The sequence below is a fragment of the Castor canadensis genome, chromosome 7, assembly GCF_047511655.1.
Source record: "Castor canadensis chromosome 7, mCasCan1.hap1v2, whole genome shotgun sequence".
NCBI lineage: Eukaryota > Metazoa > Chordata > Mammalia > Rodentia > Castoridae > Castor > Castor canadensis.
Window position 1 is genome coordinate 59,586,656 of NC_133392.1, and position 121,548 is coordinate 59,708,203.

General features: G+C 40.5%; 3 protein-coding genes and 1 non-coding gene across 6 annotated transcripts; 3 read left to right on the plus strand and 1 right to left on the minus strand.

The window, feature by feature from the left end:
* Positions 1–6,396: 6,396 nt before the first annotated feature.
* Positions 6,397–42,275, plus strand: Stox1 (storkhead box 1). Its single transcript, XM_020177610.2, has 4 exons — positions 6,397–6,706; positions 34,688–34,840; positions 36,620–38,921; positions 42,031–42,275. The coding sequence occupies exons 1-4, from the start codon at positions 6,397–6,399 to the stop codon at positions 42,176–42,178; spliced, it is 2,913 nt and encodes a 970-aa protein (XP_020033199.1). The 3' UTR covers positions 42,179–42,275.
* Positions 42,276–48,559: 6,284 nt separating this feature from the next.
* LOC141425152 (U6 spliceosomal RNA) lies at positions 48,560–48,666 on the minus strand. Its single transcript, XR_012450244.1, has one exon. It is a non-coding gene; the product is annotated as a U6 spliceosomal RNA (small nuclear RNA).
* A 1,746-nt stretch (positions 48,667–50,412) lies between these two features.
* Positions 50,413–89,796, plus strand: Ddx50 (DExD-box helicase 50). 3 transcript variants are annotated; one of them, XM_074079032.1, is made up of 16 exons: positions 50,433–50,572; positions 54,252–54,303; positions 54,880–55,173; positions 62,260–62,335; positions 62,712–62,890; positions 64,636–64,753; positions 64,870–65,055; positions 65,539–65,684; positions 71,097–71,246; positions 81,030–81,191; positions 81,638–81,757; positions 82,902–82,975; positions 83,194–83,353; positions 85,074–85,208; positions 87,003–87,047; positions 89,307–89,796. In XM_074079032.1, exons 3-16 carry the CDS (start codon positions 54,988–54,990, stop codon positions 89,583–89,585), a joined length of 2,016 nt encoding a protein of 671 aa, XP_073935133.1. In that variant the 5' UTR covers positions 50,433–50,572; positions 54,252–54,303; positions 54,880–54,987; the 3' UTR covers positions 89,586–89,796. The 3 variants fall into 3 exon arrangements, with proteins under 3 accessions (XP_073935132.1, XP_073935133.1, XP_073935134.1); XM_074079033.1 differs by having other exon boundaries at positions 50,446–50,572; positions 54,194–54,303; XM_074079031.1 differs by lacking the exon at positions 54,252–54,303 and having other exon boundaries at positions 50,413–50,572.
* Positions 89,797–96,036: 6,240 nt separating this feature from the next.
* Ddx21 (DExD-box helicase 21) lies at positions 96,037–118,918 on the plus strand. The gene is made up of 15 exons (XM_020161939.2): positions 96,037–96,210; positions 98,580–99,029; positions 100,236–100,311; positions 101,029–101,207; positions 101,938–102,055; positions 103,370–103,555; positions 104,614–104,759; positions 105,457–105,606; positions 106,073–106,234; positions 108,941–109,060; positions 110,189–110,262; positions 112,161–112,320; positions 113,436–113,570; positions 115,663–115,707; positions 116,363–118,918. The coding sequence occupies exons 1-15, from the start codon at positions 96,121–96,123 to the stop codon at positions 116,630–116,632; spliced, it is 2,361 nt and encodes a 786-aa protein (XP_020017528.1). The 5' UTR covers positions 96,037–96,120; the 3' UTR covers positions 116,633–118,918.
* Positions 118,919–121,548: the final 2,630 nt, after the last annotated feature.

Consider the following 121,548-nt stretch of genomic DNA (forward strand, 5'->3'; position numbering starts at 1 on the left):
GGGATTTGCATATAAACAGTGGTAAGAGGCCTAGCTAGTTCTGCATCCTCTGCTGTAATAAAACTCAAGTGTGGTTTCTCCTTTAAAATCCTCAAACTAGGCTTGGAAATTTGCCTGAGGCTTCCATACTTAATTCTCATTCATTCTCTTATTCTCATATTCTCTCTCTCTCTCTCTCTCTCTCTCTTTCTTTCTCATATATATAGTAAGGGTTAGTCTGATTTTCTGTCTTACCTAAGAATTTTGCTGACATCTTCATGCTCTAGGGCACTCAACTGCACACCTTCTTGATAGGCTTTTCTTCAGGAATAGTATTTTTAGGCTCTAAGACTGAGTTTCAGGGGAGGGGGAGTGGTGGAGTCTTCTTATTTTGGTTAAAAGCTTATTGGTTTCCATGTCTCCAAAGTGCAGAAAGCCAGCTGCCTTTTGTCCGCTTGTTCTTGCTGGAGTTCCAGTTGAGCCCAGCTTCCCTCCCCCACTGCAGCGGTCTTTGTACCTATCGCCATGGCCATGGCCTCTCATGAATAATCTTTACCATCTTTAGCCAGTCTAATGAGTAATTTTTTCTTCAACATTCCCTACCCTGAGTTGTGTAGCAAGGCCTCACATTTCCCTGTGAGAAACAAGCCTCCAAGTGGGTTTGTTTTCTGGTGAAGGGAAGGAAAGTGCTATAGAAGAGCATAATAAGAGTATCCAGATAGGTAGTGCTTTCTAAGTCAGCCATAAGTGTCCAGGCTTGATTTCCTGAGTTAAGGGAAGGGACTGTCAGCTTTGGAACTTTTCTTGTTTTGCTTTTTAAGACAGGGTCTCTCTTAAGCCTTAAGCTGGCCTCTAACTCCCAGTCTTCCCTGCCTCAGCCTCCCCAGTGCTGTGATTACAGGTGTACATGACCATCATGCTAATAACGTATGAAGTTTGGTGTGAAAAAAACTGAAGCAGTTAATCCAAAGGTCACCTCACTATGACGTGTGTATTATAAACAGAAATCACTGAAACCCCGATGTCTGGCTGTGTGAAGAGGTCATTTCTTGCACCTTTGCCTTGGCCCAGTTTGGATAACCAAGTGATTCAATCTTGAAACCAGAAATGTTCTTGTTTGTGGTGACATCACTTAGTGAGAATGCCACAAAGCAGTGTTATCCTGCAGCAAGCACTAATTACACTGGATTTGATTCAAGTTGAATCTATGTGCCAGGCACTGGGCTAGATGCGGGGACGCAGAGATAGATGATCAGGTAGGAGCATGACACTTAAATCTCAGCTTGCGTGATGAGACAGGTAACTAAATATTATAGTCCTTCACAAAGAACTGTTATGAAATGGCTAACAATGTGCTTGAGAGCAGATAAAATCATCCTGGATGTGTCACAGGTTTGTAAGCTGAGTTTCGTGGGATGCTACCTGTAGGAATGAAGGAAATGAAGTCTGGGCTCAGTGTGAAGAACACTGATGTCCTACTTAGGACAGACATAACCATGAGCAGCATCAAAGGATCAGGTTCATCTTCTATAGCACTTATGGAACACATATGAATTTGTTTCCTTTTTTTTGGCAGTACTGGGGTTTGAAATCAGAGTCTAATGCTTGAGGGTTAGGCAGGCACTGTATCACTTGAGCCATGCAGTCAGCCCTTTTTTAAAGTTATTTTTCAGATGGGGTCTCACATTTTTTACCTGGGCTACCTGGACTACAATCCTCCTGCCTACAGCCTCTAGCATATCTGGGATTACAGAGATGTACATGTACCACTACACCTAGCTTGTTGGTTGAGATGGAGTCTTGCTAACTTTTTGCCCGGGTGGCCTTAGATCACGATGCTCCCAATCTCTGCCTCCCTAATAACTGCAATTACAGCTATGAATCACTGCACTTAGCTGATTGAGTTTTCTAAACCAAATCAAATTCTAAGGTTTGTTTGTCAGAGTTGGCCAGAAATTGAATCTTGTTTGGGGTAGGGGTGGGGACACTGTGTTGACTAAGAATCTTGGAGGGGTGGGTTATATGATGCCTAGGAAATGGGGGGAGGGGTCCTGGTCTTTCTCCTAGGGTGCTCATAGTTACTGATAGGTACTGATGTCAAAGGCTACTTCTCTACCTGCACTGACCACCAACTTCTGAAATTCTGTTGCCTCAGAGAGGCCCCCACAGTGGTAGGTCAAAGACTGTGTCCTCAGAGTTGCTTCCATAAACATGGACAAATGTCTCTCCGCCTGGGATACTGTTCCAGTAGTCTCATTGCCTTAACTCAATCAAAGGTGCTAGCTTCTGTTCCCTCCTTTACAGGACAAGCTATCTTAATCTTCCTCAGGTGTCCTGAAGCCCAAAAGCTTTTCACAGAGCCTCTGTGCTGTTTCTTAGAAGACCTCTATACTTTTGAAATCAATGAATGGCAAATTGGATGAAAATCTTCACAAACAATGGGATAACAGGAGAGGGAATGTATATACCCTTATCAGTGGACTTGGGAGACTCTCCTTTCCAAAGACGGTGCTGTCTGGCAGTAATTTCAGGTTTGACAAGACAGCGCAAGAGAGAGCGGGAGAAAAATGAAGTTAATTGACAAAATTATTTACTCTAGAGAGAGTAAATTAGGCAGTTTATACTGACCTGGAAATCTTGATCCTCTAACCTCAGCCTCCAGAGTGCTGGGATTACAGGTGTGTGCCACCATGCCTGGGTCTTCTTTTTCTATTTTCAGTTAAAAATATATCTTGGGACTGGGGATGGAGCTCTATAGTAGAGTGTTTGCCTAACATTCACAAAGCCCTGGTTTTGATTCCCAACACTGTAAGAAAACAAAAATAGATCTTAGATACTGTTTTATATCAGTACATAAAGTTCTGCCTCAATCTTTTGTTTTCTGTTATGCACTATTTAGCCCAGGCTGACTTTCAATTTGTGATGATCCTCCTACTTCAGCCTCCTCAGGGCTGATTACAGGTGTGGGCCACCACACCAGATGTCTCAATCTTTTTAATGACTTTTAATAGCAGCATGCTATTGTTTGGCTTTGCACATAGTTTTAGAATACCCTTATTTCTTAGGCATACAGACACCACTGAAAATATAAGATAAAAACAATTCCCAAAGCCAGACGTGGTGTACACCAGTAGGGCCAGCTACTTGGCGGGCTGAGGCAGGAGGACTGGTGGAGCCCAGGAGTTTGAGGCTACCCTGGGCAACATAGTAAGACCCCCATCTCAAAAACAAATTTAAAAAATACAATTTCCAGGACTGGGGAATGTAGAGTGCTTCCCTAGCACGCACAGGGCCCTGGATTTGATTCCCAGCACCACAGAAATAAAATTTTTAAAAAATACAATTGCTTCTATCTTGAGTCTTTTTAGTTCAAATCTGACTTTACTATTCATGTGCTGAATTAAATGGAGAAAGATGTTGAATCTGTCTCCTAAAATGTTGTTATGGTCGGTGGAGACCCAAGGTGACAGGCCCTGAGAAGTCTCTGTCTCTCTGGCTTTACCATGCGATGAGACCAGTTTCCTATTTAACTTCCATTCTGTGGAATTTGGGGGATGTTTGGAGAGTAGTTATTCCTTTAGGGAGAGGGAGATAAACAGTTTAAATTTTTTTCTCCTTACAGTCTTTCTTCTCTTTTGTTGCTAATTGGAATAGCTTCTATAAAATGATAAGACTTTCATACATCTGAATAAGACAGTATTCAGGGTAAGTGGTGTGGTTCAAATGGTAGAGTGCCTACCCAGTAAGCATGAGGCCCTAAGTTTAAACCCCAGTACTGCCAAAAAAAAAAAAAAAGTTCTTCATAATTTCAGGCCATACAACCTCAAATCTGGCATTTATCTCACAGCATCCTTGCAGCTGCAGCCCCTGGACTCTTGAGAGAAGGGTTCAAGCTCAGAACCAGTTTTCACACTAGACTATAGGTTTGTTGAGTCAGGGGGAGGGTCTCCTCACCTCACCATTTAGTGAGGTGAGATGTGTGGGCAAACCACATTGGAATCACTGCTCTACCATCCAGTACCTCTGTCCTCACCAGCAAGCTGCCTAAATTTGCTGAGCTTTTGTTTCACTGTAGAAGGTGTGGCTTAATCTTACTCTGTTCAAAAAATTAATTTTGTAGATAAAATTAGACCACACAGCTGGATGCTGGTGGCTCACCCCATAATCCTAGCTACTCAGGAGGCAGAAATCAGGAGGATCGCAGTTCAAAGTGTCCAGGGAAGTAGTTCCCAGAGCCTATCTTGAAAAAACCCATCACAAAAAAGAGCTGCTGTGGCTCAGGGTGTAGGCCCTGAGTTCAAACTCTGGTACTGCAAAAAAAAAAAAAAATGAGCACACATGTAAAAACTGTAGCATGGTTCTAGCCACAAAGTAAGTTAAGAGTAATGGAAAGTACCACTATCATTATTATAATAAGAAAGACACGGTACTAGATGCTAGGGATGTAGAGTAGGAAGTCCCGGTTCTGTGATTTGAACACAGGAAGGCAGCCCTGATCCAGTGAGTGCCATGGTAGACAAGGGAATGTTATGACCCTGTGAGATAACACAGGCATAGGGCTACTGCATTCCTCTCTGTGCTCCAGCCATCCGTCCATCCATTCACTTCTGAATTAAGACATGAAATGGTGGTTGGGTCAGGTTCACATGCTTATTTGAATTGAAAATTAAGTTACACTTGTCATAGAGAAGCCTGACTTAGTGGTTGTCTCACTTCATTTCTTACTATCTGCCTGACTGGGAAATACTTCTCATTCCAGCAAGCTGTAATTTCCTCCTCTGTGAAAAAAACAGGAATAATGATACAGTTTGAGTACGCCTTATCTAAGTCTCATATACATAATGAGCTATGTTGGGAAGAGGCAGAGATCAGGAGGATCTCAGTTCAAAGCCAGCCTGAGCAAATAGTTTATGAGACTAGTAGAGTGACTCAAGCTGCAGAGTGACTGCCTAACAAGCAAGAGGCCTTAAATTCAACCCCCAATACCACCAAAATGTAGCCTGAAGGGTTTATACATTATTAATAGTGCACCTATGTTTTGACTGTGACCCATCACTTAAAGTCATAGTCAGGTCTGCAAGTAGAAAGAAGGCTTGCACAGCAAGCGCCAGGCACTGAGTTCAGTCCTCAGTATCACACACACAGCAGGTGTGGAATTTCATTTCCTACTTGTTACATCATGTCAGTGCTCAAACAATTTCAAACCTTTTTGAAGCATCTGGGATTTTCTGGTTAGGGATGCACACTGTAGTAGTTAATCCAGAGTACTGAAGTTAATGCTATTGTCACTAACACCATCTATCACTTGTGGTGTGCTTCTTAGGGACAAGGCACGGAATAGCTGAAGGTATGAGTTGTATTGATGGTGGTGGTGTATGAGCTGAGCAGCGAAGTCTGCACTGACCCCATGGCTTCTCAAGCACCTTTCCCTCACAGTGCTGAGTTCTGGCACTAAGCTCAATTTCCTGCCTCTCCTTTTACTGGGCTCTTTTCTTCAAATTTTTTTTTTCTCAACATGCCCTCACCCAGAACCTCAATCAGGGTTCCAGCATCTTTGTTTCTTAGTACCTGAATTGTCCCTCATTGTTCTGAAATACCCGGCACACTCTGCAGGAGAGAAGATCCCAGTTTTCCTCTCTTCGCTCCAAGGGACTCTTAAAGCCTCCCGAGATCCACCTTGGGGCTGGATTTCACCACTGCGCCTTACCAATCAAGATCGCACTTCTCCAACACTTTACTTTGCTCCTCTCGCAAAAGGATGAGCGAGGCGGATACTACAACTTCACAAAGTCATGAATGAAAGGGTGCTGTAACCTGTTATCCCAGCAGTCACGAGGTCAAGGCCAGCTGAAGTATCAGAACCTGTCTCACCCCCGCTTGCCCAAAACAAAAACAAAAGGGGTCCTCAGTTTACTTTCCCGTAAAACGAGCAGATTGGTCAGTTCTGAGCCCAGGGGAGCACAATAACTTGCCCAACTCCTCTGAAGCAGAACTGAGACTCCAACCTGGGTCTCCTGCCCCACCGCCAAGTGCAGTCCACCCCAATGCCAAAGCGATGGCAACGACCCTCCCCGTCCAGCTCTGGGGACTCCTGGCACTACAGCTCGCACTGCCGTTGGCAGCTCCTGGAGAGCACGTCTGTCCCGGGAGGCTGCGGCACTCCGCGGGGCCCTGGCGGGGGGCGGGGCGCGGAGGGGCTGGGGCCTCGGGGCGCTCGGGAGCGACCACGGGGAGGGCGGGGCAGGACAGAGCCCTGGCCGGGGTGTGGGGACTGAAGCTCGGCCCTGGAAAGCCCTCGGGCCGCGGCGCGGGCTCCACCCCCGCGCCCCGCCCCCTCGGCCCGTTCCCTGGGCAGCCGGCGCCGCGCTCAGTCCGCTGACCCTCCGCCCCGCGAGCGGAGCGCGAGCCCGCCGCAGCATGGCCGGGCCTGTGCAGCTGGTGCCGGGCTCGCTGGCCCTAGTGCTGTGGCGGCTGGACGCGCGCGAGGCAGCGGGGCCCGCGCGGGAGCCCGGCGGGCGTGCGGTGTTCCGCGCCTTCCGCCGCGCCAACGCGCGCTGCTTCTGGAACGCGCGGCTGGCGCGCGCCGCCTCACGGCTGGCCTTCCAGGGCTGGCTGCGGCGCCGGGTGCTGCTGGTGCGCGCGCCGCCCACCTGCCTGCAGGTGCTGCGCGATGCCTGGCGACGCCGGACGCTGCGTCCGCCGCGCGGCTTCCGGATCAGGGCGGTGGGTGAGTGCGGAGTGACCTGCGGGGACCCGACCGAGCCCCTGGCCAGGGCGGCCCACAGGGGCGGGAACGCAGCTCTGAGGGAGCCGTGGGGGTGAGGCGTGTGGCAGAAGGGCCGACCCGCGGAGAAACCTGGGGACCCTCCCTCCTGCGAGGACCTGTAGCTCCAGCCCAGGATGCGCCTGTCTGCTGCGAGGACCAGCTGCTAGGTGTCCCGTTCTTCAACTCACAGTCCCGGGAGTGCACAGGTTCCTCCTGGGGAAAGTGATGCTCCCTGGTGCAAGCTTTATGGGGCGCTTAGGAAGGGGACCCCTGGGATGTCCAGAATCCACTGAATCGGTGGCTGACTTTTTTAAAAAAAGTATTATTTTTAAAAACCTACATACAGACTTGCAGTGGATGACGATCCACAGGTTTTTATGTCCTGCTGTCCTGGATGGTGGAATGATCCTGAATCAGGGCCTAGCAGAAGATTTGGGTCATTACTGCTGGGGGGAGAAGGGGTAGCAGTACTGGGGTTTGGACTCAAGGCTTCACACTTGCTTTTTTGGGTTTTTTTGGCAGTGCTGGGGATCCAACCCAGGACTTTGCACATACCAGAAAAGTGCCCTACCACTGATCTACATCCCCAACCTGACTGGTAGGAACGAGAAATAGGCGGCGCTGATTCAGGACACACCCCATTCCATTAGCTGAAGGTTCACCCTCTCAGTCTAATCAGACTTCCCCATTTGTTAGAAAGCAGCACCATTTCGTTTGTATAACATAGCTCCTCGTTTGAGAAAATAAACCACTGCAGGAGTGAGTGGCCACTAAATTCGGGACGTCTTGTGAGCTCCCAGTAACAGCCTAGGTCTGTCTGTCTGCATTTAGGTGTGGTTGCAAGTGCCATCTTTAAATTTTTTTTTTTGTGGTACTGGGGTTTGAACTCAGGGCCTCCACCTTGAACCACTCCACTAGCCCTTTCTGTGATGGGCTTTTTTTTTTTTTTTGTGACCTGTTTTCCCCAGGCTGGCTTCAAACTGTGATCCTCCTGATCTCTGCCTCCTGAGTAGCTAGTAGCTAGGATTACAGGTATGAGCCACTGGCGCCTACACAAGTGCCATTTGATGGTGTGTTGTTGACAAGTCACCAGTTGTTACAGCCCTCAATTTTGATTCCTATCAAGGAACCCCCCCATCTTAGTCCATAAATCCTCCTCCTCCTTCCATCTGAAGAGGAGCAGCAGGTAAACATTTATTTTAGTTCCCCAGGGAAAGGGAACGGGGCAGCCAGAGGCACCTGATGTCTCATGTGTCCACAGATGGTGTCCCCACAGTTCAGGCAGCCCAGGCCAGTGCAGATAAACCTTAGCCTCACTTTCATATTGTTTGCCCCTTCTCCACCTCCACTTTTCTTTCCTTAAGAACAAAAGAAAAAAGAAAAAACCCTTACTCATTGAAAAACCATGGAGGCACGTTTCCTTTCATCTCCTTTTACACGCAGGAGTGAGTGAAGAAAATAGGTTTCTGGCTCTGCAAGTATCGAGCCAAGTAGCCAAGCCAAAATCCTCACCGGGGAAAGGGGTCTTTCAGACTGGCTGCATGAAAACCTCTTTTCAGTTCTGTGTCCTGGGTTTCTCTGGTTTGAATTAGCTGTTACGTTCTCTGATTCTCCTGCCCCCTTTCAAAGGGTGAGTATGGAGTGTGTTGCAGAGAGGGAGTAGATGTGTGGGGGGTCTAATAAGAGAGGGTGAAATGAGAGAGGGCTGTGCTGAGCCCAGCGAGCAGTGTGCAAGCTGGTATGGGGACAGAAAGGTGTGATATTATCCTTACTCATTGTTATGGGCAAAAGACAGACTAATAAGAGAAAAGCATAACAGATTTTTAAATCAAAGTTTTATGTGACGTGGGCGTCTTCAGACATTACCCAAAGACCCAGGGAAACTCCATTTTTGTTTGTTTTGGTGGGACTGGGGTTTGAACTCAGGACTTCACACTTGCAAAGCAGATGCTCTACTACTTGAGCCACTCCTCCAGTGTAACCATTTTGCTTTGGTTATTTTGGAGATGGGGTCTTATGAATTATTTCCTGGGCTGGCCTTGCCTTCCAAGTAGCTAGGATTACAGGACTGAGCAGAGCCTGGCAAACTGTCCATTTTTATGCTTAGCTTCAAGAAGAACTTAAGACGAATGAGCATGCATATAGAAATATAATCAGACACAAAGTTTATGACTAAAGAAGTCAGAAACTGGGTGGAATCTCAGCAAGGGCCTGTTTGTTCAGGTCTTCTTTGTGTGGTATCCCTTCCTTCTGTGTTTAAGGAATGAGGAATTTTTTTTTTTTGGTGGTACTAGGACTTGAACTCAGGCCCTCATGCTTACTAGATAGGTGTTCTGCCACTTGAGCCATACCCCTACCATTTTTTCTTTAATTAATTTTAGATAGGGTCTTGTGTTTCTCCTCCAAGGCTGGCCTCAGACTTCAATCCTCCTACCTATTAGGACTCAACCAATTTATTGATTGAGATTGGGTTCTTGCTAACTTTTTCCCTGAACTGACCTCAAACCCAGATCCCCAACCCATCTCTTGGGATTACAGGCATGAGCTCCATGCCTGGCAGTAAGAGGTTTTTGATTGAGTTTTTAAAAGTATTTAGACATTCAGCTGAAATTTTGATAAAAGCACCCAGAGGAAGGTAATTTTGAGGTGCAAAATGGGGAAAGATCTTATTTGATGCCATGTGATGGATGCTTTTGTTTTGAATAGGGTTGCTAGTTACCATCTAACTTGGGGTCTCAGGGTCACATCAGAGTGCTCTTGGCCCCTTGGAATCCCAGGGGATGGTGAAAGCAGGAGAAACTACTCTCCCCCTAAGGAAGTGAAGTTCCAGTCTGCTGTCTCTCCCAACTCTGGCAGCATGGGCTTCCAAAATCTAAAATGGGCCTCCAAGAAGGCAGGGAAGAGCCACAGTGCACTGTTGCAAGTTCTTGCTCTGTTCTTTTTTGCTGGAACTGAGGTTTGAACTCAGTGCTTCACACTTGTAAAGCAGGTACTCTACCACTTGAGCCATACCTCCAGTCCATTTTGTTCTGGTTATTTTGGAGGTGGGGGTCTCACGAACTGTTTGCCTGGGCTTGCCTCAAACTGCGGTCCTCCAGATCTCAGCCTCCCAAGTAGCTAGGCTTATAGGTGTGAGCCACAGGCACTGGGCTCTTGCTTTGTTCTTGTTTCTCTTTTGTGGGAAAGAGAAAATTGCTGGAAAAAAACACAAAGAAACAATTTGGTTGCTTTGCTGTGGATTTGTTGTTTTGGATTTTTAAGCCTCATGAACTCCTGCATGAAAGCATTTAGGTACAGGGGGAGGCCTTGCTGGCCAGCTCAGGCAGAAAATACAGGGAAAGGAGGAGAGGAGTCCAGCTATCTCAACCCAACTGTGCCCTGTGGCTCTTCTCCTGGCTTCTGGTCCTGGGGTTCTTGAGGCCTCTTAAGACCTGAAGAGGGAGTGCCCTGGCCACGCAGACAAGAGTGATCTGAATCCTTGGGGCAGACCTGATATAAGACCTGCAGGGATATGTGTTTTCTCCAGGTTTTGTGTCTTTTCTTTCCCTCTTCACTTTCTCTATTTCAGCTTTCTTCTAGGGAGAAAAAATCTCCAGGCAAAGAGAATTATTTATTTATTTATTTATTGTGGTTTTTTTTGGGCAGAAATAAGGTTTGAACTCAGGCTTTGGGCTTGCTAGGTAGGCACTTTACTGTATGAGTCATTTCTCCAGCCCTTTATTTTATTTTTAAATTTTTTTTGGTTGGATCAGGATTTGAACTCAGGGCTTCATGCTTGCAAAGCAAATGCCCTACGTTCAGACCTTGTTTTGCTCTGGTTATTTTGGAAATGGAGTCTCAAGAACTATTTGCCTGGGCTGGCCTCAAACTGTGATCCTCTCAATCTTAGCCTCTCAAATAGCTAGGTGTGAGGCAGTAGGACATGGCTCCTTTATTTTGTTTTTGAGACAGGGTCTCGCCGTTACTTTTCTCAGGCTGGCTTTGAACTTGGGATCCTCTTGCCTCTGCCTCTCGAGGAGCTGGGATTACAGACCAGTACCCCACACCCAGCTGAATACTTCATATAAATAGAATCATATCATATGTGATCTTTTGTGTATTTCCCTTAACATAATGTTTTCAAGGATTATCCGTGCTGTACCGTGTATTAGTACTTCATTTGTTTTTACGGTGAGTAATATTGCATGTGGATATTTTGCTTGTTCGTTCATCAGTGGATGGTCATTTGGGTTGCTCCTACTTTTTGGATAGTATGAATAATGCTGCTCTGAACATTTGTTGGCAAGTCTGTGTGGACATAAATTTTTATATTTGGGTGGATCTCATGTGGTTATTTTAATGATTTCTGATATCTGGTGAGATTTCCAATTTGTTTTGTTCATTGCAAGCACATTTTCCTTTTAGCACAACTGTAACAGCTGCCCTAAAGATCCTTGAAATTCTAAAATCTGGATCATCTCAGGGTCATCCCAGTGGTTACCTTTTCTCTTGAGTGTGAGTAACATTTTCCTGTGACTGTGTTATCTACTAACTGGACCGTAAATGATATGTTGTAGACACTGGATTGTTAGGTTCCTCTGAACGTGGTTTTTAATCAGGCAGTTCTCTTGGCTGAACTCAAAACTCTGAACTCTATCTCTCCTGTAGTGAATTGCTAATATCTCTATCCAGTTGTTTTAACTTGAGATAGGCTTCTTGTGCCCTGTGTATGCACAATTTGTAGTTCAGCTGCAGAGTCAGTCCGAGTTTACATGCATAATTTGCAGTTCCACCTTATGACTTAATCCTTTATTTCCCTGTCACATTTCAGCTTTAACTGCTCCGAACTGTGTCCTCAGATTCTGTGTTCTGTGTGTTAAACCCAGAGCCTATACCACTATCACTGAGCTATAACCCAGCCCTATTTTCAAGCCTTTCTTTTTCTTCTCTTCTCTTCTCTTTCCTATCTTTACTCCCTCCCTCCCTTCCTCCTTCCCTTCCTTCCTTCCCTTATTTTTCTTTTTAGCCTAGGCTTGCCATAAACCTGCTACGTAGTCCAGACTTGTCTCAGACTTGCAATCCTCCTTCCTCTGCCTCCCAATCCTGTTAAATCCAGTAAGACTGTGAGTTTCCATCAGAATTTGAGCTTCCTTGCCTGGCTCCTTCAGGGAACAACCCTTAAATGAAGAACTATAAAAAGTGGGAAACTTACCCTTCCAAGAGTGACCACTCCTCTCCCTCTTATTTCTAGTGGTTCTTTAGTACCTTTGGTAGGTAATGGTTGTTTTTATTTTTTCAAAGCTTGTATTGGAAATTTGCAAGAGGATTAGTCTAATAAGGATCTAGTCCACCACTATTGGAAGCAAAATCCCATGAAGGAATGTATTTATTTGTTTGTTTATCTATCTTATCTACCTATGTATTTGGTACTGTAGATCCAACCCAGGGCCTCATGTATGCTAGGCAAGCACTTTGCCACTGAATTATATCTCTAGACCATGAGCAAATATTTAAATTTCCTGTGTTTTCCCCTTTTAAAATGTCATTCCATTGGTGAGAGATGTCTAGTCATAGAGAAAGTAATGACCATGACAAGATGATTTACACAGTCACCAGGAACAAGTGCATGTTTTATCTGGTCCTCCTGGACAGATCTTGGCATCTCTCCAGTCACTTCTGGCTTGATTGTCTTTTCTTCCATTAGGTTGTAAGCGGGAATGAGTCTGCCCATTTCACAGGTGTGATGTGACTAATGCCACTAGGGTTTCCTGCCTTCCTTTCTGTTCACCTCCATCTTCCCAGGTTCCTGGGAAGACTGGTATTTCTCACCAGCCACCACTCTGTATTCATATTCCCCAGGCAGTGGTCAAATTCTCACTAGGCCCTTAGCCCTTCAAGGCCTAGAAAGTGGCAAAAACAGCTGTTGTGACTGTGTTGCTGCTGTCATCTCCCCCCTTCCCACCCAGGTCTGCAGCCATGTTTTTCTAGTTTTGTTCTGCCAGATGTTGCCTTTTACCGTATTCTGCTCAGGGCAGCTGCAGGGCCCACAGCAGGATGTCTTGTGGGCCTGTTCCTGTCATGCAGCCGTTTGCATGATCTGTATGCGGGCTCTGGGTGCTTAACAAGCAGCTGGTGGGTCAGAGAGGACACCTCCTGCTGCTGGCATGTAGCATTGAGGTCCAGTGGGAGGAAAAGAGCCAGGAACCTGAAAAGCAGCTGGTATTCCCTCATGTCCCAGGCCAGTATGTCACCAAATACCGCGAGGCTTACCGCTTCCATGTCTCCCACCCCCATCCCTTTCTCTCCATTGCCACTGTCAGGCCTTTGTCCACCCAAGATCTCACCACTTGTTACCTGAATTGTGGCTCCAGCTTTCCCTTTAGGTGGTGCCATCTCCTGTCTGGCCCTGTGATTCCAGTACCTCTCCAGCCACATCTCTCCGTTCTCACATCTAAAGCACAGATCTGATTCTAATCTTCATCTGCTCAGATCCTTTCTCTCATGACTGCTGTTCTCTTAACTTTTTCTTTTTAGGGGGGGTTGGGGCAGGATTGGGGCCTTTTTTTTTTTTTTCAAATGAGTGTCTAGGTTGACCTTGAACTCCTGGCTTCAGGCAATTCTCCTTCGTCAGCCTTCCAAGTAGCTGGGACTACTGACACACACTTACCCTGCTCAAGTCCCAAGCCTTTCACATGCACTGCAAGGCTCTCTAATCTAGCCCCAGCCTAAGCCTCCCCTTTCTCCCTGGCTCCTGAAAGGTGACCTACTTCCTGTATCAGTCAGGCTGCCCTTGCCCTCAGAGAAGCAACCAGTATGAGAGATTTACTGCAGCTGTGGAGGCTGGCAAGACAGGTCTGAAATCTGTAGGGCAGGCCGTCCTGGTGGGAACACCCACACAGAGGCTAATGCTGCCATTCATAGGCAGAGTTTCTTCTTCATCTGGAAAACCTCAGGTCTGCTTTTAACATCATTTGACTGATTGAATTAGGCCCATGTACATCAGATAGTATAATCTCCCTTCCTTAAAGTCAACTGACTATAGACTCAATCACAACTACAAAATATGTTGACAGCACACCTGGGTTAGTGTTTGAGTAGCTGACCACTGTACTGGGAGAATGATGCACACCTGTAATTCCAGCATTCAGGAGGCTGGGGCAGGGGGATCACAAGTTCCAGGCCAGCCTAGGCTACGTCATGAGTTCCTGATCAGCCTGAGCTACATACATAGTGAGAAAAACAAAACTAAAAAGCAGCACCCCCTTTCCCCGCCCCCCGAAAAAAAGATCTAATCATTGCATTTGCTTCATCCAAATGTGGCTGTTTTCCTCTGAATAAGCTGCACGTTAATCACTCTGCTGGTTGCTCTGGGTTCTTGGGACCCCATGTCCGCTGCTCACAGAGTCTCTCATCTCTAAGCAGGACTTGTAGGTCTGCTGTCCCTCAAGTGCAGAGGTCCCTGCCTAGTGCTGGACTTCCAGAGGTAGAGTAGGTCCTCTTCCCATTTAGCTGTGGCTTTCACATCCTCTGGGACACCTGATCTGGCTGCTTGGGCAGTTCGCAGTTCCAGGGTTGACCCATGTCCGGCTGTCCCTGCAGCCAGCTGGCATTGGTGTCGCCTCCGTCATCCTGGATGGTACAGCCCATGACAGCCGAAAGAACTCCCCTGCTCAAAGCTCAAAGAACTATCTGCAGTAGCTGTTGGGACTCATTATATCGATATTTAGCATTTTGTGAAATTTTGATTGTCTTTCAATCTAGATCGTTAGTTTCCAAGACATGGGCCTTATGGCCCTGGTGGCAGAGCTTTGTTAGGTGGTGACTGTGCCTTCTTTCCTTGGGTGGAGTTTCACAAGTAAATTGCCACATTTAGGGTGCATGTTTCCCAGACGTCTTCACAGCTAGGAGGGGCCACAGCTAGGAGGGACAAGATCTGGCTGGACCAGGTGGTTAAGAGGTAGGGTGCCTTTTCCATTCTTTCCCTGCCCACTTGCAGGACCCAAAGGCCTTGAGAGTACAGACCCTGAATGACATCACAACAGGCTGCCTGCCTCTCTAGTAGTAGGAGATGCCTTGATGCAGTCTGTGGGGTCTTCAGTGAGACCCCAGAGGTCCATCTTCCCACAGTGCCCACTGCTCCATTTGTACAGACTCCCTGGGGCTGTGCTGCCCACTTCACTGCCTTGCTAGGCCTCTTGTCCTCATCTGATGTGCTCTCACCTGGAGGTGAGGACACATGGATTCTACTCTGCCTACCTGATGTGTGCCATTCACTTGGGTTATCTGCTTCTCTGTACTGTAGTTTCCCCATCTGAAGAACAAGCTCAGTTTCCTGCTTTACACAGAGAGCACATGATATTAAGTATTTGGTGTTTAATAATGGCTTGGATTAATTTGGTGTTTAATTTTTTTTTTAAATCTACATAAACACTTTCTTTTTATTAGCACATATGGGGAGGTTCATTGTGACATTTATATATGTGTGTACGATGTATCTTGATTAGATTGACCCCCTCCATAGTTTTCCCTCATCCCTTCACGCCCCCTTCTTGGAACAATTTCAATAGATTTCATTGTGGCTCATGCCTGTAATCCTAGCTACTCAGGAGGCAGAGATCAGAAGGATTTCGGTTCAAAGCCATCCTGGGCAAATATTTCTGCTAGACCCTATCTCAAAAAGCCCTTTACAAAAATAGGGTTGGTGGAGTGGCTTAAGGTTAAAGTCCTGAGTTCAAGCCCCAGTACTGCAAAAAAAAAAAAAAAAGAATTGTCCATTTCTAAAAATTAAAATCATGTTAAATCTTTTTTTTTGTCTCTGTGTGTCACAAGTGTGAATTTGACCTTTGACTTCTGGAGTCTTTGAAAGCCTATTAAACCAAATGCCTTCTATATACCAAAGGGTAGGCAGTGTAGGTACATGAGGAAGCAGAGAAAAAGGAAACTCCAGAAGGCCCACGTAAGTTCTCTGGGACACAGGGGCACTGAGATCAAAAAGGAGCAAATCCCTCTGGGAGAATTAGAAAAATCCTTGTCATTGGAGGGGAAGAATATTTAGAAAGGCAGCAAAAGGTGCCCCTAGTGTAAGTTTTAAGAGAGGCAGCAGACACATGTTACCATAGTGGCTTGAATTGTTAGGGAGTTCATTTTGCAGGGTTGGAGTGGATGGGAATTAAGAGGGTGGAAGTATTCTCAGGGCTTCTCTTCTGCTGCACGCTGTCTGGAATTGATCAAGTCTTTTCTGTAGTGTTGACCAAGAACCAGCCCTGATGTGAGTGCCAGGTGGGCCACAGTGAGGGGCACTGAGTCTTACTGCCCCGTGGATATAGGCCGTGCAGGACTACTGGGAAACACATTTGTTATTTTCCTTATTTTTCCTTCATTGTGGAGGCATGGAGCCTGGCCCTTAGTGTTCACTAAATTGACCATAGTAGGAAGGCCCTATAGAGGACTGGGTCAGACCCACGCCAGCCACATTACTACCTGCTATCTAAGCCCCAGTGGACTGCAAGGGTTCCTTCCAGTAGTCTGTGCTGTTGCTGTTCATGTCACTGCTTGGATTTCTGATGCTGTGGGGCAGTCAGATATTTAAGAAGGGGGAAGGAGTCTTTACAACATAACTCTGAATCAATATTAGTGATCCTACACTCCCTGGTTTGAGGTCAGGTTATAGGTACTAACATGTAAGACAGCAGACAGTTCATAAAACTTACTGTGCCTCTGCTTCCATTTCTGTATCATAGACATTACTCTCTCTCTCAAAGGGCTGTTGTGAGATTTAAATGAAGCAGTGCATGAAAGGCACTTGGCAGAGTTCCTAACACCAGTGAGCTCTGAGGAATGTTAGCAATTATTATTGTGCACCTCACTGGCCCACGAGTGGACCAAGTCTGCCTCTCAGACTGTTCGGGAAGCCTCTTTCTGTCACTCTTTATTAAATATTCTATCCTAATATGGCACAGACTCTGCTTTTTCATATTCAGCCAGGCATGATTGGCTCATGAGTCTACAAGCCTTGGATTCCAGTCCTAAGTTCTTCCCTAATGAGCAAGCCCCTTTGTACCTCTGGGCCTGCGTTTCAGTGAGGGGTGGGCATGTTCTATGTCACTGAGTCACTGCACAATTCTCTTAGGCCGGTAAGTCCTGATTTTTCCTATTGTGTAATTTATTTATAAGTCACCATTTCCTAAGAATATGGGATTGTTCACATTATTTTCAATTTTCAGTGAATAAAAACTATAACATCTTGAAAAATGAAAAATTATGTGATTGAAATCAGAATTTTAGGCCCCAGGCCCAAAGTCTTGTGATTCCACATGTCAGTTCAGCCACTCACCCCTATACATGAAATAAAGAGACATGATGACAGGCAGAGAAAGGAGACTTATTACACGGCGAGGGACATGCTGCAGTAAGAGGCAAAATAAGCACTTTGGCTCATCTTCAGCCATCTGCTAGGTACAGAAGTGACCTTTAGGTTTAACTAGATAAAGAATTGGGACCAGAGGGGAAGAGATATTCATAATTGTTATACAGTCCTGGTTGCAGTTGTGCTCCTGTGGATCATTATGTCAGAGTAATTTTGGGAGGGGTTCCAGAGAAGCTGTTGTCTCTGTCATCTGGTCAGGATAAACAAGTCATTATTGCCTAGTAGTTGGTATCCTGTGGGTCTCTGGTTTTTCTTTCCTTGGGTGCAGGTTTCTCCATCCCTTCTGGTAAACATGTTACCCATTAGTCCTGTCCTTTCTGGATTCCAGGGGGCCTGAGGGAGAGAATGGGTCAGAGCAAAGGACAGCAGATGCAAAAGGGAAGCAGGGGTGCCAAGTGTTTCTCCTACTTCTAGTTCATTTGCAGGCCCAGCAAGGAATTGGTGCTTCCCAGCAAAATCAGCTTTTAAGTACCTGTTAGTTTGAACATTCCTCAACCTTGAGGAATTAAGGTGTCAGCCAATCTGGCTTACCCTCCCACCCCTAAACACCAGGGGCTTTTCCTTGCTTAGGTCAGCAGAAGAGAGTAGCTGCCCTCTTCTACACAGTACGCCTTTCTAGAAGCAAGTGAACTGCCCCAATATGGGCATCTGATTTGAGCACATTAGTAAACCTAAGTGTTGCTTTACATAAAAGTGCATGTTCCAAAAGCATACCTTGATCTGGAAACTGCCCCTTTTCATGATGTCTTGCATACTGCCTTTTCTTAGGCAAAAATACAAATTTCTAGCACTGAGACTTGTTCTGTCTCCATACTAGAGTCTAATAAGATTCCAGGCCTCCATTTGGATGGTTGAGAAGCCAGTAGTTTTCTGCTTACTACCAGAAAGAGGCATTAGTCCCACCCAAAGGTGGCAAATAGGGCACAAAATAAACTCTCTGCAGTCTCTGAAAGTCTCTTTGCAGCTTCCCCAGATCTGATGATCCCTCTCTAGCACTTATGACAAGGATATAACATCCAAATCAATTTCTGCCATACATTCAGACACAGGAGCACAGAACATAAATAATATAAAGCAGTTTTTAAAACTCTTTTCCCACTGCAAAGGTTTACACAAACTCCTAACAGTTAAATTCAGTATTTAGAGGGATAACAATTACAGCCCTGGAGAGAAGCTGTTTCTTCTTTGCTAGGGAGTTCAGAAGTGAGGCACAGTACAGGCTACAAAGGGGGCATTTAGCACTCACCCCCATTGCTATGCTGGGGCTCAGAGGGACATCCCTCAGCTTTTCCATCTGCCCTGGGTTCTGCATGCCCTCACCACGCAGGCATGTGGGTGCTAGTGTCCAACAGAGCTGTCACCATTGCACGCTCCTCTCCACCATCCTGTTTCCCCTGTGTTAGGGGACTTGTGAGTGTCTCCTGACACAGGGAAATCAACCAGGGTAGAAAGAGAACTCAGGAACAGAGGGGAGCAAAGATGCTTCTCCAAGGTGGCAAGCCAGATACCTTCCATGCAGTACTGGGTGGCTTGACTGCAATCTTGGACGTGCTCTTTCTGTGGCTGCTAATTAACCCTCTCTCTTCTCACCTGTAGAACAGGGCAACATAAATTTCTCTCGTCCTACTTAAAGCTCAGAATTTTTCAGCCCCTTGGCTTCCTCCCACCTGGAGATGAGAGTAAGATCCAGAGATGTGATTCGGGCTGCATTTTCCAACCCTGTCTCCTAAAACCTGGCTGACAGACTTCCCAGTCCTTCAACAAGTCTGTGCCATTGCTCAAGTCTTGCTAACCAGCCACAGGGCTCTCATGACTCTTCTCATAAATCATGTGACAGGATCCCATCCTCCTCACCTCTATAAGTGTTGGGCTTTTAATATTCACCTTTATTAATTTTGTTCTGAATGCACACTTGAAGTATTCTAGATCAGACACAGATTGGTTATATAATAAGTTAAAATAATCTTATGTAAATACTCATAACTTCATAGTCACCCCTTACCCCAGTGCTTTCCCCAGGGTGACAGGATGAAATCCAGATAGAAAAGCCTTCAGTTTGGGTAGTTAGACCTAAGGTGAGGGACAGAGGAAAATGGATTTTCTTTATGACTACCTACAGTAGAAAGAGGCAACTGCTTCCTCTCCTAAAAGGAGGGAGGAAAACCCTTTGCTACTGTGAGACAGAATGGAGAGGGTCTTGGCTTCTCCCTCTAACCTTTTGGAATATAAGTACATCTCTCCAGGAGCCAGATCCATGTGGCTCTAAGATCTTGGGCCTCATTTTTCTTTGAAATGTAGACATACCTTCTGAGTTAAGAAAAATCTCTCCACACTCTCTCACTAGATAATTGTAAAATAACTGAGCTGAGATCCCATGTTTTCATCAGCATTTTTCCAGAAAGCCCCAACTCTTCAAAGACAAGGATTCTGAGGCTCTTGCTGCCAATGGTTGGCAGCAAGATGGGACCAAGAGTTGTGACCCAGCAGTCCATGCTCTGGAACACTGTTTTTTTCCTCTTCATGGAAAAAAACGTGGCCAGGTACAGGGTTGGTGATGTGAGCTGGAGTTGAGAAAAGCTTCAGAGTCTGGGGAGTGGGAGTATTTATCTGTGCGACCTTTGGGAGAGAGGCTAGTTTATGAGTAAAGGGAAAATATCAGCCTTGAGTGCCTAAAAAAAATAAGAGGGAAGTAGAGAAGCAATAAGGTATTTAAAAAAGATGTTGGAAAAAATAAAAAAATGTTGGAGCTCCTTCCCTGGGCTGAAACCCCAAACACCCCCCCCCCACACACACACAGAGAGAGAGAGAGAGAGAGAGAGAGAGAGAGAGATTGTTAGGGAAGGCAGAGTTGGAGAGAGGTCTTAGCAAGGCCAAGGAAGAGGCCAGACATACTTTGTAGATGGATCTAGCGAATTCTGCCTGGACACACTGCTTCTGGATGCCATGGGACAAAGCGAAGGTGCAGTCATGCTTTGTGGGAAGTTGGTGGTCAGCTCCTGAAAGTAGTGATCAAGTGACCCTCTTATGTAGAGATGAGAGCCTGTGGCCTTCAGCCCCTTTTAAGATTTCTCAGGGGTCACAAACTTTTTTTAATTTTTATTTTATTCATATGTGCATACAATGTTTGGGTCATTTCTCCCCCCTTCCCCCTGCCCGCTCCCTTACCCCCCCTTCCTCCCTTACCCCCCCTTCCTCCCTTATCCCCCCTTCCTCCCTTACCTCCCCTTACCCCTTGCTACCCGGCAGAAACTATTCTGCCCTTATCTCTAATTTTTGTTGAAGAGAGAGTATAAGCAATAATAGGAAGGACCAAGGGTTTTTGCTAGTTGAGATAAAGATAGCTATACAGGGAGTTGACTTGGATTGATTTCCTGTGCATGTGTGTTACCTTCTAAGTTTATTCTTCTCGAACTAACCTTTACTCTAGTTCCTGGTCCCCTTCTCCTATTGGCCTCAGTTGCTTTAAAGTATCTGCATTAGTTTCTCTGCATTGAGGGCAACAAATGCTATCTAGTTTTTTGGGTGTCTCATACCTTCCTTGTGTGCTTTCGCTTTATCTCGTGATCAAAGTCCAATAGGGGTCACGAACTTTATGTTTGATTTTTAAGGCAATGACCATGAGGAAGTAGACTGAAGTCTTCTGAGGTATAGTGACATCTGCCCAAATGAAGGATGAAGGCTTATTCTGTGCTGGGGAAAAGTGAATCTGTAGTCTTCAAAACTGAATACTTTTATGTCTTTAAGTTTCTAATGACCTGTGAGTCATTTTTCAGAGTGGCTTTTATCTTTTAAAGGTTATATCTCCGAGACCAGAAGAGTGTGTAATCAACTTAAAAGCAACTGGAACTGTGCAGAGAATCTGGGGGGGGGGATGAGAAAGGGACCTTTGATGTGTAAAGTCAGTGATGCTTTCCATGGTCCCATAAAGTCAGTGATGCTTTCCAGATTGGGCCACCGTAGTGCAGAGGCTGGGAGAGAAGGTGGCCGGTGGGCAGAGTAAACTGGTGGAGGGGGCACAGGGAAGCCCTTGTGGGCAAGAACAGGCCTCCCTAGATTCTGGGACAGATCCTGCATTGTTCTAGGTCACCTGGGCTTCCTTGCCCCATAAGTAGGAAAGCAGCAGGGAAGGTGGTGATTTCTGTGATGCTTTTGTTAGCACATATGTGGATGTTCATTTGTGTGTTTCTCATGATGCAAAGTGGAGCCCTCCTGTCATCACAGAGCACATGCCTCGCTGGGCGTAACCCCTCTCCAGGCTCTTCCAGGACCAAGGCAACTTCTGTCAATAAATGGCAGGGATAACCCATCCTGAAATACCAGTGAGGTATCCATATTTGCCTTGTAAAAGGGTTAGTACATCGCTGTTAATGGTGATATTGGCTCCTAGTCTCCATGGCAAAAGAGTTCCTTTCATGAGAGATTGAAAGGCATCTGATTCTCTCAGCTGTAATTCTAGATACCCATTTCAAGAGCCCGTTGTTCTGTGATTTCCACATGCTGTAAAGGAAATCCTTCTTTTAAGAGGAGAGTGCTGATTGTAAGCTTTTTAATTCAAATTTCCTCAAGCAGTTAGAAACTAGTAATGCTAGTAGAAGTTAAAGCTTCTACCGCTGGAAGGTTCTGTAGCCCAACCTTACTGTGACACATATAAAGCATCAGGAGCCTGGCATCTTTTCTGTAATTAGCCATTTGCGTAGCATTCTTTCTTTGTGGCAGTGAAGGTACTAAAAAGCATCTCATGGTCATCAAACTCAGAAGCTTTAGTCAAGCCCATGGCAAATGTTGCTGACAGTAGAAAACATGAAGAGACAATAAATGTGAAATGTCCTTCAGTACAGGGATTTTAGTTAGATATGTTTTGCCTTCTAAAAATGATGAATAAATGTAGATTTGCCTCACACAGCAAGAGGTTTGGAGGTAGGCAGCCTGGTGTGAATACAGCTAAGTAAGGCTGTCAGAGACCCTGGCTCACTCTCATTGTCTTGCTCTCTGCTTTGTCTTCCTTAGTGAGTGACCTTTTGACCTCATTCTTCTTTCCTGGTCACAAAATGGCTGCCTTCCCATTATCCAAGCAGGAAGAAAGAATCAAGGATGAAAGGGTAAAAGATGAAGGAAGAGCATTTTTCAATCTTATTGGCCATTATTGTGCCATAGTGTCACATGTCTGCTAGTTTTTTTGGTTTTTTTTATACTGCTAGTTTTAAGCAAGGCTAGAAATTGAGTATTGAGCTTTCCTGCTTTCACACTAGAAGAATAAAAAGGGAAAAGATGTCTGGGAATGTGTTGAATGGCCACCCTATATTAACTACTACAAGGGATCACAATAAAATATTCCTAAATAGGCCAGACTGGGAAAGTATACCTCTCAAAACCAAAGCACAGCTTTACCAGCATAAATTGTTTCCTTCCATGTAAGAAGGTCCATGGTCAGAATTGGTATCTGGTCAAATAGGCTGTGCAAGTTGGAAAAAGTAAAGTTAGAATTGGCCAAGAAATCCATCCATGTGACTAACCAGTATCCTACAAGAAAAATTTGCAGTACTAGTAATAATATGGAACCTGGGATAATCAAGTGTACTGTCCCTAAAGTTAAAGAGTGTTGATATCAGTGGAGGAGCTAAAATGTCAAATTATATTCTAGGTTCTCTCAGATGCTTTCCCACAGAGCCTTTGAGCAGATACTGTTGACATTGAACAGTTGAGGTCACTAATTAATACTCAAAGAGGGCCCACAGTAAGTGCAAGTGGAGGATTTGAGGCCAGGTCTGCCTGAACAATTCTGGGGCTCCCCTTGTTATCCAGGTTGCTTTAGGTACCAAAGACCACACAGGGAACAAGTTTGGCTCTTCGTCCTCATGATGGGCCTGACCAGGTATCCACAAATGTCTGAGAAGAGCATTCTGATTGGAATGCGATTGCCTCCAACCACTGCTATTAGCTAGAAAAAAAATCAGTTTTCCCTTGAGGGCAAAGATAGTTTCCTGTTCGCTACTGTTTTCCTGATAACTGGCATATAGTAGGTACTCAATAAATACTTGCTGGATGAAGAGTGATCTGCTGATACGGCACCAGTCAACTATGAGCACCTAATGGTACAGCACAGTAGTCACTCATTAAATGTTTCTCAAAGGTGCACATGAGAAGGATATATTCCCAGTTGCTGGGATCAGAGAACGTTCTATGATAGTCATTTAGCTTTTGAGCCAGTCTTAAAAAAGGGAGAATTTTGAAAGGCTGGTGTATGAAGAAGAGTGGTAGAGGTGGAGGGAACAAGGACAAGGACATAGAGGAAGGACAGTACAATGTTCAAGTAGAGGACAGTGTGAATTGGAGGGAAGTTACAGCTGAAGGGCAGTAACAGGCATGACTTAGAACAAAGGGGTTTGCTATCAAATATGATCTGGAATCATTGTTCATTATAGAGCCTTCATGTGACTCCAAGCAGCATTTCTCAAACACTGGGACTTGAGATCCTTTTTCTTGCTGAGTGTTTCATGCAGTGAATGTTCCACAGAATACATTTTGGGAAATTCTATTCTATCTAGCTTAGCTTCACACACACAAAGGAACTGAGACCAGAGAAGAGAGGTAGTTTACTTGGGGCCACATAACAAAATCTAGGTTAGAGCCCTGACATCCCAATCAGATCTCTTGGTCCCCAGTATGAGGACTAGTTGACTAGAAAAAGACATTTTTTTTTTTAACTTATAGAACCCTTGATCTATTATTAGAACAATAACCTTGGTGTTGGGCTTTCTTCCCTGGTTCTGTACAGTGGTATTTTATATTCTTCATGACTGACAGAAATGCAAGTTGCCAGTCATGTCATTGTCTATTTGGCCTCCATAATCTTTTTTTTTCTTCTCCATAATCCTAAGAAGAAGATTCACCTCAAATCTGTCCTAGGTTTGCCTGAAGAAGAAAAGATGGCTCTGCACAGCCATTGTAGGGATTAGGGCAGTTTACAGCATCTGTCTCTCTCCTTGGCTATTTCTTGACCAGCTTTCCCAGTGTGCGGAGTAGAATGGTCCCCCAAAGATGCTCACGTCCTAATCCCTGGAACTGTGAATATGTTACCTTACATGGCAAAAGGAACTTTAAAGATGGAATGCATTTGTTAAATTAGAGAGATTATTCTGGATTATTGGCATGGACCCAATCTAATTACATGAGTCCTTAAAAACAGGAATTTCTCTGGTTAGAAGCAGAAGTGATTCAACGGAGCAAATCAGAGAGAAGTGAGATGTAAGAAAGATTCACTGCAATCTTTGAAAATGAAGGGAGCAACATGACAAGGAATCTGGCAGCCATCAAGGAAATAGGGACCTTAGTCCTCAGTCCTATGACCATAAGGAACTGAATTCTGCCAAAAACCTGAGAGCAGACCATCCCCCCAGAATCTTTAGATAAGAGCCCTGGCTGGCCAACACTTTGTGGCCCAGGGAAGAGGAGCCAGTCTAGCTGCCCGGACTTCTTAGACTATTGGATCATTTGTAGTGTTTTAAACCACTAAGCTTGTGATGACTGATTTTGATAGCCATCTAGGTGACATCATTAACAATATCCAAAGTAGAAGGTGAAGGACAAAGAGGTTAGGAAAGGACACCTGTGGACCTGAATCTGTTGGAATGTTTTTAAGAGCCAGCTGGTTTGAGTCATTCACCTCCTCTCCCAGCAGGGATCAATTCGTATCTCTATCCACAATAAACATGAGCGCGGTGGCCATGGGGAAACCGTGCTAGAGGCTCAAAGAGCACCCCAAGTAGGGCCACCTGTCTTCCTCATGTATCCATGTGCTGTCTGATAACTAAATCTTAGTGCCTCTGTCATGATTGGTCCAGGGTCTCTGTGACTCAACTGTTTGATATTTGTGGATCAAGTATCCCTTGAAAAGAAGAAAGTGGCTACTTTACTAATCCAAACAGGTTGAAGTGTGATTATAAAAAAAAGATATCACTAAGTATTCCTAAAGTAGAATGGCCCAGCCTTCTAAGAGAGACAATTAGGTTTCAGTGGTGGGCATTTCCCAGAAGGGAACCATTTGGGAGTCCAAAATAAACATCACTGTGTGTAAGAGAATTTCATCTTCCATGGCAGATAACCCAGCTGCCCTTATATCCACAGTCAGCTCCTGAGTCTTGGCACTATTTTGTTTCTCCATGTGGAGGAAAGTATTTGCATTCTTTCACTTTACTAAATTGAAAGGGAAACATGGAAGGGGGTGGCTTGGCTTTGCTGGCCTGCAACCCTTTTTATATCCATTTTGAGTGATTTTCTAAACTTATTTGAAGTTATAACACAATAGACCTAATTATTTAAAGCCACTGAAGTTTTCCCACAGTCTTTTATCTCTGATGAGGAGCATGTTGTTACAAAATGCTTTCCAAGTTCAGGATTAATTTTAAGATTAAAAAATTTGGTAGAAATTCTGTCCTGGATAAAAGAGCAATTTAAAACCAGGAAAGCTTCTTGGGTTACTTTGAACAAAACATCCTTTTTTATTAAACTTGATTGTGCCTGTGGGTTGTTTTATTTGTGCTCTTTTGTCATCTCTACTGTGGTAGAAGATAATTTTCCCACCGTGGGATTCAATAGCAGCACCCAAGAAGATGGTCTCAGATTTCACACGCCGGTTAATTAGCCCCTTCCAGCAGCTCAGTTAAACCATTTGAAGGTCAATAATGCATGAATTTCTGGCAGGTTGCCTAGCGCCTAGTCCATAAATACAGTTGTGTAGGCACTGAATATTTTTGTGGTAGAGAAAAGTTTGTGTATTAAATATGAAATATTAGGATTAGTTTTACCTATAAGTTAATGCCACAGCAGATGTGTGTGCGTGTTGAGGCAGGGTCTCCCTATGTAGCCCAGCATGGCCTCAAGCTCTATCTTGCCTCAACCTCCCCAGTGCTGTGATGACAGGAGCACTACCACACTCTGCTTCATTCTTGTTTCTTATGACACCAAAAAGTTTGGATGTGAATGCTTTCCAAATTTCCAAAGAAATCTGTCTTCATTTTGCATATTTTCAGTCTTTGTGAACCTTAAAGTCAAGTTTAAATGCCCCAAATTAAAATGTCAGAATTTAAGTTCCAAGAGTATACACTACCTTAGAATTTGTTCAGGTGCCTTAAAAACAAGATAAATATATGTGTAAGTATGGTAGTTATTTTTTCTTCCTTTAAAGATAGATTTTTATGTAAATTTTTAATTTTGTCCCTGAAATTTTACTACAGCATTATCAAAATAAAATGGTAGAATGCTTGCCTTGCAAGCATGAAGCCCTGAGTTCAAACCTAGTCCCACCTCCTCCCCCCTACAAAAAAAAAAAGCCAAAATAGCCAATTGTGATAAAGATGCATTTATTTCAAGAGTTTTCTCCATGGACAAAACCAGCAAAGGATTGGACTAGGCAGATTTGGGATCTGTCTTCTCCTACTTGATGACCCCTAGGTTGTAAACTTTCTTTGTGCCTGGCTGTATTTCCTCTAAAATGGTCATGATACCAAACCTCACCTTAAACTAAGATAATCACCTTCTAGACATGAATATGCTATTTGAACCAAGTACTGCTGCCCTCTGTCAGAGTATCTATCAGAGTGCTGGGCCTCAGCACATTCTTACTTGGCTTGTGTTCCCCACACCCACCAATCTACCAGTCATGACCCCACTGGACATTACACCAATTCTACCACTTACAAAGTGTTTTAATTTACTAAAGCTTCCCACTAATAATCTGTAACTGGTAGATTTTAGTAGTTCACTGTCCCTAGTTGAAGATTTTTTTTTCCAACACAAAGCCCTTGAGGAGGGTTTGCTTGCTCCTGCTAGTGAAAGGCAAGCTTGCTGTGTCTGTATTTGTCATGGGTAACCCTCTTCATATTTTATATTGGTATGTAAATTGGCCAAGAAATGGCTTTTTAAGCCATTTATTTTGTTGATAGAAAACAACCAACATATGGGCCAGGCATGGTGTCACACATCTGTAATCCCAGCTACTCCAGAGTAGGAGGAGATGGGGAAGATCACAGTTCAAGGCCAGCCTGGATAAAAACTTAGTGAAGACTCCATTCTCAATCAACAAGCTGAGCCCAATAATACCTGGGAGGAGTATGTAGGATGATCACAGTTTGAATCAATCCCAGGCAAAAATGTGAGCTCCTATTCGAAAAATAACTGAAGCAAAAATAAGGTGTGTGTGTGTTGGTGGGGGGACTGGGATGTGGCTTAAGTGGTAGAGCACTTGCTGAGGAGCAAGCATGAGGCCCTGAGTTCAACCCCCAGTACTGCCAAAAACAAAACAAAACCAAACCACCAGGCAGCATGAAGCATTTTTCTAGAAGCCTTCCACTTGAGGCTTATAGAAGGGTAGCTGTATAAAGAAATGACTTTTTTTTCTAAAACTGATGAGGTCTTGTACCTCAGAGAATTATTGTTGAGCTGTTGTCACCAACTCCAGGGGCAAGTCCCACTTCCCAGGGGTCTGTTCCAGTAGACCCAGGGGATTTCTGGGCCACTGTCACTAGACACCAATGGGCAGGGACTGATTGCCTAGGATTACATGAGTCTCAGGTCATCCCACAGTGACTCTCGTCACCATTTTAAAATTCCCAGCTACAAGGGCTTGCCCTGGACCTACAGCTCACTGTTCTCACTGACAGTGTTTCTTTTTTGTTACACCCCCCACAACAACATACTTTTGAAGCATATTTTTAACCTCATCATTCCTTGCTTTCATTATAACTTGGAAATTAAAAAACAAAAATACCCAATCAAATCCTTTTGGAGTACAGCAGGAATCAAAAAACTAACAAAGATCCTTTGCAAAAAAATATATATTTTGCAGAAAATATATCAGACACCAGTTGCTTCATCTATATTGTTTTACTTTGTTGGTATTTGTTTATCTTTCAGACTAACTGCTTTTCCCATTTCTGAAGCACCCATGAATCCAAAATTGTGTAAACAGAAGGAGCATTGTTCATTCTTTACTCTGGCTCACAGTCTTTCTTGCCTTCTGGTCCCTGCTCCAGCTCTAGGGTCAAAGGTCCAAGAGCAGGCCTGGACTTAGGAGTGCTCTTTAAATATTCCTCCTTAGTAGTTGAGGATAAAACCAAGGGGGTTGGCTTCTCTTGTGAAATCTGGTTACATCTCTAAGTGGGACCTTCTGCACAGAAAGTTGATTTTGCATTCCAAAAACTGAAGGAGTGCAGCAGTAACTAAAATGGACTATGGCTGTAGCTTGGAAGTGATCCCCATATCTGTCACAAAAGTTCCCGTGTTAGGGTTTACTTTGCTTTGCTGCACATGGAAAACTTGATGATTTATGCACCTGAAGGATGTATCTTAGCAACAGCTAGGATAGAAAGCAATTTAACACTTTCTCTACAGTGCAATTTACATACAGTTGTTTAATTTAAGGAGGAAAAAAGGGCAATTTTAATCTTCCTATCTGGTAGTAGGTTTATTTACTCTTAAATATAGAAATTTAAAATACATTTTTAAAATTATAAATACATTTTTCTAACAGTATCTTTGGACTTGGTAGTGTTAGGATTCTTTTTTAAAAAGTTCTGTTTTTCATATATTTCTGCTTCTTAACAAAGTTGTGCTTTTTGAAAAAAACTACTATCTTGAGATGACTAGAGATTCATAGGAGGTGGCAAAGAAACGTACAGGAATGTCCCATAGGCCCCTCCCCCAGCCGCATGAAAAGTCTATTTTGACTATTGGTTTTTCCTGAAACAAGGAAAGAGTGGGTCATCACTTCAGTTCTAGCTGAGGAGTACATGGAAAGCAGGGAGCCTGGAAGGTGGGCACTGCAGGAGTGCCCATAGCACACTGCCCCTCTAGTCCTCATAGCTTCCCCAGTACTCTAGGCCTTGTCTTTCAAGGCATGGAGACCTTTCCCTTTCCCTCCTTCTTTTAAGGGTCCCTAAGTCCCCCCGCAGTGAGATGGATAATCAGTTCAAAATTACATGTTAGTTTCTTGGGACAGTGTTACAAAAGTTAAAAGTTATCTTAAACTAAACACATAAAATTCTATTGAAGAAGCCTAAGGATATTTGAAATTGTACTTTAGTTTCATATTTTGTCTGCTTGAGGAGGGAGATGGAAGAGAAGTCAGTCAGTCAGTTGCAGAGGTAAAAAAGAAAGACAAAAAGGTGGGGAGAGAGGCTTATTAATTACTCTTAGCTCCAGGGAAGGGTTTCAAAGTGGAGCCTGAATTTTAGGTAAAGGATGGCCTACTCATCAGCTATCACCTATTGAAGTGCTAGTGACTGACTACTTTCTCCCTAACTTGTCCAGCGATGCTGTAAACATCAAGAGTTTCACCCAGTGAGATAGTCAGAACTGCAGCAGGAGACATCCTACACTCTGTGGTGTGACCTGCCCAGGCCACAGATGCCCCAGCCTGCTATTTAGAGAAGCTTAAGGGAACAGAACAATTTCTTGTGGAAGTCCTCTATCTTCACACAGATACAAGAAGTACTGCTGGGAGTCTGAGGGTGTGGCTCAAGTGGTAAAGTGCCTGAGTTCAAACCCCAGTACAAAAAATAATAATAAAGAAAAATAATAAAAACAAGTACCATTGGCTACCACCCTTCACACCTTACCAATCCGCCACTCCTTCCCCTCTACAACCATGTTTCTGCATGGACAAGGAAAGCTAACTTCAGGTCAGAACCACATTTTCTCAATCCTTTATTTTTCTTCTGGCTACACTTGACTCCTATGCAGCTCCCAGGACCCAAGTTTATTTGTTGGTTAGCTATTTTAACGTTGCTTTCATTAGCACCCTAACCCTCTACCACGCCAAAGAATGATGCATGCCTTCAGACAGGCCATCTCCTGGGAAGTTGTTAGAAATGCAGAATTACAGGCTCTTCCCCATAACTTCTGAATCAGAATCTATTCATTAGCAAGATCCCCTGGTGATTCTCATATGCACATTAAAGTTTTAGAAGCACCTGCTTGCCTCTATAGCTGTCATCCTTTTCTTTTACAAAGTTACAAATTGTCACCTGTCTTCCAGAAACAAGGCTTAAATCAAACCTTAGGACTCGGAGTTCCTTCACAGACTTCTCATTCCCCATTTAAAAAATTATTATTATTAAAAAACAAAACCAGAATTTATTGAAAACAGGTATCTTTTAGTATCTCTGAGTAGAACAAATCACCATTACTCAGGAAAGCAATGTGTGTAAAAGTTTCAGGAAAAGAATAAAACAAGTTGAAAACAGCTCAACCCAGATAGGGTTAAATTAATAGCATGAGAAAGCTGTGTGCCCGCAAGCCCAGGGTGGCACACTTTTCTAATTCTAGCCCCAAATTCCTGGAACAGGAGTCTTTGAGCCAGAGCACAAGGATCTCACTGCTGACTCTGTAAAACTAGTCTTGTGCCCTGGCAAAGGCTAGATATGTGGAGTGAGGTGACAAGTCATCCTTGCCCTCCCAATTATCCCCATAGGAGAGAATGCTCTCTGCAGTCTACAGACCTGGCAGAGACCACTAGACACAGAGCTTAGAGACAGTTATCTTGCAGCCAGTCACTTAAAACCTTAGACTACTATGAGCCCTTCATCCAAATTCCCACTAATTACAGGAGTAGAGGTACAAGACTTGGAAGTTTCCTCCAAAGTAATGTTTGGTCATTTCAACAGGGATAAGCACAAAATACTGCTCCACGTCAGCTTGACAAGAACTATTAGCACAGCAGGGGCAAGATTCCAAGGCCCCATTTAGTGTCCCCCACAGGAGGAGGAGGAAGAGGGGAGATGTGCATGTTCTGCTGCTATGGTCACTGCTGCTACTCGTCCTGCTTAACTGTCTTCTCATTTGTGGGTCTTTCTGTATGCTGCTGTGGATTTGAGCGAGATGGCTCAAGAGCTTCTTCATGTTTCCTGAAGCCTCTGGATCCATCTGTGTGATGTCCATCCTCTAAGTTACTGGCCAAGCACTACATGCTTCGCCTCCACTCACTGGCACGGCAAGGGAGACCTCTTTGCTGCAGCACAGGAGGGTCGCCATTGGCTAACATGTAAACCTGCTGGAGGGCGCAGGCCCAGGGTCTTGAAGACCCTGGAGTCATACCCGAGGATCAGACTTGGGGTTGGTTTCACCAGAGACAACACTAATCTGCTCACAGCTGGGATCACAGTGTTGCCCTCCTTGATCTTTTGCTTTTGCCTTTTGCTTGTATGGACTGGGTTCTCTTCTTAGATGAAGGTCATCTTTTAACTCTTGTAGTTTATTTAAAGACTTTATGTTTAGGCTGGAGGAGTGGCTGAAGTGGTAGAGTGTCTGCCTAAACAAGTGTAAAGCCCTGAGTTCAAATCCCAGTGCACCCTCCACCATCCCCCCACTCCCCCCCAAAAAAAGCAGAATCTGTTCAAGACTGTGTTTCTTTTTATCTCCTCTATCATTTCACCCACTTGTATTATCTTTTGTTTTTTTGGGAGGTTTCACAGGCTGCTAACTTATTTTTGTAACATCCCTGTCAGCTATTGCTGCCTCTTCCAGGGCCTATTTGTTTCCTCCACAGGTGAAGACTTGAGCCAGGTCAGCTCACCCACCGCCTTGGGGAGCTGTAGGATCTGGTGTTGCAAAAGTTTTCCACCTCCTTGAGGAGATTCTGCCTGTCTGACTCAATTAGCTGCTTGATTTATACTTGAACTTCACGGTTGAAGTCCTTAAGAGAGGAGGCCTAGCTTCCGGCTCAGCTCAGTAAGGAGTTGGTCTTAGGCACCAGGCTGGTACACTTCCTAGGGTCTTGGTACTTGGGTGCTGCAGATCCTGAAGGGCTGAGAAAAAGCTTACCGAGCCAGCTAGAAGTAGTGGCTCTGCCTTCTTATTCCTGTTGTATTTTCTAGAATAGCTCCCCATAGCTGCTTCCCAACCTCTCCACCCCTCATTCCCACCATTTTCTCCTCCCCTGCTTGTGTTTCCTCTAACTTTACAGAGATAACCTTGCTGTGCAAAACTCCCCGCCCCCTTCTCTGCCTCAATATATTCCTGGTCTTCTGCCACCTACTGTTCTCAAGTCTCAGATAAAGTACTTTCTCATTTGTAAGTTGCTCCTCTACGTGAGCCTTTGACACTCTTTCCCTTCCTCATTGGGGTCTTGCTGTCTTACCTGGACTTCTTTCTCCCAGAATCATTTCTAGCCTTCCTTTTTTGGTATCTAGAGGTGCAGAGATCTTTTTTTGTTTTGTTTTTTGGTCATTTTTTGTGCTGGGGATTGATCCCAGGGCCTCACACATTCTGGGCAAGAGCTCTACCACTGAGGTACATCCCAGCCTGAGATCTTTTTTTTAAAACAATCACAACACAAATGCACAGTTATATTACTAGTTCCCATTGCTTTCATTTTACTTACTACTGCTCCTTTCTGGTTTGTGATCTACCGGGGGGGTTGAACCCAGGGCCTTGTTCTTGCTAGGCAAGCACTCTGCCACTTGTATTATGCCACCCAGCTAGAAGACTGATTTTTTTGAGTAGGATGATTTTGCTCCCATCCTCCACCACCAGTTGCTGCAACTGTAGGAAATGCTACTGGCATTTGGTGGGCAGAGTCCAGGGATACTGTTTGATGTCCTATCATGCACAAGACAGTCCAACACAGAGAGTTATCTGGTCAGAGTGACCAACCATCGCAGTTTTCCTGACACTTTCCCAGTTATAACATTGAAATTCCTGTTTCCCAAAAAACTCCCCATATTGGGCATATTGGGACCGTTGGTTGCCAAATGTCTGGTTCCAAATGTCAAAAGTGCCAAAGTTGAGAAATCTTGCTCTAGAAGAAAGACCCATTAGCTTGTCTTCTCACCACTCCCTTCCCTTCAATGTGACATTTAGTCTCTGTCTTCTTTTCTGCTGAGTCAGTGATTTTCTTCCAATCAAGAAATCCAGTGGCTTTTCTTCAATCTTTTTGATTCTTCTAAGCATTTGACACTATTAAGTTGCTTGTGTGTGTTTGTGTGTATGTATGTATGTGTGTGTGGGTCTGTGTGTGTGTTTGCTAGAGATCAAACCCAGTGTCTTGTGCATGGTAGGCAGGTGCTCTACCACTGAGCTACACTCCCGCCAGCTTTTTTTTTTTTTTTTTTTTTTTGAGATGGGAGTCTCCTATGTTGCACAGCCTGGCAAGAACCCTGAGAGCTCCATCCTCGTCTGGGACTGTAGGCATGAGCTACTGTGTTCAGCTTTACTGTTCATTTTGAAATCCTTTTTGCTCACTTTTGGTTCTCCCTTACACCCTCATCCCTGTGCCACCTCCTGTCTTGAAGGTTCCTATTTCTACCATTTCTTAGGTATACATATTCTTTTACTGAAGTGTTCCTTGACTCTGTTCTTAAAGAATTCCACCCCTTACCTTTAAATCACATCTCTATTAGTTGATTTCCAAATATCTCTGTCTCTGATTTTTTATTTTATTTTTTTTGGTGGGGCTGAGCTTGAACTCAGGGCTTTTCTTATTAGGCAGGCACTCTACTGATTGAGCCACACCTCTAGTTCTCTAAATATCTTTCCTAAGTCCTAACTCATTCTTTCTGAGTAAAGGATTCCCATGGATGTCCAGCAGAATCTAAAGTGTGACCTGAGTCATGGCAGGTTAGAAGAACACCTAATATGTTGGCTAAGAGAAGACAGTATGGCCTAACTTACTTACATTTCCAGCCTTGTTTGCCACTTCATCCCTATGTAATCCTTAAACTCTATCCAACTAGGATAGCCATAGTCTTGGGTGTCCTGTGCTTTCCTCTGTGGTCTTTGGTAATTGGAAAGCACATCTTCCCTTTCCTGCTTCAAATCTTCCAGATCATCCCAATCTGCAAGGTATGGAATGGTCAAAATACCAGATTGGGAGTCAGAAAACCTATCTTTGATGTTTTACTTGCTTTGAAACTTTGGACAATTACTTGAGCTTTCTATAACTTTCTATATTTTAAGTAAGGGAATAATCCACTTCTGCCTTTCTCAGATAGCTAATGTGAAAATATGCTTTGATAGAAGTGAACTGCTATATAACCAGGAAATCGTGAATTCTTACTCCATGCCTTTGCTGTGGAAACTTACTGTCTTGCTTGTAGAGTCATGACAGACTACTGCAAACTTCATAAAAGTTGAGACCCTAATGTAAACCTTTTTCTTCCATACTTTTACTATTGTACATGTCACATTAATAGGCTCTGAGGAAAGACTAATGAAAGAAGAACAAAGAGCAAATCCACCTTTTTTTTTTTTGTGGTACTAGAGTTTGAACTCAGGGCCTACACCTTGAGCCATTCCACCAGCCCTCGTTTGTAATGGGTGTTTTTGAGATAGGGTCTCTTGAACTGTTTGCCCGGGCTGGCTTCAAACCATGATCCTCCTGATCTGCCTTTCGAGTATCTCACAGGCATGAGCCACCAATGCCTGGCTCAAATCCACCTTTTATTCTGTCTTCATAACTATCCTTGGGTCACTGATTCCTACCATTTTGCACTGTATCATATTTATCATCTACTTTTTTTTTTTTTTTTTTGATCTCCATTTAGGTGATGTCTTTCCAGTGAAAATGAATCCCATTGCTCAATCTCAGTTTGTGCCCTTGGCTGAAGTTCTTTGCTGTGCAATATCTGATATGAATATAGCTCAGATCATAGTGACACAGGAATCACTTTTGGGACATCTGAAGAATCATTACCCAGGTAATCAGTTTTCCCCCATTTGCAGTTCATTGCATGTGTTTGGTTTCTATTTATAATTTTTTTTTTGGTGGGACTGGGGTTTGAATCCAGGGCTTCACACTTGCAAAGCAGGCATGCTATGACTTCACCACACCTATAGTCCCACTGTGCTGTAGTTATTTTGGAGATGGGGTATTGTGAGCTATTTACTTGGGCTGGCCTTGAACCATAATCCTCCTGATCTTAACCTCCCAAGTAGTTAGGATTACAGGCAAGAGCCATTGTCGCCTGGCTCTATTTTTCTTCTTGGGATACTGCAGTTTGAACTCAGGGTTTCATGCGTGCTTGCAGGCACTCTGCCACTTGAACTACTCCACCAGCTCTGTTTTTGTGTTGGTTATTTTTGAGACAGGGTCTCTTGAACTGTTTGCCTGAGTTGGCTTCAAACCTCCATCCTCCTGACCGCTGCCTCTTGAGTAGCTAGGGTTGCAGGCCTGAGCCACTGGCACTTGGCTTCTATTATAATCTTAAACATAGATATCCTGGGTCACATCCTTTTTTTCTTCTACAGAATTTTGTGTCAGAACACTGCCAGAAAAAGTCTTACATCAATGGATTTGATAGCATATTTCTTTTATTCTCCTGGTGAACTTTACTTAAAAGTAACTGCTTATGGCAAGAAATAAACCAGATTTTGTAAAAAGAGTGAAAAGGAAAATTTACCTCTCCCCACCTCCCATTTTTCCATTCTCACTTCCCAAAGGTGACAACCGCTATTTTTTGTAGTCCTGATACATGTTTTCATAAGGTGTATTTGAACATATATGTATGTAACTCTTCTTATAACATAAATAGGATCATTCTATACATTCTGTGCCTTTCTTTTTTATTTCCTTAGAAAAATCAAGGTCATGAGACTAGTTTTTAAAGATGAGCAAATGCTTTCCTAAGCTGAGCATGGTGGTTGATGCCTGTAATCCCAGCTATTTAGAAGGCAGAGATCAGTAGGATCATGGTCCAGGCTGACCCTCCCTGAAAAATAAAGGGGCTGGAGGCGTGGCTCAAGAGGTAGAGCGCCTTCCTAGCAAGTGTGAAGCCCTGAGTTCAAACCCCAGTACACCAAAAAAAAAAAGAATGCTTTCCTCAAAGTGTCGTTTTTTTTTTTAGTGCTGGGGGTTGAATCCAGGACTTCATGCCTATGAGGCAAGCAAAGCAAACATTCTCATTAAGTCACATCTCCATCCCTCCCCTCAAAATTTATTAAAATAAATTTGTGTTTGAGTAAAGTCAGATTTTTTCTCTTCTTTTTGGAAGTACTGGGGCTTGAACTCAGAGCCTCATATTTATCACTAACCTAGCCATATGTCTTCATAGGGACCAACTTGTATTACTATTATGTAGTTAATTTCCAAATATTATCTATGTTTGACATTATTATTATTATTATTATTACAGTACTGGAGTTGGAACTCAGGGGCTTGTGTGCGAGGCAGGTGCTCTACCATTTGAGCTACTCTGCCAGTCCTTTTCTGTAATGGTTTTTTTCAAGATAGGGTCTCTTGAACTGTCTGCCTGAGCTGGCTTTGAGTAGCAGTCGTCCTGGTCTTTGTCTCCTGAGTGCCTAGGATTACAGGTGTGAGCCATCTGTACTTGGCCTTAATTATATATCTTAATTGTTTTTGCAGTCAGCTCTGGCTCGGTTCATCAAGCAAATGTGTGATCATTTCTGAATTACTTCTTTCTCTCCTTAAGATGTTTCTTATTCAAAATCTATCCATGTAAAATGCTTGTTTGTTTTAGGTATTGCAATTCCATCTCAAGATATTCTTTACACCACGCTGGGAACTTTGATTAAAGAAAGGAAGATTTATCACACTGGAGAAGGATACTTTATAGTTACACCTCAGACTTACTTCATCACAAGCACAACCACCCAGGAAAATAAAAAAGTTCTGTCAGCCAAAGGCCACCTGGTGCCTACTTCTGTGACTTATCTGGTGAGCTTGGAGAGCTGTGCAGAGCTGGTCGAGGAGGACACTGCCCCGTTTTCCCACTGTCCCTCCTGCCAGTGTTTTCCTGATGTGTGCACACAGGATATTGCTGCAGAAGTGACTAGGAAAGGCCATAAAGGTCTTGGGGAGTCCACGCCTTTGGTTCAGAATCAGGCAGTTTCAGCATTTGAACAGACTGGGATCTGTGAGAGCCCTAAACTTTTACCATACACAAAAGACAAAGAAAAAGGCAAAAGGTTTGGTTTTAGTCTCTTATGGCGCAGCATATCCAGAAAGGAGAAGCCCAAAACACAGCACAGCAGTTTCTCTGCCCAGTTCCCACCTGAAGAGTGGCCTGTCCGAGATGAAGATAACTTGGACAATATTCCTCGAGACGTTGAACATGAGATAATCAAAAGAATTAACCCTGTACTGACTGTTGACAACTTAACCAAACATACTCTCCTAATGCAAAAATACGAAGAACAGAAAAAATATAATAGCCAGGGCACTTCCACCAATATGCTGACTGCCATGCATAAGTATCCTTTGAAAGAGGGACTTAAGAAAAGACAGCCTTGCAGGCGGGGCCGTTCTCACCAGCACAGACACAAAGCTGGAAATCAGGGGAGTGAGCCCCAGCCAGGAAGCATTAGACTGGAGAAGCACCCCAAGCTTCCTGCTACCCAGCCTGCCTTCCAAATTAAAAGTCCCAATGAAGGAGAAGTTCAGAAACTGCTTGGTGACAACACAGCTGTGCTAGGTTCCCATTTGATTTACAAAAAGCAGATTAGTAATCCTTTCCAGGGCCTGTCTCACCGAAGGAACCCAAGAACCAAAGGGTGCAACATTCAGAAGACCAGTGATCTGAAGCCTACTCAGACTGGACCAAAGGAAAAGACTTTTGAAAGGTCAAGGTCTTCAGGTCCCTCAGGAATCTTTGATGGTGAAGCCCAACAGTCATCTGCTGAACAATGTCATGATAAACAGAAAGTAGAGTCCATTTATATAACTGGCTCTCATGTCCAGCCTGCCCCTGATGACTTCAGAGATGGCCTCATGAATTACCCTCAATGTAATGTTGTGCGAAATAATATTCATTGCTGTTCCTTTAGAGAAAGCATGTTGAGAAGTGATGTGTATAGCGGAGAAAACAAGGCAATCCCTGAGGTTTTGAGGAAAAGTCAATTTCAATTTGACAAATTAGGAGAGACTGAAGAAGCACAGCCTATCCTTCCATCACAAGGTTCCTCCTCCTTAGACCCAACATCCTCTGTGTGTCAATTAGTTGATGAAACAGTATACCAGTTTCAAAACCTTGGCCTCTTAGATTACCCAGTTGGTGGGAACCATTTGAGACAACACAAGAGACAACACAGAGACTCCAAAGCACTAATGAGAAAGTCATTTGTTCCAGAGGCAGAGATGAGTCTTTTTGATGAAGACCATGCCTTGTATCAGGATGAAGTGGAGGATGATGATGGGGACTGCAGTTCTTTGTATCTAGATGATGATGACTTTTCTGAGAAGGACAACTTATGTCAAATGTTGCCTGAATGCATTCAATATTCCTTTGAAGGTGGAGGCAAGTGGAAGCAAGAAGAAGGGAAACCCAAAGTGGCTGAGAGATCTCTGACTGAGTATAGCAGCAAACTGGACAGGTTCGAGTCTGAGGTACTGAAAAGAAATGCACGCTACAAACCCACTGGTCTGCTTGCAAAACCAAGGGAAAGACAAAACTCTGATCTCTCTGCTGAAAGCAGTGGCCTAAATTCAGGGACCCAGCTTCCTTTTCACTCTGAAGAAGAACCCGATGTTGCTAAATGTGTACAGGCCTCAGCATCTGCTGATGGAAGTTCATTTCATTCCTATAGTACAAGGAAAACCAGTTCTGATGCTGAAATCCTACAACACTCTATTGGTGACACAGGGAAAAAACCAGCTAGCTGGAGTCAGAATCAGGAACTGAGAAAACATTTCACCCAAAAGTTAGAATTTTTCAGTGCACCCTGTCTACCAGTATTGGCTCAGGATATCCAAAACGAACACAATCATTTGGAAGGAACAGAAAGTCACAGCATGGCAGGAGACAGTGGGATAGATTCTCCATGGTGAGTAATTGCGCATCAAAGTGTTTGATTAGTCACTATCCCACAGGAGTTACTTAAAAAGGGCATATTGAATTGCCTAGTGAGAGACTCTTGAATAAACTCTTATACTGATAAAATTTGTGAATAAATTGTATAAAGTTACAATCAGATCTCATATAGTAGGATAGAGTTTTTTTTTTTTTTTGGTGTGACTGGAGTTTGAACTCAGGGCTTCACGCCTGCAAAACAGGCACTCTACCGCTTGAGCCATACCTCCAGTCCATTTTGCTCTAGTTATTTTGGAGATGGGGGTCTCAGAACTATTTGCCCAGGCTGGCCTCAGCCTCCCAAGTAGCTAGGATTAAAGGCGTGAATCTCTGGCACCTGGCTTAAAGTTCATTTTTAATGTGAACCAAATTTTACTGGTCTAAAACCTTGATTTCTAACATTAGAAAGGATCTGCTAATAACAGCACTCTATAAGCTAAGGGTTGGAAGTTTCCCTTGTATTCTTGGATCTATGTATGCAGGCTAAAAAAAGAGATGTGACAACTTTCCACCAATATTTTCCTATTCAGTTTGTTTAAATACCACTGTTTATGTTGCAGAACTAATATGTTCATGATAGTACTTGTGAGGAGTACTGAAGGCTGGGGGGCTCAGAGTACTGAAGGCTGGGGAGCTCAGAGTACTGAAGGCTGGGGGGCTCAGAGTACTGAAGGCTGGGGGGCTTAGTGGTGGAGCATGCTCCAGGCCCTACTAAGGTTTAGTTCCCAACACCAAAAAAAAAAAAAAAAAAAAAATTTAAACACTTATAATGATTTACTATCTGTTTTTTAAAAATCTTTTCCCATTTGACATATTTATAGCACTTCAGGCTGAACATATAGACATTTTGTCTGCTGGCTCAGAGTTAATAACTTGCATTTTTTTCAGTTAGGAGTTCATCATGAACATTTCTCTCACGTTGTTGGTTTTCTAAAAGGTCATCCTAAAAATTGGTGTATATGTTTTACTAATTTTTTATTATATAAAATTACTGTATACAAAATTACAGGAAGTAAAAGCAGGGCTGGCGTCACTATTCCCCATGGTTAAAGTTTTGCATACTTTTTTAGACTTTTTCTTCTATCCACTTGTAAATATAATTTTTTTTTTTTTGGTGGAACTGGGGAAACTCAGGGCCTTACACACGCTAGGCAGGTGCTCTACCACTTGAGCCACTTCATTGGCTTCTTCATATTAATGCTTAATAGAATCAAAACTTCTTGTCTCCAAAAGACACAGTAGTGGTATAAACCAACATGCCTTAGGTTCCCTTTTTTCCTGTATGGCCAAACTAAACCAAAGAACAGCTTAGAGAAATTACTCCTTGATATGTGATTGAGAATTTTAGTTAGCAAAAGCCAGAGAATTAAAAAAATTGTTTATAATATGGATTTCCTAAGAGGCTTGTAACTGTAGTTATTAAAGATATTTGTAGGAAAGGAGAGGGAAAATAACTTGATTTTTTTTTTTTTTTTTGCACGGTGGAGCCATTCTACCAGCCCTTTTTTGTGATGGTTTTTTTGAGATTGGGGTCTCGAACTATTTTCCTGGGCTGGCTTCAAACCAAAATCCTCCTGATCTTTGCCTCCTGAGTAGCTAGGATTACAGGCGTGAGCCAGCGGTGCCTGGCTAGTTGAGGAGATTCATAAGCAACAGACAAGTTGAACTTAAGAACAAAGCATAAGCCGGGTGCTGGTGGCTCACACCTGTAATTCTAGCTACTTGGGAACCTGAGATCAGGAGGATCAAGATTCAAGGCCAGCCTGGGCAAATTAGTTTGAGAGACTCCCCAACAACCCCATCTCCAAACTAACTAGAGCAAAATGGACTAGAGGTGTGATTCAAGAGGTAGAGTGCTTGGTTTGCAAGCACAATGCTCTGAGTTCAAACACCAGTATCACACACACACACACATACACACACACACACAGAACAAAGCATAAACTCTTCATAACTGTCAAAGATATGTGAATTAAGAGTGATTGTTGGCCTGGCAGAGTGGCTCCATTGGTAAAGCGCCTGCTTAGTAAGCATGAGGCCTTGAGTTCAAACCCCAGAACTACAAAAAAAAAAAAGTGTGATTGATAGAGTGGGGCATAGCGAGTCATATCTGTAATCCCAGCTACTTGGGAGGTGGAGATCAGGGGGATGGAGCTTTGAGGCAGCCTGGGCAAAAAGTTAGCAAGACCCTATCTGAAAAATAACTAAAGCAAAAAGAGCCGGGGAGTGGCTTAAGTGGTAGAGCGTCTGCCTAGTAAGCCCAAGGCCTTGAGTTCCAACCCCAATACCACAAAATAAAACAAACAGTGGGGCTGGGGTTGTAGTTCAGTGATAGAGGGTATATCTAACCAATCAAGTAAGACATAATGGGGTTAGTTAAGGAACATAGCTTACAACCCTTGGGGGAAGAGCATTGTCAACGTGAAAAAGGTAATGGTTGTTTTTTCCCTGCCATGAGACTTGTCAAAAATAGTAAATTACACAGTATGATATAGATATTGGCCACTTTGGATGTATATAGAGTTTTCCAAGGAACTTATTGTTTCTGGCTAGAATATACTTGATATTGGAGCTGAGAAAGAACTTCTTTGAAAGCAGCTGTCAAGTAATTGAGGTGCTATTGTGTTGCTTTTTTTTTTTTTGTGGTACTGTGGTTTAAACTCAGGGCCTACACTTTGAGCCACTCCACCAGCCCTTTTTGTGTTGGGCATATTCAAGACAGGGTCTCAAGAACTATTTGCTCAGACTTTCTTTAAACCGAGATCCTCCTTATGTCTGCTTCCAGGGTAGATAGGAGGGAGGCACCAGCGCTTGCTTGTGTTGCCTTTAAAATGTAAAGAGCACTTTAGATCTTTAAAGGTTAACTTAATTTGATAAATGTACCTTACCGTTAGCTAAGGGCAGGGGCATGGCTGAAGTGGTAGAGTGCTTGCCTAACAAGTGTGAGGCTCTTGAGTTCAATTCCTAGTACCTGAGTTCAATTGGCAGTACTGCCAAAGTAACAAAGGAAACTGTAATGCCTTGATTTTAGCATTCCAGGTCCCTTGTGAAGGCAATAATTCTTTTATTTTTAATATCTATAGGACACAGAGCCTGGCATCTAATAATTCAGTGGGTTTGAATGGACTTAAAAGAAGACAGAACTTTCTGCTGAACTTCGAAGGCACGAAGAATAATCAAACACTCACATCCAACTCTTTGCTACAACTTACTCCAGTCATAAATGTTTAATTATCTTTTGGAAACTTTTTTTGTCTAAAAATGTATATAGCATTACTATAGAACTCTTCAATCACATGAATAAATAATCTTCTGCAGCCAAGCATAATATGCTATTAACCTCATCACATATTTTGTTCTAATTATTGGCTTTTTTCCTTTGATATTTTAAAGCAGTTTTTAGCATATTTTACTAGGAATTTATTGGGAATATATAGATTGTTTGTCCTTTTCCAATTAAGTGTCATTAACTTTGATTTTCACTCATCAGTTTCTCAAATACGTAGGATGCAAATTTATATCCAGTAGTGACTTTCTTACACTAAAACTGAGCTGTTAGGATAAGTATATCTCAGCAGTTTCAACATAAAATCCAGAAAAGTGTGTTTTAAGGATTGCCTAGTACTTTGCAATTAAAGTCTTTGCCATTATGAGAAAGAATTCATATGTGTTGCTTACTTTACGACAGGAATTCCTTTCACCCAATCATTGCTGCTTAGGATCTAGGATCGTCTCTTCAACCATTTTGGACAGAAAATACACCTCTAGATGTGATTGATTTGGCATTGTCCAAAACTTGTGTGGAAGTGAACATTTGGTTCCTCTCTACATTTCAGGCCTCTATAACATGACAGTGAAACGTTAGATGGTGAAGACAAAAAATTAGAACGAATGCTGAATAACTTGTGATAGGAGTTCTGAATTTAGTGATTTAGAGAAAAGATGGAAGGTAACAGACATGTGTTCAGCAATCTACCCACATTCTGATCCATTTCTGCTCGTAAGACCCATATAACTTTTCCAGAATCTTTTCTCAGGCTTTTTCAGATTAAGTGGAATGGTTAGTTTGTTTGTGTTTGGTTGATAACTGGAGTGATCAAGACTGGTTTCAGGTTATCAAGAAAGATGATGGTGCTGGTTATGGTCAAGGAAACTTTTTTCCTAAGTGGTTTCTAAGGATTGCCGGAGCCTTAGATCTCAAAGGTAATTAATAATTGGAGAGTCTCTCTTGCCAACTCTCACTATCGTGGTAACAGAGAAGGTCAGAGGGAGCCCAGCACTGTGGGTAGTTGGATGCAGACCCTGTGAGTTGCAGAAAATGGGAGGTCCGATTTACTTCCTTCAGTTGGTTGGGTGTCAGTGGACCCTGACCAATCCATATGGCCTTCCTAATGATTAGTTATGGCCACAAGGACATTTGAAATCCTGCTCAAAGGACCCAGAGGAGTAACCTGGCACAGAAAGGACTTGTGGGGGTTTCAAAGCAAGGAATCAGCACCAGTGAATGGAAATTAGGAGAAATTTCCACTTTGAACAACTTCTTTAGATGAAACACTATGAAGATGAAGCAAACGGCTTTCTAAAATAGTTTCCCTGTTATTGTTATTATTTGTGGAACTGGGGGTTGAACTGAGAGCTTTGCACTTGCAAATAGGTACTCTATCACTTTACCACACCTCCTGTCCATTTTGCTCTGGTTATTTTAGAGATTGGGGTCTCGAGATCTATTTGCCAGGGCTGACCTCAAACCATAATCCTCCCTGATCTCAGGCTCCCAAGTAGCTAGGATTACAAGTGTGAGCCACCAGCCCACAGCTTATTTTATTTTGAGCAAGCAAACATTTTTGTGTATTTTTGGAGGTACTGGAGTTTGAGCTTGGGGCCTCACACTTGCTAGACAAGTGCTCTACCACTTGAGCCATACCCCCAGCCTGAGTTCCCCATTATTTAGGTCATTCAAACAGATGGTGATCCTTTTACTGGTACATTACAGACTTTGTTTGGTATTTAGCTGATGCCTTAAACTAGATGACTTTGAAGAATCTTTCCACGTTTAAGGTTTTAGTCTTATAATATTCAGTGTGGATCTTGAACACCGAACCGTTCTCCATTTCCGCACAACTCCTTGCCAACCCTTGAAAAAGGAGAGTCAACAACTGTGTTTCATCTTTGATTTTTGGACGGTGACTAGTCTCTTCATGGAGTGAGGAATCCAGAGACTCTTCTTGCTGTAGCCACATCCAGGTACTAAAGAAACCCACTGGGTGCATATGACACTCTCTAGTTAAATACATTAAATGAAGCCTATTATGAAACCAATAAACTTTCCTTCTCTTATCAACCTCATAGTCGAAAACATAAAGATGTAAATATGTGCTACTAAGTTGCTTTAGATTCTTCTCTAAAATAGGTGGCCTGTATTTTTTTCCCCAACACTGTTTAGCTTTCCATGGCAACTTTTATTCTTTTTGTTTGTTTATTTCTTTTTGGAGTCTGGACTCAGGGCTTTAAGCTTGCAAAGCAGGTACTCTACTGCTTGAGCTAAATCTCCAGTCCATTTTACTCTGGTTGTTTTAGAGTTGAGGTCTCTGGAACTATTTCCTGGGCTGGCCTCTTAACAGTGATCCTCCCAATCTCAGTCTCTCAAGTAGCTAGGATTACAGACATGAGCTATCAGCACCCGGTGGAAACTTATTTCTTGATTTCTTAAAGAAAATATTTATAGGTTTGGCGGAGTGGCTCAAGTGGTAAGAGTACCTGCCTAGCAAGCATGAGGCCCTGAGTTCAAACTCCAGTGCTGCAAAAAAAAAAAAGTACATATTTATATCAAGATAGAGTCTTGCTACCATGTAGCTCAGACTAGCCTCTAACTCTTGATCCTCCTCCCTCTGCCTCCCCAATGCTAGGATTATAGGCATGAACAACCACACCTGGCTCTTTCCCCTTTGTAGTCTATTGTCTCTCTCGAGGTTTTTTTTTTGTGGTACCAAGGTTTGAACTAATGGCCTCATACTTGCTTCAGCAGATGTTCTACCATTTGAGCCACTCCACCAGCCCTATTGTCTAGTCTCTAATGAGAAAACTTCTCTCAAGGCAGCTTGATGATCTGAGCTTAGGAGTTAGGCATAAATTTGAACTCCAGTTCCAATCCTTCGCAGCTATGTGATAAAGTTACCAAACTTCTCTGATTCAATATTCTCATCTGTAAAATGCTGATGTCACCTGACAGTATTGTAAAATTTGGAGATAATCATCTATCAAAAATGCCCAATACTGCTATATGTGTGCATGTTTTTATGTTTTTATTTATTTTGTCACAAAACTTGTCTGATACATAAGTACGTGGCCCCTCTTTTTTTCATGTTATCTGGAGTCTCCATTATAGAGTTCGCCCTTTGGTAAAGATTATAGAATGTATCTGCCATCACATCCAGGAACGCACCGGAAAGATATTCTGTCTTTAGCTAATAAGTTTTCAGCTAATACTTTTTCATCTATTAAAAACAAGATGGAAAGTATGGACTTACGGTAGCCAATGTAAGGCACCATTCATCCTCAGTCACCTGGGATCTCAGACTCTAGGAATTCTCAGAGAATAACTGATTCTCTGCAAGCTATTTTAAGTACTTCAAAAGTTGTACAATACCTTTGCTTAACTCATTGTTAGCTAAAACATCAAGTTTCTTTGCCAGTGGTTGAAATTATGCCAGCTCAGTAATGTAATCCTATGTTAGTATAATACTGTGAAACCACGTGTGTTTTATTCTTGATTAGAATGATCTTGAATCTATTATTACTAAGTGCAATTTACCAGACAAAATGTTTCGAAATGTCAGCTCTCTGAGGAAAACAACAGAAAGAGCTTGTAGAACTGAAAAGATTTTGAACGGCCCTTTTTTTTTTTTTTTTTTTTTTGTGGTACTGGGGTTTAAATTCAGGGTCTCATGCTTGCCTACCACTTGAGCCACTCCATCAGCCCCATGTTGGGTATTTCCGAGAAAGGGTCTCTCGAACTATTTGCCAAGGCTGACTTCGAACTATGTGCAGTTCTGATCTCTGTCTCCTGAGTAACAGAATTACAGAGCCATGGTGCCCTGCTGATCCATTGCATTTTCACAACCTGTTTACAAACTTTAGCCTCTTATATCTTCCTCCTTTTTGAAACCTTAAACATTTTTCCTCTTTTATCAGAAGCAGCTTCCAAACACTTATTGGGTAGTAGTGCTCTCTTCTGGAAAAACTGATGTGACTCTGAACCACCCACTCCTACAGATTCAAACCATCTACAGAGTAATTGACTAAACGAAATAAACTATTACGATGATTTGAATCAGGAGCTAGAAACATAATATACACACCCACACACACGTGGCAATGTATCTACAGATGCCTCCTCTTTCCAATGCTGTGGAAACCTCAGGCTGGGGATGAGTGTTTGCTTGCTTAGCATGCACAAGGCTCTGGGTTGGATCCTTAGTACCAAAAAGCAAACAAAAACTTCAGGTTAGTGTGAGCACCACCTCTGTAGCTCATTTTTGTAGTCCTGTGATAGCAGATTGTCCTAATTTCCTTCACTGTCAGCATTATTGTTCCTCACTTTACTGACAACAGATTTTACAGTTGATTTGGCCAAGGTCACATGGTTAGCAGTGGCAGAGATAACCTCTTCCCTTCTCATTCTTTCTTTACTTTGTTTCTCTTTAGTTTTTCTTTTTCTTTCTCTTTTTTTTTTTTTTTTGTGGGACTAGACAAGGGTTTGAACTCAGGGCTTTGCACTTTCAAAGCAGGTGCTTTACTGCTTCCAGTCCATTTTTCCTCTGGTTATTTTAGAGATGGGAGTCTCTTAAACTATTTGTTTGGATTGGCAAAAGAGATCCCCCTGATCTCAGCCTCCCAAATAGCTAGAATTACAGACATAAGTCACTATCACCCAGCATTCTCCTTAGTATTTTTTGGGGTGGGGTCAGACTGGGATTTGAACTCAGGGCTTCCCACTTGCAGAGCAAGCACTTTACCACTTGGACCCACACCTTCAGTCCATTTTTTGCTCTGGTTGTTTTGGAGATAGGGTTTTGTGACCTGTTGGCCTGGAACTTCAATCCTCCTGATTTCAGTCTCCCAAGTGGCTAGGATTACTGGCATGAGCCATCAGTGCCCGTGTCTCCTTAGTATTATTGTATTATTATTTTTTTGATAGTACTGGCATTTGAACTCAGGGTCTCATGCTTGTTAGGCAGGCATTCTTACCACTTGAGGCACTCCTCCAGCCCCTTTCTTAGTGTTTTTAGCCCTCAATCTGTCCCCAATATCTCAATTTGTAACTGTCTCAAACTGTTTTCATGTTATACCATTTAAAAATGGTTTAAGTTCCTCTCGTTACAATGTTTGACACGATTTATTTGGTGGGTTTTTTTTTTTACCTTTTTACTTTTTAACTGGAGTAAAAATTAAAATCTAGCTGTGTAGTTTTGAGAATAACCAGAAGCAACTTTAGAAAGTCATGTTGTTTTTATTTATATCTGAAAGATCGCAGAGTTTAATAATATGAGGCCTAAGGGAAGAGAAAGCTTTATAGAATCTTGGAACAGAGACTAGAAGGTACTCTCAACTTTTTATTTTTTGGAGGTACTGGGATTTGAACTCAAGGCCTCATGCTTGCTAAGCAGGTACAATACTACTTGAGTCATTCTGCCAGCCCTCAACTCTTAAATTTTTGCAAAAAATATTCTATCAGTGATTGTGTTAAGATACTTTGAAAATAAAGTTCTCATAAGATTATATTTTGTAGATGGGCACTGATGGCTCACATTTATAATCCCAGCTACTCAGGAGGCAGAGATCAGGAGGATCTTGGTTTGAAGCCAGCCCAGGCAAATAGTTCATGAGACCCTATCTGGAAAATACTTCACTTAGAAAGGGCTGGTGGAGTAATTCAAGGTGTAGGCCCTGAGTTCAAGCCCTCAGGACCGCAAAAAAAAAAAAAAAAAAAAGAAAAAGATTTTATTTTGTAAAAGGCACTGTGGTAGACGCCTGTAGTTCCATCTACTTGGGAGGTGGAGGCAGCAGGATTGCTTATGCCCAGTTCAGGATATTTTGAATTACTGAGCATTTTCCACAACATGCCTCCCACCCACCCCCTCATCCCAAATTTCATCATAAGACAGAAATTTTTTAAATGAAAAAAATAGTTCCTTATACTTATGTCTTCTAATTGATAGAGGTAAGATGATATCTGTTGAGATAGTATAGCATGCAAATGTTTCCCAGCTAAGCCACAACCTGGGCAAATTTTTCATGTGTTTCTTTACACTTGTCCTTTCCAGTTGGCACAGACAGAGTTCAAAGAATTGTTTTGGTGAGTTTAGGGATTATAAAGAAAGGACTTGTAAAGTGTTCCAGTCACATAACATCATTCTGGAAACACTATTATTCACTTGGATAGAGAGAATAGAACAGTCTAGTCCTTTTTCAGACTTGCTGTTAAAAGCTTTGGCATACATGTGTATACCAAAAATAAGATCCTAAGGAGCTTAAAATTTCATTCACATGTGACTGGCAACCACAGATATTACACATATCATTTTACGTTTGTTCCTTTTATCCCAATTTTTTAAAAATATGGAACGCTTTACGAATTTGCATGTCATCCTTGCTCAGGGGCCATGCTAATTTTCTCTGTATTGTTCCAATTTTAGTATATGTGCTGCAGAAGAGAGTGCCTTTTATTCCAATTTTATGTGTGGCGTGTGTGTGTGTGTGTGTGTGTGTGGTGGGACTGGGGCTTGAAGTTAGGGCTTCACACTTGCAGACGCAAAGAAAGCTCTCTACTGCTTGAGCCAAAACTTCAGTCCATTTTGCTCTGGTTATCTTTGGAGATGGTGTCTTGAAAACTGTTTCTATAGGGCTGGCCTGGAACTATAATCCTATCTTGGCCTTCCTAAATATTAGCATTCCCATTGACGCCCATCTATGCGTAGCATCCTTAAGCCACATCTACTCCATGTTTCTATGCACATCATTATACCCTATTGCAGGATTACTAAGACTTTCCTATGGTAGAATTGGGAGTGGATGTGAGGCAGTGGAACAAAAGGATTTAGAAAAGTATAAATTTAGAGAAGCCTAACTATCCTCATAAACTAGGGATGCATTTTTCTGTCAACCTTAGCTGAACACTTCTTGTGTTCAGTGTTGAATCCATAAAGTTACATTCAAACATAGAGCCCTCAACTTCACGTCAATCCGTAATTCCGCAAAAGGCCTGAAGCAATCACAAATTTAACACTGTGGCTCCAGTTATTCAGGACCTGTAGCACTTGGTAATTTTGCTAAGACAGGAGTTTGATGCTCTAATGTGACAAGGCTGGCATGCTAGACATTGCCACGTGGTTTGTGAGGGTGGTCCTGCCCCCTACAAACCAGTGTGGTTTCTTGTTCTCCACTCAGTAGAGTAGCTGGGGTGAAGAGGTCTTGAAGCGACCAGGAAATGGTCCTGAGAAGAAAGCCAACTAGCTAGCACTCGTGATGGAGGAAAAGGGAAACGCTAAGAAGGTACCCTTTATATTGCTAGCTTTGTCCACTGCACACCCGCAATCTGTCAAAGAGATTAGGCTTACTTTCTCTCTAGGTGTCTTTGCATTTTTTTCCTACCCATTGATTCATGGGAGCATCTTCCTGATGAAACTCAAAAGCTTTCAGGCCGGCGTGGCAGAGAAAGCACTGATTGCGTTCAGGAGATCACTTCTCTAGTCCTGACTGTGCCACTAACTGATTGTGTGACTTCCGACAAGTCAATTCCTTTCTCAGGTGGATTTCTCCTGTCAGATAGAAAGCCTGAGGACTGAAATGAACTAAGACTAACTAACTCCGTGACTAAATCCTGAGATTTCAGGGACCGACGTCCTTTCTGCCCTCGCCTTCACCTCAAGCCCCTCTGACCCTCTCGAGACTCCACGAAGTCTCTACATTAACGCCGCGTAGCCGGCCTCGCGCGAAGCCGTTGGACGTTAACGCCTTCCTCCCGCAATGGGCGGGGCGGAGGGTTGCAGCTTCCGGTGGCGAATGGGAAGCGGGCGCGTGGCGGTGCAACCCACCTGAGCACAGGCTTGGCCACGCGCCAGACCGTCGAGCGCCCACCCGCCCCTCTCCACCGCCGTTGAGAGTCTTCCCACCCTCCGCAGTGCATGCTGGGAAGACCTGAAGCGTCTTGGGGGTGTTGAGGAGAACTATTCAGAGTGGGGGAAGGGGAGAGAAACCGAATCCTTCATGCTAATCAGTAGGTGCGTTCTTCATGGAGATTGGCCAGGGTTTTACTCTAGAAGCCAATCACTTCAGAATAAGGGCGGGCCAATCGAGACCTCTTACACTGATTGGCTGAGAGGTTGCGGGTGCAAGGGAAGAATTTAAACCAAGAATATGGGGATTATTTTCTCCCGCCTTACGGTGCGTGTCCCGGAAGTGACGCACGGTCCTGGCCGCCCTGCCCCCGCTTCCTTTTACGCTGTTGCTGCCTGTAGGTGGTTGTGGCGGCGGCCAGTAATGCCTGGGAAACTCCTCTGGGGGGACATTATGGAGCTGGAAGCACCATTAGAAGAGTCCGAAAACCAGAAGAAGGAGCGGCAAAAGGTGCGCTGACGACGGGCCGCGCCTCCTTTTGGGTTGCGCCGTCTGGGGCAGGGAGGGGAACCGTCCCTGAGGATGGCCTGTCAGGACCCGGCCCGAGCATCCGAGGGCTTCCTTCCGCGCCGTCCTCGGCCCTATGAGGTCGCTCCTCGACCATTCCCACCGCCACATTCCCAACCTGAAATACGGTTCTGGGTCTTGGCCCGGCTTCCCGTGGCCCTTCGTTCCTATCCGTTGGCGCCCGAATCTCCCAGGAGATGGGCAGACAAGCTACCATCACCGCAAAATCTGTTCTTTCTTGTCTTGTCTTCCTTCAGCAGCGAGGCCTGTTATTTGGTTGTCTTGGGCCTTCTTAGAAGATGATTGAGAAAAGTGATTGCTTTGAATGTGTGCTACTCTCTTTCACCGTGTCCTGTGTGCAGGAATCTTGAGGCTGGCGATCTTAGGCTTACAGATCTCAGTAACTAGTTGAAGGAGGCTTAAGGAATAATGTCACAGCCAGTGTAGCCAGGATTTGGCTGTGATGGAGGTCATATGGCTGTATTACTAATATCCCTTATTGTCAGTATTTTTAATCCACAAGTGCTTGAGTCTAATTTGTGCTATTGTATGCTGAGTACCAAGGAGTTTAATTAGATACGCAGAATGGTCCCTGCCCTCAAGGAGCCTGTACAGAAGTGGAGAATCCCCTCATCCCCTTTGGAAAAAAAGAAAAGGAAAAAAAAAAAAAAAACCCAAGAAAGTAGAGGATCAAAAGGTGCTGAAAAATGCGCAGGTAAAATTTTTACTGGAGACGTTTAACCTGGAGAAAAGAAAACAGAGGAGGAAAAGGTAGCAGTATTTGAAGTCTGACATTTGATAAAATAAGATTTACTCTGTAGGGTGCCAGAGAGTAGAAAGTATCCCTTCAACTTATCACTAAGGTAAACTTGCCATTTCAATCAACCAGTTTCCTTTTTCTTTTTTCCTTTTGGGTGCTGGGATCGAACCCCAGAACCTCTTGCATGCTAGGCAAGCGCTGTGTTATTGAGCTGTGTCACCAATCCCATTTTCTTTTACTGTGGCAAAACATACAAAACTTAAAAATTTACATTTTAACCATTTTTTTTTGGTAAATATATATTCTGTTACATTAAGTACATTCACATTTCTCTTCAGTGTCACCATCACCCATCTCCAAAACTTGTTCCTCTTCCCAAACTAAAACTCTGCTCATTAAATACCAACTCCATTCCTCCCTTCTATCCCAGCAACCACCATCCTACTTTCTGTCTATGAATTTGACTACTTAGGTAAGTAGACTAGAATGTAAATGGAATCCTCAAGCAGTTAATTTTAGCTCCTCTTTTTTTTTTTTTTTTTTTTTTTTGCGGTACTGGGGTTTGAACTCAGGGCCTCCACCTTGAGCCACTCCACTAGCCCTTTTTTGTGATTTTTTTTTCGAGATAGGGTCTTGCAAACTATTTGTCCGGACTGTCTTTGAACTGCAATCCTCCTGATGGCTGCCTCCTGAGTGGCTAGGATTGGCATTTATTATGTGCTTCCTTGTAAAGTTCATTTTCCCTTTTTGTATCATTCCTAACTACTTCCTAAAGATTCCTGAGGAAAATGACCATATATTTGTCTATCCTTATATTTCACTATATCCTTGTAAGTTGGTTGCCTTCTCGTAAATTCTCTAGAAACTTGTTGATTGCTCTTTATGAAAGGTAACAAGAGATTTGTGAATGGATTGGAATACCAATTAATAGAAACAGACCTTAGGCTAGGTTGGCATTGAGATGAAGGTAATTTTGGTTTGGATATGTAGAGATGTGGAGCCAAAATATGTGTTCTTTAGAACTGGAATAAAGGTAAGGAAGAGAGTCTGGAAGTGTGCACTGAAGACCTGAGACTGGTGTGAAGTGTACCCAGACAGCAGAAGCTTAAGGAGTATCCACAGAAGGGGGAGGAGAGGAACCACTGAAAATATGGTAGACTTGAGAGGGCATACCGAAATGGAGAGGGTTAAGCACTGTGAGTCTGATGTGGAATAATGTATTTTGTCATCTTGGGATTTGCTGAGTTTGGATTTAGAGGTCTCACTTTGGCTTGCTCCAGTTTTTCCCTGAAGTGCAGGCCCCAGGAACAATTCAAATCCTAGAGCTGACTCTGTAAGTAGTCTTGTTTTTCTGTAGAACTTACTAGTTTGGGGAGATGTGGGCTAGTGCAGTTAACTAAGATCAAATGATATAACATAATTTCAAAGCATTTTCACAGTGTTACTCAGTTTTTCACAGCAACTGTTTTGTGGATGGGAAAATTGTATGCTGAAGTACTCTCAACTTTGCATAAGTCATGGTGAAATTGTGGTGCTGTTACTTTTACTATCACTAATGGCTACCATCTAATTTCTGACATTTGACCAAGCAATTCTGAAGAAATGCTAAATCTCAAAACATTTCTTGTGGTCTGCAAATAAAAAATTCACCAGTTTAGCATTTGAAAACTGAAGTTGCAGAACAGTGTCTTTTTTTTTTTAAGTTAAAAATATATTTTATCCAGGTGCTTGTGGCTCCTGTCTACTCAGGAGGTAGCGATCAGGAGGATTAAGGATTGAAGTCAGCCCCAGGCAAATAGTTCATGAGAGACCCTATCTTGAAAATACCCAACATGAAAAAGGGCTGGCAGAATAGCTCAAATGATAGAGCGCCTGCCTAGCAAGCAGAAGGCCCTGAGTCTAAACATCAGTATAGCCAAAAAAAGAAAGAAAAAAAATATATATTTAAATTTTTTCCAGGGTTACTGACCTTTCATGGAAATATAACAATTAGTTTTATATGAATTATATAATTTTCTTTCTCCTTCACACTTTTCTTTCTTTTGGCAGTACTGGGATTTGAACTCAGGGCTTGCACTTGCTAGGCAGGTACTCTACCACTTAAGTCATGCCTGTAGCCTTAGTTTTGTTTTTCTTTTCTTTTTTCTTTTTTTTTTTTTTTCCTGTGGAACTGGGGTTTGAACTCAGGGGCTTCATGTTTGCTAGGTAGGTGCTCTACTGATTGAGCCACTCCACCAGCCCTGTTTTGTGTTGGGTATTTTTAAGATAGGGTCTCTTGAACTGTGTGCCCCTCCTGATCTCTACCTCCTGAGGAGCTAGGATTACAGATGTGAGCCACCAGCACCCAGCTTGTTTTTCTTTAACCTGATAATTATCAAAGTTCAGGGAAGAAGCATGATGTGAGCAGAGCATGTGCTTTTAAGTCAGACAGGGTTAGATTCAATTTTTAGCACTTCTACCTGCAGGAAATCCCATGTGTGAATCTTTGGCAAGGTACTTACCCTGTAAGAAATTCTATTTCCTGATCTGGAAAATGGCAAAGGTAATACAGGTTCACTATCCCTTATCCAAAATCCTTAGCGCTAGATTTGTTGAAATTCAGAATTATGGGGATTTATAGAAGGGTTTGGGGGCGTGCAGTCTGTAATTAAATACCTTAATATTAAATATGAACAGTTTCACTAAGTGCAATAAATAAGGATGACAAAAGCTTTATTTCTAGTTAAATTTTGCCATCATATGAATTCAGATCAGGTACAGTTTTGCCTACAATAAGTTACAAAAAAAACCCTTTCGGTTTTCAGAGCTTTATGGATATCGGAATTTCAGATAAGGGATTATGGACTTATACTTCCCTTATAGGGTTATGAAGATTTAAAACAAGATAAGCTGAAAACACATTACACAATACTGGGTAGGTACTCAATAAATACTATTTATTATCCCCCTTGGAGATGTTTTTGTTTGTATTTTACTTTATAATTTTGAGATTTCATTCTTTTCCTGAGAAGGAGCTATTTTATTTTATTTATTTTTAACATTTTATTTATTGTACTGGGGTTTGAATTCAGGGCCTTGAGCTTGCTAGGCAGGTACTTTACCAATTGAACCACTCCACTGGCCCAAGAAGGAGCTATTTTAATTTCTTATGATGGTATTAGAGATGAGCCAGAAGTTGAGTTTTTAGAATGTTAGAAATGGAATGACAGAGATAGTAACAGGTAAGGCATTAAAGCTTGATGTTAATAGTCTGGGTTTCTCCCTGGTTGGTTTTCAGCATAACTGTAGGGACTGGTGGTATGGCTCAAGTAGTAGAGTGCCCACTTTGCAAGTGTGAAGCCCTGAGTTCAAACTCCAGACCCACATAAAAACACAATACAAAAACAAACATAATGTAGGTTGAGTAACTGTTTGGGGAGTCACGCTCTAACTTCTCTACCGTGTTAAAAAAAGACTAGTGACCCTCTTGTGATTATTTCTTTGTCCACAGACTGATAGAAGGAAGTCACGGCATCATTGTGACTCAGATGAGAAAACAGAAACAAGAGAAAATGGTGTTACAGATGACCTGGATGCTCCCAAGCCCAAAAAAGCTAAAATGAAAGAGAAGCTAAATGGAGACACTGAAGAAGGATATAATAGACTTTCAGATGAATTCTCTTCATCTCATAAGTCAAGAAGAAAAGATCTATCAAATGGAGATATTGATGAGTATGAAAAAAAATCAAAGCGAGTATCCTCCTTAGAGAGTTCTCATAAATCAAGTGAAAATAAAGTAGAGGAGGTATGGATACTTTTATTTTGCATTTGACATTATTCTTTGAAATACTAGTTGATATAATGATTTAGTAACTAGAATTGATTCTCTTGTATTTCTTGCTTAGTGCATGATATTCTTCAGTTGGACTAGAGAATCAATACAGCAGAAATCAGAACCTTTTTTCCTTTGGCCTTGTTTCTTTTACTGCATTATCTTTTTCTTGGGGTAGAAGTAGGGGAATGGTCAAATTTAAACCTTTCCTGTACATTAGTGATCCCGTTACTTATTTATAGTCATCTGCTTGCTAAGCAGGCACTCTACCAGTTGAACCACTCCACCAGTGACCTACTTGCACGTCTGTGGTTCTTTCAATCTTTACTAGTACTTGCTTTTTTTTTTTTGAGCGGGGGGTATGGGGATTTGAATTCAGGGCCTCACACTTGCTAGGCAGGTGCTCTACCCCTTGAGGCACTCCACCAGCCCTGTTTTGTGTTAGGTATTTTTGAGATAGGGTCTCTCAAAGTACTTGCCCGGGCTGGCTTTGAACCATGATCCTCCTGATCTCTGCCTCCTGAGTAGCTAGGTAGGATTATAGGCCTGAGCCACCACCGTTGGCTCCTACTGGTACTTGTGAACTGACTTGTGACTTTCTGAGACGAAGTACCAAAGGCCTCTTGACTTTGTGTATTTTGCTTTCTGTTTTTTCTGCTTCTGTAACAATAGCATGTTTAGGTAATCATTAGATTGTAAAATGAAATGTTAAAATGATCTGATGAAGTCTGTTCTTTGACTATTATATTTTTGGGAAGTGTAGAACATTGTTAGTACAGAATCTGCATTCTTGGACCTCCTGTCAGAGCCTGTTAAAGTTTAATTTTTTGGAGAGAATTTTGTTAAAAAGTGTTTCCTAGTTTTTTTCTACAGAATCCAAAATTTTGTGTAGATGTTATAGCTCTGTGATCCTCCTACATGCCTCCTTAGTTCTGAGATTATAGGCATGTACCACTGCACCTGACTTGTTAGTAAATTCCTCTCTGGTTCTGAAGAAACAACTTGAATATTCTTGCATTTATTTATTTATTTATTGTACTGGGGGTACATTGTGACATTTATAATATTCTGTCATCTTGATAATAATTTTTTTGTCAGTACTGGGTTTGTATAGGCAGACACTACCACTTGAGCCTTGTCTGTAGCTACATTCTCTAAGTCTGATAATAGCTGACAATTTAAGCTTTTTTCTTTTTTTTTTTTTTGCAGTACTGGGGCTTGAATTCAGGGGCTACACCTTGAGCTACTCCACCAGCCCTTTTTTGTGAAGGGTTTTTTCTAGATAGGGTCTCACAAACTATTTGGTGCTGGCTTTGAACCTTGAGCCTCCTGATCTGCCTCCTGAGGAGCAAGGCTTACAGGTGTGAGCCACTGGCGCCTGTTATTTGCAGTTCAAATAAGGCTGTACAAATCTGTCTTGTTAGTAGAATGTGTAGATTGTTCCTTGTTGTGTTGAAATTTTACCTAGTAAAATTTCTGTGTTATAAAAGGCTACAATTATTATTTTGTTTAGATCAAATTAGATTTCAGAAATTCTGCTTCTAGGAATTTATCCTGATGAGGTAAAGTCTATAGAGCTGTATGGATAAATTTTCTTACCTCAGTGATATTATTGATAATAGCAGAAATTTTAAAAATGCTGTAAGTCTGGTAATAGGCAGTTGGTTTAATAAAATATACTATGGTGGCTGGTGGAGTGGCTCAAGTGCTAGAGCACCTGCCTAGCAAGTACAAGGCCCTGGGTTCAACCCACAGTACTGAAAACAAAACAAAACATATGCCTAGCCACATGCCATTTTCTCCCCTTTTAATGACATGCTAATAATTCTTTGTTTTCTCCTACTCTCTGTCTCAGTAAATTCTTCAACCTGTAGCTCTCTAGATCACGACATAAATGGTGGCCTACGTGGAGATTTATACCGGGAATGCTGATCCCCATGTGGGGAATTTGGGGAACTCCTTTCTTTTCATATCAGCACCTTCAGTAGTATTACACTGGGGCTTGGGGATAGTTGCAGGTCTCTGGCCAGGCTGAGTCCCTGGTGAGATCCAAAAGTCTCCGGTTCCTGGGTGTCTGGAACCCATTGTCCTTAGGGACAAAGAGACTTGCACAGACTGTTAGGTGGAACGACCTATTTCCCCTGAAATTTCCAGGTCTCTGATCAAGGCATATCTCTGGTGAAACCAAAAAAATTATGGGGAAAAAGGGCTCTATCCACTTGCAGTCAAACCATGATCTGAGGAAAAGTCAACCAATCAGTAAGGTTCACAAAGAGGGAGATGGCCAGTCAAAAGTGGCCTAACCCTTGACCGGGTGCCAGTGGCTCATGCCTGAAATCCTAGGTATTCAGGAGGTAGAGATCACGAGGATCCCAGGCAAATAGTTCTTGAGACCCTACCTTAAAAAAAACCTTCACAAAAAAGGGCTGGTGAAGTGACTCAAGTGGTAAAGCACCTTCCTAACAAGCGTGAGGTGCTGAGTTCAAACTAGTGCTGCCCAAAACCAAAAGTGGACTAGGTATAAAACTCCGAACCATCTCAGCATGCTATGCTCCTTTGCATAGCTGCTCAACATTCTATCCCCTCTCATCTCCCATGCTCATGAATTGGTAGAATCAACATAGTAAAAATGTCAATACTCCCAAAAGTAATCTACATGTTTAATGCAATTCCCATCAAAATACCAATGACATTCATTAAAGAGATTGAAAAATCTACTGTTAAATTTATATGGAAACACAAGAGGCCACGAATAGCCAAGGCAATACTCAGTCAAAAGAACAATGCAGGAGGTGTCACAATACCTGACTTCAAACTATATTACAAAGCAATAACAATAAAAACAGCATGGTACTGGCACAAAAACAGACATGAAGACCAGTGGAACAGAATAGAAGAGCCAGATATGAAGCCACACAACTATAAGCAACTTATCTTTGACAAAGGAGCTAAAAATATACGATGGAGAAATAGCAGCCTCTTCAACAAAAACTGCTGGGAAAACTGGTTAGCAGTCTGCAAAAAACTGAAACTAGATCCATGTATATCACCCTATACCAAGATTAACTCAAAATGGATCAAGGATCTTAATATCAGACCACAAACTCTTAAGTTGATACAGGAAAGAGTAGGAAATACTCTGGAGTTAGTAGGTATAGGTAAGAACTTTCTCAATGAAACCCCAGCAGCACAGCAACTAAGAGATAGCATAGATAAATGGGACCTCATAAAACTAAAAAGCTTCTGTTCATCAAAAGAAATGGTCTCTAAACTGAAGAGAACACCCACAGAGTGGGAGAAAATATTTGCCAACTATACATCAGACAAAGGACTGATAACCAGAATATATAAGGAACTTAAAAAACTAAATTCTCCCAAAACTAATGAACCAATAAAGAAATGGGCAAGTGAACTAAACAGAACTTTCTCAAAAGAAGAAATTCAAATGGCCAGAAAACACATGAAAAAATGCTCACCATCTCTAGCAATAAAGCAAATGCAAATTAAAACCACGCTAAGATTCCACCTCACCCGTGTTAGAATAGCCATCATCAGCAACACCACCAACAACAGGTGTTGGCGAGGATGCGGGGAAAAAGGAACCCTTTTACACTGTTGGTGGGAATGTAGACTAGTACAACCACTCTGGAAAAAAATTTGGAGGCTACTTAAAAAGATGGACATCGATCTACCATTTGATCCAGCAATACCACTCTTGGGGATATACCCAAAAGACTGTTACTCCAGAGGCACCTGCACATCCATGTTTATTGCGGCACTATTCACAATAGCCAAGTTATGGAAACAGCCAAGATGTCCCAGCACTGACGAATGGATTAAGAAAATGTGGTATCTATACACAATGGAATTTTATGCAGCCATGAAGAAGAACGAAATGTTATCATTCGCTGGTAAATGGATGGAATTGGAGAACATCATTCTGAGTGAGGTTAGCCTGGCTCAAAAGACCAAAAATCGTATGTTCTCCCTCATATGTGGACATTAGATCAAGGGCAAACACAACAAGGGGATTGGACTATGAGCACATGATAAAAGCGAGAGCACACAAGGGAGGGGTGAGGATAGGTAAGACACCTAAAAAACTAGCTAGCATTTGTTGCCCTTAACGCAGAGAAACTAAAGCAGATACCTTAAAGCAACTGAGGCCAATAGGAAAAGGGGACCAGGAACTAGAGAAAAGGTTAGATCAAAAAGAATTAACCTAGAAGGTAACACCCACACACAGGAAATCAATGTGAGTCAATGCCCTGTATAGCTATCCTTATCTCAACCAGCAAAACCCCTTGTTCCTTCCTATTATTGCTTCTACTCTCTCTACAACAAAATTAGAGATAAGGGCAAAATAGTTTCTGCTGGGTATTGAGGGGGGGAGCGGGAGGGGGTGGAGTGGGTGGTAAGGGAGGGGGTGGGGGCAGGGGGGAGAAATGAACCAAGCCTTGTATGCACATATGAATAATAAAAGAAAAAGGAAAAAAAAAATTCTATCCCCTCTGAATGGCATCCTAATAAATTATTGCCTCCTCCTAAAACAAAACAAAACAAAAACAAAAAGCCCTGCTGCCTATTCAATAGAATATAGCTATTCCAAAGGGCATGCAAAAAATATTAGAAAGATATTCAGTGTATTTTATTATAGAACAATATATACAGTATTATTTTTATTTAAGAAAAACTTTTATGTGCAGAGAGTGAAGAGTGGAGTTTATTTCAAATGTGGTTTTAGCTGAGTGATTACAGATAATTAAAATTTTTTAATTTCTGTTTGTGTTTTCTAAAATTTCTACACTGAAAGTATATAATGTTTTATAATACATTTTCTTTTACTCTTAAAACATAACAGTACTGAGATTTGTTTAAATGGCTGACAACTTTTGTTTGATTTTTGTTTGAGAGACTGTCTTGCTATGTAGCTCAGGCTGGCTTGGAATTCACTATATATCCCAGGCCAGCTTTGAACTCATGATCCTTCTGCCTCAGCCTCCCAAGTGCTGTCATTGCAGGCATGTACCACTACACCCACCTAAATGGCTTAAAATTTGAAGTTGACATTTTGTATTTTATCTGGTTGCCAATTAAAGAAAATGCTATCTTGTATGGTTCTGTAATGACTGGGTTTTTGAGACAGTCTCTGTTTGGTGGTATTGAGTGTTGGTCCCAGGACTTTGTACATGCTAAGCAATCACTAAACCACGGTCTATACTCGGAGCCCTGAGAAGTCTCTTTCTAAGATGTAGGCTGGCCTTGGACATGCACTCCCCCTGCCTTCACCTCCCAAATGCTGGGATTATAGGCATGCACCCCCATGCTTGATTATAACTACTTTCTTTAAACACAATAGGGACAGGGGATAAAGGAGAATGATGAAAGGGGTGAATTCAGCTATGATATATTGTAAGAATTTTTGTAAATGTCACATTGTACCCCCAGTACAATAATAAGTAAATAAATTAATTAATACACAATAAAGTTTACGGGTAGATATATTGTCTTTGTTCTGCATACACATTGGGGGCACAGCTTTCAATAGATATTAAATGATAATGTCATGCTAACCTATATAGAAAGAAATTGTTAGCCAGGTGTCAGTGATCCACACCTGTAATCCTAGCTACCCAGGAGGCAGAGATTGGGAGGATCGTGGTTTTAAGCTAGTCTGGGCAAATGGTTTGTGAGACAATATCTTGAAAATACCTAACACAAAAAGGGCTGATGGAGTGGCTTAAGGTGTAGGTCCTGAGTTCAAGCCCTGGTATGGCAAAAAAAAAAAAAAAGTTGCTGTCAGAGTGGCTCAAGTGGTAGATCACCTGCCTAGCAAATGTGAGGCCCTAAGTTTTAAACATCAGTATTGCCCCCCCCACCAAAGAACTTGTTAAACTTCAGAACTTTTCCCTGTATTAGTGACCTAGAAATAATGCTTTTAAAAGCTGTGGAACAAGATCTTAAACTTGTTTTTGAAAAAGGTTTAGTTGCCCCCCTGTGTAATTTCTTTTAGCCTACTTTATAGGCTTGTATTAATCTTCATAATTACTATCTATATCTGGATGTATGATTTAGGTTATTAAATATCTTACTGTAGTCTGGGATGTAACTCAGTGGTAGAGTACTTGCCTAGCATTGGCAAGGCTCTGGGTTCAATACCCAGCACCAAAAAAGAAAATAAAATAAAAAAGGAAATAACTTACTGTAATATCTTAGTCAAATAGAAATATTTTGATTTTGCACTGTATGTATTTTAAGGTAGTTTGCAGTACTGGGGCTTGAACTCAGGGCAGATGCTCTACCACTGACATTCTTCAGCCTTTTCTGTGTTGAATATTTTCGAGTTAAGATCTCATGAACTGTTTGCGCAGGCTGACCTCAAACTGTGATCCTCTTGATTAGTGCTCCCAAGTAGCCAGGATTCAGGTGTGAACCACTGGCACCTGGCTTAAAACATTTAAAAGTGTTTATTCACCCATAAAACTACTTTAAAGGGCTGGTGGAGTGGCTTAAGTGGTAGAGCACCTGCCTAGCAAGCATGAGGCACTGAAAACAAACTCCTGTACTGAAGAAAAAAATTCAAATGTTTTAGGGGGAAATAAAGTAAGCTTAAGGGAGGGGGCGGGGGGGAAAAGGGGAGAAATGACCCAAACATTGTATGCACATATGAATAAAAAAAAAAATAATAAAGTAAGCTTGCCAGGTGCAGTGGGCTCACACCTGTAATCCTAGCTACACAGGAGGCAGAGATCAGGAGGATCAGGGTTTTGAAGCCAGCCCAGGCAAATAGTTTGGGAGATCCTATCTCGAAAATACCCAACACAAAAAAAGGCTGGTGGAGTGGTTTGAGGTGTAGGCCCTGAGTTCAAATCCCAGTACTGCAAAAAAAAAAAGAAGCTTGCCATTTAAAGGGATACTGTTGAAATTATAAGATTTTCCCTCTAAATTTTCTTTTAAGTTAATCTACATAATTTCTTTGCAAGTACTAGTTTAGTAAAGTTAAAAGTGATGAGTACAAGTCAAAATAAACTATTTAGAATTTTGATTTTATTTTGGCAGACCTTAACACGTGAGCAGAAAGAAGGTGCCTTCTCTAATTTCTCTATTTCTGAAGAGACTATAAAGCTTCTAAAAGGTACTGTGAATTTTAATGGATATGCAGTTGGAAATCTACTGGTTTTTATAAAACTCTTGTGCCTTTTCTGACCAAAAGGAGAGTATGAAAGAAAGAAATAGCTTTTTAATTGCAGTTATTTCTACATCATCCTTTTCATTATTCTGAACTGTTTTTTAACCTTAATAGTTACATGTATTTGTCAAAAGTTCAGACCAAATTTTTTTTTTTTTTTTTTTTTATATAATTCCTTTTTGGGGTAGGAATAACTGTAAATGTCATGAGGTAGTGTATGTTTAGGCAAACATGGAGGAAGCAGGATTGTCATTTTCAAATGAATATATTTTTTCCTAATGCTAGTCTTAAAGAAATATTTTAATGAAATCTCATTTTACAGGTCGAGGGGTAACATATCTCTTTCCTATTCAAGTTAAAACCTTTGGTCCTGTATATGAAGGAAAAGATTTAATTGCTCAAGCACGGACAGGAACAGGAAAGACATTCTCTTTTGCCATACCCTTGATTGAAAGGCTCCAAAGAAACCAAGAAACAATTAAAAAAAGCCGCTCACCAAAGGTAACGGTTATAAGGGAGTAAAAGCTCTAAACACTACTCTAATGGAAAGGGACAGAATATTCTCGTCTTTTTTTGGTGCAGGGGATTGAACCCAGGGCCTCACGCATGCTAAGTTCGTGCTGTACTAGTGAACTATACCCCTAGCTCTGAAAGAGATAGTAGTCTAAAATTCAAGTGCTCCTGAGAGAGAAAAGTTATCCCTGTGGCATAGAGTAAAAACTTAAAACTTAAAGCAAAAATTTGTTGGTTGTCACATGAGGAAATTGTAAGCAAAGCTAAAGTATGAAAGTATAATAATTAGTGCACATGAATGTATTATGTATGGATCTGTAGATGTCTTTGATAACTTTGTATATATTGAAGTCAATATATCTTACTTTGGCAGCATTTACATTTAGTATATTTAGTGACGTTTCAATCCTGACCTTTTTGTGTGTTTGTGTGTGTGTCAGCACTGGGGTTTGAACTCAGAGTCTCACACTTGCTAGGCAGGTGCTCTACACTTGAGCCCACAACCCCAGTCTTCTGACTTTTGCTTTTATTCAGTGAATTTTCTAAAGAGCTGTTCACTTATTTGGTCATTCAGTAGATACTCAACATTATTTTTTTCACTGGTTGACTTTTTATGAGACTATTAAAGACATGATATTGCTATTTTCTGTATTATTGGGGTACTGGAGATCTTCCTTAATTTATAAGTAGGTCAACTAATAGGGTACTAGTAATATTTTAGCCTAAAATTTGACCTTTTTAGAACCTGAGTGCACTTTAAGGTTTGTAAAAGTGAAGAAGAAAAAAAATCAGCATCATAATTTGAACAGGTATGTTTGTTCTTTGAAAGACTTCTAAATGATATTACAATGTAATAGCAAATTCACATGTATCTTAAGTAGAGTTAAATCAACAATGGTCTTGGATCGGCTATCCCATATCATGTTGGCTGTGTTGGCTTATAGGACAAATCTTTCTTGGGGAGTTCTATTTCCTTGGTGAAATTAGGTTAGTAATAGAAATAGAAAACAATCCTGACACTGTTTTAAAAAGCTTTCATGTTAGAAAGATGCTATTGGAGATTCCAGCTCCACCACTTCTAGCTGTTTGATCTTGGGTAAGACTTGTAAGTTCTCTGAGACTCAAGTTCCTCATCTTATAAAGCTGGGCTAATGGCCACCTTATAGGACTTCCATGAGAATGAAATTGTGTTATAATACACATAAAGCACTAGTGGCCAGCACATAGTGAACATATTTTTATTTAACAAATACTTGTTGCTGTTTGAAGTGTAAGCAATACAGTGACTCACCTGGCATAAGTTCCTGCCTTCACAGAGCTTACCTTTTAGTGGATGAAATAGAGAATCAGCAAATTAGGAAGATATAACTATCTTAGATGGGATAAGTACTGAGGAAAAGCAATGAAGAAGAGCAAGAGGATATAAAAAGAGGCTGGGGAACCTAACTGACAAAGTGACTTTTATAGAGATCTGACAGAAGTAGGACACAATAAATAAAAACTGTTGTTCATTTTTGTTGCCTCCCTGCCTTCCCCCAGTGCTGGGAGTCTATCCCAGGGCCTTACACATTCTAGATAATTGTTGTACACTGAGCTACACCCTCAGCCTGCAGCCTGTCTTTAAGTACTTATGACAATGTTCAGATTCTTACTTTAAAAAAAAACAGTCCTCTCAGGTTGAGTTTACATAAGTCTTTAGAAAAATATCTTTGTTTTTTAAACTTCTTGCTCAGGTACTTGTTTTGGCTCCAACAAGGGAATTGGCAAACCAAGTAGCCAAAGATTTCAAAGATATAACTAGAAAACTCAGCGTGGCATGCTTTTATGGTGGAACATCGTATCAAAGCCAAAGTGAGTACATATGTATGTATGATAGCACAAAGATGTTTTCCTACTTAACTCTAAAGAATAATGTGAAAATGTATACTTGGTTTTTACATCTTCCTGGCATTTCTCTTCTCTCACAGTTAATCATATTCGAAATGGTATTGACATCTTGGTTGGGACCCCTGGTCGTATCAAAGACCATCTGCAAAGTGGCCGTTTGGATCTTTCTAAACTGCGTCATGTCGTACTTGATGAAGTGGATCAAATGTTAGATTTAGGCTTTGCCGAACAAGTTGAAGATATTATCCACGAATCCTACAAAACTGGTATATCCTAATTGAAATAAGCACATCAGCAATTATTCTTTGATCTCAAAAGCTTTGAATTTTTTATTTCATATTTTCAATTACATTGTCCCCTGGTGTTCTAACAAAACTAAAGATATTTGGCATCTGTTCTTTCCCTACAAAAGAAAGTACAATAGCATACTTTAAATATTTTCTTGGCTTTCTGTGCATTCTTCCATGTATTATTTTTTATAGTCAGTCAGATTTACTAACTCATTTTACGGATTCCTTTGTTCATTGTTCATTCTTAAATTCTCACTTTTCTTCTGAGTTCAGTTTTCTTCATATTGACCCCAGTTTTGAAAGTTGAAAGTTTTAATAGTTGCAATAAAGTCTGTATATTAAAATATCACCCTCAGTTTTGAATTTTCCATTATTTCTTTGAAGCTCAGGGTGATTTTTAAGAGCTGGCTACATCATGAGATATTAAGAAAACATTTGAATTTTTTTTGTTTATTTAAGATTCTGAAGACAATCCTCAGACTTTACTTTTTTCTGCAACTTGCCCACAGTGGGTATACAAAGTTGCAAAAAAATACATGAAATCCAGATATGAACAGGTTGACCTTGTTGGAAAAATGACTCAAAAGGCTGCAACTACTGTGGAAGTAAGTAGCTTTCCAGCATGATAGATTTTAGCTTTTAGTTGGTATTTATTTTTGAAATTTGTTGAATCTAAACTCAAGATTTCGGTACCTAATGAGGCCTTAAGCTCTCTTTTCTACCCTTAATAAATAAAATATATATGTGTTTCTATAACCTGAAACTGAGGAGCAGAATAGAATAAATAGGAAAATAAAGTATGTGATCAGACAAGTCCTAAGGGAAGGACCTATGAGCAGCCATACACTGAAAGTATTTAGAATGTGACAGAAGGGAGTTCATACCGACTGGAGAAGAATAGTGCTGAAATAATTTTAAGTTTAGCAGAAGAAAATCAGATTCTCATCTCATACTCTATGCTAAAAATGGTGCTGAAAGACTTAGTAAAAAACAGGTGAATAGTTATTTGATCTCAGGAAAGGGAAGGCTTTCTAAACAATAGAACTTAGAAGAAGAAACTAAGGGTGATAGTGTGACTCCATGAAAATTAAACCAAGTGTATGTTTAAAAACAGAATTAAAAGTAATATTTATAGTACTTAAGACTGTCAGGTTTGTACCATCTATGTTACTTTTTCCATTTATATATATATATATATATATATATATATGTATGTAGGAAACAATAGGATATAAATGAGTAATAGTATAACATACGGAATATAATGCAGTGCTTAAAAAGAATGAATTTGGGCTGGGGGAGTGGCTCAAAGTGGTAGAGTGCCTGCCTAGCTAGTGTGAGGCTCTGAGTTCAAACCTCAGTACCACAAAAAAAAAAAAAAAAGTGATTAAAAACCAAATCACATGAGTTTGATTCCCAGCACTATGAAAAACAAAAAATGAAAACAGTTACAGAATATGTACAATCCTCAGCACTGCAGCAAACAAAAATCCATATATAATGCTACATGGATTCTTTAGTATTTATATAAATGTACAAAAGTAGGTCCAAGGAACAATATCAAATAATGATGTGAAACTGGGAAACAGGACAAATATAGTGCAGGATAGTCACAGGAAGCTTTATATATTTTGTAATGGTTAAAAATGTAAAATATACTAGTGAAAGCTAGTTATTAAAGACATTTCAAAAGTTGAGTAGCATAGGGAATCTGATGTAGCAGGCTTCAGCGATGACGTTTTCTGTGCCCTGATACATTCTTCACCCCTGCATTTGGATTATCCCAGTCATTTCGTCCTCATTTAATTGTACATATTTCTTCCCTTTCCTCCTCCCTCAAATAATGCAGATGTTGTTACAGCTTGAGCCACTCCACCAGTCCTAGAGTGTCACTTACTGCCCAGCCCAGCCCTGCCCTTCCTATTTTATGCTTCCCACCATCACTGGGATGACAGGTGTACGCCACCACACCCAGCTTTTTTCCATTGATACCGGCTCTCTCAGACTTTTTTGCCCTAACTGGTCTGTAACTATGATCCTCCCTATTTCAAATGCGGGATGATAAGCATTTGCCATTGTGCCCAGCTATTTTGTTGAGATGGAGTTTACGGAGCTTTGTTTTCTTTTGATCCAGGCTGGCCTTAAACCAAATCCTCCCAATCTCAGCCTCCCAAGTTGAGCCACCTGTACCTGGATAATTGTATATATTTATAAAGGATAAGTAGGGACTCTTGAAAAGAAACAAAAGTCAAAAAATCCATACTCATTTTCACAATAGAAGGAAAATATCACTTTTTTTTTTTTGGTGCTGGGTATTGAACCTAGGGCAGATTTGTTTTCTGTCACTGAGATATATCATTAATCCCACAGTAATTATTTAATATCATAAATATCTAGTATGCACATTACTATAGTTATCTTTTTAATTTTAAAATAAAATTTGAATCCAGTTTGGATCCAGTTTGAATCTGGATCCAAATAAAATCCTTACATTGCCAATAGTTCATGAGAGTCCTAAATCACTTTACAATCTGTAGGTTTCTCTGACTTTTTCTTTGCCCTTTTTGTTGGAAAACACTCATCATTTATCTTAGGAATTTCCTACAGCCTTAATTTTGCAGATTTGCATTCCTGTGGTGTTACATAACATGGTTCTCTGTCTTCATTTTTCTTTGAATTGACCTTTAGACTATGGGGCATGATCAGATTCAGATTCTTTTTCTTTGAGGCGGAGAAGAGCAAGACTTTGTCATAGTGATACAAATGATTTTTAATTTTCTTCTTTTTGCTTTCCTTTGCTTTTTAGATAGACTATAATTAATGTGTCATGTTTATTTAAAAAACAGTTTCATTGGGATATATGTTAAAATGCCGTATATAAAATGTGCAGTATGGGACTTGGGTTTGAACTCAGGGCTTCACACTTGTAAAGTAGTTGCTTTCCACTAGAGCCACACCTCCAGTCCATTTTGCTATTTTTTTTTTTTCCTTCACATGTTTATTTTGTGTTGTACATTCTTACAGAACTGGGATCATTTTTCCAGTTTTGTAGAAAAATAGATGTTCCAAACACCAAATACTTAACTGATTAGTCTTTAAGACCAATCAGTGTGTTTCCTGGGAAGATAAGTCTCATGATTTAACTCATTTTTAAAAAATTTTTTAAGACAAAGGAAAAAAAATTTTTTCACTCCCAGTATTTCAACAGCAGTAGCCAACATGGTTTGTCTTTTTTTTTTTTTTTTTAATTAATTGATTAATTTTTGAACTCAGGGCATCATACTTGCTTGCTAGGCAGACACTCGACCATTTGAGCTACTCTACCAGCCCTGTTTTGTGATGGGGTTTTTCAAGATAGGGTCTTCAGAACTATCTGCTGGGCTGGCTGTGAACCTCGATCCTACTGCTCTCTTTGCCACTGGTGCCTGGCTCAACATGAGGTTTTAGCAGCTTAACTTTATTCCCTAAATATTTTGTTTAAGCCAGAGATTTTACTACCAAAAACACTGTCCTTGAAAGTGAAAAATGGCAGTCAGACATCACAATGCAGAGTACTGACTACTTATGATCACGGCATGCAGGCAGACATCAATGCAAAATTTGAAATGAGTAGGTCATAAACATGGCTCTTACAAAATGTAGCATATTAAGAATATTCCACTTAAGGAGTCTTTACTCCCGTTTTCTACATGGGAAATGGGAAGTGTTTCTCTCTTTTTTCCCCCCACTTCTCCCTACTTTATCCTGATAAACTATACTAAAATGATCCTTACTAAAAGTTAAAAAAAAAAAAAAAACAATATTCCACTTAAATGGTTACTTTTTTGTCCTTCCTTTATCCCTTCAAAAACAAAGAAAGAGGAAACACGTCCCTAAAAATTTTCCTTAAATGTAAGTTTATAAGATTTCTGAAATGCCTTGTACCTAAAACAAATGCTTTCAAAAAAAAAAAAGCTAAAAACTCTTACAATATATATATATGAATTGAATATATATATTATATATATGTATGTATGTATGTATGTATTTATAACATCTAAGACCATAAGAGTTCTTATATTCAGTAGCTCTTTGGTTTAAGATGACCTCCATCTCCCTCACTTAACCAAATGCTTTCTGCTCCTTGAAGGACAAAGGTTTCTGAATTGTTTGGAAATTATTTCAGCCTGAAAACACTCTCTACAAATCTCTCCAGCACAGAATTTGAATATGGGGCATCCAATATTAATTCTCTCACAACCCCTTTTCATTTGGTCTACAGTAAATGGTAGAAGACTTCCAAAGAGATTGTAATAAATCCAAAATTATCTTGAATGCACTTTCTTCACTTGACTCTGAAACCATGACAGTAGCTTCCTAAACAAGCTAATGATGAAAATGAGTTTTCAGTTCCTTAAGGTTCAGCTTCAGCTATGTCTCCGAAGAGTAAATACTCTTTCAGTAACATATCAATCTCTTTAACAAGGTAATTGACAGTGCTACCCACCTCCAATTGCTCTGGTTATTTTGGAGATGGGATCTTCTGAACTATTTGCCCAGGCTGGCCTCAAATCTCAGCCTCCTACTAGCTAGAATTATAGGTGTGAGCCAGCAGCACTTACCTTTCTTTATCATGTATCTAGCCATTCCTATATATATCTTTTAAATTTTATTTTAGTTATTGTTTTTAGTGCTAAAGATAAAACCCATGGTCTGCAGATGCAATGCATATTCCTTACCGCTGTACTCCCAGCCCCATGTTTTTTGATTCATTTAAAATTGTAGAAATCAGTGTACTTCCTCGTAAGTGTTTTTAGCATGTCTATCTTTAACTAGAGCATAAATGTAATTCATCCCCATTGATTATGGGGATGAATTGCTGAAGAAAAATTCATATAACTAAAACTGTAAACATTTTACCTGATTGTGTGTATGTAGTGTGTGTTCCTGGGGATTTTACCCATGACTTCACAATATGCTAGGCAAGTGCTCTACTACTGAGCTATGTAGCCCAGCCCTTAAAACTATAAATACTTTAATGTGTATAATTCAGTATCATCTAGTACATTCATAATATACATCCACACTTCTATCTATTTCTAAAACACTATTTCCTAAAAGGAAACCCTATAACCATTAATCATGTATTCTCCCTTCCCTCCTTTCCCAAGCTCTTAGTAACCACCAGTCTTATTTCTGGTTTTATGGAAGTACCTGCTCTAGATAGTCCATAGAAATTTAACTGTACATCATGAGAGTTTTTGTGTCTGGCTTCCTTTCCTTAGCGTGTTTTTGAACTTCATCAGTACAATATTTACCCTTTTTTCTTTGGCCTTAGTGGGGTTTGAACTCAGGACCTCTCTTGCTAGGCAGGCATTCTACCACTTGAGCCATACCCCCAGCCCTGTTTACATTTTTTATAGGTAAGAGTTATGTACAATGAAATAAGTGTGCATCTGCTCAATTTTGACAAATTTATATAAGTGTATAACCCAAATCTTTATGAACATATTAAATATTTCCATCATCTCAGAAAGGTTCCTTTATGTCTCTTTCTAATCTCCCCCATCTAGAGGTAATCGCCTTTTTTTTTTTGCCTATTCTAGAACTTGATTTAAATGGAATCATACTATATATACTCTTTTTTCTGTAGGGCTTAATTAATTTGGTATGTTTTTTGAGATTCATCTATATTTACTGTGTTTTTTCAGAAGTTTAATTTTTTTTTTTTATGGTGGAACTGGGGTTTGAACTCAGGACTTCACACTTGCAAAGTAGGTGCTCTACTTCTTGAGCCACTCAGCCAGATCAGTTTCCTTCATTTCATTTTTGAATATTTTCTGTTTGTATATACAGTTTGTTTATTCTTTCACTTATCGATGGCCATTTGTTTATTGTTTTTAAGTGGGATTGAGGAGTGAGACAGAGATTTACAATCTCACAGGAAGGCCAGTTCTTGACCACATAGAAAAAATATAAGAGAAATCTTTTAAAAAAAATTTGATGAATCAGCTATTTCACCTTTTCTTTCCTCAAAGCATCTGGCAATCCAGTGCCATTGGTCTCAGAGGCCAGCAGTTATTGGAGATGTACTTCAGGTCTACAGTGGGTCTGAAGGGAGGGCTATTATCTTCTGTGAGACCAAGAAGAATGTAACTGAAATGGCCATGAACCCTCACATAAAACAGGTAAGTCTTTTCATGTGTTCTGTAGTTGAGATTACGGGGATGCATTGCTGAACAAAAATCATACTGTCCTTTGTGGACCAAAGTTGGTAGTCATTCTCACAATCGAGTTTAATTCAGAAATAAACTGCCAGGCACCAGCAGCCTGTGCTTATAATGCTAGCTATTCAGGAGGCAGAGATCAGAAGGATTGCAGTTTGAAGCCAGCCCAGAAAATAGTTCACCTAACCCTATCTCGAAAAAAATCTATCACAAAGAAAGGACTGGTGGAGTGACTCAAGGTGTAGGGCCTGAGTTCAAACCTCAGTACTACAAAAAAAAAGGAAGGAGGGAGGGAGATAAGGAGAAAGGAAGGAAGCAAGCAAGCAGGGAAGCCTCTTCTGCTTTGTGAGTCAGGATAGATTTTGGGGTTTGTTTTTTTTTGGCAGTATGGGGTTTGAACTTAGGACCTTGTGCTTGCTAGGCAGGCACTCTACCACTTGAGCCACTCCCAGGTTACAACATGATGTTAGGAGAGGATTTTGTCAATTTTCATTCAGAGTTTTTGTCTTATAAAAATGAATTATAAATTTTTTTTTTTTTTTTGTGGTACTGGGGTTTGAACTCAGGACTTACACATTGAGCCACTCCACCAGCCCTTTTTTTGTGATGGATTTTTTTCTAGATAGGTTCTCATGAATTACGCCAACTTTGAACTGTGATTCTCCTGATCTCTGCCTCTTGAGTAGCTAGGATTATAGGCATGAGTCACCAGAGCCTGGCTACAGTATATACTTTCACTTAAGTTTCAGCCAAATTTTCTTCAATTATGATTTTCATTTAATTTTTAATTACTTTTTCTTCTGAGGATTGAACCTGACATTCTAGGCCTCACACATGCTAGACAAATGCTCTACCTCTGAACTAACATTCTCTGCCCTTGAACTTTGATTTTTAGTATTTGGTTTGTCTGATTGCTTCAGTTTCCTTCTTTAGGGATTCTTAAAGTTTTTAAAATCTTTTTTTTTTTTTTTCAAAATTTCAGTTTTCAAAATACCCCCCCACCCCTTTTTTTTTTTTTTGTGGTACTGAGGCTTGAACTCAAGGCCTACACCTTGAGCCACTCCACCAGCCCATTTTTGTGATAGATGTTTTTGAGATAGGGTCTCACAAGCTATTTGCCTGGGCTAGCTTCAAACCACAGTCTTCCTGGCCTCTGCCTCCTGAGTAGCTAGGTTTACAGGCGTGAGCTACCAGCGCCTGGCTCAAAATCCCTCTTTCTTTCCTCCTTCCCTTCCTTCCCTCCTTTCCCCCTTTCCCTCCCTTCCTCCCTTCCTTCTTTTCTTTCTTTCTTTTGCAGTAATGAGGATTGAACCCAGGATCTCTTGTACACTCGACAAGTACTCTACTACTTGAACTACACCCCAACTCTTTTATTGGTATTTTGTTTTATAGACAGGGTCTGGCTGACTTTGCCTGGACTAGCCTCAAACTCTCAATCCTCCTGCCTCTGCCTCTTGAGTAAGCTGGATTATAGGTATGTGCTGCCATGCCTGGTTGAAGTTTTCCCCCTCTTTTTCCCCAGTGGTTCTGGGGTTTGAATTCAGGGCTGTGGGCTGGCTAGACAGGTGCTCTACTACTTGAGCTATACCCCCAACCCTTTTTGGTTTAGTTATTTTTCAGATAGGGTCTTTTGTTTATGCTGGAGCCAACCTTCACTGTAATCCTCCTGTTTACACTTCCTGTGTAGCTGGCATGATAGTCATGAGACCCCACTTTTTGCCTGGGCTCCCCTTGAGCCCCAATCTTCCCAATTTCTGCCTCCCAAGTAGCTAGGATCAGGAGTATGCCATAGCCTCTGGCTAAAATTTCAATTTTTAAAGTATCATATTTATTCAGTCTTGCTTTCTTTCTAGTGTAGCCTTCATTTGTGAGAAGTTTCTAATTTTTATTTCCACTTCTCAAGTCATTTTGTTTTTCTTGCTTTTTTTTTTTCTTTTTTGGTGGTACTGAAGTTTGAACTTAGGGTGTTGCATTTGCTAGGCTGGCACTCTACTCCTGGGTCATACCTCCAGTCTGAATTTTTTTTCCTTTATTTTGGTGGTACTGGGGTTTGAACTAAGGGCCTCACACTTGCAGGCGGGTGCTCTACCCTTGAGCCACTCCTCCAGTCCCTGAATTTTGTTCTTTACTATGTTGTTTAAAATTTTTCTTTTGGCAGGTGTTGGGACTCTGAAGGGCTTCATTTGGAGCCAGGCCACTAGGGCTCCAGCAGTCTGGGAACCAGAAAAAAAATTTTTTTTTTCCTTTTAAGGCTAATGATACAGGGTTGAGAGCTTGCCTAACATGTGCGAGGCCAAGGTTCAGTCCCCAGCACTGCAAAAAAAATAAAAATAAATAAAAGTTTTCTTTTACCTCATTCAGAACTATGTTACACTTTCATCTGTTTTGTGGACATGCTTTTCTAGATCACATTTATTATCTGTGGGAATATATATTTTTTTAATTTGGTAGGACTGGGTTTTGAACTCAGGGCTTTGTTCTTGCAAAGCAGGAGCTCTACCACGTGATTCCCCCTTCCAGCTCATTTTGCCCTGGTTATTTTGGAGATGGGGGTCTTGTGAACTATTTGCTCAGGCTGGCCTCTAAACCTCAGTCCTCTGGATCTAGAAGTAGCTAGAATTACAGGCATGAGCCACCTTTACCCTGCTTTCTGCTATTTATCTTTCTTCCTCTTCCTACTTACTTTCTATGGGATTTGACTGTTATCTTTTTCCATTGCTCATTTTTAGATGAAGTTAATCTTTCTGAACTTTAAGTGGAAAGGCATGGGTCATGATAGTTTTCTAGCTTCACAGGTTTAGAGCTGCTTCTGATATTTTTGTTAATGTTTAAAAATATGGTCTGTAAATTACACCTCAATAAAGATGTTAAAAAAGATCTCCCACTCTTTGAGCTCTGGCCGTGTCCTTCCTCCCCTTTGTCTGAGTCTTTTCTTTCTCTGCTCTTATCCTTGTCATATGTATTTTGGATTCTTGGCCCAGCAGTTCTTCCTCACTGTGGGGCTTTGTTTTGGAAGTTTGTGTAGGGCTGAGCATCAGAGCTGCTCTAGCCTCCTCAGGCTGGCATCTCACAGTCACCCTTGAGAGTGCAAAATCCTCCCCAGTTTCAGCAGCCTTTTTTTTTTTTTTTTTTTTTTAAACAATTTGCTTGAGAGTATGTTTTCCAGGAAGTAGTTGTTTTAAGGTCTGTCACATTCCCCCTATATAATAGGTTTTGCCCTTGCCTGAACATGTTTGGGAAATTACTAAAATACCTGGTCAGTTTTGTCAAAGATGTTGTATGAGGGTTTTTACTTCTCTTATCCTAGTTTGCTGTTTGCTTTTATGTAGGAACTAGAGATTCAAAGACTATGCTGTCACCATCTTTTCCAGTGTCATTTTAGCTGATTATGTCATGTTAGCTTTGCTGTTAGAAATGTCCAGAGTAAATAAATGAATGAGTTAGAGGGTAGCTGATTTCCCTTTCCTTTCATTGCTTTATAACACTTAATAGCAGCTATCTCATAGCTGCTTTATCTAACAGGGAAGAATAGCTTTGCTGAAAAGACTGGGGAGAGTTCCCTCTCAGTGAACAATATCAGTTTCTGTGCCTGAGAGTATGAACTTTCCCTCTGGATGGTGACTGCTGTTTAGATAAATTCTCTTGCCTCTGCCTGCTTGGATTACAGATCTGAGCACCATGCCCAGCTTTTTATTTTGTCTTCATTTTTTAATTCATGTTAGGGATTGAACCCAGGGCCTCCCGGATGCTATTAGGCATGGATTCCACCACTGAGCTACGCTTCCAGTCCCTAGTTTGTTTTTAAATTTAAATTTCTTATTTTAATTAATTATTATTATTATTATTATTTTTTTGGTGGTGGTACTGGGGTTTGAACTCATGGCTTCACACCTGCAGGCAGGCACTCTACCACTTGAGCCACTCCACCGGTCTTTTTTTGTGATACGGTTTTTCAAAATAGGGTCTCAAGAAGTATTTGCTCTGTGCTGGCTTGGAACTGTGATCCTCCCGATGTCTGCCTCCTGAGTAGCTACAGTTACAGACTTGAACCACTGGCTCCTGGCTCTAATTGTTTCTTCTTAAGGTCAAGGTTTTTACTTGGTTTCACCAGTAAAATGCCTTCTGAATTCTAAACATTCTCTCTCTCTCTCTCTCTCTCTCTCTCTCTCACACACACACACACACACACACACACACACACACACACACACACTCTCTCTCTCTCTCTCTCTCTCTCTCTCTCTCACTCTCACTCATGCATACATGCACACTTGAGAAACAATTTAAAAGTTGGCGACCTGAAAACCATCTTTGATGTATGTTCCTCTTAGGGTTAGTTACCAAGTATAAGACCCTTGTTGCATTGAGTTTTTTTTTTAAGTGAATTTGAGAAATTTACTATGAAAATATATTTGCTTATAACTTTTTTATTTGCTTGTAACTTAAAAAATGTTAATTATGAAACATTTTTTCATGCTTTGTTGAAACATTTATCTTAACAACTTGGGTTCCATGATAACAAGTTTTCTTGTCTTGTTTTGTCTTTCTTCCTTCTTCTCTCTCTGTTCTTATCTGTCCCTCTTTTCATTCCTCTATCTTCTTCCCTCCCTCCCTCTTTCTCTTTTCTTTTTTTGTTACTAGGGATTGAACTCCAGGGACCATGCAAAGTTTTCTTCCTTCTTTTCTGGCTAATATCTTACAGTTTCTGATGAGGTCTTTTTCTATTTCACCCCACCCTCTTTAATTTGCTCAATTTGCATCTTGCTAATTTTTCCTTCCTTCCTCTGAACTTAAACCTTTCCTCTGTACCAAAGTCTGTTTTTTGGTCTGGTGGAGTGGTCTAAGTGGTAGAATGACTGCCTAACAAGCATGATGTACTGAGTTCAAGCCCCAGTACTGCCAAAAAAAAGAACCAAAGTCTGGTTTGTAGTCAGTGGAAAGTGGGGCTATTCCCTAATCTTAGGGTCCCTTCTACTTTTTACATTGTTTTCCATTAAACTCTGAAGATTTTTTTTCTTTTTTTTTGGTGGTACGGGGCTTGAACTTGGCCTCACGCTTGCTAGACAGGTGCTCTACTACTTGAGCCACTCTGCCAAGCCCTGTTTTGTGTTGGTTATTTTGGAGATAAGGTCTCAGGAACTTTTGGCTTCAAACCTTGATCCTCCTGATCTCTGCCTCCAGAGTAAGTAGGATTACAGGTGTGAGCCACTGATGCCTGGCCCTCAAGGTCTTTTTGTATTCTTGCCTGTACTTTAAACTTTAAACTATTTAATATTTTTTTTGTGTGGTGCTAGGCTGGAACCCAGGACCTTTAACATGCTAGTTGGGAGGCAGTACAGGTTGAGTATCCCTTATCCAAAATTCTTCGGAGATCATGTTGGTGCTTTGAAATACTTTAGATTTCAGAGAATTTTGAATTTCAGATTTTTGAAATAAGGATGAGCAACCTATGGTAGTGACTAGTAGTACAGACTTTGGAGTCTGATCAGAGTTCAAATTCCAGTTGTTCTACTTACTAGTTGTGTAACTTGTGTCAGTCACTTAATATTTTTGTGTTTTCTCTTTTTAAGAAGTGGTAGTGCCAGGCACTGGCGGCTCGTGCCTGTAATCCTAACTACTTAGGAGGCAGAGATCAGGAAGCTTGCAGTTCAAAGCCCGCCCTGGCAACAGTTTATGAACCCTTTCTTGAAAAAACCCATCACAAAAAATTGGCTGATGGAGTGGCTTAAGGTGTGGGTCCTGAGTTCAAACCCCAGTACTGCCAAAAAAAAAAAAAAAAGTAGAACCAGGCATCAATGACTCATGCCTATAATCCTAGCTACTTGGGATGCTGAGATCAGAAGACTCATATTTCAAGGCCAGCCAAGACAGTTAATCAGAGCAAAATGGACTGAGCAAAATGGAGGTGTGGCTCAAGTGGTAGAGTGCCTACTTTGCCAGCATGAAGCTCCCTGACTTCAAATCTCTAGTCCCACCTAAAAAAAAGAAAAAAACTGAACTTCTAGAAGCCAGGTGCCTAATTACATAATATCTTAGCTACTCGGGAGGCTGAGGTCAGGAGAATCATAGTTTGAGACCAGCCTGGGTAAAAAGTTTGGGAGACCCCATCTTAACCTACAGCTGGGTTCAGTTTTTCACACCTGTCATCCCAAGCTACCTAGGAGGCTGAGATTGGGAAGGTTGTGATTCTAGGCCCACATGGGCAAGAAAGTTTTTGAGGCCCTATTTCAACAGAAAAAAATGTGGAAGTGAGTGTGTGCACCTGCCATCCCAGCAGTGGTGAGCATAGGATTGTGGTCCATGCCAGCCTGGGCAAAAAGTGAGACTCTTATCTCCAAAATAATGACAGTGAAAAGGGCTGCTGGAGTGGCCCAAGTGGTAGAGTGCCTACCTAGCAAGTGTGCAGCCCTGAGTTCAAACACCAATACTGAAGAAAAAAGAAATATGCTTTAAGGGTTTGGCAGGGTGGCTCAAGTGGTAGAGCACCTGCCTAGCAAGCATGAGGGCTTGAGTTCAAACTCCAGTACTGACAAAAAAACAAAACAAAACAAAACAAAACCTTTAAAAATAGCACAATACTTAAATGAAACCATTTATTTAAAGCATTTAGCATAGTCTTTTCTTGTAGGAAATAGTCCAAAAGTGTAAAAACAGAAGTATAGGTATGTATGTGTAGATACACACATATATGTAAATATAATTATGTAAATTAACTCCTGTGACTTTAGTCACTGTGTTTGTGATGGTGATCCCAAGACTTTTTCCAGGTTAGATCTGCCTCCACAATAACGGGGCCTTTATTTATCTAACTGGCCATATACACCCCAATTCATTATGTCCTAAAATTGAATTTATTATTTGTTTATTTATGGCAGCACTGGAGTTTGAACTCAGGATCTCACACTTGCTAGGCGGGTCCTCTTCTTACCGCTTGAGCTACTCCACGAGCTCTGTTTTTTTTTTGGAGAATTCACATTTATTGACTGATATGGTACAACCTGGAATTAATTCCAAATAAATTCCACTTTTTGAACATTTGGTCTGTTAGTTTTGGCATCAACAGACTTGGTAACTACCTGATGCTAACCTGACAATGTGTTGACAGTAGCCCCCGCCACTGGTCCTTCAATTTGCTTAGTAATAAGTCCTTTGCTTCTTCTGTCATTCCTGTGGGGAATGGCTTATTTCCCTCCTTCCTGTACAATTGATACTGGACTGGATTGTTGTTTCCCAGGTTCGTGTCCTGGCGCAGTTGATGATTGAAGGCGCCGGACAAGCAGTTAGGAGTTAAAGTAAGTTCATGCCACAGAATAGGAGTTAAGAGTAAAGCAAGCACAAAGTTTATATTGAAAGGAAAGCAAAGCACCCTAATGAGTGGGACCTAGTGAAAGAACTAATTGTGGGATAACTAAAGTTCATGAGATTATATAGAGTGCAGTTTAGGCACCCCCTCCCCAGTTTACCTTTGACACTGGCTATGATTTTTTTTTTCGTAAATTTTTTTATTAGGATATATTCATTATACGGGGGGTTCATAGTAACAATTCCGATTAGACTTATATTGTACATTAGTTACATTGCCCTCACACTGTGGCTATAATTGACTGTCTAACTGACTTTTGGTCAAGCCTGACCATCTAATTGCCCCCCATCCTTATCAGACTGGACATTCCAAGAGGGTCTCATTAGTCCATCCTGTCCTTCAGGCTTACCACCTACATTTTGTGACTACCGCTCATTCTGGTGAGACCCCTTTTTTGTTTATCTTGGGAAAGTTTGCTATGTTACTCTCCTTTTATGGGTCTGCATTTCATTCCTTTAGACATCTGCCTTTAGGAATGTTTTATCTTATTTCCCTTACCTAGAACGAGAAACTACTCAGCACCTGTGTGTGAAGCTGGTTTCTCAGTCTCCCTAAATGTTTTGCTTTTAAGTATGCCTTCCTATCTCCTTTATCTAAAACAAAGTTCCTTTACATCCCCAGGGTTATTTCTGTCGTTTGTTTCTAGGGACATTCTGCCATTTTATTTCCCCTCACATTTGTCACCTTACACAATTTGGGCAAACCGACTGGTGATGGCAAGAGTAGTGTCAGCAAAGTGGTCCACAGAGCTAGAGAGACAATTATTAGTACTAGAGTTCCTGGCTTTTCCACACACTTATCCCAACATAGCTCCAGGAAGTGATGCACCTGAGCAGTGAACTGCACTTTCTGCTGTTTGACAGCCACCAGGTGCTGCAACTCCACTTCTCCCACCTCACCCAGTTCCACCATTGTCCCTATATGGCTGAGGACCTCTGGTGAGCCCCAGCTCTTTTTTTGTGATTGTTTTTTTTTTTTTTTCCAAGATAGGGTCTCACCAGTGACTAGTTTGGAAATCATTTTTTCTTATTTATAATAATAAGGATTATGATTCATAATATATAGGGTGGATAGTGTATGATGAAATAAATACAGAACATTGAAGAGTAAGAAAAGGACACAACTCCTTTTTTAATAGTGTAATAGCTATTTTTGGGGGGAGGGGTGCTGGGGATTGAACTTTGGGCTTTGCACATTTGAGGCAAGCACTCTACCACTGAGCTACATCTCCAGCCCCAGATACTCATATTTATAATTTTTGACCCAGAAATTCAACTTCTAGATGTATATCCTATTGAAATATACATATATAGAGGCATCCAGAGATGTAAGTAAGTACAAGATTGTTCATTGCAGCATTGTTTCTGAAGGTGAAGTTTGGACATGACTCAAATGTTCATCAGTAAGATATTGCTAAAAAAAATGCTGCTGCAACATGAAAAACTATACCGTTTCAAAAAATTAAGTACTTACAGGTATGAAAAATGGCCATAATATAGCACTAAATTTATACAGTATACTGCAAAACAATACATATAAATGTGATCCCATTTTTATAAGTACCTAAAATTTTAGTATATGCTAGTAAGTGTGAATTGTATGACAGAGTGTGTATATGTACTTAAAAAAAAAAAAATCTAAGGAGAGTAAAGTGGTATACCCCTGTAATCCTAGCACCAGTCAGTAGAGGCAGGAGGATTGTAAGTTCAAAGCCAGCCTGGGCTACACTGTCTGAAAAAAAAGAAAGAAAGACAAACCAAAAGGTTTTACAAAATGTTTATAAACAAACCAAAAACGTCTTTAGGCTAGGGATGTTAGTTCAATGGTAGAGTGCTGCAAAAACATAAATAACAACAACAACAAAATCATCTGGCAGATTATCCACCAAACTATTAGCAAGGAATTCTTTCTTTCTTTCTTTCTTCCTTTTTTTTTTTTTTTGGTGGTACTGGGGATTGAAGTCAGGGCCTCATACTCGCTAAGCAGGTGCTCTACTGCTTGAGCCACTCCACCAGCCAGCAGTGAATTATTTCTGAGAGGCTGGTATAGAGGAAGTTTTTTACATTTTATGTTAAATATTTTCTAGAATGTTTGATTTTCTTTTCTTTCTTTTTTCTTTTTGTAAAAAAACATGTATTGTCATAATTATTGAAAACAAGAAGATTAAAAAAACCATAGCAGGTGTGGTGGTACACAACTATACTCCCAGCACTGGGGAGCCATGTGATTTCAAGGCTAGCCTGGGCTATATAGCAAGGAGATCCTGTCTTAAAAATAAAAACCAAAAATACCATAAAAGGAGCACAGACTGCTGGATGGTGTTGTGGTGCTATCAGTTATAAGTATGAGCTGTATACTTCCTTTTTCCTTTTTTCAAACAGAATGCCCAGTGTTTGCATGGGGACATTGCACAGTCACAGAGAGAAATTACACTGAAAGGCTTCAGAGAAGGTAGCTTTAAAGTTTTGGTTGCAACCAATGTAGCTGCCCGTGGTTTGGACATTCCTGAGGTTGACCTGGTGATTCAAAGTTCTCCTCCACAGGTAGGAAATGGAATTTGATTTGGGGAAAATAAGAGCAGTTTTATAAATTGCTGTTTTATTTACAAAGTATTGCTTGGGATGTAAAAGATAACATCATTTGCTCTTGCTCTTAACTGTATTTTGTTACGGTGGTGTTAAATTGATCAGAATGCGATGCCTTCATAAATTATTAACTTTGTTGTTTGCATCTAAACCTTGGATCAACAAAATCATACAAAGGAATTTTAAAAGTTGCATATGAAGAACTCTGGTATAGGTGAATAAGAAAACTTTTAAATCATACTTCTTTACCTCCAAATTCTAGCATATAAATCATTTGAGATACTGAAAAGTACAATAGAACTGAAGTACAAATGGATTATTGTTAGAGTATTATTATTGTTTGGATGCTGAATGACTATGGAGCTTGCCAAGTTTTTGAAAAGTATTTCCTTGCTTACTTTTAGGATGTTGAGTCATATATCCATCGCTCTGGACGCACAGGAAGAGCTGGTCGAACAGGGATTTGTGTATGCTTTTATCAACCAAGAGAAAGAGGTCAACTAAGATATGTGGAACAAAAAGCAGTAAGTAAAGTTAATTTCAGGCTTATTATCTAAATATGACTTAGAAGAAAGTTCTTTTTACATTTGTTCTCACAAATAGATCTTCCCAGCTTTTCTCAGTTTACTCTGCATTTGGATGTGAAGCATTTGGAGAGCTAAATTTATGTTAGCTGCAAGATTTTGTTTTATACAGCTTTTATTGTGAAGACAGAACTGACTTTCTCATGTTTTCCTTGAATTTCTCCCTTGATACTAAAATCAGAAGTGTGTTATGATTTCATTATCTCAGTTCAGCATTATTTTTATTTTATTATTATATAGATACATATTTTTTGGCGGTCCTGGGGTTTGAAGTCAGGGCCTTCATCTTGAGCCACTCCACCAGCCCTTTTTGTGTTGGGTATTTTTGAGATATGGTCTTGTGAACTATTTGCCTGGACTGGCTTTGAACCTTGATCCTCCTGATTTCTGCCCCCTCAGTAGCTAGGATTATAGGCATGAGCCACTGGCACCGGGCCCAGTCCACCATTATAAATGGGTGATTGTGATATTGTTTTGGTGTAGTAATTAAAAGTTATATTCATACAGTTAGATATATCCAATATATTATATATATGTACAATATATAATTATATTTGTACAATAACCAGTTTCTATAAAAAATGTATTTTCTGTGGCCTAGATTTTTTTGTAGTATTTCAGATTTTTCCTCTACTTTTGTGATGTATGTTTTTATATGCAATCTCATATACTTTGTAAAAGGAAGTGGGCGGGCTGGTGGAGTGGCTCACAAGCAAAAGGCCCTGAGTTCAAACCCCAGTACCCACTCTCCCTCCACACCCCTCCCCCACACCCCCAGCCCAAAACAAAGAAATGGAATAACAGGGAAAAAAGTTGATAGATGTAATAAATGTCTTCTTATTTTTATTTTTTTTGGAATCAGCTTTGTTTTACAAGTGAAATTCCATGATTATAACTAAGGAACAATTCAGTTTTTTTTTCTCTTTGAAATTTATGAAAGATTTATTAGAAAAAGCAGATCTTTTCATTTGCTAGGGCTTAGAAATCTTTAAGTCCAAAAAATGGAAATTCAACAAATCATATTAATTTAGGAATTAATTGTAACAACTTCCATTTTTCTTTAATGTAATTCTTTCATTTTCAGGGAATTACTTTTAAACGTGTAGGTGTTCCTTCTACAATGGATTTAGTTAAATCTAAAAGCATGGATGCCATCAGGTATGCTTTCTGACCTTGCTGAATAATTTTTTTCTTTTGTATTAGGCTATTCATCTTTAGGCTCTCCTAGTTCAAATATCAGAAAATTTTAATCACCAGTTTTACCAGAAGACATTAAGTTATGTTAAAATATGAAAGTGCTAGTCTTTCTTTTCCCATTCTCTTTTATGTTTTTCCCTGTATCTTGACCAAGAAAATTTACTATTTTTAAACCGTAGGTCTCTGGCTTCTGTTTCTTATGCTGCTGTTGATTTTTTCCGACCATCAGCTCAGAGACTGATAGAAGAGAAAGGGGCAGTGGATGCATTGGCTGCAGCATTAGCCCACATTTCTGGTGCATCGAGCTTTGAACCACGATCTCTGATCACCTCTGATAAGGTAGAAATGTGTGAGAAAATTGTATGTGTGGGAAAAGGTTAAAATTGAGAGCATTTATTCTCTATTGAATTACTGAACGTTGCATTTAATTCCTTCAATATACTGTTTTTTCTGTTCTGAATAAAACTATTTTGCTCTATTAAAAGTTGGTTTTCTTATCTGGGTATGGTGTTACAGGCCTGTAATCCCAGCATTTAGGGCATCTGAGGTGGGAAATCTTGAATTTAATTCCAGTCTGGGTTATATAACAAGACTATCTCAAAAAACAAAATAAGTAAAAAGAAATTGATTGGTCTTTTCATTTTCCTCTATCCCTCAATACTTCTTTTTTATTTTAGATGCAATGTTTTGTTTTTTGGCAGGAGTGGGGCTTGAACTCATAGCCTCACACTTGCAGCACAGGTGCTATACAACTTGAGCCACTCCTCCAGTCCTCTTTTTTATTTTTGATAAATCTACCTCTTCTAAATTTTCAAGCCTACAGAAAAAATTGAAAGACCAATACAGTAAAAATCATATGCCATCCACCAGATTCAACAACTGTTAATATTGTATTACATTCGCTTTATATATACTTTTTGTTTTGCTGAACTATTTGAAAGTTGAAACCTATCATTTCTAAATATTTCAACCTGTATTTTCCAAAAATAAGGATCTCATCTACATAATCATAGTATCAGTCTCAACTATGAAAATTAGTAATAGTTGCTTATTAATCATTTAGTATATATTCCATGTTCACATTTGCTACATTATACAAAAAAAAGTCTGTCTGTCCATCTGTCTGGAGGAGACTAAAGGAAAGCCTGACTTTGCACAGTACTGTGTTAACTGAAACTTGTATCCTAAAATGTACTTTTCATTTTGTTAGTTGCCATGGAACCATACAAAGTGAGAAACAGATTCTGTGCAGTAAACACAGTAGTTTGCATAGTAAGGACTGGCTATATGTCTGGAGGGATGTATTTGTGTGCTTGAGGGAATGTGTGTAACACTGATATTGCCTACTGCCAGATCAGTGTCAGATATTAAATGTACCACACCAGAACCATTGGTTGTAAGTGGTTCAAAGATTTATTACTTACTTGAATACAAGTGGAAGGAATCCCTTGGTGAGGGGACCATCCATAAGAAACCTTTCTGACCCTAGGTGAGACAGCATCTAGCATGGTTTCTGGCACATAGGTAGGAGGCACTCAATAAATATTTGCTAGCTGGGCATTGGTAGCTCACTCCTGTAATCCTAGCTACTTGGGAGACCAAACTGTTTGCCCCAGATGCCTTCAAACCACGATTTTCCTGATCTCTGCCTTCTGGGTAGCTAGGATTACAGGTGTGAGCCACTGGCACTCAGCTGTTTAATTCTCTCTTAAAGCATAATACTATGAATAGTCTTTATATAGTTTGTAAGTCTGTAATAGCAATGCACAGAAAAATACTTTCTTTTTCTTTTTGGGGGGGTTTGATCTCAGGTCCTCATGTATGCTAGGCAGGTGCTCTACCACTTGCATCACTCTGACATTTCAGAATACTTTTGATGATGTGTACACATTAGTTTTCTAATATAGTTTCAAAGATGTTATTTTTTTAGCAGGCAAGTTATACTATTGACTAATAAGAAATGCACAATTACATCATGAAAGGGGTATAGAGTTAGAACTTGACTGTCCTTCTGATGAAGATTTTTTTTCCAAGTATAATGTGACTTGTATTCCTTAAGGGGTTTGTGACCATGACTCTGGAAAGCCCAGAAGAAATACAAAATGTCAGTTGTGCTTGGAAAGAACTTAACAGAAAGCTGAGTAGTAATGCTGTGTCCCAAGTTACCAGAATGTGCCTCCTAAAAGGAAATATGGTAGGTTTTTATAGATAAATAAAAGTTTTTAAATCAACTACCACAAATGTTTATAAAGAGTACTAATGTTTGTTGCTTCTTTCTTTTTTTGAAGCCTTATGGGATGAATAATACTGCTTTCTTGTTGTTGTTTTTGTTTTTTGTTGAGTGTTGGTTTGTTTCCACTTACAAATTTGGTGAATTATATAAATGACTCCTTCCTCCAGAGCTATCAGTCATTCTGCTGCATGGTTTGACCAAAAGCCAAGTTATCTAAGCTTCTGTCATGGTATACATAGCATACATGGTACACAAACATACATGTTTGTATGTGTTTAGTTTCTAAGATAAGTAACTTATGCTTGCAGTAGTTCAAGGCTCTGTAACTTAAGAGAACATAAAATTTTATTTTTTAACATAGTTTGAACTGAGTGCCTTGTGCTTCCTAGGTGGGTGGTCTACCACTTGAGCCTCACCCCATTCTACAATATAATTTTTTAATTGGCGAGCTCTTGGTTGTTAATGAGGATAATGATATGAGTTAAATAAGTTATTTTTATACAGCATAATTAAAACTTTGTCTTCTTAGTGACTGTGATTTCTTCTAATGGTTTTGGAAAAAAAACATGTTAAAATTATTTAACTTTATCACAGGTTCATTTTAGACTAAAATTTATTAACTAGATTATTATTGGAAATAATTATCTCTCAGGTTTAATGTTACTTACCTTCAACAAAAATTTGAGGCAAGTATGAGAAAATATATGTAACAAAAAAATGTAGAGAGAGGAAAAAATAACAAGATCCATATGCCAAACTAGTTATTGAGTATTAAATTAGCTTTTAACTTATGGGCAACCAAGACTCTAGAGGAAATATCTTGACTTGTATCAATCTCATATCTTGTAAACACTGAAGCTCTTCAGGAGAGAAACTTTCTGGCAGTAAATTTTCATTTTTTTAAAACTTAATTACTTGGTGGCACTGGGGTTTGAACTGAGGGCTTTGTGCTTGCTAGGCAGGCACTCTTACTGCTTGAGCCACTCTGCCAGCCCTTTTTTGTGATGGGTTTTTTGAGATAGGATCTCACAAACTAATTGCCTGGTGCTAGCTTTGAACCAGGATCCTCCTGGTCTTTGCCTCCTGAGTAGCTAGGATTACAGGTATGAGCCACCAGTGCCTGGCTAAACATTTTTTTTTTTTTTTTGTGGTACTTGAGTTTGAACTCAGGGCCTACACCTTGAGCCACTTCATCAGCCCTTTTTTTTGTAATGGGTTTTTTTGAAATAGGGTCTTGTGAACTATTTTTCCGGGATTGGCTTCGAACTGCAATCCTCCTGATCTCTGCCTCCTGAATTGCTAGGATTACAGGTGTGAGCCACCGGCACCAGCTAAAAAATATATATATTTTAAACTTTGCAATACTGGGAATTAAACCTACAGCCTTGCACATGCTAGGCAAACACTGAGCTATACTTGCAGCCTCTCACTAAAATTTTAAAGAATGTGTTAGAGGGATCATTTTACAAGGAAGTGGAACAGAGTTAACAGTTTCTACAAAAATTCTTCTAGAAAATATTACAGTTTCTTAGTATTAAGTTCTTATTAGATATCATATTTAGTTTTCAGATTTAGAAAATACATTAAGCAAATATTCTTGTGTGTTGTTAATGTATTGTCTATTTTGATCTTGTAAGCAATTATGGAATATGTACTTTTTTTTTAGCAAATAAAAGATTATCAGCAAGTATTTGTTTATTAGTAAAAAATTAACCCAAATGCATATAAATAAAAATATTTTTATTTTGCTTTTAGGGTGTTTGCTTTGATGTACCTACAACGGAGTCAGAAAGGTTACAGGTATTTTTAAAAATTTTACCTGTTAAAATATTTGAGTATGTTTCTCTAAAAGATTGTTTTGAAAAACATAGTTGTAATATCATTATCATTCATAAATCAATTAAGAATTTCTTAATATGAAATAGCCTGTCTCATAAGTAAAATTTTGCTTAGGCTGGCTCAAGTGATAGGGCACTTGCCTAGCAAGCACAAGGCCCCGAGTTCAAACCTCAGTACCACCACCAAAAAAAAGAAATAAGGTTCAAAAAAAAAAAAAAAAGTTTTTCTTTTTATAAATAATTTGAAACAAAATTAGTTATATAGTAAATCCTCATGAACATATTACCCAGCTTCTCCAATTTGACATTTCATGGCTAGTTTTGTTTCATTTCTATTTCTGTCCACTTTCCCACTCTTTAGAGACAAATTTTAGGCATTCTATCATTTTAACCATAACTGTTTCCACATATCTACATGTTAAGGACTTTTAAAAAATATTTATGATATTACAATTAAGTCCTTAATGTGGACTTAATTCCTTAATAGTTTATGTTTAAATATCCCTTATTGTCTCCTGATTTTTTCTTCATTCTTTTTTTTTTTTTTTTGTGCTACTGGGGATTGAAGCCAGGGTCTCACACCACATGATAGACAACTGCTGTAACACAGAGCTACATATCCAGACCTCCTGAATTTTTTTTTCTTTTTTTCTGAATATTTTTAATATAAGGTTCACACTATATAATTTGATGTTTCCCAAGTCTTTTTAATCTAAAGGATGCTTTCATTTATCTTTCTTTAAAAAATTTCCTTGTATTTTGTCTGTTTAAGAACAGGGTCCAGTGAAGAATTTGTGTATCCCTTTGCATATTTATTTTTACATACATACTTTAAAACAAGAATGGGATTATACTATTTTTGGAGTCTTTTAAAATTCATAATATATCATGGATGTATTTCTGTACCAACTATATTGTTACTTATTTTTAATTATCCCCTGGTATTTGGCCACATGGATAGCCTAACTTTCATCACCAGTATCCTAGTTTCTGAAACTTAGACTATTTCTCATAACACTATGATAAAGAGGATTTCACTGAACATTGCTGTAGCTAATTCTTCATGCATTGCTACATTTATCTCTTTTTGTTTTGGGTTGTCTTGGAAATCGAAATCAGGGTCTTATGCATGCTAGGCAAGTACTCTTATCACTTGAGCCATGCTATCAATCCTTTTAACTTTAATTATTTTTTGGATTTTGTCTCTCTTGAGTGGGCCACCCTCAGACCAAGATCATCCTACCTATGCTTCTTGCTAGCTGGGGCCACAGACATGTACTAACACACCCAATTTATTGACTGAGATTGGGTTCTGCTAACTTTTTGCCCAAGCGAGCCTCAACCCACAATCTTTCTGACCTTTGCCTCCAGAGAAGGTGGAATTACAGGCATGAGCCACTGTATCTGGCTTTAATTTATATATCTTTATTTCTTTACTTTCATACCAAATTGTTTCCAGTAGCTACATTTTTTTAGTTCTTGGGAGATATTCATAGGTTTTTAATCTGCATTATCAGTTCTTTTACTTCTTGGTTTTTCAGTATAGCCTCAAAATATTTCACTGCATATTAATGGCATAACTGTTGCGAAAGTACTTAGTGCTTTCTTTTAGTATATATAAACTAGGTAGGGTATGGTTCTTCACACCTGTAATCCCAGTGCTTGTGAGTCCAAGGCAGGAAGATCAAAAGTTTGAAGCAGCTTGGGCTACACAGCAAGACCCTGCCTCAAAAACAAAAGCAACAAAAAACGTAGAATGTGTATACTGTGAATGAATTTAGAGTCCTTTTTTTATTTTGCAGTACTGGGGCTTGAACTCAGGGCCTTCTCCTTGAGCCACTCCACCATCCCTTTTCGTGTTGGGTATTTTTGAGATAGGGACTCACAAACTGTTTGCCTGCACTGGCTTTGAACTACGATCCTCCTGATCTCTGCTTCCTGAGTAGCTAGGATTACAGGTATGAGCCACTGGTACCAGGCTGAATTTAGAGTCCTTAAAATGATTCTGAGAGTTTCTTCTGAGATTAAAATTTGGGACATTACTGAATGAGCTTTGAGCATGATTTTGTTTTGCTCATTTTCTGGTTTTCATTTTTGTTCCAGACACTTTGAGTTTAAGGAATAGATGGCTTTTAGCTAATAAATAAAGAATATGAAAAAAGCACTTGTTGCTTATGGTTTCTGTTTTGCATTTATATTAATACTGTAAATCCCCTAACAGGCAGAGTGGCATGATTCAGACTGGATACTATCAGTGCCAGCCAAATTACCTGAAATTGAAGAATATTATGATGGAAACACATCTTCTAATTCCAGACAGAGGAGTGGCTGGTCAAGTGGCAGGTCGGGCCGGTCAGGTCGGTCAGGTGGTCGATCTGGTGGCCGGTCAGGTAGACAGAGTCGACAGGGGAGTCGGTCAGGAAGTCGACAAGATGGTAGAAGAAGAAGTGGGAACAGAAATCGATCAAGAAGTGGGGGCCACAAACGGAGTTTTGACTGAGCATTTGATAGTTAATCTACCAGTGTGAGCTTGCCTATTTCTGCCTAATCATGTACATTATCCACCAAAAATTAGGTCATCATAGTTAAGGTATGTGTTTGCAATTTGCAAAGAAGTTGGTCGTATTTTTTTAAAAAGTATTTCACAAGAGTGGTTGTAACAAATCTACTTATCCAGTTATACCTTTGAATAATAAAAAAACAAAAACTCCTTTTCTTGTCTCTTTTCACTGTGTGTTAAGAAGTTTTTAATGTAATCTTTTAAAATTTCTTCTACAACTTGGCAGTCAAGTTAACCTTACTTAAGTTTTCTTACATTCTATAAAATGTGGTGTATTTGTATTCTGATCATTCCTTGCATATGTTAGGTGATGACAAATATTTTCCACATTAAAGGGCTATATAAACCCGTGACATGATTAGTTAGTACAGCATTTTTGGTACTTGATAAGTTTAATTTATAAGGTGTATAAGCACTGCATTCATTAATTTATTCAACAGATATTTATGAAATGTCTGCTATGTGTCCGTTGCTATGCTGATTACTGGGAATGTAGTTGTGAACAAGCATAGTCACTGTCTTCATGACACTTACTAACAGACAAGCAATTGTGTCAGAGATTAACAAGTAAAGACAAAGTTAAGGTAGGTTTGGGATGCTAAGGACCGAGTTGGGTTGTATTTAGGAATAAGGACAAGTGTTTGGAAGTGATACACATTAGGGAATAAAAGCAGATGTATTAGTTTATCTAGCCATGGTAGAAAGATGAGCTTAGAAGAAGAGAGAGGGCTTTCAGGTAAAGTAGCATATGCAGGAACCCAGAGAGTAAGTCTGAGGACTAAATTAATTCAGTGTGGATTGCATGTAGGTAGAAAACAGGATTTATTATTTAACACAGACCAGATTTTAAAGGTCTTATCTGCATTATGGAGTTCAGCTTTTCTTAAAAACCTTGCAGAACCATTAAAGGTTTTAATGAGAGAATAAGATTAGATTTGTATTCCAGAAAGAATACTGGCTGCACAGAGAAGTCCTAATTGGAGGAGGGCCAAACTGGATGCTAGGAGGGCTGAAGATGTAGCTCAGTGGTAGAGCACTTGCCTAGCATGCACAGGGCCCTGAGTTTGATCTCCAGAACTGCAAAAAGAAAGAAAAGTTCTAGGAGTAATCAAAGGTAGGGATGCTGGTAAGCTGAACTAATGATTGGTAACATGTTTTGAGTGATAAGAACAAATACACTTGAAAAGTTGCTGTTTGCCTCAAATCACAATGCTGAATAATATCTAGTGGAGTGAGGATTTGAACCCAGATCAATCTAGTTTTTGAACCAGTACTCTCAGTCATTATAGTAAATAGTAGCAGTGGACTTTGAGAAACATGGGGTAGATTGTGGAGGTTTTTAGGAGATAGAATTGTTAGGACTCACCTATTGATGGGATTAGAAGATGAGGGGCAGAAGAGTGAAACCCAGATGTTTATCACCGAGGTAAGATACTAGGATAGAGAACAAAAGGAGTGGGAGTATGATTAGTTCATGATTAGATAGTTTTAATATTGTAGGTCAAAAGATTTGTAAGGAGATAAATAGGCAATTAATTGGGTATATAGGTCTGAAGTTAGATTTGTTCTAGAGGTACATAATTAGGAATAATAAAAAGTTGTAATTGTAGTTAATATAGTAGGTAAGATTACTCAGGGAAAGCAGAATAAGAAATGAGAACTGAGGAAGGAACCCAGAGGTATACATACCAGTGTACTTCACACACAGAAGAAAGGGGATCCCATCAAAAAGGGATGAGGAGAAGAGGGCAGAAAGCACCACAATGTGAGTCTTTCAGTGGAAATCAGGACATGAGCCTGAGATAGCCACTGGGGAGCAGCCATATTAACAGTGTTGAGAGTAGAAGCCATTTAGTAATGGGTTCAGCAGAAAGCTAAAGAAATAAGGCATGTTGGTGTGCATCCATAATCCCAGCACTTAGGATGCTGAGGCAGGAGGAGTTTGAGGCCCACCAGGGCTACACAGAGATACTCTGTCCAAAAAAATAAAAACGTAGGAAGAACAAACATCTCTTCAGAAATTTGCCTGTGGAAAGGGAAGAATATAAAGCTGGAGGTAGAAGAGAGGATGGGAGTTTGTGGTAAGGATTTGTATGTGTGTGTGTGTGTGTGTTTGGTGGGTGGGAGTGAAACATATCTGAGCATGTTGATAGTAATGTGAAGAAGCCAGAGAGAGCCGGGCATCTGTGGCTCACACCTGGAATCCTAGCTATTCAGGAGGCAGAGATCAGGAGGATCATGGTTTGAAATCAGCCCGGGCAAATGGTTCCTGAGACCTTACCTCAAAAAAACCCATCACAAAAATAGTCCAGTACTGCAAAAAAAAAAAAAAAAAAAAAAATCACAAAAAGGGGCTGGTGGAGTGGCTCAAGGCCTTAGCCCTGAATTCAGCCTCCCACCCCAACCCTCCAAAAAAAGCCATGGAGGAAGGAAGGCACTGAAGATTTGGGAGAAAGAATGTATGGTTCAGCAAGTTCCCTATGAAGACTGCAGGCATGGGATCAAGTACAAAACTGGAGATTTTTAGCCTTAGATGAGAGAAGCATCTCAACATTTTGCTAGGAGAAAAGTATTACCATGCAGGCAAGTATGTAGGTAAGGTAAAAAGTTATAGACTGAATTTGTAGTGGCTACAATGACAGCAATTGTGTGTTTTCCACTAGCAACATGTAGCATTCTGTTGTAGAAATGGAGAAGGGAGAGAGTGAATTGACCTAGGACTGGGATTTTAACTCTGTGAAAGAATGACAAGGTAAATATGTGGAGAACTTTTGTAAAGTTATTGCGGTAATGATCTGTGGAATCTATATTCTGTAGGGATTGAAGAACGGAGTTGATACACGGTATAGCAGGGTCTGAAGTCTGTAAGAGCAGCCTGAATTTGCTATTTCAAGAAAGAAGGGATTGGGGAGAAGACAAGTGAAGGATATAGTAGTAGGTCTGTTGGGGCCAAAGGTCATTTCAGTTGAGGTGGTTGAGGAAGTGTGAAGCCGGGCGTTGTGTAGGTGTTTTTTAAAGACGGTGAAGTTTCCTAGGATGAAAATAAGCCAGGACTAAGGAGGAAGAAAGACTAAACCAGATTCCAAAATAATGATGGTGGGGTTTGGTAAGTTACCAGAATGAAGAGTGATACAGGGTACTACATATCCTCAAAGTTACAAGAGCTTTTACATGAAAATGGAGCTCAGAAATGGGTTTGAGGAAAATGGGAACACTGACACCAATCAGGGCACATGGAATGTGAGAGAACGAGCAGCATCTGTGTGAGAAAGCTATAGGGGAGTGTGTGTTTTTTCTGGAAAAGCTCCATTTCAGTTAAGCCAATGAGGGGGGGCTTGCAGTGTTGGATGGAGAAGGGGAAGTTTTCAGTAGAGGGAACAAGATTCCAGACAGCTGTGAGTAGGGGGGGGGAAGAAATCTCAGTGGACTGCATTTATGTAATTGTAAGCTCTAAATTTATACTCCTACAAAGTTGCATAAGTACTAGTACATTCAGTCAGATTATGTTGTGTTTCTAAAATGTCCCAGGTATCATGAATAAGGAATGCCCAGTCTCTGCCCCCTGGAACAGAATCTAGTTAAATAATAGACGTATACATAAGCTTAGGTCCAAAGCAATGGACCTACCAATGATTTGCAAGATAAGGACACCCAGCCCAGGATTGGAAGAAGGGATTCAGAAACATCAAGACTGAGGTTTGTCAGAATAAAAAAAGGAGAGGAGGGCTGGGCGCACATGGCTCACACCTGTAATCCTAGCTACTCAGGAAGCAGTGATCAGGAGAACTGGGGTTCAAACCCAGCCCTGGCAAATAGTTCATGTGATCCTGTCTTAAAAATGACCAACACATAAAGGGCAGTCAGAGTGGCTCAAGTAGCAGAGCGCCTGCCTAGCAAGCATGAATCCCTGAATTCAAACCCATTACCCTCCTGCCCCCTCCCACCCAAAAAAAAAGGGAAGAGGGCATGAGAATGGGCATCCAGACAAAAGCACAGGTTTGTAAAACAATGGTCATAGCATGGGGAATTTGAAGTAGTTCTTAAGGCTGGGGTCTTAACTTTCAGGAAAGCAATGGCAAGAACAAAGCAAAAGTCTTGGAGGGCTTTGTAGGCCTTGTTTTGGACAGCCATTGAAGGGTCTCAGGGAAGAGAGTGAAAAATACAAGCATGTAGGTAAATGCCAGCAAGGTGGATGGATTTATGTGTCCAGTTGCTCAACTTCACATTTCCTATTAACAGAGGACTAATGAGGTTAAACAATAAGCTTCCCATATCTTTTTGAAGGAAGGAGCAGGCAGGGCAAATTTCTCATCAGATTCTCAGCTTTGAGCTGCATTCAGCCACTTACCTTTGCTCTGCCTTCTTTGTGGATTTCAGCTTTGACCTCCAGTTTGATACTGTGTGCTCTCATGCAGGCACTTAACAGGTATTTGAACTTGAATCAATTGCTCAGCTCTTTGGTTTTTGAATTTTTAAGAAGTAACATTTTATTTTATTCAGCATTAGAATTTGGAATAATGAATTCACAGGTATGAATGCCTGAGAGTCTTCTCTCACATTTTGTTTCTTTTGTGTATTTTGGGAGTAGTGCTTTACAATAGTTTTTTTTTTTATCCATACTTTTTTTCCCTATAACTAATATATGTTCATTGTTGAAAGTTCTGAAAAAAATAGAAAATGGAAGAAAATAAAAACACATTACTCAGAGATAAATACAAGTTTTGTTGTGTAGACTTTTGAGTTCATATGTGTGCATGTACGTATAATACCTTTAAAATATAAATTCTTCCATCAGTGCTATGAATGTTATGAATGTTATATCACATCAAGATCAGAGTGATCTGGTCTGGCAGAACTGATACTTGAGCAGAACTTCACATTTCTTGTCAAATATTTATGACTTAATTCTTCTATTTATTAACTGAGGTCCAGCCTCAGTGTAACAATTTAGCCACCTTTGAACCTAAAATTGCCTTTTACATGTCTCCTTGAGAAAGAGGCTTTTGTCTGTATATAACAAGCTTATACATACTTTATAAACTTGCTGTTTACTAGTGTTCTGGGGCTTATGCTCTCGTTGAACATCGGCTGGCAATAAACATGCTCCTGTACTGGATTCAGCATTACCACACACTTCTATGAAGACTGAAGACTCCTCAAGGGAAGGACTCGAACTTCACATATTCTCCCAACTCCTTGTTATGCTTCTGAAATCCCAGCTATCAAGCATTTTGTTCACAGTTGGTGGATTGTGTTCATGCCTGCGATCCCAGAATGATCGAATCACCTTCCTGCCTGGGCACATAATTTATTCCCAGGGTCAGCCTACCACCATTGCTATGTTCATGTTCAGTAAACATTGAGTGACAGACTACTATGTGCCAGGTACTGTCTGCAATTTTGAGAACATAAAGATGGATAAATCAAGGCTCCTGTCTTAAGGACATCACAGAACGTAAGTTAAAGCATTTTTAGCATTGTTGCACATTGACTTCAACTGTTAAAGACTCTGAAACATCAAATAATTAAAATCAAACATCTTCCTTAAAACTCAGGTTAAAAAATGTGCAGTAAAAACTAATCTTATGGTTTTAATGGGCTGGCAGAGTGGCTCAAATGGTAGAGCACCTGCCTAGCAAGTATGAGGCCCTGAGTTCAAACCCCAGTTACACACACACACACGGATATGGGGCCTTGCAAACTATTGTTCCCTCCTTTTCTTTCTCCCTCCCCTCCCTTCCTTCCCTCTTTCTTTCTTTTTATAAAATCTAATATTTTGAATTATCTTTCCAAACACTGTGACACTCTTATGAATAGCTCTTATTTATTGTGCTGTTTGGACCAGGCACGGCTGCATCCTTTTCGGATTGGATGGAGACACTTATCTGTCTCTCCCAACAGTCTACAAAGCTTTTTGAAGAGGCAGGGGTGTTGTCTGCTAGTGAACCCTAGCCCGGTTTCTCACAACCGACAGGACGAACGTAGGAGTGTCTGTTGAGTTGCATGAATGAAGTAGCAGACCCTTGCGAATTTGGTCCTCATCGGGGCTGGTGAGTTTGGCTGTCACTTCTAAAAGGTTTCCACGGGATGATTAAGAATACACACATCACACGCGTTTGTACGAGAAAGGAAGTTGCAAACTTGGAGCAATCTCACAAAACACTGAGATGGCGCCACTCAAAAGCCGCTGAAAGTCCTCGTCTATCAGGCGGGCCTGGCGAGAATATGTACAGCCTTAGAAAGAAAATGCACAACTGACCTGCAAGGCTTTCCAGGGTGAGGGCAGGGTTCAGACCAGCTAAGTGCCGGCACTTTGGAACAACCAGCTAGGCCCTAGACTTCCGTGCGCACGCCGGTTCCGCCGGAAATGCCTTGCTTCCGGAAATGACGGAAGCTGGGTGGGCCAAGGGGGTTGTGCTGTCTCTTCCTCTGCACGCGGCTGAGGAGACCGGTTGGCCTAGGCAGATCGTGCTGAATGATGCCGGGAAAACTCCGTAGTGAAGCTGGTTTGGGATCAGACACGACCGTGGAAAAGATGGAGACACTGGGAAAGCAGAACGAGAAGGTGATACTGAGGGACCTGGGCCAAGGCAGGACCAGGAGCCGGGGAGGGCCCGGAGCTACGGGGTAGGTGCCCGGGCTGGGAGCGCGTGGCATGCGGCAAGGACCAGCAAGTCCGGAGGCTCGACAGGCGGGCCCCCACGAGTGATGCTGTCCCCGGCCAGTGGACGTGCGGCCCTCGGACGGCGTCTCCTCCATGGAGCCAACTTCTCTTCCCATCCGCCAGTCCGTAGGGCTCTGGCAGGGAGGCGGGAGCTGAAGTAGAGCGAGGCCCGGTGTCCCACGTGGTCCGGGGAAACTGGTTTCCCTGCATCCCATGAGCTAAGTGTTCACGTTTAGGTCTCACGTTATTGCTTCAAAGTTAGCCAAGGCGTATAAGCGTGCGTGAAGGGAAATATAAATGTAGTTAGAGTGGGGACTGAAGCTTTAGACTAGCGAGATGCTAAGCTCCTCTGCGCACGTGGGCGGCGTCTGCAATGACATCGCTCTCCCCGCTCCAACTCCCGCTGCTCCCCATCAGGGAAGTATAGTTTGTTTTCCGGTAAGTAGCCCTTAGTAAATGAAGTAATTCAAATCCTCTTCGTATTTATCGTCCAGCTGTCCCGCGGAAGTGTAACAGCGTGTGGTGATGCTAACTGAAAACGCTACTTCTTGCATAGGGCCGCAGTGTGCAGCAGTCTTAAATCACCTTGGTAGCCATTGGATTCTTTTTTTAAATTTTGCTTTGTTTTATTTCTGTGCTGGGATCAAAACTCAGGGCCTTGGATTTTACTAGGCAAGCTCTCTTCTACTCAGCCAAATCTCCAACCCCGGGGCCGTTTGATTTTTTTTGACATGTTGCTTGCTTAGATAATGATTTAACTTGTGATTGAGTCTGTTCTGTGGGAACGAAGATTGACCCTCAACTTGGATTGCACGCGATTTTGGATTTCCTTTCCCGCTGTTTCAGAGTCTTTGTGATTGCTCTTAAAACAGCGATATTGCAACACTGTAGGACGCCCAGAGAGCTCGGGAAGGTAGTGTTCCTGGTCTCCTCACCCAGCATCAGTTAGTATGTTGCCGGATGCTCAAGTTCAGAGAGATCAGAGAGACATGACCATACTCCTTTATGCTCCAAAACCTCATCTTCTGGCATAGGAAGCACATCCACTTGGTTGGGTGAGGGATGAAAGAACTTAGTCTTTGGGATCGTAGTGGGGAGACCAGCTTATTTTTCAGATATCCAAAGGATGATCATATGACAGATTACTCTTAGTCCATGATATTTAAATTTTATTTTCATCTTGCTGGGAATCCAGGGCCTCACACATACTAAGCAGGCCTTCTACCAGTGAAGCTATTATATCCTCAGCTCCTAATATATGACTTGAGAGTATAGGTCAGGCTTGAAATTTCAGGGGCACAGAATTTAGCTCAGTATAGTCTCTCCATACTTTTTTTTTTTTTTTTTTTTGTGGTACTGGGGCCTGAAATCAGGAACTTCACCTTGAGCCACTCTGGCAGCCCTTTTTGTGATTGGTATTTTCAAGATAGGGTCTCTCAACTCTTTCCCTGGGGCCGGTTTGAAACAGCAATCCTCCTGTCTGCCTCCTGAGTAGCTGGGATTACACGGCTCTCCATACTTCTGAAATAGGTCTGGAAGCTCTTGTAGAGATTCTGAGGTGACTGCAGCACCTGTCTAGTAGTTAGAACAGTTGGAGAGGATCAGAAATTTCAGGTAAGAGTCATAGCCATCTATCTGGTTTGGTTTTTGAGATTTTACCCTTTCCATGTCCTTATAGCTGAGGTTTGAACTCAGGGCCTCATGCTTGCTAGGCAGATACTCTACCACTTGAGCCACCTCACCAGCCTGGTTAATTAAAATTAGCATTTTGTTTCATAAAATGTCCTTATGTTAATTCATTTGCTCTTGTGAGATAAACAAGGTACAGATATGAATCCCTGTTTTACCTGAATAGAAATGTTAGAAAGAAGAAAAAAAAATCTGCTTAATATCTATCTGTGGGCATATATGGCCTTATTTCTCTGTTGGAATTAAATTTGGACAGTACTTGATCACTTTTTATAGTATGTAGCTTAGAGCTTATTGGAGCATCCCATAAGCCACTTGAAATCCCTTAATGAAAACCAAGTATTATAATGGTTTGACTGGTATGAATTGAGTAGTATTACTAAGATACACTGAATTTTCCATGCTAATAAAACTATTGATTACCACTTAGCTAAGAATTGTCACTAGAAAACATACTGTTTGATTTTTACATTAACACAAGGCAAAAATACAAATGTTGACATGTCTCAAAGTTATGATCTTAATTGCAAGAAATCTTGAAATTGGCTTTGTTCAGTGTTATATCTTTGTTAATCTTTTAGAAAGCTAGAAAAGAGAAGCCAAAATCTAAGAAGACTGAAGAATCAACAGATGGAGAAGAAGAAAGTATTTCTTCCAAAGCTAAAACAGTTAAAAAGAAAGCAGGATCTTCTGAAGTAGATGTGAGTTCTCCTAAATCCAAAAGGGCAAAAAAGCAAGAGGAGCCACCTCAAGATGATCTTATTTCTTCTAAAACCAGAAGTGCCAAAAAGAAAAAGGAGCCCCTTGAAAAGAAAGCTGTCACTCCTAAAACCCCAAAAGTACCAAAAAGTGAGGAGCCTTCTGAAGAAGACATAAGTACTCCTAAGCCCAAAAAGATGAAGAAAGAAAAGGAAGACAATGGAGAAATTGGAGAGAAAAGCCTCAAACTGAAGAATGGATTCTCTCATTCTGAACCTGACATTAACTCCAATGAAGCTGCCAGTGAAGAAAGTAACAGTGAGACAGAGCAGGTAAAGTTGTGCTTCAATAGGTGGAATGTCTTTATCATTGTTTCAGAAAAATCAGTAGATAATTGCTGTGCATACTCTTTTGGTGGGACTGGGGTTTGAACTCCAGGCTTTGTGCTTGTGTAACAGGTGCTATACCTCTTGAGCCACACTTCCAGACCATATTACTCTGGTTATTTTGGAGATGGGGGTCTCAAGAACTGTTTGCTCAGATGGCCTAGTGGTCCTCCTGATAATGGCCTCCCAGGTAGCTAAGATTATGGGTGTGAGCCACCAGCACCTGACTCCTTACACTGTTTTATATATATAATTGTTATGTTCTAAATCAGATTAGGATTGTATCATATGCAATTTTATATATTTTCCACTTTTATATAAGCATTTTTGCCATTTTTAAATATTAAATATGTTTAATGGTTACATACTGCATCATGCAAATGTTTGGAAGTTCATTTGAATTATCTCTCTATTGAGCATTTAGGTTTTTTACTATTAGACCATTCCATAGTTACCCTTATATCATACACATTTGTCCCTTTTCTCTTTTCCTCACCAAGGATTTTTGTTTTTTTGCGGTACTGGGCTTGAACTCAGGGCCTTCAATTTGAGCCATTCCACCAGCCCTATTTTTGTGAAGGGTTTTCTGAGATAGGTTCTCTGAGGAACTATTTGCCTGGGCTGGCTTCGAACCTCCATCCTCCTGATCTCTACCTCCTAAATAGCTAGGATTGCAGGCGTGAGCCACCGGTGCCTGGCTTTTTTTGGCAAGGGGTTTGAATTCATTGTCTCACACTTGCTAGGCAGGTGCTCTACCGCTTGAGCCACTCCCTGTTTTGTGTTGGGTATTTTCAAGATAGGGTCTTACGATCTATTTGCCCCCGCTGGCTTCGAGCTGTGATCCTCCTAATCTCTACTTGCTAAGTAGAGGCTAGGATCACAGGCCTGAACCATCGGCAACCAGTCCTTTGGCTGATTTTAAATTATGTGTTTAGAGGTGTTGTTCTAGAACAGGCCCTTGGGCTGGTTAGAGCGCCCCAACAAGCATGAAGCTCTGAGTTCAAACCCCAGTACCCTGCTTAATTACCCTCCCCACCCCACTCTCCAAAAAAAAAAAAAAGCCCAGGCTCTTTTATTTTTTTTGTGGATGGCTTCTTTGTATTAACTTGTATGTGAGTTATTAATTTCCTTCTGTGACCCTTTACTTGATAGGAAATACCTGTGGAACAAAAAGAAGGAGCTTTCTCTAATTTTCCCATATCTGAAGAGACTATTAAGCTTCTCAAAGGTAATATTCTTGGCACTATTATTATTTGGAAGCACTCTATTGAAGTGAATTAGGACATATTCTTATTGTAGGACAATATATGCAACCATATAGTGCAGTAGACCTATATATTAAAAATAGAACTGGGCAGTTCTAAACAGGGATTAAAATTTATTCAACATTTGGAAATATAATGACTGATAGTGCTGGTGACATATTAATGCCATGTTAGTGTATTCCTTTTTATTCTCTTCCACTTGAAGCATCTTTAGGTTAATGACACCAAGCTGACTGACTCAATTCATCTTAGCAGTCTGCCTGTTAAGCTAGGTAGTCCACTATGTGTTTTCTGGGTGCAGCGCAGTCTGGTTTGGAAAGCACCAGATTTTCAGGTGCAAACTGGCCTATTGATGAGGTTTTATGACAAGTGACTTAATCTCACTATTGAAGTAATAAATATTTGCTGTATTTGGTACTTTAATGTTGTTCGGAGTTTTCATTACCAGAATGTATTCGAATCTGACTTTGTAGATGTTGACAAGAAGGAGGGAGGATTCCTTAAATCTGTAGGGCCAGAAGCGTAAGTGTGCTTGGGTTCGGGTGGGGCAGGATATATTTCAGTGGCAGATTGTGTGCTTAATGTGCGTAAGGCCCTGGGTTTGATCCTCAACAACACAAAAGGAAAAAGAAAAAAAGTTACAATGTCAAAATAACATGGTTAATTTAATTTGTTCACAGCCCGTGGGGTGACCTTCCTGTTTCCTATACAAGCAAAGACGTTTCACCATGTCTATAGTGGGAAAGACTTAATTGCACAGGCGCGGACAGGAACTGGGAAGACATTCTCCTTTGCCATCCCTTTGATTGAGAAACTACAGGGTGGGCTACAAGACAGGAAGAGAGGCCGTGCTCCCCAGGTAACTAAACACAGAACTTAGCCTCCAGATCAACACAGGAAAACTGTATGGTCATAGTTTTGTAGAGTTCCTCTTAAAGCCCCTATTATGTTTAAATCTGTTGGCTATAAACTTAGATATTGTAATCTGTCCCATGGTTGTGATCATCATCATTATTAATACTCATCATATTCCCTGTGAAGTATAGGAAGTGCCGAGGCCTCACAAATTTGGTCAGGTGTCTAACTTATTTGTAAAGGGACTCTGACTCCAAATCAAGGGTTTTTTTTGTTTTTTTTAGTTTTATTTATTTAAAATATGTACCTCCAAAGGTTGCTGTGAGAATTAAATCAGAATAAGGAATATTAAATACTTTGTAGAGGCTAAATCAGAAAAAGCAGAAATATTAGCTAATGTTGTCATCATCATCAGTACAGCTCCTAACTCAGGTTCTTTTCCTGAAATGTTGCTCCCTAAAACTTTGTGATCCTCCACACTGCTCCATACAGCCCTCCTGGAGCATCATACATTTGGGTACCTACTTCTTCTGAATGGTATGATCACAATCTCTGAGGATTTTTGTTGGGAACTGTGTTATATCCTTTGGTATAGGTAGCAAATTTCAAAACCCATAATGCTTAGAAAATGTATTAAGATGCATAGGATGAATTCAACTTTCTGGTGAAGTCCAGAGTGGTCAGGAAACATGCTGTATGTACTTTGAGTTCAGTGGTTAGTTTTTCTGTTTCAGGTACTGGTTCTTGCACCTACAAGGGAGTTGGCAAGTCAAGTAAGCAGAGACTTCAGTGACATCACAAAAAAGCTATCTGTGGCTTGTTTTTATGGTGGAACTCCCTATGGAGGTCAAAGTAAGTAAATTCAAAAGCTGGGGAAGAGAAATGCTATTGTTTGTTATGGATATTGTGATAGGATTCCTTCTAAACTTGACATCTACCCTTTTCACCTCATCCAGTTCATGGTGTTTCTTTTTTGCTGTCCTTATTTAAAGATGTGTAGTAGCATGGTCCTGAGTGATGAAGAGCTAATCTGTATGTGATTAAGACTTTCTTATTACCTATCAGTGTTAACCTAAAGACTGCAGAGGTAACTTGTTGAACTCCAGAGGACAGAATCCAGCTTGTCAGTTTCTGCCATCTTTTGCATGCTTGTTTCTTGTTGCAGGGAGGCCTTCTTTTAACCTTGGACAAGGGGTGCATGTTGCAACCCCTTCTTCATTATTCTCTAACACTTTCTCATCACGAATTTGCAGCTTTGTTTTGTAGAGTGAATGTGAAAGAATTTAAAGTATTAATTCTCAGCATTGACACACAACACTTGCAAGATTATTTCTTGCCTGCTTTGGTGGAACTAACTCACATTGACGTCAGAAAGGCAGGAATTTGAATCAAGACTGCTTTTCACATTGTAGTTGTGTGACGTTAGCTCAAGTTGCTTAGTTTTTCTGCGCTGTAGTTTCCTTGTCTATAAGGTTATTAAACCCATTGTGTAGGGGTGGAGTAATTGAATTGGATAATATGTGTAAAGTTCCTAGTATGATTCCCTAGATTACAATAGCAGTTTACTAAAAAAGCTAGATTATTACCATTTCATCCCCATTATATTGAATGCCTCCATTTTCCCTGAGTGTTTGTATGTCTTGTTAAAATATTGCCCTTCTGTCCTGTCTCATCCTCCTCATACCTGCCTACCTAATAGAAAGTTCCTATTACAAGCTAGGTGTGGTGTTGCACATCCATAATCCCAGTTGAGAGGTTGAGGCAGGAGGATTACAAGTTCAACGCCTGCCTAGGCTACATAGTGAGGTGCTATCTCAAAAAGCAAACAAAAGTTCCTATTTCTTTAAGATTCTTATTTTCAGTCTGCCTGTGAAACCTGGACATTTTGCACAAGCTAAGGGAGTTATTTCCTGGTGCTACCATTCCCAATGATATTACATTTCCCTGTTATTGTCACTTAATACACGGGACTGTCACTTGTAACTTACACATTTTCCCTGCTGGATCAGAAGTAACTTGAGTATTGTTATTTTTGTTATTTTGCACATTGCTCTGTAACTGTCTTTAGTAAGTATTTTAGAATGAAAATATATTTAAATAGTACCCCAATTGATAAAAGGACTTATTTTAAAACAGAACAAATCTTTTCATTGATGTCCTTTATAGTTGAACGAATGCGCAATGGGATTGATATACTGGTTGGGACACCAGGTCGCATCAAAGACCACGTACAGAATGGCAAACTAGATCTTACCAAACTTAAGCATGTTGTCCTGGATGAAGTTGACCAGATGCTGGATATGGGTTTTGCTGATCAAGTGGAAGAGATTTTATGTGTGGCATACAAAAAAGGTAAACCCTAAAACTGAAGAACTGATAAAAGGGACGGAAGGAAGGGTGGTGAACAATGATGTAGTCTTCTAGGAGATAAATGAAGCACTGGGAAATTGGAAGGTGACTTAGATTGTTCAGGAAAACTTGGAGTGATTTATCATAAATATAATGGGGGAAACTTGGGAAAGTAAAAGAAACTTTATGTAGTCTATCAGCTCAGTGTATTTCACTTTTAGTGTGTTCCTGATGTTGTGTGTCATTGTGTGTGCACTGATTATAAATTAACCATACATATGAAAACTTCAGCGTAATACTCCTTAAAGTGACTGGACATGATTTTAATTAGACCATCTACCTGTCTCCATTCTCAGTATCTGGAACTGGTCCTTTACGACAGATTTCCAGAAGTAGAGTTACTGAGTTAAGAGTTGTAAATAGTTTGTGCTCCAGAAATTGCTTTCTTTAAAGAATCTTTTTTAGGTTCTACCAGCTCACACTGCTATATGAGAATGCAGTGGTACTCTTTTAAGTGCAGACAGACAAAAAATAGTAGTTGACCTCAGAAGAACAAATAAATTGGGATTCTTTTTATTCATTTATTTTTATTTTTTGGTGGTCCTGAGAACTGAACCCAGGACTTCATACATAGTAGGCAAGTGTTCTACCATTCAGTATACCCCTGGTCCTGGAATTCCAAATTCATAAAGTAGTCCACTGTGGTAGTTTTCATTATAGGTTATTTGCTTAGTTTGCTTAGAGATACGTACTGGTTGGTTATTGGGCTTCATGAGTTGGTAGGTCTCACTGTATTGTCCAGATTTCCTTCATGGTTCCTAAAGGCCAATGATCAGAAAACAATAAGTTTAAAGTACTTGTCACTGTTTGAAGGATCCAAGATTATTTCAGCTGTTGGGAATCTTCTGTCCTTTTTTTTTTTGTATCCTCAATGTATGGCTGGCCCCAAGTGGTTGCTGTTGAATATTGTTGGATCCTAGAGGTACTAGTACTAGGTGAGGTGGAATACTCTGTAGGCTTATTTGGATTATTCATACTGACTTTTTTTCCCCCCTCTAAAGATTCTGAAGACAATCCCCAAACATTGCTTTTTTCTGCAACTTGCCCACATTGGGTATTTAATGTTGCTAAGAAATACATGAAATCTACATATGAACAGGTGGACCTGATTGGTAAAAAGACTCAGAAAACAGCAGTAACTGTGGAGGTAAATGATTCATTTAGTTGCCGGAATTAGTATCAAATTGTCTTATTTGTTTCTTATCTGATAGTATTGACTGGGAAATTATAAATACTAAATACATATGAAGAGCCAACTAAAGATATATTGCTGTTTGAGTTGTGTATAGTGTCTGTGTTTTCTAAATTTCATCACCTAGCAGCCTGATCACAGAATCATTTGGAAACTAAATGTGTCTTAATTATGTAAACAAAGAAATTATATGTAGAATTTAGCCACTAGAGGGCAGTACAGAAATGCTTGAAGCTGTTTTCATCGTAGGGTCCGGTACCTAGATGAATTCATTTCACCCAAGAAACATACCTACCTGTATTGTAACTGACTACATACTGTACTTTTAAGTGGACAAAGGGACAAAACATACAAAAACAGTTTTCCTGTCAGTTACTTGGTTTCCTGTAGAAATCTGGGGAATTGCCTTTCCTTTCTTACATTTTCTAGTTAAGTTAGAAAATAAAGATGTTAGATGGAGAGGCACAAGGACAGACCATATTGCTGTTTACTTTGGTGGTTTTATTTAGTTTGTTATTTTCTCTCTAAGTAGTGGTGGCGCCAGTCAGCTCTCTCAGTTGCTTCTCATACCAAGACATTAGATGGTTAGGGTTGAAAAGGTAATTTCAGGTTACTGCAAATACTTACTATATGTTTTCTCTTTCTCTCAAAGCATCTAGCTATTAAGTGCCACTGGACTCAGAGGGCAGCAGTTATTGGGGATGTGATCCGAGTATACAGTGGTCACCAAGGGCGCACTATCATCTTCTGTGAGACAAAGAAGGAAGCTCAGGAGTTGTCGCAGAATACAGCTATAAAGCAGGTTGGTCCTCATGATTGCAAGACTGGAGCCATCATCAATTTCATCTTGGACTCTTGGTCTGCTTTTGATCTGTTTGTCACTCGTCAGTGACTTCAAGCTTATTTTAAGTTAGAAATGAGAGGAAGCTTCTCTCTCATGGTCAGGGTATGCACATTAGGACTTACCTAATTTATCAGTCTTGTCTCACAGATGGGGGAAAGGGTGCTTCAATCCAAAGCTGCATGACAAAGTAGGATTGGTCACTCTTGTCTAATGTGCTCAACCATGACAAATAGAGTTAAGATGCAGTGAATTTAATTCCTGAGTATTTGGAAATAATTTGGAGGCTTTTCCACGTATGAAGGTCCCTGTTTCCCCCTCTTTGTAATACTGTCATCAGGCGTATCAACAAAATAGGTCTTTATAGGCCTAATTGAGGGTGTATTTTTGGATCTGGTATTCTTAAGGTAGTTTATTTCTTTGGCAGGATGCCCAGTCATTACATGGAGACATTCCACAGAAGCAAAGAGAAATCACCCTGAAAGGTTTTAGAAATGGTGACTTTGGAGTTTTGGTGGCAACCAATGTCGCTGCACGTGGGTTAGACATTCCTGAGGTCGATTTGGTTGTGCAGAGCTGTCCACCAAAGGTACGTGTTTTATACTTAGATTTTATTTTGTTTCTTGTGCACTCTAAAACAGAATTGTACATTTACTTGCATGTGGTTAGAAACAGCTGTCTCTTTCTCTCTTTCTTTTTTTTTCTTTTTTTTTTTTTGGTGGGACTGGAGTTTGAACTTAGGGCCTCCTTCCTGCTTCCAAAGCAAAGGCTCTACTACTTGAATCATATCTCCAGCCCTCCCTCTTTATTTGTGCTAACTTGGGGGTGCTGAACTCAGTGCTTACAGTCACTAGGCTGATGCTCTACCACTTGAGTCATGCCCCCAGCCCTTTCTGTGTTAGTTATTTTTAGAGTAGGGTCTTGTGTTTTTGCCCAGGCTGGCCTGGTCTATGATCCTCCTATTTACTGTTCCCACTTAGCCTTGATGACAGGTGTGTGCCACCATGCCCAGCTATGGGTTGAGATGGCTTCTCACTTTTTGTTCAGTTTGGCCTCAAACTGCAATCCTCCCTGTCTCTGTCTCTTGTATAGCCATTGCAGGCGTGCGCCACCACACCCAGCCAATAGCAGCTGTCTTTTGAGGGTTAGGATGCAAATATGACTTAAAAAATGAACCTGTATGTGAGACCCTGCCTATAGAACTGATAGCTTAGTGGAAGAGCAGTTAGTGGCTAGAGATTAGAAAGATGGCTTCTGGTTAGAGGGAAGTCCTGGGAAACTTCATGGAGGTTAATGTAACTTTGAGTGGAGTCTTGAAGTTGGGTAGTGGGACTTAGATGGGGGTAGGCATAGGATATGTAAGAAATTCAAAGAACATAAGGTAGTTTTGGATTTTGAAGACTTCTAAAAAGGATGTAAGAGTATTTGCTCCCATTTCCTACATGAGGACAGGAAATGTTTCTCTCCACCCCCTTCCCCTTGTCTATACTTTATCCTGTTATACTAAAATAAATCCTTGCTAAAACTTAAAAAAAAAAAAAAAGGATATAATAAAAATTTTTTTTTGCACTACTGAAGTTTAAACTCAGAGATTCCTGTTTAGTAGGCAGGGAATCTACCACCTGAGCCATACCTCCAGCCATATAAAACATCTGGTTGGTAATTTTTTTTTTCATGTGTGTGTGTATAATGTGGTAGTGATAAGATATATGTAATTATATAGTACTAATTTTTTTTTCCTTTTTTTGGTGGTACTGGGGTTTGAACTCGGGACCTCAGCCTTGCTAGGCAGGTGCTCTAATGCTTGCCAGCCACCCAAATATTTTCTTTTTAACTTTTATTGTGGATACTTGCAAATTGGAAATAAATGCCTCTATTGGACAGTGCCCTTTGCAAATTTGCTCACAGGGTAGGGACAACTATTTTAAAGGCTTTAAAAATTCTCATAGGCATTTGATTATTACTGTTGTTATTATTATTATTTGTGGTATTGGGGTTTGAACCAGGCCCTATACTTTGAGCCACTCCACCAGCCCTTTTTTGTGAAGGGTTTCTTTGAGATAGGGTCTGGCGAACTATTTGCCTGGGCTGATTGTGAATATTGATCCTTCTGATCTCTGCCTGGGATTACAGGTGTGAGCCACTAACACCTGGCTATTTTTTAATTTTAATGATGCTTTTATATTTTATTGACATATAGTTATACGAAAGAGTTTCTTTTTTTTTTTTTTTTTTTTTTTTTGGTGGCATTAGGGTTTGAACTTGGCCTCATACTTGTCAGGCAGGCCTTCTTACTGCTTGAGCCACTCCACCAACCTTCTTTTGTTATGGTTTTTTCAAGATAGGGTTTCATGAACTACTTGCTTGGTCTGGCTTTGAACCCAATTCTTCTGATTTCTGCTTACAGAGTAGCTAGGATTATAGGCATGAGCCATCGGCACGTGGCTCAAAGGGGTTCCTTTGTGATATTTCCATCTACATGCATATAGGGTACCTTGATCAAATTCACCTTTTCTATTTCTTCCCCTTGTCCCCTCTCTTCTTAAAACAATTTCAGTAGGTTTCATTGTTACATTTTCATGCATGTGTATAAAATACTTCAATCATGTTCATCCCCTTCCCTCTTTTTTTGCCCTTCCCCTTCCCACTGGCACCAACCCCCTAACAACCTTTTTTATATTCCTATCCTTCATTTTTTCTGTTTTATTTTTGTGGGACTAGGGTTTGAACTCAGGGTTTTGTGTTTGCAAAGTTAGCACTCTACCACATACTTGAGCCACTTCTCCAGTCCATTTTGCTCTGGTTAATTTGGAGTTGGGGAGCTCAAAAACTATTTTCCTGGCCTGGCTTTGAACTTTGATTATCCTGATCTCACCCTCCCAAGTAGCCAGGATTATAGGCTTAAGCTACTGGTTCCTGGCCTGTTAATTCATTTTTAAGGACTAGAGTCCACATATGAGAGAGAGCATGTGATATATGTCTTTCTCAGTCTGGCTTACTTCATTTAACATGATAACCTCTGAGTTCCATCCATTTACAAGCAAATAACAGAATTTCATTATTTTTTTGCTAAATAATACTCGGTTGTGTCTTTATCCATTCATCCTTGATGTGCACCTAGTTTCCATAGTTTGGTTCTGTGAATAGTGCTGCTACATACATAATTGAAGTGTTAAGTGACTTCTTCCCTCGTGACTCAAGGCACGTAACTGAACTTGCTAGTGTTCTTTGACTTCTGTGTAGGTTGCTCAGGTGTGTGTCTTTGTTGTGTTACTTGCGTGTTTTGCTTCAATAGGATGTGGAGTCCTATATTCATCGTTCCGGGCGGACAGGCAGAGCTGGAAGGACAGGAGTTTGCATCTGCTTTTATCAGCACAAGGAAGAATATCAGTTAGCACAAGTGGAACAAAAAGCGGTAAAACTGCTCTTCTAAATTTGATTCAGCAAGTGTTGAATTCTATAGTCAGTTTGGATTGTTACTAGTTTTTTATTAACTAGTAACATTATTTTTATATCATGGCCCTGAGTGAAAGCTTATTATACACATGTTTTTTGTGGCCCTATGATGTAAGACACATTTAGAAATAACTTTTTGAAAACAGTGGTTTCCTTTTCATAATTTTGAAAAGGTGATTTTCAGACAATGATAATATGAAGAGCTTCCCCCTTTGACTTACTTTGAAAGAGTAGAATACAGTGCAAGGTGAGGATTTTGTAGTGGAGAATCCAGCAACATAACCCAGTCCAGGAAGTCATGGTTCACACCATCAGTAATGAGCCTGTGTCCTCTGGTGAGAAAGGCATTCACCTCTGCAATTCTTCCCCAGACCTATAACTCCAGTCTAAGCATCAGAAAAACCCCAGATGGTCTCAATTTGAGGGACGTTTTACAAAATAACTCCATAAAACCATTATAGTCCTGAAAACAAAGAAAGACAGACATGGAATAAAATCTGGCTTCAGTTAATCGTAATTTAGAAATGTCAGTCTTTTAGTTCTAACAAATCTGTCACAGTAACATAAGACATTAACGATGGCAGGGATTTGGTACGTGCAACACAGGAATTCCTTGTACTGTTTTTGTAATTTTTCTATACATATAAAAGGCTCATTTGGAGTTTTTAATTCTTTATTTTTTGTGGTACTGGGGTTTGAACTCGGCCTACACCTTGTCTTTTTTGTGAAGGGTTTTTTCGAGATAGGTCTCTTGAACTATTTGCTCTGGCTGGCTTTGAGCCGTAATCCTCCTGATCTCTACCTCCTGAGTAGGTTGGATTACAGGCATAAGCCACTAACACCAGGCTTATTTGGATTTTTGAGACAGGGTCTCACTATGTAGCTCAGGCTGACCTCAAACTCCCCATCATCTTGTTTCAGCCTCCTGAGTGCTGGGATTACAGGTGTTGTGCTACTATACCCAACTCTAAAAACTTTTTTTTCACGTAATAGGTACATTTATTATGTAGATATAAAACTAGGCTATACTAATCTTGGAAACAATTGATGGTCATTATATGTTAAATTATGATTCATTTCCTTGTAGGGAATCAAATTTAAACGAATAGGTGTTCCTTCTGCAACAGAAATAATAAAAGCTTCCAGTAAAGATGCTATCAGGTATGTTCTCTACCATCACCAAGGTGTTTGTTAGTGTCTTTGTACAGTGGAGAGATTGGAGCTTTTACTATTTTTCTTCATTCATTATAAACAATTGATAACCTGCTAATCATAACACACTCAGACTGTGCTAAAATAGAATTTGATAGAGTAAATATTCTTATTTCTACTCATCACTTCTCAATCCTGTTCTCCAGAAACTACTATCAGTAATTTGCTTGACTTGGAAATTTTAAGGAGGGTTTCTTCAGAGATGTGTTATAGGTGCTTCCTATGATTAGACTGGATCACAGATACTACATTCTACATCTTCATTAATTTAGTCCCCCACTTGGTAGGAGGAAGACTGATCATTTCTTTCTTTCTTTTTTTTTTTTGTGCTGTACTGGGGTTTGAACTTGGGCCTTCACCTTAAACCACTCCTCCAGTCCTTTTTTTTTGTTGTGGGTTTCTTTCCATTTGCCCAGGCTGGCTTTGAGCCTTGATCCTCTACCTCCTGAGTAGATTGGATCACAGGTGTGAGCTACTGGTGCCTAGCTGATCATGCCTTTAGGTAAATTTTTAGACAGTGAGAATTGAGTTAGCAGTGTATTTCAGTTGTGTTAGTAGCATAAGGAAAGTAATTGTCTTACAAACTGAAGGATATTTAGCTCTTTAGGATCTCTGGCTCTTGACCTTGTATGGCTTACCCCTGGGGGTAGGTAGGGTTAACATGAAAATCAAAAAACATTTTCCAGATAACCTAGTAGTGAGGTAGAAGTGTGAGAATCAGTCTTAGTGTGGTTTCTTTCCACAGTTACTATAGTTGATAGGTGAAATGATCATGTTAAAGGTAGGGTGGGGGTTTGAACCAGAAGACTTGCTGCAGGCCAGTGGTTGGTTGGTAATCAAAAATGATTGTACAATGCTGCTGTGTTTAATAAGCAGGTTAATTTGAGATGGTGTAATATATGAGGATGAAGATATGAAGAAGCCATAATAAAGCTTTCTGAGAACCGTTTTAATGACAAGAAATACTGACCTGACCATGAAGCATCAGGTCTTGCCTCAAAGATATATGAGGAGCATAGGTTCTACCTTGAAGGGTATCTGAAAGTGATTATTCAGGGAGGAAGAGATAGGGGAAAAAGGGGCAAGAAAGTAATCATGTCATTGAAATCTCTGGGTGTGACTACCCTCAAAAGTTGGTTAAAACAAATACACAATTTAAGAATTTTTGGTCATATAGATGTTCTACTTTGAGTAAATATATTATAATAAAAACCAGGGGAGTTCATGATCAAAGGAAATGCTGGATATGAGCATATGAGTAATAGCTTGGAAAAGATCTGCAAATGAAAAAATTTAATTCAGCATTTTTCAAACTTAATGAAAAAGCATAGCATGCTTTTCTTTAATAGTTGTGCAGATAGGATTATTGAGGGACAAGCTCAGGAAGTCTGAAGTTAGATGATCATGAAGGAGAAAAGAGACAAAGATGCTAGTAGGGTATAAGAGATGGCCTCTAGAGTGGAAGCCCTGTCACAGAGCCATTTTATGTATCCTGGCTCATCCTTGTGCTGGATAATCTCAGCTTTGAGATGTGAAGTTTTTTACTGCCAAGGTAGTAGGCACCTTCTACCAAATATATAGGCTCATAAAAGTCCCTATCATTTTAAACTTGATTTGGGGTATGTTATTTCAGGATGTAAGTACCTATACTGTTGCTTCTCATTCTTTTAACACATGCTTATTATTTAAAAAAATATCCAATATTTATCATCATCAGTATGGCATTTCATTGTATTTGTTTTCATTTTATCTGATACACATTTATTATGTACATTTATCATTATATATCATACTACAGTGTTCTAATAACTTTTCTTATAATAATTGTACTCTCATCCTAACCATAGGCTTTTAGATACTGTACCTCCCACTGCTATTGGCCACTTCAAGCAGTCAGCTGAGAAGCTCATAGAAGAGAAGGGAGCTGTGGAGGCCCTGGCAGCAGCACTGGCCCATATTTCAGGTGCCACCTCAGTGGACCAGCGTTCCTTGATCAACTCACAGGCGGTAATTTTAGACACATTATAATTTGGGTTTTAGCACGTTTTGAAAGAGTTTATTTAAATTTCTCACTTTTACTTTCTCATGAAGATAGGAAGGTACTAACTGTATTTTACTTTTCTTAATTGAAAACATGCAAATATGTGGAAATGAGATAGATTAATGACTACTGGGTAAAGTGGAGGGTAAAATGGTAGTGAGATTCTTACAGGGTTGATGAAATATGGAATTGCCCATAGTGGTAATGGTTACAAACTTTGTGAATGTACTTACAGAAAAACAGACTGATTATATACTGTCAAATGGTGAATTTTATGGTATGTGAATATACTTTTTTTTTTAAGTCATAAGCGCCCCAATAAATATATATACATGAATATGGTATAGAACATTTAGCTAGCATACCTAGCAACTTCAGAACCATCTACTTTTTTAGCAGTACTGGGGTTCAAATCAGGGCTTTGTGCTTACAAAGCATTCTACTGTTGAATCACACCTTCAGTCCTAGAACTGTCTGCCTTTAATTTCCTTTTATAAATTTGAACTTTTCAAATTTTATTGAGATAATTTTATTTTATTTTTAGTGGCATTGGGGTTTGAACTCAGGACCTCATGCTTGCCAGCCAGGCACTCTTACTGCTCAAGTTTCAAGATAGGTCTTAGGAACTAATTGTCTGGACTAGCTTGATCCAGTATCCTCCTGATCTCTGCTAAGGTTACAGGCTTAAGCCACCAGCACCTGGCTATTGAGATAATTTTAGGTTCACATATAGTTGCATGAAATAGTGATTCTTTATACATTCTGCCTAGTTTCCTCCAATGATAATATTTTAGAAAACTGGGTTACAACCAGAATTTTGACATTGGTATAATCCACTAATAATCTTGCCTAGTTCCCCAGTTTTACTTGTATTAGTTGTGTGTGTGTGTGTACATGTGATGTGCATTCACTTTTAGAAATTCTAGAACTTGTCCAGAAATACTTAAGAATCATGAGGACAAGTGTTCATAATACAGGCTTATTTTAGAGACTTTTTTTGGCAGTTCTGAACTTGACCTGGCAATTGCCAGGCAGCCCCCCCAGTCCATGCCTTAAATTTTGTTCCTCTTTCTTCTATAAGGGTTTTGTGACCATGATCTTGCGGTGCTCAATTGAAATGCCAAACATTAGTTATGCTTGGAAAGAACTAAAGGAGCAACTGGGTGAGAGTATTGATTCCAAAGTGAAGGGAATGGTCTTCCTCAAAGGAAAGCTGGTAAGTCTGGGGCATCTGACGTGACCTCACATTGGTCACTAGCTGAATATGGTCATGAAAAGAAGGTGGTGGTCTTTCTGCCCAATGCGGATACCCTGCAACTTTTAGTCTATAGCTTTCCCTAAGCAGTCTTTTTCCATGGCCCTCAGTTGCCACTTGGTTACTGACAACTACTACATCTATTCTCCATTCCTAATTCTGCATTCAATGCCAGACTTGAAGATCCAGCTACATCTCCATCTATGTGGCTTATTCAGTTACTTAATTCAGAATCTCAAATACAAGTTCAAAACTTAAAATCTCACCTTCCCAAATTGGAATACTTGTAACACATAAGTATTACTGTGAAAATAATTTTGCCTTTGTGGGATCCCTGAAGGGTCAGAGGTACATCAACTACATGGAGAAAGCCCCTGGCCTAGTGAACAAAACAGGTTTATTGTGGGGCTGTTTGAGGAGGTAAACAGCATGGTCAGACAAGGGAGTTGAAGATAAACCTGCTCTCTTGCCGTCTTCAGCTCTGCTCTGTCTCATCACCCCCGACCCCCTTTACTCAGGCTGTGCCAAATATATCACGCCTTCTCATCCAGAGTGCAAGCTGGAAACCACTGTTTAGTGTTTTCCCTTGGTGTCCTTTCACTTTACTTAGCTTTAAGTCTTCATGTGAAGCTTCCCTGTTAGCAGCATTCATATCTGCACTTCAGAGTTCTTATGACATAAAACTTAGGTGAATTTTATCTTGCTGTGCTTGCCTCAAGAACACTATGACCTGCTCAACAGCAAAAACTTTCTTATTACTGAATACCCTAAGTAATGCCTAGTGTCTTCACCTGATTTATACCTGATTGGGTGAAGGCAGTCTTTCTCATAAAATACTGCAGATAAAGACTGCAGGGAGAGGGGGAGTGCCTGGGTCATTATAGTAGTAGTGTGACATTGTTGGTGACTTCCTTAGCTAGTGAGGAAAGCATTTATCTGTCTGTCTGTCTATTTATTGGAAACATTTTTTTGTGGGACCAGGATTTGAACTCAGGGCTTTGTGCTTGCAAAGCAGGCACTCTACCACTTGAGCCACATCTCCAGTCCAGTCTGCCTATTTATTTTTGCGACACTGTGGTTTGAACTCAGGGCCTACACCTTGAGCCATGCCACCAGCCCTTTTTCCCTTTTTTGTGATGGAGTTTTTGAGATAGAATCTTTTGAACTATTTGCCCGGACTGGCTTCTAGCTCTGATCCTCCTGATCTCTGCCTTCTGAGTAGCTAGGATTACAGACCTGAGCCACTGTCAACCAAAAGGAAAGTACTTATTATTAAGAATCATGTAAAAAATATACTTTTCCCCATATTCTGTCACAGGAGGCTGAATTATGAAAAGTGAGAAATTAGTAACAGAAAATCATCTATTTTTCTGCTTAAGTTGGGTCATCCTGAATAACTGGTGGTGCTTTTTTGATGGAAGATAGTAGTTGATACTGGTTTTAAAGTCCTGTAGACCATGATCTTATTTATTCATTTACTTTTTTCTTTGTTTGTTTTGGTGGTGCTGGGGTTTTAACTTAGGGCCTCAATACTTACTAGGCAGGCGCTCTACCATTTGATCCACTCTGCTAGCCCTAGACCATGTTTTTAAGTACCTGCTCCACTTAACAGCTCTGGGGCGTTAGACAAGTCATTAGCCTCTCCAAGCCTCTGTTTCTTTGGAGATAGATTAATAACCTCTGTGCTACCCAGACAGGGGTCCATTTGGTATGGATCTGGATATACCTAACTTAAAGGAAAACTTTGACAGTGTCCAGAGTCTTTGACATAAAATATCTAAATATCTTATTATTATTACTTTAAAGGAGCTAATAGCTATTTCAGGATTATCGCAGTATGATAGCCAAGAATCTATATAGATCCAGATCCTAGTCCTTTTTGAAATACACTTTGAGTTTCTGCTGTTTTGCTTTTAGGAGATAATCATGTGTTGGTTTTGGTCTAAAGTTCATCTACAATTAATACCTCGTGGTTTTTAACAGAATGCCTTGTGGTTTGCAGTATTACTTAATGTTTATTAGTTGGATTAACTTCATTTGCTTTTATTTCTAGGGTGTTTGTTTTGATATCCCTACTGCAGCAGTCACAGAAGTACAGGTATTTTCTCTGGGATTTTAAAGTTAATGTGTTTAAATTGTAAAGTGTTCACTACAAAAATACAGAATCACAGGATGGGACATAACTGCTCTAGTCCCTTTACAGACAGTTTTATTTCTGTTGGTAGTACTGGGGTCAGGGCTTTCTGCTTGCTAGATAAGCATTATGCCACTTGAGTCATGCCCCAGGCCTAAAAGACAGTTGAGAATTAAATTGATACTTATTCCTCCTACTTTTTTTTTTATACTGGTATGTTCTTGTTGAGCCTCCTTTCTGTCCTTTCTGCTATTGCAAACAATACTCTGTTGTACCTGTTTTCATCCACATTTTAAGTTGCTACATCTTTATTCAGTACTGTTGTGAGAAGTATGGTTGTAATGATGTATTTGTCTAATTACCTCTGACAGGTGTAAAGACCCATTGCCATTGAGTTGAATGTAGTAATAAATTGATGTAGTAATGATGAGGACTGCTTCTCAGTTATATTTTCCCTCATGTCAGTGGCACTGACATGTGGGATTATTGGACCACAGCCTTTTTAAACACCTAAATTATCAACCTAGTTGTTTGGAGAAACAGCAACAGTGCTTTTCTCATGACTTTACCAAATTTAAGAAAAACCAAAACAGGTAAAAACAAAACCTTTTTTCAACAGGAGAAATGGCATGATTCGCGACGTTGGCAGCTCACTGTGGCTACAGAACAACCGGAGCTGGAAGGACCACTGGAAGGATACCGAGGCGGCAGGGGTCAGCGAGAAGGTGGCCGTGGTTCCAGGGGTCAGCGGAGTGGAAACAGAAACTTCAGGGGACAGCGGGGAGGAAATAGAAGCTTCAGAGGACAGCAGTCAGGAGGTGGCAATAAAAATAACAGATCCCAAAACAAAGGCCAGAAGCGGAGTTTCAGTAAAGCATTTGGTCAGTGATTAGAAGTATAGGATTTGTGTGGCCAAAATGGAACTATATTTGACGACGCAGAACTGAATGCTGTCATTTCAGTTAGCACATTGTGCTTCCTTTTGACCACTTGCCTAGTCCTCATCCCTTGAAGAGACAGGCTTCATTTCATCTAAGTTATTTCATCTGATCATTATTACTTGTAAGTTTATTGCTACTACTTTTCTCAGCTTTTTATTATGAAAGGAATATGAATCCGTCTCATTTTTCTTCCTATTTTGTAGATTACAACATAAAAATCAAGCATGTATCTTCTACTTGTAAGATGATTTTTTTTGGCGGGGGGTGCTGGGGATTTAACCCAGGGCCTTACACATGCTGAGCATGTATGTACCCTACCTACCACTAAACTACATCCCCAGTCCCCCAAACTGCCTTTTAATAGAGTTCTTCCCTAAATTCACCAATCTCTGAAGGACCACTTTAGCCTTTGAAAGGCAAGGCTTTTATTTTTTTCTCCTGTAGTTGGCATTCCTTGGCCTCCTGCCAAGCGATTACTCATGTGGTCCTAGGTCCTAGGTATTTTCTGAGAATTAATACTGAGCAATATTTTGAAATCAGATTTCAAACTTAGCTAGTTGTAATACTGTTTATGCCTGTGTATGCTCTAGATTTGAAGGGTAAAATACATTTTATGGAATCCTCATACAGTTGTGTGAATTCTGATATGATACACTTTTAGCTTCTCTTTGTAAAGTGATTCATGCTCCAGTGAATCCTGCACAGATAGTGTATATAGAAATACATTCAAATAGAAAGCCAGTGTCTTTATAAATTCCAAATACATGAGTTGATTCCATAGCTTTCTTTGTCAGTAAGGAGGCTCAATAGATGTTTAAATAACTGTATTCCACCTTTGGAAGTTTTAACATTATTTACTAACAAGGAATTAAGGGATGAGGGGACACACTTTTGCTGAGTAGTATGTCCAAAAGATCACTGAAAATATTTTTACCATGTAAGAAGGAGATATATGTACTTGAAGAACAAGTAAAAGTGCATGATAAAGCATTCTCTTAAAGGCGATGACTTCATGGATCATCAGTGTTCCAGGGTGTTTCTCAGTGGCCTAGATGTTAATCCACAGTGTAGGACCTATTTCTGTGAAACAGCTTCTCTACAAAAGGTTTTCACTGCTTAGAGACTCCTTTTTAACATGAACCATATGGTTATTTTATGTTACTGCTTTGAGGGAACTAACAAACTCAGTGCAGTGCTTGGCCAGGTGGCTCTGTAAATTCTCAGATACTATTTCTGTGAGAAACATTCTACATAGCATAGAATTTTAAGAGTGGCATTGTCTTAATGCCTTTCTAGAAATTCTCTACTAGGAATGAAAACTGAAAACGCATGATCTCATTTTTATTGAATTGGTTAGAACTGAAGTCTTTCTAGGCTCTGATTTCTCTACCTGGTCTTTACCTGTGATTGCCTCTTACCTGAATCACTTTTGCAGTATGGGCCCAGACAGCCAACTCTGTTTCCAATCCTTGAGGCAATATTGTTTTGTTTGAACTTAAGTTTTGTCCTCAAATCCTAACTGGGTAGCCCGTGCTCTCTGTTTTCTGGATTCTCTAGGCTTTTGTTCCTTTACCGTCTTGTCAGTTTTCACTATATTCCTACTCTTCATAGCTTCCCATCAAGCCATACGGTATTTGATGGTAGTCCACATGTACCTTGTGCTTTACAATTTATTAGATTCTGGTTTTGCCCAAACACTTGGCATGCTTTTAATAATAACTAAAAATCTTCCATGATTTGGATAGGAACAGGTAACCTTCCCAAGCAGATTAACAGGATATGGCAGCTGCCCTTTTGGAAGGAACAGCTAAAACCTAGATGTGGATTATGGACTAACCTAAAGTGACATGATGAAGGGAAAAAACGTTTAAATCTAGAGTGAGAGGGAAGATCAATAAGAATTTCACTGACTTAATTTTTTAAGGAAAACATGGGAGTTTTCAACAAATGAAGCTAATGTTTCTTCTGGTCCCAGAATTTAAACTATACTTAAGTGTATAATTCAGCTATCTTTGGTTTAAATGGATTTGTAGGGCTAGCCTGGGAAATGTCATTTTTACTATTTTCTATAGGGAAAATATTTTCCAATATATCTATTAAACAACTCAATGGACTTTCTAATTACAACTCATTTTTTATGTTAGAGCATTTTGTGTAGTGGTTTCTCAGCAGTTGTACATAAAATTTTTACAGTAAAATGAGTTAATGTATAAAACTGCTTTATGATATATAATAAAGATGTTAGTACTGTATAGTTTTTGTGGCTTTTGTTTTCTAAAATAAAAAGCTTGAAGGTTTTATTATAAAAATAAAAGCTAAAAACATACCAAAAAAGAAAAAAATAATAATAAAAGGTAGGTACAAAAATCCAGGAAAAAACAAGTACCTTCTGTGGTGGTGCAGGCCAGTAGTCAATGAGGCAAATGACATTTTAAGCCAGATATGGTAATGCATGTTTGTAATTCCAGCAGGAGGATGGAGGTTCCAGGTCAGCTGGGGCAGAAAATTTGAGAGGTCCCGTGTTAACTAATGGCTGGGGAATGTGGCTCATGCCCAGCTACATAGGCAAGCAAGGATAGGATTGTTGTCTGGGCATAAAAGTTAGAACAGATCTCAAAACAACCAAAACCAAAAAGGGCTGGTGGTATGGCCCAAGTGGTAGAGCACCCTGCCTAGGAAGCTCAAGGCCTTGAGTTCAACCCCCAGTACTGCCAAAACAAAAATGTTTTTAGGCTAGCCTGGGTTGTACAGTGAGACCCTATAACAAAACAAAATTTAAAAGTCACTACATATTTAGCATTTTGATAAGCAATTTTCCATGAGTTATAAAACTGGAGTCCCATTTTTTTGAGAATCACTTTGCCTCAACATTTTGTGCATAACTTTCTAAAACAGATCTAGTATGACTTCGTGTGTTCTATGGGTGTACTATACATTCAACCAGGACTGGCTGCTAATGTTGGTTATTTTTTCAATTTCACTGTCAGACAACCCGAAGTTAATATCCTCATGTAAACTTTTGCATGATTATTCTTCTAGGTTTATTTCCTAAAGGTAGAATCACATGGTGGAAGTAAGTGTATTTTGATTTTGGTTCAAGTTCTCCAAAGCTTCCCACCCTATCATCCATGTGAAAACCTGTTTTGCCACAGCACTGCAACGTCTATCTGTCTTTGTCAGTTCATAAGGCACAAAGTGAGATTGTGCTGTTTTCATTTACATTATGTAACATTCTCACAGTGACCACTTGTATTTAATTACCAGTTTCGCTATTGGGGTCCATCTTCTTAGTGTATTTTTTTGTTTTTATGGTACTGAGGTTTGAACTCAGGACCTATACCTTGAGCCACTCCACGAGCCTGTTTTTGTGATGGGAGTTTTTGAGATAAGGGTCTCAGGAACTATTTGCCTATGCTGGCTTCAAACTGTGATCCTCCGGATCTCTGCCTCCTGAGTAGCTAGGATTACAGGTATGAGCCAACCGTTTTCTTATGTATGGGCATATATGTTATTTCTCATACTGTCAGCAGCTATAAACAATGCTATAAGGAGAAACCTTGTGACTAGAAGCAGGATTGCTGGTTCAAGGGGTAAATGCATATGTAGTCTGTTACATATTGCAAATGCCTCATCAGAGGGACAGTGCCAGTTTCTGTTATTACAGCAATGTCAGAACATCTGTTTCCCCATAGGCTTACCAGCAGACTATGGTTTTTTGGATTTTGCTATGTAGCCCAGACTGACCTTGAACTCACTCTTAGCTTAGGCTATTGTAACTTTTTGTCAGCCTAATAAGAAATGGTATATCAGCATAGTTGTAATCTGCATTCCTTTCATTATGAGTGATTTTTTTTCCTTTTTATTTTATTATTCATATGTGCATACAAGGCTTGGTTCATTTCTCCCCCCTGCCCCCACCCCCTCCCTTACCACCCACTCTGCCGCCTCCCTCTCCCCCCTACCCCCTCAATACCCAGCAGAAACTATTTTGCCCTTATTTCTAATTTTATTGTAGAGAGTATAAGCCATAATAGGAAGGAACAAGGGTTTTTGCTGGTTGAGATAAGGATAGCTATACAGGGCATTGACTCACATTGATTTCCTGTGCGTGGGTGTTACCTTCTAGGTTAATTCTTTTTGATCTCACCTTTTCTCTAGTACCTGTTCCCCTTTACCTATTGGCCTCAGTTGCTTTTAAGATATCTGCTTTAGTTTCTCTGTGTTAAGGGCAACAAATGCTAGCTAATTTTTTAGGTGTCTTACCTATCCTCACCCCTCCCTTGTGTGCTCTCGCTTTTATCATGTGCTCATAGTCCAATCCCCTTGTTGTGTTTACCCTTGATCTAATGTCCACATATGAGGGAGAACATACGATTTTTGGTTTTTTGAGCCAGGCTAACCTCACTCAGAATGATGTTCTCCAATTCCATCCATTTACTAGCGAATGATAACATTTCGTCCTTCTTCATGGCTGCATAGAATTCCATTGTGTATAGATACCACATTTTCTTAATCCATTTGTCAGTGGTGGGACATCTTGGCTGTTTCCATAACTTGGCTATTTTTAACATTTTGTTTATGGTGCTCTTTGCCAAACGAAAATTGTAGCTGAGCCAGGTACAGTGATGCTCGTCTGGAATCCCAGCTACTCCAGTGGCTGAGCAAGAGGGTTAGAGGACCTACCTCTAAAGTGCTTCACTTATATGACAGTGAAGTTGGTGCTGACTGGTTGCAGAGCCTGTTAGCTCGCTGTACTCTTCCAGGTCTGCCTGCATGTGTTCATACACGGTGTCTGATGCTCCACGTGAAAGGGATATTTCTTCCACTTTACAGGAAATGATAAGAGGCCAGCTTACTTTCTTGT

Bases quoted from the DNA above. Each gene is read 5' to 3' on its own strand.
- Ddx21 (XM_020161939.2), top strand. From the start codon at position 96,121: ATGATGCCGGGAAAACTCCGTAGTGAAGCTGGTTTGGGATCAGACACG. The intron at 102,056-103,369 runs GTAAGTAAATTC...TGTCCTTTATAG, and splicing joins AACTCCCTATGGAGGTCAAA to TTGAACGAATGCGCAATGGG. The intron at 112,321-113,435 runs GTAATTTTAGAC...TTCTTCTATAAG, and splicing joins CCTTGATCAACTCACAGGCG to GGTTTTGTGACCATGATCTT.
- Stox1 (XM_020177610.2), top strand. From the start codon at position 6,397: ATGGCCGGGCCTGTGCAGCTGGTGCCGGGCTCGCTGGCCCTAGTGCTG. The intron at 6,707-34,687 runs GTGAGTGCGGAG...ATCTCCATTTAG, and splicing joins CTTCCGGATCAGGGCGGTGG to GTGATGTCTTTCCAGTGAAA. The intron at 38,922-42,030 runs GTGAGTAATTGC...TAATATCTATAG, and splicing joins AGTGGGATAGATTCTCCATG to GACACAGAGCCTGGCATCTA.
- Ddx50 (XM_074079031.1), top strand. From the start codon at position 50,486: ATGCCTGGGAAACTCCTCTGGGGGGACATTATGGAGCTGGAAGCACCA. The intron at 50,573-54,879 runs GTGCGCTGACGA...CTTTGTCCACAG, and splicing joins AGAAGAAGGAGCGGCAAAAG to ACTGATAGAAGGAAGTCACG. The intron at 65,056-65,538 runs GTATATCCTAAT...TGTTTATTTAAG, and splicing joins CCACGAATCCTACAAAACTG to ATTCTGAAGACAATCCTCAG.